The sequence below is a fragment of the Canis lupus genome, chromosome 1 (assembly GCF_048164855.1).
Source record: "Canis lupus baileyi chromosome 1, mCanLup2.hap1, whole genome shotgun sequence".
NCBI lineage: Eukaryota > Metazoa > Chordata > Mammalia > Carnivora > Canidae > Canis > Canis lupus.
This window is the reverse complement of record NC_132838.1, coordinates 11917904-12062082: the sequence shown is the minus strand read 5'-3', so window position 1 is coordinate 12062082 and position 144179 is coordinate 11917904. Positions and strand designations below refer to the sequence as shown.

At 34.6% G+C, this 144179-nt stretch overlaps 1 long non-coding RNA gene across 5 annotated transcripts; it reads left to right on the top strand.

The window, feature by feature from the left end:
• The first annotated feature begins 36751 nt into the window (after nt 1–36751).
• On the top strand, nt 36752–142068 carry LOC140630498 (uncharacterized). 5 transcript variants are annotated; one of them, XR_012028263.1, is made up of 7 exons: nt 36752–36928; nt 57238–57346; nt 85812–85932; nt 87669–87823; nt 132959–133041; nt 141332–141483; nt 141952–142068. It is a non-coding gene; the product is annotated as an uncharacterized lncRNA (long non-coding RNA). The 5 variants fall into 5 exon arrangements; XR_012028255.1 differs by lacking the exons at nt 141332–141483; nt 141952–142068 and adding exons at nt 62322–62382; nt 77167–77249 and having other exon boundaries at nt 132959–135895; XR_012028254.1 differs by lacking the exons at nt 141332–141483; nt 141952–142068 and adding an exon at nt 77167–77249 and having other exon boundaries at nt 132959–135895.
• Nucleotides 142069–144179: the final 2111 nt, after the last annotated feature.

The following is a 144179-nucleotide window of genomic DNA, read 5'->3' as shown; positions in this document are numbered from 1 at the left end:
ATACCCTGAGATCATGATCTGAGCTGAAATCAAGAGTCTAAAGCTTGACTGACTGAGCCACCATGGGGCCACTAGACGTATGATTTTATGATAAGTACTTCTAAATACAATTTTGAAGTAGCTAGGCTAACTTAAAATATATGACAATTAGAAAGGAATTGATCTTTCACATATGTTTGGCCAAAAAGGAAATGCATGCAAATTATACTCATTTTCAAAGGCATAGTAATAATATCTGCATTTTTTAAAGATTTTATTTATTCATGAGAGAGAGAGAGAGAGAGAGCCAGACACATAGGCAGAGGGAGAAACAGGCTCCCTACAGGGAGCCAGATGCAGAACTCAATCCCAGAAACCTAGTATCACAACCCTAGCCAAAGGCAGATTCTCAACCACTGAGCCACCCAGGCATCCCAATGTCTGCATTATTTGCTAATATTTCTAGAATGAACCAAGTCTATCTAGGTAGTTAATATACATAACATGGCATGTTATAGCCTATATTTCATGTGTTAACATTCTCATAATTGCAATTTATGAAAAAATCAATTTTTACATCAGAATATAAAAATATTGTTATAAAAATTAAAATACATTTAAATAACTCATAATTTATCAGGATATAATGTAAAAAAAAAACATGATTTTGTTTTCTCAGTGGAAACATGAAATATTCTAAATGGCATCTGCCTCAAAAGCTGAATTATGTATTGTAAGGCTGAATTGTTTACAAAAGCAATACTCATTGAAACAAAGAAAAATGCATATTTTAAATAGCATTAATAGAAGAAATAGTAAACATATTTGGGTCACAAGCACTAAAGTAACCTTGGTGAAAATTTAAATTCTTTAATTAAAATGCATTGCAATAAATTTATGCCTGCTGTAACCATTCCAAATTACTTCATATTAAATATCTTATGTGCCTTAGATATGGAAATATATTATTCAAATCTGGTATATGCTTGCAAAAACAGAATCCCACAATCAACTCCTCCTTGCCAAGTGTGAAAGCATTACAGATAGTAGTTCAACTTTGTGATAAAATCAGTGAAACTGAATTATAGTCTTTTATTTCTTTAGTAAATTAATACAAAAACTATAAAACCTGTTTAATTATGAGTTCTTATGTATGCATATGACTTAAGAATTTATGCAAACCATTTTGCTGTTGTTGGTGATAAAATTTTATCAGTCACACTACAAATGATGAGGTATGGTACTGGTCCTTTGTTTATTCTTTTCAGAGAGTTCCTGACATTTTATATCCATCTTTTGTGATCATTATATGCTAATTCAACAGTTATTTTAACAAAACTCTGATGACTGGCACATTTGCTATAAAAGATATTCCTAATAAACAAGCAACAATAATACCCAAATGATCATGAATGGAATACTCTATTGCAGCTGTCAGACTCCTTGGTTAGGTTTGTGCAGATATTCTTTGTCCATTTTTATAAGTTTACAGTCTTAAAATACATCAAATAGTCTGATATTTGTCTTAAAAATAAAAATATCTATCATAAAACACAGGGGGAATTTATTCAATATTATTTAAAATATGAGGATCAGGTTATACATTCCATTCAAGTTCTGTGTTTTCGGTAAAATCTTTGAGAGTGAAATTGTGCCTTTTTGTCTTGTTTTAAACAAGATCCACAATTTGTCCTTTATAATTGAAAATGAGTTTATGGCTAGGAATTTATACAGAAAATGGACAAGTGGAGAATATTGTTTCCACATACAAAGTCTACTTAGAAGATAATTATTATTATATCTGTAAATAAATAGTATTACAAATGGAAAAGTTGTGAGAAGATAATTTCAATACATTAAATAAAACTAAGCACAAATAGTAGTAGACTGTGGAAAAGATATATTATCTATATGTTGTATCAATCATATCAATTACTTATAGTAATTATATAAGCCTCTTAATTATATAAGCCTCCGGCAGCCTCTTGGTACAAGTAGTTTTTTACTTGAAATTCCCTAGAAGTCTCCTTACTGGTCATTTTGATTTTACATTTAACTCCCAACAGTCTATTTTGAACATAATATCTCAGATGCTTCTTTAAAACTAAATTAGATAATGCCAATCATTTATTTAAAATTTTGCAAAAGTTATGCTTTCAAGGTTAAAGCAAAACACCTTACAATGGCTTACAAAGTACTTCCAATCTGGATACCAATTAATTCTTGTACTCTTCCTATAGTTTTCCACACTGGGCTCCATGCAAATCTTCAACTACTTTTCCTTTTCCACTGTGGAATCTTCGAGCTGTTTTTGGCCTTCATTTTTTTTCTTTCAATACAGTTTATTATATTTTAACATACTAAATAATTTAATTTTGTGCATGAAAACAGAGATCTTTATCAGTTTTGTTCATTATGTAATTCAAACATCTAGACCACTGAGCAGCAAATAGTAGGTCATCAATACTTGCTGAATATTGAATGAAAAGTGAAAGAAAAGGGAAAAAGGAGGAAGGAAGGAAAAAGAAGCAAGATGAAACATATTAGTATTCAAATTTTTTGATGTTCCTTTTTTAATTGGTATAGAAAATAAAATCAGGCTTACCAGATAAAAAGAAAAATAGCAGGAAAATCAGTGTCACAATCAGGGGTTGTGATCCTGGTGAGGATGAGTATAGTTTAAGATGAAATACCACATGGGAAAACTGTGGGATGAGATAAAAGTCAAGATATACCAGGTCAGGCTGTGGAGAGTTTTAAAATGTGAACTCTCTACTGAGGGCAGAAGGCTCTTACATATCAGTGAAACAAAGCACATCCATCAAGTGGTAACCACATAGATAAATACAGATAAAGGATCCATTCATTTGCACATGAAGACAAAGAGGTGGACTATAGCTCTAATGTAGAAGACAGAATACTAATCACTCATTCAGTTGAAAAAATATTTCTTTATTTTTGGTATGAAATATCAAAAACAACTACTTAATCACCTGTTTATTAAGTTAATATATACACATATAAATATATTTTTGGAAAACATCACTGCCACATGTAAATGAGTTATTTTGCTTGATGGAAATTTTAAGGCAATTAAAAGCAAAGGTAAAATGGAAGTGTAAAAAAAGAAAAACATTAATATTAAATGTCAATTATAGACAAAAGTATTCCTTTTTTTGAAAGATTTATTTATTCATTTGAGGAAGAAAGAGAACATGGGGGTGGCTGGGGAAGAGAGAGAGAGAATCTCAAGCAGATGCCCCACTGAGCTTGGAGTCCATTACAGGACTCTGTCTCATGACCTGAGCTAAAATCAAGAGTTGGAGGCTGAACCCGCTGAGCCACCCAGGTGCCCCCAGACAAAAAATATTTCTCTAAACCTGATGAACACAGGACTTGGATGTTTGATGTTTTGGCATGTCAACTTCCTTAGAAATGCTTGGAAGGTTTTGTTTGTTTGCATATAAATGGTGAGAAACAGAACTTTTCTCAATATTTCATTTTTCTCTTTAATTGCAGTTGTTCCTTTTTTCTTTTAACCTCTTTCTGACATCCTCACAGATATAACGAGAAACCTAATTGAGTCTTCATCATATGCCCAAGACCAATTTTCATTATACTTTACCTTCCCACCAGTGTAGTGTATAATATAGTGTAGTCTATAATATAATTCGCATAATTTGCCTATATATTAATTAAATAAAAACTTGCTTCTAAGCTGAAATTCTTTGATAGGTATAAGCAAATGAAAAGACTAAAATGATATTATGATACATAGAAATAGCATTGAATTGGGACTCAGTAGATTGAAATTCTAATTTCACTTCACTCTGGGGTCTCTGAGGTTAGGATCTTAATTTGTAAGTTTCAATGTCATTTTTAGAATGAGGAGTCAGTGATTTCTAAGGAACCATCTGGATATAACACTAGACATGTGCAAATTATAAACAAAATACTCTTTCAGTTTCATTCATCAGATATTTATTTTTTATTTTTTTAAAGGATTACTTATTTATTCATGAGAGACACACAGAGAGAGAGAGAGAGGCAGAAACATAGGCAGAGGGAGAAGCAGGCTCTTCACAGGAGCCTGATGCAGGACTGCATCTGGATCCCGGGATCACAACCTGAGACAAAGGCAGCCGCCCAACCACTGAGCCACCCAGGCATCCCTTGTCAGTTATTTATTGAGTGCTTATTATGATTCTGGCACTTTTCTTGGTGTTAAAGATAATGTTGTGAACAAGATTTATAGGATACTTTCTCTTTGGGCTATTATGGAATACTCTACTGGTGGGCAGAGAAAGAGGAAAGGAAAGGAAAGGAAAGGAAAGGAAAGGAAAGGAAAGGACAGGGAAAAGGGAAGGGAAAAGGAAAGGGAAGGGATGGAAAGGAAAGGAAAGGAAAGGAAAGGAAAGGAAAGGAAAGGAAAGGAAAGGAAAGGAAAGGAAAGGACAGGGAAAAGGGAAGGGAAAAGGAAAGGGAAGGGATGGAAAGGAAAGGAAAGGAAAGGAAAGGAAAGGAAAGGAAAGGAAAGGGAAAAGGAAAGGAAAGGAAAGGAAAGGAAAGGAAAGGAAAGGAAAGGACAGGGAAAAGGGAAGGGAAAAGGAAAGGGAAGGGATGGAAAGGAAAGGAAAGGAAAGGAAAGGAAAGGAAAGGACAGGGAAAAGGGAAGGGAAAAGGAAAGGGAAGGGATGGAAAGGAAAGGAAAGGAAAGGAAAGGAAAGGAAAGGACAGGGAAAAGGGAAGGGAAAAGGAAAGGGAAGGGATGGAAAGGAAAGGAAAGGAAAGGAAAGGAAAGGAAAGGAAAGGAAAGGAAAGGGAAAAGGAAAGGAAAGGAAAGGAAAGGAAAGGAAAGGAAAGGAAAGGAAAGGAAAGGACAGGGAAAAGGGAAGGGAAAAGGAAAGGGAAGGGATGGAAAGGAAAGGAAAGGAAAGGAAAGGAAAGGAAAGGACAGGGAAAAGGGAAGGGAAAAGGAAAGGGAAGGGATGGAAAGGAAAGGAAAGGAAAGGAAAGGGAAAAGGAAAGGAAAGGAAAGGAAAGGAAAGGAAAGGAAAGGAAAGGAAAGGAAAGGAAAGGACAGGGAAAAGGGAAGGGAAAAGGAAAGGGAAGGGATGGAAAGGAAAGGAAAGGAAAGGAAAGGAAAGGAAAGGAAAGGAAAGGAAAGGAAAGGAAAGGAAAGGAAAGGAAAGGAAAGGACAGGGAAAAGGAAAGGGAAAAGGGAAGGGAAAAGGAAAAGAGAGAAAGGAAAAGATCATAATTTCAGATAGCAAAAATGGAGAAAATTAAATCAAATTGATATAGGGAAGTCTGGATAATGTCAGCCTAGTAGGTTTGAGTAGGCAGGAAAAGCTAGGTGGGATGATGCTTGAAATTACATCTGATTAGGAGAAAAAAAATAGAAGAGCAGGGATAAGAAGGAGGGGGAGAGGGAAGTAGAAGGGAAGGAACAATGGGAGAGAGGAAGCACTGGGAGATGGGGAGGGGCTACAGGAAGAAGAGGAAGAAGAAAAAGAAGAAAGCAGGATCTGGGGAGAAAGGGTGCCAAGGAGAAGAAAGAGCTAGTACGAAATCTCTACTTCATGCCAGAATTTGGTATGTTAATAGTAAGGACAGAGGGGCCAAAGATGTATGCAAAGTCAGAAGGAACAGTTTTGTTTTTTAAGGACTTTTCCAGTCACTATCAGAAGTTTGGATTTTATTCTTAGGACAAAGAGCTTTCAGGTAGATTCTAGTGGGATGATATGGTTTCTTTGTTGATAGGGTCTCTCTAGCTGTGTGTAAGTGGATTTTATGGGTCAAATTCTATATGCAAGAGAACCCAGATGGAATGTTTTTGCAGTTTTCCAGGCCAGGGATGATGGCAAATTGGAAAAGGTGTTAAACCCTAGAAGTGGACAGATGTGAACATCTTTTGATTTGGACAAAAAATAATAATAATAATAATGAAAGAGAGGGAAGCTGGAAAGATTATTATTTAATTTCCAACTATCTAACACTGCATTTTCTTAACCTTTTTTAAGATTTATTTATTTATTTGAGAGAGAGAGTGGGGGTATGGGGGGACATGAGGGAGAGGGAGAGAATCTTGAGCACACTCCCCGCTGAGCACAGAGCTGAACACGGGGCTGTATCTCACAACCCCAAGATCATGAGATCATGACTTGAGCCAAAACCAAGAGTCAGATGCCTAACCCACTGCACCACTCAGGCGCCCCAATTTTCTTAATCTTACAAGCAAACTTATAAGGTAGGTATAATCACAGTCCTACAGCAAACAGTGTCATATCTGCATATATTAAACGGTTTGTCTCTGGACGCCTGGGTGGCTGGCTCAGTGGTTGAGCTTCTGCATTCCTCTCAGGGAGTGATCCTGGGACCTTGGGATCAAGTCCCATATAGGGGTTCCCATGGGAAGCCCACTTCTCCCTCTGCCTATGTCTTTGCCTCTCTCTCTTTGTCTCTCATGAATAAATAAAATCTTTTACCAAATAAAAAAATAAAGGATTTGTCTCAAATACAAAGCTAGTAATAGGTATGCTGAGTTGCACATAGGTTTGTCAACTTGTGGAGCATATTCTCATTTATTATAGCACAGTAGACATACTTTTTATTTTTTATATAATGGCTACATTATAGAGTAGGTAGACAGAACTTGCCTTCATGAGGAGGCCAAGTAGAGGGTGCAGCCTCCACAGTTATAGAATTTTGCCTTCTGATAATTTGTTGTGCAGAACCTCTCCTAATGATCTAACCATTCTCTTAGTCCTGATTCTAAATTTCTCCTACTTGGCTTCTGCACCTTGCCTCATATTTTTGGAATCTTGAACACTCGCTATCTCATTGTGAACACATGTCATTTGACTTCTGTACCAAACTTTTGGTGATCATTTTAGAACTAATTGTAGAACTAATTTGGATGTCTTTCTAACTCACAATTATTTACAAGTATCCCTCATATCTATCAACCTATATCATACTGTCACTCTTTTCTTAATTTCCACACCCATTCAATCCCTTCCTGCAGAGCTAGGACTTTAACATGTTTCCCCTGACACTCAGTCTTGAGCTGTGCTATTAGATGCAATTCTAAAATTCATAGACCATACACACATGTGTCTGTGTGTATATATTACATTTGACTAATTGTTTTATTGTAATTTAAGATAATTCTCTGTGCACCATAACCTCTTCTGTAATGTTTCAGGAAAATCTCCCTATAAACCACTTAGTACTTGATAATATTGTAAATTGTCTAGTACTAAATTATATATTCTTATGTATTATTTTCAAATTGCTTTGTACTCTATGTTATTGTTATCTGAGTCTAGTTCACCTAACTAAATTATAAATTTCTTGAGACAGGGATCATTTCACCTCTTAGAAGCACCCAAAATAATGTTGACTGAACAGCAAGTGGTAAATAATGCTTGTTGATGGAGACATAAAGAGAAATAAGAATGAAGAACAGAAAGTGTAAGAAAATATGGGTTTTATTCCTCATTTTGGCATCATAAATACTATGCTTTCACATGTATTAGTTGAGGTTTATCATTTCTGATATTTTCCTGAATGTTGATAAAATACACATTTTCATCATGCATATCTTATGTTTATTCCATCTTCCGGTGTTTATTTTATGTCACCACTTCTAAGTCAAATTGAACTAATTAAATGAAATAAATATGGAATCAAAATGCATCTCCCAAGGAAGGGGTTTTAGATAGAAAATCATTACCTTGTTTGCCCAGAACACAAGGGATTTCATTATGACACTGTGGTACTTTGGCTTAGGGAAACATACTTGACCTCTTAGCCTATTGCTTTGGACAGGAATTAAATCCAATCCATCAATTCTAATGTCAAAATAATAAATTCCTGGCAGCAGTAGATTCCTCTTTCAGGGGAAAATCATTTGCTTTTTCAACAGTCAGTTCCTCTGTAATTCTAAATATTTAGATGACATTTGCAAAAACAATACAAATGTGTGCTTAATGAGCATGACAACTGCTAGCTAAATCCACTGGAAGTTTGAATATATTGGAAAAGGAAAATAAGTCCGTTTGTTTTGAATGTCAAGATACTAATGAATTAATTCAAAACTATTTTAGCATTGAAAGCTAATATGCTTTCATTACCACTTTCAAGGCTGCAATTTCCTTAGGGGAATTTGAAAGGGCAAAAAGAGTCACTTCCGTGATGTCCAGCCAATAAAGTAGTATTTATTGACATTGTATCATAGTTTTGTGAAGTTCACGCATTGTGTTTTTGGTCAAAGGAGATGGTGGCAATGCAATGAATCTCAGCGTTCTGATGGTTTTCTCTCTAATGTGCCATATCTAACTGGCCAAACAATCTACTTATTCAACATATAAAAAGGTAAACCTAACTCTCAGATTGCCTGCAAATCTTCCCATTCTCTTTCATCTCCAAACAGAATAATTTCCACCTCCTCTGTTAGGCTTTCCATGTGCCTGTCCCTTCCCCTTCCCCCTCAACTGACTGCACAGCTCACACTAACTCATCTGTCAAATTTCAGCCTGAATGTCATTGGTTACCTGTCACCCAAATGAGGTGACATTATATTGTCATTGGCACCATCTATTTTTTATCCATATTATTTTTTGTAAATATAATTATGCATTACTTTTTTCCTACTGTGCTTAATATTTATTTCCTCTTCTAGGCTGTAAGTTCCAGGCTGGCAGGAATCTTCCCCTTTTCTTCCTTTTGTCATGTGTCTTTAGCCCAACAGGCACACAATAGGGGCACAAAGCTCTTAATTGCACAAATAGATGAATGAATCCCTATTGCTCTCTATATATCTTCTCTGAATTGGATATGGGCGAAACACCTAATTTGTTTCATTTTTGACAGAAATAAGTTTTTTTTTACATAATTAAGAATAAGAATCAAACACTCTTAGTGACTATTTTTCCACTTATAATTAAGTCCAACCTTATGTTTCATATAGAAAATTGTCAGATGGGATAAGCAGTACCAGTGGCCTAGTTTAAGAAAACAATTACCTTTTACTAATGGCTGTAGAGTAGCAGAATATGCCACCTCAAAATATGCTGCTTTGGTATATTGATTATTTTGAGCTGAAAGCCCTTGGAAAAAGTAAAAGCAGAGAGAGGCTTTCTCTGATTTCTCTTTATCTGCCTAAAGACAGATCCTCCAAAAAGAACTGAATGATCATAAATCTCCCCAGAAAAGCTTCCTCAACCAGGGAAGATTGACTCTTATCACAGGAAAGGGGAGTAGAAGTCTACATCACAGCTGGACAAACTTTGTCACAAACATTTGTTAAACAGGGGAGCCATTTACATGAATGTGGCTCTAATGCTGCAAGAAGCCTGCAGCACGAACCCCAAATCTGAAGCCCTTAAATTCCTCAAGGTTATGAAGTCAAAACACTAAGGAAAACCAATCACAAACAGCCAACTTGGCTTTAAGCTACAGCCAGTCAAAAGTTTCCCTTTTTTCTGCACTTTCTTCATCTAAGTCTCCCCCTGCGTTTTGTCTGCGGAGTGGCTCCTGACCATGTTGGTTTGGCATTGCTGTTTGGAATTGAATTTGGCTTATATAAATTCTTAAAAATTTTAATATGCATCAGTTTATCTTTAAACACTCTCCTACCTCTGATCTCTTCTAACGGCCCATCGATCTATCCCAAGAGGTGTACATACTCCCTTCCTTTCTCCCATGAAGATAATATTTAGTCCCTAATTCTAAGCCACATTAGGGAGTTACTCAGTTTCCCCTCATGTCTCCCATGCACACACGAGGTAGACATGTTAATAATATTTATTTTTCTTTTGTTAATTTTTTATTATAGAGGTCTCATTTAAGAACTCAGAAAGGTAGAAGGAAAATCATTTTTCCTCCCCAACATGACCTGTCTTTCGATAACTTTTTGTGACTCTCTGATAGAGGCTATCATAGCTACTCTAATGTGTTATTCTAGTATCCACCACAATATTCTTTTTTTGTACATACACATACACACATGCATGTGCACACACACACATATAACTCTTAACTGTGGACAGTTTAGTATAATTTATTGCAGCAATTCTGGGGAAAATGCACCTAATTTTTTTTTTTTCAGGGAGTGCTATGCATAGACTTCTAAAATAATTAGGAATGTTTCTAAATTCTACATCTGTACTCCTAATTCAAGTTCTTCTCTGAGTCTTTCAAATAATTGGGTTTATGCTAATGATCTGTGATTTAAAATAGGTGTGGGAAAAAATAAAATAAACTAGGTGTGGGAGATGTTAGTGATGCATTGCCAGAAAAAAAATGTAATTTTAGCATTCATGAGCAACTGCACCAGTACTACCAACGCGACTGTTGAAAACATTACAGATGTGTGAGTTGGCGACTTGATAGTGTTCCTACAATGCTCTCTCTCCCCATTGTCACCGACAATGAAGGGAGGGGTTGGAGGGTAAGCCATACATTATTTGGTCCCAGTCTTTAACCCCATGTTGGCTGCTGCACTACTTTTTTAAAATTCCTAAATGCAGAGTGCAATGAATTCAAAGTATTTGCCAAGAGTATTGCTCAGTGACTGGGACATTCACATTCTCACAGTATTTAATTCCTAGGGCCATATCATACTATCAATGTGACTGTGACTCTTTGCCTCAACATTTATTTCATAAATTCAACGATCCTATTGGCCAAGGTCAATGGTTTACAAAATGTACCTAAAAGGTTTGCAGTTTGAAAATTAAGGTGTTGTTGTTGTTGTTGTTTTTTGCTTTTCATCTCTGAAAAGCATGGTAAAATTTGGGCATGGTAAAGTTTGGACACATTTAAATGCACAAATCACAACTGAGAAATTATGACAGATTAAACTCATGTCTTAAACACACCACTATTAAGGTGAAGTACTAATACTAACAGAGAAATTTTTCCTCCCCAACATAGAAAGTTCTTTTGGTACTGCTTCTCAATCTACCTTTTTTTTCTATGCTCTAACTGCTGCTCTGTCTGCTCTAACTCTGCTTTTTTTAGTTGTTATTTTCCACTAAAAGTTATTTCTGTACATATCAGAATGTCATACAATATAATATATGGACATAATGGTTTTCACATGCAGAGGTAGGAAAAAATATAATTGTTAAGATATAATTACATGCATATTAAACATGTTAAGAAACTGCCAAAGAGTTTTCCAAAATGTTTTGCTATTTTAAATTCCCAACATTGATGTATGAGAATTCAAGTTGTTCCCCCTCATGGCCAACCTTTGGTCTTTTCAATTTTGAATATTCTAACAACTATGTGACAGTATTCAGGAAAAGGTTCATGTGGATCTTACCTGGGCAATCACACAAGACAGGACATTTAGAAGGGTTTTATATGGTGTAACGCTCAGCTATGGCAGTCTTGACATTTTCACTAATATTTTTTAACAAATGGCCATGAATTTTCATTTTACATAGTACCCTACTCCGCAAAATATAAAGCCAGTTCTTGTTGCTCAATTTGTATGTTAAAGATGAATCGTGTTGAGGATCTTTTTAGGTGCTTATCTATCATCTGAATATCATCTTTGGTGGAGTGTCTATTCAAACACTTTCCTCATGTTTTCTTATTATTGTGTTATTAATATTCTTTATATTTTCTGGATGTAAGTTCTTTATCAAATATGTGATTTCAAATATTTTCTCCAGTCTTTGCTTTGTTTTCATTCTCATCATAGTGTTTTAAAAAGGACACATTTAAAAAATCTTACAAAAGCCAAATTTATCATTTTTCCCTCTTTAAAAAAAATTGTGTTTCTTATGTTTACCTAAGATATTTTCCCCTATTGTTTTGGGAGAAATTATTAGTCAGTCATACTTCAAATTATTTTTTTCCCCACATTATCACTCCCCTTACCTCATTCTGGCATTTTTACCTACCATTATGTTAGACTACTATGATAATGTCCCATGTCTTTCATTGTTTTCTTCATCCGTAACTCTTTCTTTGCCCTTTGCATTTTGTTCCAGTAATTTTGACTAATGTCATTAACTCATCTTCAAGTTTATTGATTCTTCCCACAGCTGATTCAAGTCTACTGATGAGCCAGTCAGTGGAATTGCTCATCTCTGATACCATTTCTTTTAATTCTCAGGATTTTAATTTTAATCAATATTCCTTCTCTCTGATGAAATTCTCCATCTGTGCACGTATATTGGCCTCTTTTTCACTAGACTCTAAGATTTTAATGAGGGTCATTCAAAAAAAAAAAAAAAAAAAGCTTGTCTGATAGTTGCAACATCTTGATTATTACCGAGCCTGGTTTTGTTGATTGCTTTATCTTCTGAAATGGCATTTAGTTTTTCACTCTGTTGTTTCTTTACAAATTTTCACTGAATGCTAGTTATCGCAGTGGAATGATAGAAAACACAGCAAGAAGTATAGAAGTTTGATAAGTGCACATGTCTTTTGTCAGGCCATTAGGGTAGGCGGTTGAGCCAATATCGTCTAGAATAGTGCTAACTCGTTATACTTACTGTGATGGTTTATGGTTCTTATTGCTATGGTTACTTTCCAATGTCACAGGTTCAAATACCTCTAGTGGCAGACTAACTGCTTAAAGTAGCGGCTGGAGTGCTGGGAAGTTTTTCTCGGAGTTCATGCTCCATTCTCATTGTCGGCCTTTCCTAAATATCTGTGCCATGGAGGGATCTTTTCATGCACTCCCCCTCTCTAGCAATAGATTGTGTTACACCTGCTATGGGTGGGGGAGTATGCGGAACTCACATTTTTTTTCTGGTCCAGGCTTCTCTCAGTCTTAGGAAACTTCTGTGCTTAGAGACGTCTTTCTCAGCATCCAACACCCTCATCCTTGTTGATCAAACTCAGCCTTCTGTCTGTGGTTGATGTTGGGTGCAGGTTTAATGTACTGCCTGCAGCTGCAGATAACCACATCAATATATATCATATCATACAGATCATGTGATAGAATGTTAAACCTTACATTCTTGCCTCCCCGTGTGTTGTAGAGAATTTCTCTTTGACTTTCCTTCATCCACAGTCTTTCCCTGTGCCTTGCCAATGAGTGGCCTTGTTATGTCCCTCCCAGCAATGCCAGATTTGCTGTATAAAACACCATTTTGGAGGGAGCGATCAGATCACTTCACATCTTCACAATTGCTAATCATCTTTGAGTCTTGTGCCTCCTTCTGGATCTTTTGCTCTGCAGGAATGAAGTGTGGGGTTATTTGGCGGGGTTTTGTGTCTATCTCTCTTGCAGTAAGTGACATGCTCCTTGGAGCCTTGCATGAGAGAATGATTTCTTCCCACTCCCCAGTGTTGGAGACCTTTAGTTTTATGCAAGAACACATTTAGAGAAGCAGGCAGTGTGGTGTTTGCATCTTGCCTGCTATCTGTGATTAACTCCATTGAGTCCTGTAGGCAAAGGATTGTTGCTCCTACCCCAGAGGAGTGGGCCATGTTTCTTTCCTAACTGGCCTCAAAGGCTGTTAATCACCCCCTGCTCATCTGAGCCACTCAACATTTACTCCCTACAGTCTTTTGCCCTACACTCAATTTCTCCACTAAGCCCCCATGGGAAATGAGATTTCAAATGATATGGTGCTATATGGCTGAGTGAGGGCAGTCATTAAGTGCCTTCAGCAACTTCAGATTTATTAGTTCCCACTTGACTTTTAGCCAAGTTCAATCTCACCTCTTTGTATTGTGGCCAGGACAGTTCCAGATTGCCATGGATGAAAAAAAAAAAATGTCCTTTCATTGCTTGGAAGAATTCAAACCTCTTTGGATTTCAGATTCCTTCAATGCCTTTAACTTCAGTTTTCTAAGAGGAATAAGAGTTGTTATGAACTCTTAGTAAAATGGCTTATCTGTTTCTTTCTCATTGTCAAATTAGAGGCAACCTTTTTTTTTTTTTTTAAGTCTATTTTCTTAGAAGTGGAGGTCCATCCACAAATTGTGGTATGTTCTGTGTTCATTTTCATTCGGTCTGAAATATTTTTAAATTTCCTTTAGGATTCCTTTATTCGACCCTGAGTTTATTTAGAAGTATGTTGCTTTAATTACAGACATTTGTGGATTTTCATCATATTTTAATCGTAAAATTTCTAATTTAATATTATGGTCAGAGAGTATGCTCCAGATTATTTTAAATTTTCAATTTTTATTAAGACTTGTTTTGTGACTGTACATTATTATTTGTAAATATTACAAATGCACTTCAAATAAGTATATATTTTACAGTTGTTGGCTGTGGCCTCTTATAAATGTTCACTAGACCAAGTCGGTTGATAGTGTTAAAAATCTTCTAAACTTTTACTGACTTTTCTTTTTTATTTTTTCTGATTTTCTGTATTTTTCTTCTTGTTTCTGTAATTTAACAATAATGTTTCTTAAAATATCCAACTGTATCTGTAGATATTTGTACTTCTCCCCTTAATTATGTTGATTATTGTTTTGTGTATTTTGAAACACTCTCTTTTAGGTGCATAAATATTTAGATCTTTAAACAGTTTTAAGTATTCTTGATGAATAACTTCATTTAAACATTACATGTCTTTCTCCATATCTGGTAAAATTCTTTGTCTTAACAGTTTTGGCTAAAACAGACATATCAGCTCCCTTAAGGTTTGCAGTGTGTAATTTTCTCAAATATTTTACTTTAAAACAATCTAGTTTTTATATATACTTTTGAAAAGATTTGTTTATGTATTTGAGAGAGAACATGTGCAAACAGGGGGAGGTAGGAAGAGGGAAAGGGAGGGGAGAGAGAGAAACTCAAGCAGACTCCATACTGAGCACAGAGCCCTATGCAGGGCTCCATCCCACAACCCTGAGACTATGACCTGAGCTGGAACCAAGAGTTGGATGCTTAACCAATTGAGCCATTCAGTCACCTTTAGTCCTTTTTATTTAAATATTATTCTTTGCAAAAAATGTGGTTAGACTCTTGTTTTTAAGTCAGAAATCTGTGCTGTTTAGTTAGATGGTTTTGTCTGGCTACATACACATACATCTAAATACATATGAATAAATTATATATAATTATTTATGTAATATATGTATTTGTGATATTTTTATATTTTGTCTCTAAATATCATTTATGGTTTGTTTGTTTGTTTAAATCAGATATTTACTCTTCCTCAATTCTTTCCTGGTACTTGTGATTCCATTTGTTATCATTAATTTGGCTTTAATTTTTTTTTTCTTAGCATTCCTTATAATATGTGTTCTGCTAGGGATAATGAACCTTAGTTTTTTTTCTTAAAATGTGTTTCTTTTATCTTAATGTTTCACACATTAGTATCATCTTATCATTTTTTCTTATGTTTAAAAAGTTTTGAATCTCTTTACCTGTCTCTTTATTTTCAGTATTTCCACAAAACTCTATTTCAAATGTGTTTCTTAAGAGATGAAATATAATTGGGTGTAGAGTTTTAACCCTTCTTAACAGTCTGTGTTTTTTACCACTGTCCCAGTGGTAAAAATCAAAGCTGTTCACATGTAGTTTAATAAATGACATATTTGATTGAATGCGTTCCAACTGCCTTAATTTATTATTCATTTTATTCTGTTTATTCTTTTTTGCCTCATTGCTGCTGATTTGGTTAAATGCTATTTGTTACTTTTTTCCCCATTGTCAATTTTTAAATTCTATACTAGTTTTCTGTCCTGTCAATGGTCACTTACCCTTTCAAGATAATCATATGTATTCATTATACAAAAACAAGTTACGTTTATTACTCTCAAAAGATCTTCTATGCACATACTTATGCTCTGTAATCTCCATTTCCAATTAGATGCAACTTTTAGAATATTTATGGTCTTAATGTCATTCTGGACATCTTTCCATCTACACATATGTTACTGTTTCCATTTTCTCCAATTATTTTGTTGAATGGAATACTTATTTTAATAACAAGTATAATTAGAATTTTCTTTGAAATAAGTCCCTTTCATACTTATTGAGCATTTTTTACACATTCCAACAGACTATATCTTGCATGAATGAATGCATGTACATATATATGAATATATATACCATTTTTTATTTCCATTAATAATTCATTTTCTTATCATTGCTTACTTTATCATATATTTTCTAATTCTATACTTAAGGTTTAATAACGACTAGCCATTTTATTTTATCTTCATTTCCAAACCACATTTTTTGTTCCATCTATTTTTTTTTCTAATTAAAATTTTGTTCACAGGAAAACCTCATGGGTGCTAGAATATCCATGTTAATTCATGACTAAGAATGACTCTGTAGCTTTGATTTTTACAAGGAAGTTTGTATATATACTTCTTTCTCTAAAGCCTTTGAAGATAATACTCCTCAAGCTATGTTGTAGCATCAAGTGTCGCTATGAAAAAATTGGGAGCTAAAATTATTTTGTCCTTCTCACATATTACTTTCTCCATTTTTATATGAAGATTAGATGCATATAATCTAAAGCCAAAAGAAATCAACAAATGGAGGTGCACACTTCCAATGCAAAACTGGTAATAAAAGGTTATCTAGAATTGCTATTCTGTGGTCATCAAGTACTCAGATTCTTCCTATTTTCCTATTGTACCAACATTGGTGCATGACTTTGAAATTCAAGTTCACCTTGTAGTTCAGAATAGCTAATGCAAATTCAACTATCATGTTAAAATTTTTTATAAGAAGAGAGAGTAAGAGAGGAAGAGCCAAAGTGACCACATCCCAGCTGATTTTTTTGTGTTTATATTTCTCTCATGCTAAATAAAACAAAGCCAAACTAAACAGTGCAGGCACACAGGGCCATGCCATGCAGAGCACCCCTCTCTTCTGTTCCCTTACCCATGGTGCATGATTAAAGATATCTGATGGAGTTCAAAATCCACAATTTTAGCAGAAAGAAGTGGAAATGTGAAAAGAGCAAATGAGAGTAACTAGCTAAGTCAATTATCTCTAGACAGTCTTCCCAAAAGCTTATCCCAAAAGTTTGACTTCTATTAATTGATCACCCCTAGCTGCCAGCAAGGCAGCAAGTGGGAAATGAAATCCCTTAGACATGCTTTTTGCCACACAGAATAAAACTGGAGCCTGTTGTTAAGGAAGGAGAAGCCCTAGAAAACTATGTGCCTCTACCTCGTTTGCATATCCTGCGTGAATGACTTTCTGACATCCTTTTAGTCATCCGAGTTCAACTTTTTCATTAAGATATATTCATTGAAATACACGGTAGACATGGAGGCCATTTGGTTTTGTTTTTGTTTTCATGAAAATAGCATACCCACTTACCTAATCTGTCATAGTTTTTAAACTTGTACTAACCGGCTTTTAAGCTTTGCCAACTCCCTCCTCTCTCAAGCTCAGCAATCACGGCCTGGAGGCAATTAGAAGCATTTGCCATCTTTGCCAGGACTTCACTGCCTTTTTATGGCAAGGCACCAGGATTATTTCCCACTATCTCTGCATTTTCACAACCACTGTTCATCAGTGATTCAACATACATATAGAAGCAATTGGATTTTTGACCCTGAGAATGTTCCAAGTTACAGACTCCCTGGCAACTTCTTTTGTAAACCATAGGCAGAGAGTTTCTCCTTTGGCAAAATGGCATTTCCTTCTATCTCTTTTAGTAGATTAGAAAGATGCAGACTCAATTTATTTTTCACAGATAGGGTTTGGTTGGAAACATCCAGAACGAGCCAATACACACTGAATTTTTCACACATTTCACAATATATCAGCCCCAGGAATCAAAGCTTTTCCTTCCAAAATACTGAAGGTAGCAATTTGACCTACTGTTTTGCTATTGCAAAATGATGGTCACCAGCTTTGCAGCCTGCACAACTATATTCCCTCTCATATGTAGTCTCACCTCTTCCAGTTATCTAGTCCTCTAATCTGTTTTCTGTTCTTGGCAGTACAGCCACAACTGGTACTCAGTGTAGGATGAGATTCACCTACATAGGATAGAAACCCCTCCCCCAAAAGTGGTTTAAGCAAAGCAGAGCCTTGATTGTCTCTCCTGCAAATAATGGTCAACCTAAGTAGGCTACCTAGGATAAATATTAGCTTTGTTTTCAACGTAATTATTGCATGACTTCTATCCTCAATGTTATCTCTTTGTCCAAGACAAATTCTGGGTTTCCAGCTCCAAGTCTGTATGTCTGGAAGAAAGAAAGGGTTACAAGACAAAAGGGCTTATGTGCCAACTGACCCAGCAATCTCAAAGTGCTTCCAAATACATCCCCCATAAAGCCTACCATATTTCATGGGTCACGACAGTTAGAAGGAAGTCTGCAAAAAGCAATCTTTTCATTAGGTGAACCACTAACTAGTATACACCATTAGACAATGTTTTATCTCCCCCTGCTTTTGCTTTGTGAATGAGATTGAGATTCTTTTACACTTGAAGATAAATCACTTTGGGAGTGTATGCAGTTGTATTATGATTGAGTTAAATTAAATTTTCCTTATATAGTAAACCCTTTTGTACCTTCATATTAAAATATTGTTTTGCATTTGTTTCCTTCCATTTTCACTGAATTTTATTTCTAATCACATTTTTTAAAGATTTTATTTATTCATTCATGACAGATGGAGAGAGAGAGGCAGAAACAGGCAGAGAGAGAAGCAGGCTCTATTCAGGGAGCCTGATGCGGAACTCGATCCCGGGACTCCAGGATTAGGCCCTGGGCTGAAGGCGGCGCCAAACTGCTGAGCCACCCAGGGATCCCCTCTAATCACATTTTTCAAAACTCTCTTCCTTAGTAATATCAGAATATTCCACATCTCTTCCTGTCTTTATCCATAAGCTTATCTACAATAATTTTCAGTGGTTTTTAAAATTCTTTAATTTTGAGGGTGGTGTTTAGCAAGCATGTCTATCATGTCCTTGATTTTATTTTCATTCATATTCTTTTTTCTTTTAATACAGTTTGCCTTTATCTCTCTTAATTAAAAAAACCCTCTATTCTGAGATTTTCCAACTCACTTTTTGTTTGTTGGTTGGTTTTGTTTTGTTTATGGTGGGCATCTATTGTTTTGAAATTTCTTTGAACACCTCACAATTTTTCAACATTCATTTTTTTCCTATTTTTCATTATTTGATTAGAGACACTATTCCCTCTCATCTCATTGGAGCTATAAAGAACTTTGTTTTTCTTCCTCTGTTTCTTTTTGTTTATTTATATATATATACATATATACCATTTTGTTGTTTAATTGAAGTATAATTAACATACAGTGTTATATTAGTTTCAGTTGCACAATATAATGATTCAGCAATTCTACATATTTCTCAGTACTCAGCAAGGTCACTGCATTCTTAATTCCCTTTATCTATTTCATCCATCTCAAAACCCACCTTCCTTTTGACAACAACCAGTTTGTTCTCTGTGTTTAAGAACCTGGATTTTTTTGTCTTTTTTTTCTCTTTGCTCATTTGTTTGTTTCTTAAATTCCACATATGAGTGAAATCATATGGTATTTGTCTTTCTCTCACTGATTTATTTCACTTAGCATAATACCTAGCTCACAACAACTTTGAGTTGTTGTGAATGGAGAGATTTTATTCTTTTTCATGACTGAATGATATTCCATTGTGTGTATATACCATATCTTCTTTATCCATTCATCTATCAATGGACACTTGAGTTGCTAGCATATCTTGGCTATTGTAAATAATGCTGCAGTAAATATGGGGTTGCATATATTTTTTCTAATTCGTATTTTTATTTTCTTAGATGCACTCCTTCATTTTCCCTAAACTTTTTAAAGCCCATTTCTGCAAATTTTCATATATATAATTCATTAACTTGATTACTAATTATTAGTTTTTTTTAAAACATTTTATTTATTTATTTATTCATAGACACAGAGACAGAAGCAGAGACATAGGCAGAGGGAGAAGCAGGCTCCATGCAAGGAGCCCAATGTAGGACTCGATCCCGGATTCCGGGATCAGGACCTGAGCCAAAGGCAGATGCTCAACCTCTGAGCTATCCAGGCATCCCTATTAGTCAGTTTTGAATATAACTGAAGAAAAATATAGACACACAGAGAGAAAATAGTCTCTCTACTGAACCAGATTAGTTTTAAAAAACTACAAAAAAAAAAAAACCTGATTCATCAAATTGATCATTTTCTTTAATTCAAAGGCAAGGTTTTACTTAGTTTTATTATTCTATAATTTAGTGTGGATCATAATTCAGCCATTCTAGTTGCATAATCTTTCTCTTGTTATCTGTCAATAATTTTCTTTCCAGCAAATTCCTTGTCTTGAAGCCTATATAAATTTTATACTATTGCAAGTTTCTTTGGTATCAAATAGAACCTCTCTATGGACAGTCTCTTCTGCACGCCTTTTATTCTTAATGCACAGCACAGGGGTTTGTGGATACATATTTTTAAGATTTATTAAGATGTAATGATCACATATAGTACATCTATTTAGAGTGTATAATTCAATAGTTTTGAGAAACATTTTACACAGTTTGCAATCATCACCATAATCTCTTGAATTTTTGTGTGTTATGTGTGAATTCAAGCACCACATTGAGGGTGGAATCTACTTTTTTTCTGAATTTTTATTTAAATTCTAGTTAGTTAACATATAGTGTAATATTGGTGTCAGGAATACAATTTAGTGATTCATCACTTACATATAATGCCCGATGCTCAACAGAACAAGTGCCCTCCTTAATACCCATCACCCACTAGCTTATCCTTCATCAACCACCCCACCAGTAACCCTCAGTTTGTTTCTTATAGCTAAGAGACTCTGATGATTTGCTCTCTTTTCCCCCCCTTCTCCATGTTCATCTGTTTTGTTTCCTAAATTCTACATATGAGTGTAATCATATAGTATTTGTCTTTCTTTAACTTGTTTCACTTAACACAATATACTGTAGTTTCATCCCTGTTATTACAAATGTTTCATTCCCTTTGATGACTGAGTGATATTCTGTTGAATTTAAATAGTGCTTCTGCCTCCATTCACCAGAGTGTGGGTTCTTTCCACAATTTGGCTATTGTTGATAATGCTGCTATAAACATTGTGGTGCGTATATCCCTTTGAATCAGTATTTTTTGTATCCTTTGGTAAATACCTAGTAGTGCAATCACTGGGTGGTAAGGTAGTTCTATTTTTAACTTTTTGAGAAACTACCATATTGTGTTCCAGAGTGGTTACATGAGTTCCCATTCCCACCAACAGTGTAAGAGGGTCCCCTTTCTCTGCTTCCTTACCAACATCTGTTGTTTCCTGTAATATTAATTTTAGCTATTCTAACAGGTGTGAGGTAGTATCTCATTGTGGTTTTGATAGTATTTCCCTGATGATGAGAGATGTTGATCATCTTTTCATGTGTCTGCTGGCCATGTGTATATCTTCTTTGGAGAAATGTCTGTTCACATCTTCTGCCCATTTCGTAACTGGATTATTTGGTTTTGGGGTATTGAGTTTGATAAGTTCTTTATATTTTTGGATACTAACCCTTTATCAGATATGTCATTTGATATGTCAAATATCTTCCCCCTTCCCATAGGCTGCCTTTTAATTTTGTTGATTTTTTCCTTCACTGTCCAAAAGCCACTTATCTTGATAAAGTCCTGATAGTTTAATTTGCTTTTGTTTCTTTTGCCTCCGGAAATGAATCTAGTAAGAATTTGCTACAGCCAAGGTCAAAGAGGTTGCTGCCTGGGTTCTCCTGTAGGATTTTGATGGATTCCTGTCTCACACTTAGATCTTTCATTCATTTTGAATTTATTTTTGATACAAGTTTTTAAAATTTATTGAGATATATTGTCATATACAATGCACTCACTTGTAGTGTACAATCCAGCAGTTTTGAAAAACATTTTACAGAGTTTACAATTATCATAATCTCTTTTGAATTTTTTATTACGCCTAAGAGAAACCAACTACACTTTAGTCATTATTCCATAATCCTCTACTATCAATGCCCTCTCAGTCATAGATAACTACAAATTTAATATCTTTGTCTATAGAATTGCCTGTTATAGACATTTCATATAAATGAAATCATACTATCTATATATCTATACATCTCTATATCAATCTATTTTTTAAATATTTTATTTATTTATTCATCAGAGACAGAGACAGAGAGAGAGAGAGAGAGAGAGAAAGACTGAGAGGCAGAAATGCAGGCAGAGGAAGCAGCAGGCTTCATGCAGGGAGCCCAACGTGGGACTCGATCCTCGGTCTCCAGGATCATGCCCTGGGCTGAAGGTGGTGCTAAACTGCTGCCCCTAACTATTTATCTATCATGTATTTAATCTGGATTCTTTCACTTGGCATAATGATTTCAAGATTTATCCATGTTGTAAAATATACTAGCACTTCTCCCTGTTTTATTGCTAAATAACATTTCATTATTTGGATATACCATGTTTTTTACTCATTTGTCAATTTATGAACATGTAGGTTTTTACCCCTATTTACCTATTATGAATAATGCTGCTATGAATAATCACATACAGATTTGTGTGAATATATGTTTTCACTTGTCTTGGATATATACCAAGGAAGAAACTGCTGGGCCATATGGTAAATCTATATTAAATTTCCAAAGTCACTGCTTCATTTTTCATTTCAACCTATAATATATGAGTGATTTAATTTCTCTACCTTCTTGTACACACTTCTTACTATCTGTTGTTTTCATTGTAGTCATTCTAGAGACTGCAGTTATAAATATCCCATTGTGGTTTTGATTTGCATTTGTTTGAAGTCTCAGGATTTTAGACATTTCATATGCTTTTCGGCCACTTGTGTACCTTATTTGGAAAACTAATCAGATTTTTGCCTATTTATTGCGTTATTTGTTTTTTTTTTTTTTTTACTATTGAAATAAGTCTTTTATCAGATATATGATTTGCCAATATTTTCTCCAACCAGACTGTTGTTGCCTTTTCCTTATTTGATGAAGACATCCATTCAAGCACAATTGTTTTTAATTTTGTTGAAGTCCAATTGATTTTTTTTTCAGTGAAAAAATATTGGTGAAATATTTAAGGAACTATTGCTGAATATTATGACATGGATATTTATCTATGCAATTTTCTAAGAATTTCATAGTTCTATATTTTACATTTAGGTATTTGAAGCATTTTGAGCTTTGTATTGGTATAAGCTAGGAATCCAACTTCATACTTTTGCATATAGAGATTCAGTTTTCTTGATATTATTGTTTGAGACTATTCCTTTACCATTACTTAGTACTGCCACCCTCATCAAAAATAAATTGACTGTAAGTGAGGGCTTATTCCTGGATTCCCAAATCTATTCTGTTGATTTATATGCCCATTTTCATGTAAGTATCACATGGACTTGATTACTGTAGCTTTGCAGTAGGTTTTGTAATTGGGAAATGTGAGTCCTCCAAATTTGTTACTCTTTTGAAGATTGTCTATTCTGGGTTCCCTGAATATTCATATGAATTTTAGGGCTAGATCATCAATTTCTGAAAAAAAACTTTGCTGGGAGCTTGATAGGGAATGTGTTGAATCTGTAGATCAGTTTGGGGATCATAGTTATCTTAGTTTCCTGCCCATGATTTTAGAAAGTCTTTCAATTTATTAGAAGCTTCTTGAATTTCTGCCAATGATATATTGTAGTATTTAGGGTTTAAGTTTTGCCTTCTTTGTTAAATGTTGTTAAAGTGTTTTATTTACTTTTATGCTATTGTAAATGGAATATTCTGATTTAAATTCATGTTGTTCATTGAAAATGTATCAAAAATGTTTTTAATATATTAACTCTGTAATCCACAACTTTTCATCAATTAATTTCAATAGTGTTTTTAAAAAATAAATTACTTGTATTTTCTACATACAAGATCACGTGAATAGAGTTAGTTGTATCTCTTCCTTTCTAATCTATGTGTCTTTTGTATTATTTTCTTCCTGCTCTGGCTAGAGGCTGCAGTACAATATTGAATGGAAGTACTGAGAGCAGAAATCTTTGTCTTGTCCATATCTTGTGAAAACATTTAGCTTTCCAACTAAGGTATTATGTTAGCCATTGGATTTTGGTAGATTACTTTTATCAGATAGATGAAGTCTCATTCCATTTATAGTTGTTGATTTTTTATATCAAGAATGGAGTTTAAATTTGTTAAATGTCCTTCTGTATATGCTAAGATAATCATGAGTTGCTTAAAATATATTCTATTAATGTGATATGTTATATTCATTGGTTTTTGGATGACAGACCAACTTTGTACTCCAAGCATAGACCTCACTTGGTCATGGTACATAATCATTTTTACATACTGCAGGACTTGGTTAGTGTTTTGCTGAGGATTTTTAGTCTATATTTGTAAGAGATATTTGTCTTTAATTTTCTTCCAATTTTTTTCTGTTTTGAGTTTTTTGTCTTCTTTTGGTTTGGGGGTCCTTCCTTCCTATCAGGGTAACACAGGATCCATACAATGAATTAGAAAGTATATTCTCGTTTTTATTTATTTTTCTGTAAAAATTTGCAAATAATTGGTATTAGCTCTTCTTTAAATGCTTGGGAAACCATCAGTGAAGACATCTGGACCCAGGCCTTTTTTAAGAATTTAGCTTTATGATTTCACTATCTGACCATCTTTGTAGATGGATTCTAGAAATATATTCTCAGTTGAGTGAAAGAAAATAAAGAATCGAGTTAGCTAGTCATTTTTTGTCTATTTATTTACTAGTGCACTTAATTAAATTATTTTGTGCTTACTCTATAAGAACACAATTCTTTGGGTTCTGTGCCAGTTTTTGTGTTGAATTTTAGCTAATGACTAAATTTATAGAACTGAAGCTAAAAAGTCTCTATGTCCTTATGTGTCTGTGTCTTATGTCTGTAATTGAAATGGTTTTGCCCTCCTGATAAGTGAATACAAATCTTTTTCTTTCATAAGAAATACATAAAAATTTGATTGTAACATCCCTCATATATAAACCAGCTCTGTTTCAATTGTTTAATAGCGATCTATAAGTCATTCTTAAGTCACCTATTCCTGGGGCACCTGGGTGGTTGAGTGTCTGTCTTTGGCTCAGATCGTGATCCTGGGGTCCTGGGGTCAAGTCCCACATCAGGCTCCCTATGAGTAGCCTGCTTCTCCCTCTGCCTAAGTCTCTGCCTTTCTTTCGGTGTCTCTCATTAATAAATAAATAAATAAAATCTTTTAAAAAAAGTCTATTCCCCAAACTCACTAAATACAAGGAAATAGAATTTGTAATATTTTAATGGGAATTCTATTTCCTAATATTTTAAATATGCTAGACTTCTGATCAAAAGTCCTATTTACAGAAACTCTTAGGTCACTAACAACATGTTTACATAATTAAAAAAAGTTTACATAATTGAAGTAAATATCGCATAATCCTATAACTAGAAAGACTTGAAGATATCATCTATTAAAGGAACCCTTTCTACAGCATCCTAAGAGATGGAAAATAAGGGACTACACTAAGTATTTTGAACTGCTGATAAGTTAAAAAATAGATAGGTGAGGAAATCCTTTTTTAATGTCTTCTTTATCTTTAATCTTTGATGTAGTCGAGTCTGCTTTTGCAAATTGAAATAAAGCATTTTAATGATGTTTGATTCTCACAAATATCCCCACCTCAATTCAGAAACTCATATAAATCTATTTAACTTTTGTAGCAATATAATTATTTGCATAGAGTCAATAAGAAATCTGTTCTTTTTGCCAGGATATAATTAGATAAAGCAATTGTGCAATCAAGAACATAGCTGTGGTGCTACATTTGTGGGTAATTCTTATTTAAACAGGTGTGTTAAGCTATTAAGAAACAAAGGTTGACCTTATATGTGTGTCAGTGCATAGAGAGCCTAGCTGGGGAAACATGTATGGGACCTAACTTCCAGGACTGCATGCTCCCAGTAAAGTAAGCAAGGTCACCTCCTGTCAGACGAGGAAACTTGTCAAATTCTGGGAGTCTCAGGAGGAAAGGACTTTATCCACATTTATATATACTGCAGATAAAATGTACTGAGGAATTTTTATTAGCTTGATTTTCTTAGCCACAGTCTAGCAAATAATAGAGGCTTTTAAAATTCCAATCTGAAATTTCTTATGGAAATATCTCTATATAATTCAATTCTAAGGCCTTAATAGTTATTCAGTAGTATTGTGCAGCTAATGATTTGAAAAGTAAACCAAGGAGACATAGCTGGTTATTCAACTTCTGCTACACCCATGGAGGTAATCAGACCAAACCTAATGAAATTTGTCATTCTGTGATTAATCATAATCTCTGGGGACCATTTATGATTACAAAGGGAGAAATTATACAAGAAATTTGTTAAAGATGTGAAAATGTAGGAAGAAGACTACTAGATGTCTTTTCATTGGATTTCTGGACATTGTAAACAGTGTTATATTGTCTAATACAGTAGACATAAAAATTAAATAAAATAAAAAATTCAGTTATATACATTGTGAGGGCCTACTAGCCACATATGGCTAATAGTTGCTGTATTAGAGGCCAGGTATAGAACATCCCCTATTGCAGCAAGTTCTGTGGGGCAGTGTTGGTGCAGGAAATCCTTAGAGGATTTTTTTTATTTAATAGGGATTTGTGACTTTGATTGTGTTTCTATTCTCATTCTATTTCCATTGACTCGGATGTTATGAACATGTGCCCTGATGTCTGGTATGCCACCAAGCTAATGTCACTTTTGAGATATTTCTGAACTAACCAGCAACACTAATCCTGTATTATGTATATTAACCATGCAAAACTGTTTTTTGTGCGAAACTTCTGTTTGGGTCAAATGTTCTTGCATGTGCTCTTAACTCTTTCTAAAACATTCTAGGTGTTCTTCTTACCTTGCTGTTTGTACTAAATTCTACACAATTTTGCCTGAAAGTCTTATCTGACCATCCAGGCTTAGTTGTCTTTGTTTCAATATCTCTTGCTTCCAAAATTTTAATTTAGTTATCTTTTACTTCTTTGCAAATCTCCAATTTGACAGTATATTGCGTGAGGATTTAAAATCTGTATAGTGTTCAATTCATTGTCTGGAATCTAGTAAGTACGTGGAAATCATTCTAAAAATAATTACTGTTATAGTATATAGCTGTACAAATCTATCTGAGCAATTATAATGTTTAATTCATTTATTGAGTCTTCTATTTTTCCAGGAAATATGAGTTCCTCCATGTCATAATCAATTTTGTTCCCAGTTCTGGTTCTGAGCCTGCTATATAAAATGTGCTCAGTGTGTATTTGGCGAATATATGATGAATAGATGAATGCCATTGGCAACGTTGTTTTCTAGCTTACTGATTAAAATTCCAATAGACAGAATATAAATATCAACTCCATAATTTAATAATTGTGTCAGTTTGGAGAAACTATTTCCTTCCTTCATATCCTTGTCACCACAAAAAGGGGTACAAATTAGTAAATTATTATTATGAGGATAAATTGTGATAATACACGAAGTATTTAAGAGAGTGCTTGGTACTTAACTAGTGCTCATTAATTGCAAAATAGTTTTAGAAAAGTCAAATATTTTAAAACAACATTAAGACTAAAGAAAATAAAATAACAGTGCCTAACATTTAATAGCAGGAAAAAATGTTTTCAATCTATGCACAGAAAACAACACCTTTGATTATTTATGAACTCTCTGCTAATAAATTTGTATGACACTGGATTAGCTGATTCTTCCCCTACGCAAGTTAAATGTCTCATTAGTACAGAAAACAATCTCATTAAAATTAATAATGTATGAAGTTTTAAAAATAAGTACCTCACTATCAAATAGCAAGTCTTATTGAAAATTACATTTTTTCTTTATATTCAATATATTATTCTAATCCCCAAATTATCAGATAAATAAGGCTGAAAGTATTCTCAATAACACTTACAAATGAGGATGTCTATTCATGGAAGAAAAGGTGTATGTTTAAATTTCAATAGGTTAAGGAAAATCCATGATAATTTGGAGAACATCAACTCAATATTTTTCGTTAATGAATTGAAAATAGTTTAGAATAAGCCCAATTGACAAAGACATGCTTTACCAATTAGTAAATGCATTATAGGTAGAAATGATTATTCAGCACAGTTTTGAATGTGGCCTGAAGCAAATGTTAGGATCATAGTTTAATATGGAGCAATATGTGTTGTATAGTTGGAACACTTACATAATTGACCTTGATTATAACCATCCCTCTAAATCTAATCATATTTTCGAATTTTCCTAATGAATAGTTGGGGGAATGAGAAAAATTAAAAGTGGAAATGCACAGCCTTTTTTAAAAATAATTTTCTTAGTTCTTTATAATCCTCAAATTGATGCTTTGTAATATTTGACTATTAGACTGATTTCAGCTCTTCATTCAGGAGTGGGGCATTTATTATATTTAGAAAGTCAGTGATTACAATGTTATGCAGATAACTTTTCTAACTTTCACAATCCAAGTGCAATATATTGACTTTTAGGAGTCCTTGTGTTACAGACAAGTACAAAATTTGGAGGTAGAAAGTCTGAAGATTAAATCCCAGCTCCCAAACTCTCTAGGAGCAAGATCTTGGGTGAATCTATTATTATTTATGAATTTATCATTGCTAATAGTTTTAATTTCCCTTACATAAAATTGACATGAAATGTTTAGTTTTTGTGGTAAGATTTATATAGTCAAACATATCTACAAATTATAATACCTAAAAACAATAGGCAGGTATTTTCTCCTCTTACAAAACACTGAATAATAAATAACCATCATAGAGAATGCAGTCAGAGATGATAGATTACATGGTATAAGTGCAAGATACCTTGAACATTTTTTAGAGTATTTAGTGCATTTACATTTATTATAAATAAGTCTAGGTTAAAGTCTGCCATTTGCTATTTGTTTTCTTTTTTCCCCAACTGCTTCTTGTTTCTTTGTTCTTCCCTTCCTGACTTCTTAGAGTATGCTTTTTACTGTTACATATCATTCCCACTATTGACATTTTTAGGTATTTTCCTTTGGTTTAAATTTTTAGTTGTTTCTTTAAACAAGTTTATGATACGCATCCTGCCAGACAGTAAATAATTTTCCAAACAATATAAGAAACTTGCACACTTTAAAGCTAAAAATACAGTGAGTTTAGAAATAAAGGATGGGAAAGATACACTATGTATAGTTTTCATTGTTACTCTGAAACTCATGTCTACTAATTCTAATATGTGGGCTATCTGCACATCTGATTCCACTGCCTATGAATCTCTTGATTATGAGTCATATTTTCTTGCTTATTTTTATGCTTCATATTTTTAAAATTGTATTTTGGACATTGGTTATAAAGGCAGAGTAGAGTTTTAAGCATATATACTTACCCTCTGTCAGGATGCTGTAATAGGGATCAGAGGCAATCACTTCTCTCACTTAGCTAGGTCTGCTGTTGTACTTTAACTTAGATTCGGTTTATCCCAACCTCAGATATTTTGAAGACAGTATCAGGAATCTACATCAGCAGAGTAACCAGCAATCCAAAGACTGCATGTCACCAGTTTCTAAATAATAGCTTATTGCTCAGCTTTACAACCTGGATATAACATCCTCTTTCTTGTTGCCTTGTCCCCAGCTTTCAGCAAGACGCATCTGGAATGTGAGAACATCACATTTGCTGCCATGCAGCTGTAAACATTTATGAAAAACCCAGCTGGTTCCTTTTACCCCCACCTATGGAGATTTCATGCCCTCATCCATCAAGCCTCCAGTAATGAAATCCACCCTGAGGACACTCTTCTAACTAGGAAGAGCTCATTTATTTTGAGAATTTAACTTAGCTTTGTGTCTTTAACTGACTGTTATTGTTATGGTGGAAGTGCTACTCTCAAATTTTCTATGCTTTAAAGAGTAGCTATAGTCCTCCCATTTCATTTTTGAGAATATCTAAAATTAGAAAAAAAGCATAAAGTTTATAATATTGAAATATCCTCGTCTTATTTTTTTTAAGATTTTATTTATTTTTTCATGAGAGACAGAGAGACAGAGACAGAGGCAAAGGGAGAAGCAGGCTCCACACAGGGAGCCAGATGTGGGACTCGATCCCAGGTCCCCAGGATCAGGCCCTGGGCTGAAGGCTGCACTAAACCACTGAGCCACCCAGGCTGCCCTCCTCACCTTATTTTATAAAAATATTTCTTGCAAAGTTAGTATCTTCCCATAGTATAAAATAATATGATAATAAAAGATCTCTAAGGAAATTCTGCAGTTTTCAGTTTCTACCTCCTGGTCACCTGGATTCTCAGTCCTATTCCCCACAAGTAGCCACTTTCTGATCTTTCAGTTGTTTTTATGAACCATGCATTTGTAGTCATGTCTAAGAAGTCTTTACCTACATGAAGGTCAAACAAGTTTTCAATATGTCTCAGTGGTTTTAGTTTAATTTTAGATCTGTGATCTTTTAGAGTTAATTTTTGTGTATGGTGTGAGGTAAGGACATAATTTGGTTTTGTTTGTTTGTTTTTGCACCATGTTATGTCATTTTCCTCAAATCATTTGTTGTAAATAACTAATCTTTCCCCATTGAACTATCTTAGCAATATTGTTTATGAAGTGATTAATTTTTATAAATTGATCTTATATTCTATATTCTTTGACTTCCTAAACCAGGTTATGAGTTCTGTAGGTATTATTTAATTTATGCATAGATTTATTAATATTTTCTACATACAAATTCATGTTTTCTGAAAATAGAATTTTACTTTTAATTTTTCTTTCTAATCTGTATGTCTTTAAATTTGTCTATTACCCAATTGTACTCCATTCAATTTGAATATGAATAATGACAACAGGTAATTTATCATGTCTGTAATTTTAGAGGAAGATTATTATTTTAGCCATATACTATAATATTAGCTGTTGGGCTTTTTTGTAGATACCCTTTAGTAGGTTAAGAATGTTCCTTTGTGTTTTTAGTGTTTGTGTGTTTTTATAAGTAGTAGGTGTTAGCTTTTTTTTTATTTAGAAAGTTTTATTAAGAAAGTTATTGGGTTTTGGCCTTTATTTTACTAACACTGTATATATGGTCTCTCCTAAAAAGTATCCTCTATGAACTTAAAAATAAAATATTTTCGGGTCCCTGAGTGGCTTAGTCCATTAAGTGTCTGCCTTCAGCTCAGGTCATGATCCCAGGGTCCTGAGACAGAGGCACGAGTCAGGTTCCCTGCTTAGTGGGGAGTCTGCTTCTCCTTCTCCCTCTGCCCTTCCCCTGCTGTGCTCTCTCTCTCTCTCTCTCTCTCTCACATAAGTAAATAAAATATTAAAAAATATTTTCATCTTTGGAGTAGAATATTTTATAAATGTTGATAAGGCAAAGTTGGTTGATAGTGTTTTTCAATTCTTTAATATCATTACTGATTCTGTGCCTACTTCTATCAATTACCGATAGCAGAATGACAAAGTCTCTAAGATCAATGGTGGGCCTTTTTTTTTTTTTTTTTTCTTACTTTGAATGCTCTCGATTTTCATGTTAGCTATTTTGGGATTCCATTGTTAGGAGAAGAAGCATTTGTAATTTTTACATCTACTTGATTATTGAATCTTTTGACATTATGAAAAGTACTATCGGAGTCTAGTGGCATGTTTCATCTTAAAGTATATTTTGTCTTAAATTATTACAGCTGTATTAAGTTAATACAGCTGCTGTAGTCTCTTATACTTAATATGTGGTTAATATGCTTTTTTCTATCCCTTTACTTTTTATTTGTCTGTGTCTTTGAATTTAAGTATGTCTCTCTCTTTTTTTTTAAGATTTTATTTATTTGAGAGAGAAAGAGAGAGAGCAAGCATGAGTGGGGGTTGCTGAGAGAGGGAGAAGCAGGCTCTCTGCTGAGGAGGGAGCCAGATGCAAGGACTCGATCCCAGGACCCTAAGATCATGACCCAAGCCAAAGGCAGATGCTTAACTAACTGAGCCACCCTGGTGCCCTTAAGGGTGTCTCTTATAGAGAGAAACTATTTAAACTTGCCATTTGGCTTTTTGTTTTCCATTTTTCTCATATATATTTTCTTGCTCTTTTTAAAGTGCTGGCTTTTAATTAAAATAAATATTTTTAGTTTATTATTTGAAATCCTTAACTTATCCCAATGTATTTTGGGTTGAATCTGACTTAATTTCAGTCATATATCAAATGTAGCAGCTTTGTTCCAATGTAGCTTCATTCCTTCCCCCTCCTTGAACATCATTTTCCCTCTGTGTATTACTTCTCTCTGTGTTTCTCTCTCACATCCATAATAAAACTTCAATGCTCTGTTTTGTTTTATTTTTTTAAAGAAATTAATAGAAGAAATGAGAACATAGATTTATGAAGTCTTTCACAGAATTATTTCTGCTCCTCTTTAGTTCTTTCTTGGCTTTAAATTATTCTCAGGTATTATTTTGTTTAAAACTAAAGGACTTCTAGGGTGCCTGAGTGGCTCAGTGGTTGAGCATGTGCCTTTGGCTCAGAGCATGATCCCAGGGTAGTGGAATCGAGTCCCACATCAGGCTCCCTGTGGGGAGCCTGCTTCTCCCTCTGCCTATGTTTTTGCCTCTCTCTGTGTGTCTCACATGAATAAATAAATAAAATCTTAAAAATTAATAAAACTAAAGGACTTCTTTTTTATTTCTTGTCGCACAGGTATTCTAATAATGAAATTTAAGCTTGTGTTTATCTGAAACATACTATTCCACCTTCATTTTTGAAAGATATCTTTAATGGACATAGAATTCTTGGTAGATAGCTTTTTTTTTTCTTTTAGGATTTTGGATATACGATTTACTGTCTACTGGCATCCAATGTTTCTGTTGAAAAGTAAGGTGTTAAGTATATTGTTCCCATGTACTGAGGATTCTTTTCTTTATTTGTTTTTTCTCCTCTTTCTGTTTTCCAAAGTTTCTCTTTGGTTTTCAGCCATTTATATGTCTAAATGTTGACCTGTTAGTATTTATCCTATTTTTGTTTTTTGTTTGTTCCTCTTAGTTTCTTCAATCTAAGGATTATAAGTTTTTCATCAACTCAAGAATATTTTTACCATTTTTTTCAAATATAGTTTTTGTTCCTTTCTCTCACTCCTCACCAACTGATATCTCTGTTACATATATGTGCGTTTCTTTGATTTTGTTCCATAAGTCTCTCATGTTCTCTTAATTTTTCTTTAATCTTCTATTCTCTTCTTCATATTGGATAGTTTTTATTGTATTATTTTTAAATTCACTATTTCTTGCCATTTCAAATCTTCTGTAGAAAGCAAGTTTCTTAAATTTTAGTAATTTTATTTTAGTTTTCATGATTTTCAGTTTTAGAATTTACATTTTGTTCTTTTTACAATTTATATTTCTCTATAAATATTTCCCTTATTGAAATATTGTATTTATTTTTCCTTACATCTTTAGTTCTAATTATATTTCATTTGTTGAATATATTAATACTATTTTGTAGAATTTTTTTCCTGCTGAATCCAATATTTCCATTTAGAGTGAACTTACATTCATTTTTCATTTCTTGAATATGGATCCCTTTTCCCTATATATTGACATAGCTCCTATTTTTGCTGGTAAGTGAGAATTTAAAATGCTTGGTCCAGTGCCTTAGGTTCAACTTTTTCTTCTTTGGGTTACTTTCTATATTTTTAAGTTTCTTTTCTTTTTTTCTTTTTTTTTTTTTTTTTAGGATTTTTATTTATTTATTCATGAGAGATACAGAGAGAGAGGCAAAGACCCAGGCAGGGGAAGAAGCAGGCTTCCTGTGGGGAGCCTAATATGGGACTTGATCTCAGGACCCCAGGAGTACCACCTGAGCCAGAGGCAGTTGCTCAACCACTGAGCCACCAAGGCATCCCATTTAAAGTTTATTTTCAATATTGTGCCTGGACTAAAACTCTGGAATCTGTTCTCCTCATGTTGTATATTTGCTATCTGCTTTTTTATGCTGTTGTTTGTTTTATTGTGTTTTGTATTTATGCTGCTTCCTAGCATAAACCCTAGCATAAACCCTTCCTCGCATATGACCCCCCCCCCAGACAAGAGGTCATCCTCTTAGTGAATATCCAGTGATTAAAACTGAGTTTGCAAGACTTTCACCTTCTCTTGATTCTTTAGAAGTGGGTTGAGAAGTAGACCTAACATGCAGCCAATTCTTCAGTGTAGCTTGATTTGAACTTTATGTCAGGTTGTATTGTGTCTTCTATGTGCAAATGTGTCCTTTACCAGCTAGCCAGGCCAATAGAAAGACCTTCTCTAATTCTCTTAAGATGCACCCATTTGTAAGATCTCTCCAATGAATGAATTTCTGGTTGTCTGCTACCTACCTCAACCAAGTCACCTCCACCTCAGGCTAGAGCTGTGTTTCCCAGTTTCCTACAATATTTGATTTTGTTATTAATAACACTGTTGGGGAAAATTCTTGCCCTTTGTTCTAAGTTCACCCAGCCACCTCTATGAACAACATTGCTAATTTTTATGACCTTCTCCACTCTGGTAAAGACTGTCTCTTTCACTTATTTTGTCATGGGGTGGGATGACAGAGCGGTCCCAGAACACTGAAAATGCCTGCTGTTCTTAAGCAAAAATGGAAATTTTTCATTAACAAATACCCCTTAACTTTCTGGCTTTTTTTTTTTTTTAAGATTTTATTTATTCATAGAGACACACACAGAGAGAGAGGCAGAGACACAGGCAGAGGGAGAAGCAGGCTCCATGCAGCAGAGCCTGACGCGGGACTCGATCCAGGGTTTCCAGGATCACACCCTGAGCTGCAGGCGGCGCTAAACCGCTGTGCCACCAGGGCTGCCCAACTTTCTGTATTCTAAAGTACTAAAATGTTTTTTTGCCAGATATGCCAAATTTTATACTGGTTTTTGAGAAGAGAATCATGACCTCTTTACTTCTCCTAAATGGATTCCCTTATTGTTTTGCAAATATTTACTTATTGCATTTATGTGCCAGACACAGTACCATAGGGATTTGTGCATAAGTCTCAGGTGTTGCTCTTTCCCATGTGGATATTTTCCTAAGTCTCAGATATGTAGGATACAGTTATGCACTTAGAATAAGTAGTGAGATTTTTATATGGCAATGGAAAGATTTATTTCTTGATCTGAGCATATATTTGCTCTTTGGTAAGATACTATGAAATTTTATTTATGATGAAAAAGTATATAAAAAGGTATTTTATTGTATAAAATAAACCATGAATAAAATTACAGGGTTTTAGAGATGATATTAATAACTGGTCTTCATCTGAATATTTTATAAATAAGCAAATTAAGATGATAGTGATAGAACCAGGTTTCTGGGACATACAGATAATTAAGTGAGCTGTCATAAGATCCTTTGATTCTTACATTTCCCTCCAGTTTTTTTTTTTCTTTTTGGTCTAAATATGAAAATATATAATTTTCTTCTTAAACATTTAAAATATGAAAAATAATCATTTATTTATAAACATGTCTGATTACTATAAATTTTTTACATTGTTTTCAAGAAAATTTTCCTAAAATCTGCTAAGAAGTATGATAATAAAATATCAGAATATGCTAGGGAAAAAAGTCTTCCTTGTTTTTTAAAAAATAGTTTTTTTCCAGGTCAAATAATGTTAACACTGATTATTTACTTATAATTATTTAAATTAAAAAATTGAAAACAAATAAATCCTGGGTTAAAAGTTGATGTCTATAGAAAAGCACTGCTATTTCTGAGTTTGTAAGTAAATGTGTGTGTCTCTATGCATATAGCCATTTATTATTAAAAATACACTTTAATAATTTCATAATTATTATTAATAATGTTTATATTTTAGTGACAACACATATAGTTATCTTTGATACTTTTAAAATAGCTTCAGAAATCTACAAAATTGTGCATATCCACAATGGGGAGTGAAGATATTGAATCATTTTGGGTTATGTAAGTGTTAATATATATGCTCAAATTAACTTCAGATTACATAGGTCCTGTTTCACTCTAGTGTGAATATTTTCAGAATTACTTAAATGTCACCTTAAAAGCAAAAAATCTAGTAACTGCCACGTGAATGGAGTCACCATGGAAACATTAGCATTTATGTTGTTCAGTAGAACTGTCTAAATTGTGGCCTGGCAACTTGTGAAAAAGATTTCAGAGTGACAAAATATATGTTTCTTTATATATCAAGAAATCTAGGTTTGCTTTGCTATGGTACCAGTAACAAACAATAAAATACACAACGAAGTATGCTAGGAGCTACTCTGTATACAGAGTAATTGTAGGATCTTACATCTATATTGCAATTACAATTCAAATTTCCCTGGAATTGTGATTGGTGGAGGGTTCTTCACTTAGGTTTTATATGAATCCACACTACAATGATGAGGAAAAGGATGTATAATTAGAAAAGAAAGCACTGCTTCTAGCTTTCAATCTTAAAATGAGAATTACACTTAGAACTGCCCATAGTTTTAAATACAGTGCCACCATTTTATTACTTGAATTAGTTAATAATAACTAGCAAGAATTTTTATCGATCAAAAATTATTTTATATTAGTCCTAGATGGTAAAGGATATCTCAAGTCTCTCAATGGACCAAAATATATTATTTTGCATATATTATGTAAACTAAAATAACCGTATGAAACATACTGGAATTGTTTTATTCTCCATGTTTTATAGAAAACCTCCATGTTTTATAGAAACCGAAAAAACTAATACTATGTTTCATCAGCCCCTTTGTTGATAAGGTTTGGGATATTGAATTCTTATCTACCAGTTAAATGTATTTACAGATTAGAAGGCAGAAATTCTAAGACTGTTAACAGTTGTCATTGCCTACCAAACTCATGGATTTCCATCAGCAGTTTCTAAAATTTATGCTAATAAGATTAATATCCTGGATTTAATGAAACAGTGTCTATAGAGAGATCTGAGATCTGGCATAAGATCTGAGAAATAGGTCCCTGTACTTTTGGAAATTCTAAGGTACGTGGACTAGGACATGATTTTCCCACTTTTAATAGTTTTTATAAGCTCTACATTAAATTTCTGTATTAAATTTCTCTCTGATTGCTCACCCATCAGAGTTTTTATATCCTCTTCCAAATTCATTAACTATCTATTTGTAAAATATTAATTTAACTATACCTTAATGAAAATGCAAAATATAAAAATAAACTATCCCTAGAGTGATAAATTTAGAAGAATTAATGTTTTTCTCTTGGAAAAGACTTTTTTATTTAAACTATTATGTAAATATAAATTTTAGTAGCCTTTGTTTCTTAGTGAAAGCTTTTCATAGTGCAGAGGGAGGCATTTTCATATGCTTACCACCAGGAAGATATTTTTACGGTTGAAAACCAGCAACTAGATAACCTTTTGAATTGCACTTAGAGTGTCTTCAGAGGAGAATACTATACAACAAGTGCATTTTAAGTGTGTCCCTGTATTACTTATATCATGATGCTTAGGAGAAAAAAAATTAAAATTTTCATTCTAAATGTCTATCAACTCACCTACTATTGATACTTTCTGTCACAGAGTAATAGTATAAAGTTGTTGTTCACTTGTTAATAGGTATGTAAATAGTATATTGACTTTGAAAATTATATTTAAGAAATATGTGAGCTTTAATAGGAAAAAAATCTACAATAATTTATATTCTTTATTTTTTTTAAAGTTTTAGAATAAATTTATTCCATTATATGGTCTAAATTATCCTTTCAATATTATTTCTCACAATTTCTCTGTGCTCATTCTTTTTTTTTAAATAAATTTATTTTTTATTGGTGTTCAATTTACCAACATACAGAATAACACCCAGTGCTCATCCCGTCAAGTGCCCCCCTCAGTGCCCGTCACCCATTCACCCCCCACCCCCCACCCTCCTCCCCTTCCACCACCCCTAGTTCGTTTCCCAGAGTTAGGAGTCTTTATGTTCTGTCTCCCTTTCTGATATTTCCCACACATTTCTTCTCCCTTCCTTTGTATTCTTTAGATGATCATATGTAAGCCCCGGATGTAAAATTTTGTTCTCTAGTATTATCATACACTCAAGTCTCCAAACATTTCTTTTTAAAGATTAAATTTATTTATTTGAGAGAGAGAGAGAGAGAGTGTGTGTGTGTGTGCATCATGCATGTGAGAGAGGGAGCATGAGGAAGAGAGCATGTACAAGCTGGGAGGGGAAAGGACAAAGGAAGGACAAAGGAAAAGGGAAAAGGAGCCTGCCTTCTCATCAGGGAGCCAGCTGTGTGGGTCTTGGGCTGATCCTAGGACCCTCAGGCAATCATGACCTGAACCTAAGGCAGAAGCTTTATTCACTGAGCCACTCAGGCCCCCAGCCACCCCACGTAAGTGTACCTAACAGAATTTCTTCCATTTTCCACCTTGAACTATGTAATATTAAAACTTTAGGTTCAAATTTCTTCACAAATTATATCTACTGCTTAATTTCTGGAGGCCTTCCCAAATCAATGACAAATGCTGGAATTTGGTCTATAAGACCAACTGCATCACTGTAGCTTTCTATTTAGTGTGTGTATCAATAAAATTGGATAGTAGAATTTTCTTACAAAAGAAAGAAAATGAAGAGTGGCACTGTGGATTATAAAAGCATGGTTCCTGAATGGAAAACATGTTAGATTTTATCTTTTGAGCAATAACATGACTGCATCTGGCATCTCTAATGTTCTCATGTGAATTTTTCTAATAATGCAGCTTCCTTTCAGAAAGTGAATTGACATATTGTGTTTTCTTAGAAATTTTGAACATTAGAGAAGTGGGTAATATTTTTTAAAAATTCTGGCAATGTTTTTAGGTTAATTACTTGCATCTAATCTTCAGAATTAAGCCAAATAAAATGAAGTTTTAGCAACCCACTATTATTGGGTCATAACATAGCATGCATATTATTATGTGAATCATTTTGTTTAAAATTTATAAATTTGACTTATCTTTATATCATTCATCATGGCATTAATATAGGCCTGGATATATATATGGATGACTATATCTGTATATTATATAATATTTATTTTCTATAGTACTTAAAATATGAGAGTAGAATTTTTATTTTATTTAGCATACTTTATGCAAAGTCCATTGTAGCATCATCCCATAAATACATGATGAATGAATAAATAAACTATGGATGTCTGTATATTCTATATATGATTTTTTTTCTAAATTCTATGAATATAATATGAGCAAAATAGTTGATCCCTGATTCCACAAAGCTTGAATCAACTGAGGGTAGACTTTCAATCAAGCTAGAAATCCTCTTTTTTTTAATTCCCCTATAAATTGGAAAGTAAAAAATGATACTGATGCTTCTAGGGAAAAAATGGAGTAAAGTGGATCAAACAAACAAAAATGAGGAAAAAAATCAATATATTGGACAAGAAGTAATGACAGAATAATCCCATAAAAATGGGAAACTAACATGGCAAGTCTACTATTATTTGTCCCTACAGCCTTGATGGACTTTCTAAACTAAGGAAAAAAGTGAAACTGCCTGAGTTGAAGAGAACAAACTGACAGACTGAGAGGAAAAGTCAAGTAGAATTCACAGAAAAAATACTAGAGAGCAGAAAGCTGCCAAGAGGGATACATTGTGAGAATTGTATAGAGTCCTTCACAAGTATTGCACAGAGTGCTGACCAGTATGTTCACGTAGAAAATAGCTCAAGTGGTGAAACAATCATCTGAGAGGATTAAAAGTGCCATCTTATGTCTTATACAAGCATGGGCTAGAACTTGTTCCCACCAAGCAGATGAGTTATGCTCAGAATTCAGGGACCACTGGACCTGGTGCTCAGGAGGTCCTGCCTCAGTACTAGGGAATAATTTGTTCTAATATAAATGCTGCACTGCCCTAACAAAATTTCTTAAAGTAAAACCTAAAAGAATCAAAATTATTTTATTGACTTAACTGAATTCAAGGAAAAACCCAACAAAGGATAGGTAGGAAAGGATGATTCATAGATAAGTAGATAGGAATAAAAAATATCTGATACCCAATCATGGAAAATCACAATGTCTATCATCTGATAAAAAATTATAAGGCATGCAAAATCCAGAAAAATATAACCCATAGTTAGGGAGGGAAAAAAATCAACCATCAACCAACCAAAATTGATACAAAATCTATACAGATATTCAAATAACCAGAATAGTAAAATGAAAAGTTATCATAATAGTATCCCTAATGTTCAAAAATAAACAGATATATAAAAAGTGTCAAATTGGAATTCTTAGATATGGAAGCTATGATGTTGGAAATTAATAATACACTGGTGTGGTTAACAGCTGAATTTATATTGTGGACAAGAAGAGAATTGAATTTGAAGGCATAGCAATGAAAAGAAAAAGAGGACAAAAAGTAACTTGCAAAATACAAAGAATTTGAGTTAACTGTGAGAACATTTTAAGATCTATATGTGCAAATAGAGTCCCCAAAGGAAAAAAGAGACTGGAGAGGATGTCATAATAATATTTGAGAAGTTAGTGACAATTTTTCTAATTTGATGAAAACCATTAACCAGCAGATGTGAAAAGTTCAACATTTCCAAGCCTGAAGAAAATTAAACGAAATCTTATCATAATCAAACCACTCAAAAGCTGTGGAAAAGAAACAAAAATATTTAAAGTAGGGACAAAAGACATGTTACCTAGAGGACAAAGACAAAAATTATAGATTTCATATTGGAAAGAACACAGATGAGAAGAAAGTGGAACAATATCTTTAAAGTCAAGAAAAAAATCTATCAACCTAGAATTCTGTGTCTGAAAGAGTTATGTATTAAAAGAGAAAAAATCCCAATGATTGGTAATACTATCTCCAACAAAAATATTATTTAAATTTCAAGATGCAATAAAGACATATAAAACTTATAGAATTCATCCTCAACAGACCCATATCATAGGTATAGGTAGTCTGTCAGGCAGAAGGAAACTGACATATCAATATGTATTAGCATGAAAAATATTAGAAACAGTAAATATAGGTTTGAATATAAAACATTTCCTTCCTATTTAAATATTTTTTAAAATATTGACTATTTAAACACAATAATAACAATATATAGTCAGGATTACAATATATATGTTGTATATATGTCATATAGATATATTACATATGTATAGTTTATATATATTATAAGACCATCATAGCATAAAGTATGTTAAGGAAGAAATAAAAATATTTTTAAATTCTTACGTGTGAAATGTATCATTTGAAAATAGACTATGATAAGTTAAAAGTATTATAAACATTAAAGCAGTCCCTTTATAACAAAACATTTATATACAAAAAATAAAATGTAATCATAAAATATACTCAATTCAAAAAATTAAAAAAATACTCAATTCAAATCAGAAAATTATCATAAAGAGAACAAATAGAATAGATCGAACAAATAGAAAGAAATAGCAAAATGGCACACTTAAATCTAACCTTATGAATAATCAGTTTAAATATAAATGGTGTTAACATCCCTATTTAAAAAACAGGTATGATTAGATTGGCAGGCAATGATGGTGGGAAGGAGGACTAGACCTAATTATGTACTGCTTATGGAAACACACCTTGAATAAAGATGATAGGTTGAATTTAAAAAATGAGAAAAACATACCGTACTGACAATTGTTAAATAAAGTTGAGTGTCATATTACCATCATTCAAAGTAGGTTTCAGAACAAAGACAATTGTCAGAGATGAAGATAATTTCATAGTGATCAAGGAGTCAAATTCAAGAGAAAATAATAAATCTAAATATTTATATGGCTATATTCATATGGAACAAAAACAGATCTGCAAGGAGAAACAAATACATATTTATAGATGACGATTTCAATACGTTTCCTTCAAAAGATTATACAGAAGTCCACAAAAATTATAGTTGGAATTACATACCTATTAGTGAAAATAAAATTTCTGATACTAGTGCCTAAAACTAGTAAACAAAAAGTTAGCAAGAAGATAGAAGTACTGAGCATTATAAACCAACTGTACCCAACTGATATTTATGGACTATACTATGAGGCCAGCATTACTCTGGTACCAAAATCAGACAAACATATTATAGGAAAAGGAAATAACAGATCATTAACTGACAGAACATAGCTATAGGGGAACCTGGGTGACTCAGTGGTTGAGCAACTGCCTTTGGCTTGGGTTGTCATCTCAGGGTCCTGGGATCAAGTTTACATAAGGCTCCCCATGAGGAGCCTACTTCTCCCTCTGACTATGTCTCTGCCTCTCTATGTCTCTCATAAATGAATGAATAATTTTTTTAAAAGAGCATAACTATAAACATTATGAATAAAATTGTAATGAATATGTGCAACACTGAACAGTACAAAATACTCCTGAGAGAAAGGAAAGACATAAATGGAGAGATATACCTTGTTGAAGTGTTAAAAGACTTAAAACTGTAAAGATACCAATTTCTTCCAAATTGTTCTTTAGTAGAGGTCTATACACCTTTCTGTGTAAATAGAGATAGTAAATTTTCTGGGATTTTTTCAAATCACTCAGTCTCTATCACAATTAAATTTACTCCTCTGGAGCAAGAAAGTAGCCATACATGGTAGGTGAATAAATGCCATGGCAGTGCTTCAGTGAAACTTTGTTTACAAAAATAGACTACTGATGTAGTTTGGCTAGAAAGTTTTAGTTCATCAATTCCTTATCTCATCCCTGGTAGTTTGTCAATTCCTTATCAATTTCAACAGCACCACTTCCAAAATATCAAAAAACTTTCTATGGGCACTTTTAATGAAAATTGAAAAGCTAATTTTAAAATTAATTTGGAAATGCAAAGAACTTAGAAGAGCCATAACAACTCTTAAAAATGATAATGATGGTGACCAATCACTGCTTCATTTCCACTCTTATTATGAAACTACAGTAAACAAGCCAATATGATATTGTCAATATAGACAAGTAGAAAAATAGAACAGAAGAGAGGTGAAAGATTGTGGTCACCAATTACGACGTGGGAGTTGAGGGTTTCCTTTACACCAACCAGTAATTATCCTACACCAGCTAGATGTCCTACAACTTAACTCAATTTTGACACTCCTTACCCTGGGCTAGCATCAGAATCCACAAATTCTAGGCTCTATCCCACAAAGCTGCACCTCCCACACATATTTCTCATACTTCTGTCACCAGTTGCCAGTCACAAGTGCATCACCTGTCCTTCTGATCCACCAGCTATAGATCCAATAGATAGAAATTTCCAGTGCCCCCCTCCTTGGGTTTGATTAGTTTGCTAGAGCAGCCCACATAACCCAGAGAAACATTTCACTCACTAGATTACCAGTGTATTATAAAAGGATATAACTTAGTAATGGCGAGATGGAAGAGATGAATAGAACAAGTTGAGGTGAAAGAGTGTGGAGAACTTCCATGCCCTTTCCTGCAAAATCTCCATACAGTCAACAACCAGAAGTTCTCCAAATTCTCCTCTTTTGGGTTACAGGGCAGTCTCCATAAAATTGGTACGGTTGATTAAATTACTGGCCAATGGCAACTGCTTCACCATCCAGCTTCCCTTCCGTCCCTGGAGGCCAGGGGTGGGACTCTAAGCTTCAATCTTCTACTTATAAAGTTGGTTCCCCTGACAACCAGCCATCATGGAATTCAAAAGCCAATTTATTAACTTTGCTGTTCTCATTTTCTAGAAAATTTCTAAAGCTTTAGGAGCTCTGTGGCAGAAATTGGAAGGAAACTGAATACATATTTCTTATTATAAATTACAATATCACTAAAGAGTTGTCTTAGTCCATTTTGGTGGGCTGTAACAAAAATACCACAAATTGGGCAGCTTTTAAACAATGTAAATGTATTTCTCATGGTTCTGGAGGCTGGGAAATCCAAATCAAGGTGTTGGGCAGATTAAGTGTCTGTTTCCTGGTTCAGAGATGGTAGTCCCCTTGCTATAATCCCACATGGTGGAAGGGTCCAAGGATCTCTCTGGGGTCTCTTTTATAAATTTCATTCATAAAGGTTCCACCCTCCTGACTCAATGAACTCCCCAAAGCCCTACCTTCTATCACATTGGAGATTAGGTTTTAACAATGCATTCTTTTTTCCTTTTTTTTTTAAACAATGCATTCTTGAAGGGACACAGAGATTTAGTCTAGAGCACAGGTCTATATTAGACATTTATATGTATAGATAAATGATTTCTGAAAAAAAAGATTGAAGGCAATTTAGTGAGGAAAGAACAGTCTTTCCAACAAGAGTTGCCAGAACAATTATCCAGATGCATATACCATCATCCATATACAAAAAATAAACTCATATCCATATCTTGCTTCATATGCAAAAAATTAACTAAAAATATATTATAGGCCTAAAAGAAAATTATTATATTATTTATTATTATTATTATTAATTATTATTATTAAATTATTATAGGCCTAAAAGTAAAATAAAACTTTCAGAAGTAAGCATAGGAGGTAATTGTTATGCTTTTGAGTTAGACAAATAATTTTTAAATATAGCAAAAGCATAATCCATGGACTTATAAATCAAAATTCATGAAAGTTAAACATGATAGTAATGATAATGATGACTTCTGTTCTTTGAAATATACTCTTAGGAAAATAAAAAGACAAGGTACAGACTAGAGAACATATCTGAAATTCATATCTGATAAGAGGCTTATATTCAAAATATGTAAAAAAACCTGAACAATAAATAACAAAACAGGTCATATAGAATGGTCAAACTATTTGAACAGATATTTCACTAAAGAAGATATGCAAGTGACAAGTATGTGGAAAGATACACAATATTATTAGTCCATGAGGAAACACATATTACAATCACAAGGAGATACCTTCATTTGCCTGTGAGAATGGCTAACATTAAACTATAAAAAGTGTTGTTGAGTTAGTGGACCATATGGAACCCTCATGAATTGCTAGAGGAAATGTAAAATGGTACAATCACTCTGAAAAACAGTTTGTCAGCTTCTTAAAAAGTTGAACGTGTACTTAACCATGTTTACACATTCCATTCCTGGGTATGTATCTAAGAAAAAAGAAATTCACAGGATTGCCTATAATAGCTATAAATTGTTATTTTTTTTTCAAGCCAAGTAATTTTATTTTATTTTTAAATTTTTAAATTTTATTTTTTTGGAATTTTTAAATTTAAATTCAATTTGACAACATATAGAATAACACCTAGTGCTCATCCTACTAATGCCCTCATTAGTGCCAATCACTAAGTTAGCTATAAGTTCTTATAAACAAACTTGAATCAAATCCAAATGTTCATGGACAGGGAAATGGATTAAAGCTGTGGTATACCCATTCAATGGGACATTATTACAGAAATAGAAGTGAATGTACGCAAAAATATAGATGAATTACAAAATAAGTACCTAAAGTGAAAGAAGATAGACCAAAAAGTGTACACAATGTGTAATTTAGTTCTCTAAACTACTGAAAAATTCTATTTAATCTACAGTGATGAAATGCAGTTCAATGATTGCCTTCTGGGGACTCAGAATAGGCAGGTGGAAAGGATGATAAATGGGTTTCAGGAAACTTTGGAAGGTGATGGAAATGTTTTATTTCATTTTTTGTGATGATGGATTCTGTGTAGGTGTGTATGTGCGTGTGTGTGTAAATTAGGCACCAATCATGTGGTAGGCACTTTATAAAATTAATCTCATTTAACACCTGACCAACCCCCAAGAAATCTTTAAGTGGCATCATGACATTCATTTTACTAACAAAGAAAGAAACTCAGAAAAGTCACAGTTGCAAGGTTTACATATATAAAAACATATTTAATTTTATCCTTTAAATATGTGTAGTTTATTATATGTTAATTACCCCTTGATAAAACAGTTGAAAATTATATGTGAGCAGAACTAAATAATGTTTCACATGATCAGAGGATAAGAAATATATTAGAAGTACACAGGCATAGCTAAGCTTAGACATAAACATGAATGTAGGGTAGACAAGCAAAGTCAGGTAAAGGTAACATGCAGAAATGGCAAGGGAGGGGCACCTGGGTGGCTCAGATGGTTAAGCGTCTGGCTTTTGATTTCAGCTCAAGTCATCATCTCAGAGTTACAAGATCAAGTCCCACATCAGGCTATGGCAATATGTGGCATAAACATGGCAAAGTGTGACCATCCTACTCTCTTTCATCATATTACTTGGGGATTACTATTGAACAGAGCATGGAATATGAGTATCTAGAAAAAGGGCTGGAGGAACATGTTCTTAATAAAAACTTAATACTGTTTGGATATCTAGTGTTTAAGTTATTTTAATTAATCAAGTTTGGAGAAACACACAACCCTATGCAGCAGAATTGGAGAATTTGAGAAGTGTGCCATATTCTTAAGTACCCCAATGGAGAGTGACTACTCTTTAGAAGATACATTGTTCTCATAGTAAAGCACACTTTGGGCTAAAACCTTTGTTTTCAAGTACATCGATGATATGACTCAAGCTGTTCTGTAATTGCATGATTTCAGGATTGTTTTTCACTGATGTGACCAAATCTTTCCAAAGTAACATGTAATGGAAAGTTGAAAATTGTTGCAGTCCTATAATAGATAGGTTACAAGTAATTACCAGAATGAGTCACCATTCCAGATAGTGAGTAGCATTGATTTTTAGTCCGTTAAGGATTTATTCTTTTCTTTTCATTTAATATCTGAAAATCTTCAATAAAGAGATGGAGCTATTTAATCATAAGCCTTTAAGACAATGACATATGGGATAAATGAATCCCTTATCCTTTTAAAATATATTTAAAAAACATGGGGCTGGAGACAAACTTATAATACCTTTTTAATTCTATCAAGATGTCAACAATACTTTGGGGTGAAAATGCTTCATATTATTGTTAAAACTGTAGAAAGATCTATAGATAGATTGGTGTCAAAATTAAAAGTGAGCTACATACAACCATTTTATCCTGTTATTAATGTTTTATTAAATTTTGCAACTATTTTCATATGAATGATAAAGCCAGGAGACCTACTCTACAGAATCAAGATAGGCTGACTTGCTTCTAGTTTTGTCCTCTAAACTATGTCTTCTTATGATGTAAATATTCTTTATGATGAAAATATGTCTAGGTGCAGACATAGAGGTGAGGAGCATGCTCCCTAATTGATGGAAATCATTATAAAATAGACTATTATTTTTTCAACTAGTATGTTTAAGATTATCTTTAATATTTTATATAAACAATTTGAAACATTTTTTTTCCTTTTACACTTAAAGCAGCAGTTTGTATGCCTGCGTACACTATTGTTATATATATATATATATTAGTTAGGTAATCAGGGAATGCTGAAGTACTTACCTTTTCTATGCTTCTCAGAAGTGTCTCCCTGAAAACAGCTCTTCATTTGAACAACAAACATTTATCCCACAGCCCTAAATGCCAGGCATTATGTTAGCCACTAGAATATTGACAAATATTGACGAATAAAGACAAAGTCTCTTTCCCAAAGGAACTTGCTGGAAGTGTTCTGTGGTGATTAAAATAAAGAAAATAAAGAACACTGATTTTTTTCAGTAATTATTTTCTAAATCACTTGTGGGCCACTGTTGGTGATTCCGTGAAAGAAATGGGGGCATGAGTAGTACATATTCATTCTGATCCATGTAATTACATATACAGATGATTCACTAGTCATGATAGATCCTTGAACTTACTTGATCATATTTATAAGTGGCTTTATCAGTTCCTACCTCCAGGACCTTGTTTAATGTAAATTTTCTGTCTTCAATTTCCTTTTTTTTTTTTAAAGATTTTATTTATTTATTCATGAGAGACACACAGAGAGAGGCAGAGACATAGTCAGAGGGAGAAGTAGGCTCCCTGTGGGAAGCCTGATGTGGGACTTGATCCCAGGACCCCAGGATCATGACCTTAACCAAAGGCAGATACTCAACCACTGAGCCACCCAGGTGCCCTTCAATTTCCTTTTTTGAGAGATAGGAATAAAATACAACCTATGTAAAAGGTAGTTGTAAAGATTAAATAAGATAATTTATGGAAAACACTTATAATCATCGCTGGTGAATGTATCAGTAAATGTCAGATCATTTTATGTTATTATTAAATATCAAGCAAAATATCATTTTTCAATCTTGATTATTCCAATGGATATGAAAACTATATCAGATACTGAATAATATTTTTATATTTATAAACAAAACAAATAAATATTGTAAATATCCAAATGCCTCTTTTACAGATTTGCCTTCTAGTTGATAACGATTATATTCCTCTAATGACTGAAGCATCCTTCGGAAGTCCTGTAACACTATACATCGTAACAGTCACCTTTTATTTTTATTTTTTAAAAAGATTTTATTTATTTATTCATGAGAGACACAGAGAGAGGGGGGTGGGGCAGAGACACAGGCAGAAGGAGAAGCAGGCTCCATGCAGGGAGCCCGACGTGGGACTCGATCTCCAGACCTGGGATTACGCCCTGAGCCAAAGGCAGATGCTCAACCACTGAGCTACTCAGGCTCCCAATATTCACCTTTTAATTACCAAATATTTTCAATGTCGCTATACTTTCTTCTACTTTCTTTTTGTGCCAATTCTGTTTCCCGACTGGATTTTCAGTTACTTCAAGGCAAGGAATGCTCATATTCTCTTCTATCCTCCTAATATGAGTAGATCTATAAACTAGTGAAACATTTCTAGGTTTTATTTTAAATAATTTTAACTGTAAACATTGCTTGAAAGAAAATATTAAGATAAAAAAACATTGGTGTTTATAGAAGTTATCTTTGTGAAAAACAATTGAAAAAAAATGTTGATTGAATGTATGAGTTCTGGCATTTTATTTTCACAATAACCTGCAACGAGAGTTGTTACTTTCTAAATTTTACATGGGAGAAGCCTGAGGTTCATGGAGGTGAAGTACTGTGCTCCGTGGAGCAGAACAGCATAAGAACACAGAGCAAAAAAGATTTGTCTAACTTCAAAGCTTAAAATGTCAATTAAGAAAATCTCCAACAGGGAAGCCTGGGTGGCTCAGCGGTCTAGCGCTGCCTTCAGCCCAGAGTGTGGTCCTGGAGACCCGGGATCTAGTCCCACATCAGGCTCTCTGCATGGAGCCTACTTCTCTCTCTGCCTGTGTCTCTGCCTCTCTCTCTCTGTGTCTCTCATGAGTAAATAAATAAAATCTTTTTAAAAAACTCTAACAATGTATAATTGATTTTATTAATTTGTACATGTCTCCATTTCCTCAAGCTGTCCTTTTTTTTTTTCATTTCAAGAAATATTCTGGGATATAAATACTGAGAATCATATTCAAATTTTGTAGGAAGAAGCAATGAAACATTTATATCGTGTTTCTGTTTCTTAATGAAATAGTCCTCCTTCCACTCTTGCTTGAGAGAAATGCCTGTATTAAGTATCTTCATAATCTTACAAAAAAGACTGATTCAAACAAACAAGCAAATAAATGTTTCTGAAATTTCAACAACATGAGTTCAGTCAAGCTTATAATTTAATTTTTCCTACACATCTTTTTTTATGTTCTATTTCTGATCAGAGGGTTATGTCTTTATCATATGGCCTAAAATTCACTGTATGAAACCGAGCTCAGGTACAGCTTAAACAGGAAATGAAAAGGAAATTTACTGAAGAATAAGTTAAAGAAAAATTTCAGTTTCATGTACAGAATGTTGGTACTTTCTGCCACAGGAACTGTTGATAGGATATTGGTTATTTAGCAGATTTTCTAATGAAGTAATGAAGCTACAAACTGGATAATTTCATGTAATTTTTGTTCTCTGTGATTTTTCCCAAATCTGAAATATTTGATGGATATCTGCATCTTCAACTATATTATAACTCTTACATATTGTTTTACATATTTCTAATATAGCACTTAGAACATCCCACAATTATAGAGTACACTCATCTTCAACTAAAATGTGAATGTTCAAGTACCTGAAGAGTTTTATTTCCTAAGGAAAAATGCCAAAAATGAATGAGTATGGTCTACACAGGTAAGATGAAGTAGATCTATGAGGTGGGGTTGGAAGAAGAGGGAATTACATAAGGGTGGAAACTTTATCTAAACCTGGAGAGGTCTTCAAAGCACCATAATTTAACAATTTGGGATTTTGTAACAACATATTTTCCTTAGGAATTAAGTCTCTCCCTCCCTTACCACCCTTCTTTTTTTTTTTAACATTTTTTAAAAAATTTTTATTTATTAATGATAGTCACAGAGAGAGAGAGAGAGAGAGAGAGGCAGAGACACAGGCAGAAGGAGAAGCAGGCTCCATACAAGGAGCCCGATGTGGGATTCGATCCCAGGTCTCCAGGATCGCACCCTGGGCCAAAGGCAGGCGCTAACCTGCTGCACCACCCAGGGATCCCTACCACCCTTCTTTTTCTGGCAAATTGATGTTTAGCCTTCAAGACTAATTTTATATACTGCATTATTATTCATTTATAAACATGAATAAAATTCTACCTCTATCATAACATTCAACTTATTCCAATGTGAATATTTTACTACACTTCATTTATGTCTTTTTCTTTGCTCAATATCTTGTTTTTGTACTGTACCAGCGCCCTTCATTTCAAATGGTTGTGTTGAGCCTCGTAGTCTTACTACCTTTTCTTCCCCTATGTTGTATCTATAATTTATGAACCAGGAGGGGTGAATTATGCTCTCTGCCATCTATAGAGTTTGCATTCAGACATATGGTAATAGAAAGGCCAATCCGAGACTTTCCTGATAACAGAATGTGGGATCAAGACCTGAGCCAAAGACAGATGTTTAACTGACGGAGACACCCAGGCACCCCTAGGCTGTCCTTTTTCTGACAGACTTTTCATGTCTTTTTAAGAGACCTCATTATCTGCCTCCAGCTATCACAGGTTAGACTGGAGATTAGATAATCAAATGTCCAGTGGACTTTCTGAAAAAGCTGAGATTTGAGTCAGGGAGTTAGAAAACAGGTTGTCATTGGTTTCTGGATAATAAATTCACATGATGAGCAAGGCACAGATGAGTGGAGTAAAATACATACATTATACCCAGCTCCTGCACTTGGAGCTTGACGTAATGAGTAAGACTGTTTCGAGAAATTTCCTTTTTTGAACATGATAACATGTATCTTATACTTTTGATAATTACATGAGGCAGTGTAATATAGTAATGTTGTAGTTTTAATATATAGAAATACATGTTTATTTCTATATATTTATGGTGACAAATGGTGTAGAAACTATTTATCTTCCTAGTATTTCTTTTATATATATAGTGGAGAACTTCTGGTTCCCATTCATATTGTTATTTTTTTCTTTTTTTATTTATGATAGTCACAGAGAGAGAGAGAGAGGCAGAGACACAGGCAGAGGGAGAAGCAGGCTCCATACAAGGAGCCCGACGTGGGATTCGATCCCGGGTCTCCAGGATCTCGCCCTGGGCCAAAGGCAGGGGCTAAACAGCTGCGCCACCCAGGGATCCCTCATTCATATTGTTATAAAGAGATTGTCAACTACTATTGCCTAATTCATATGCTAACCAATGAGTCTAAATGTCTCCTGACCCTGGAAGGAAGTGGTGCATGATGTGGGCCTTGCCAGTTACTGTATGACATCTTTTTGCATCATTGGGTAAAAACACGAAGCTGAGGCCAAATACTAAGGCAAGACTATTGGTGGAGAAATAGTATTTTTCTCAGGGGGATGGGGAGTGGGGAGTAGGGAGGGAGCAGATTTGTTAAGATGGGAAAATATTTAGTTCCTGGGATACTGTCTGCCATTTCTCCTGCCTGACAGAGAAACTTAGTTTATAGGATGATTCCAAGCTCAAGAGAGATAGACACCTGAGATGAAAGGAGAGATTTGATTGCGTGTTTTTTGTTTTGTTTTGTTTTATTTTTTATTTTTTATTTTCTACTCCTGGTTGAGACAAACAACAAAACACCTTAGGCTGCATTTAGTATATATTCATACCTAGACCTTTTAAGAAATATTTTAAATAAGATATTTTTGCATACTTGTAGGCCTTTGACTAAAAATCTTCTGTAGGTTTAGAGATAGAAATATTTGTTACTCATAATTATATCACCAGTGACTAGGCTTATTGTTGACAGTGATCAATCCTTGATAAATGAACATGAATGAATGTAAATATATTAAGCTATTAGTAGGCATGCTTAATCATTATTATAACATTAATAGGATTATTGTTCAGATGAGATTCTTCTTTAAGATTTCTCTTCTTTTCTAAAAATAAATCTACTGTATGCCATATTTAGAATCATAGGTGCTTCATAAATTAGGACAACTTAAGTTCTAGTTTAAATTGTACATATGTGTCAAGAATATGAGACATATATGTTGTCCTTTATGCGTTCTGTAGTTTAAAAATATACCTCACAAAATTATATGTGCAATGAGAGAAAAAAAGAAAAATTATGAAGGGAAAAATTAAAGGCCTAATGTGATCTCTTATAAATATGTGAAAATACTATTAATTATTGTTATGAATTACCAAAGTTATTGACTTTTCAGAATAACCAGAATATGAAGAGAATCTAAAACAGCTTTTTAACAGTTAATTTTTAAAGAACTATACTCTAGTGGTTTATATTATTTAATTTCCTTATGCTGAAAAATAATTTTAACCTATAAATTGAAAATAATAACCCTCATCACCCAAATGAATTTAGAAAAATATAGTGATAAAACAGGTCACTGACATTTCTAGTAAACATAATTATATGAGTAATTGAAAAATAGTGTATTTTGAAAGATGAAATTTTAATATTATAATATATAGCATGATTGGAGGTTTCAACATGTTTTAATTAGAATATAAATGTGTTTTATAAAACTTAACAGAATGCAGCTTTATTGTAACCTCCATTCATTAATATAAAGCTTGTATGCCTGCTTATATCACCTCATTTGCATTTAAATGCATTATATATATTTTAGGGGAATATATATATTAGGGGAATAAGACAGGCTTAATTATATTAACATGGCCCTAAATACAAGTATATTACACAAATATTTTCATTAAATATTTTTGTCTCCAAAGAATTTTTATACAAATGTCTGTATTTATATATATATATGATTTTCTTATGTATGTTAAGAAAATAGCAGTGATTCTTTGTGCTCAATTTTCTGATTGAAATATAAGTGACATATTAAAATGTAGTCATCATTTAAATAAGAAAATACAACATGATGTGAATATATAACAGGTTCTGAGGTCAATAACTCTAGATTCAAATCCTATCTCCTTTAGTTGTCACTGACCTGATTTAGAGTAATTTTTATAAGCATCATTTTCTTAATATGTAAAGTAGTAATAAAAATATCCTTTAGAATATATCAGTTGGAGTAAGTGAGATGATAAATAAAAGATAAAAGAAATATATATATATATATGGAGAGAGAGCTCTTAAACAGGCTTCCTGTTCACTACAGAACTCAACACAGGTCTTGATATCATGACCCTGAGATCATTACCTGAACCAAAATCAATAGTTGGATGCTTAACTGACTGAGCCACCCAGGTGTCCCAAAAGGAATATTTTCTTTTTATTGCTGATATATACTTATAAAATTGAAGCTACATTTCTACTTTTTATTTTCTTTTGATTTCAAAATTCTGTAATAGGACTTCTGTTTCTGGGAAGGTGAGGTAGACGCAATTTTCCTTATTCTTTCCACTAAGTAAACTTACAAGCTTGGCCTTTATAAATAAAACAAATATAGGAAATGCTGAATGGTGGAGCAAAGACAGATGAATAGAGGTAACAAGCCTTAATGACATAGTATCAAAGAAAATTCAGTAAAGTATATAAAAGTAATTATACACCATGACCAAGTAAAGGCTTATTCCAGACATGCAATGCTGGATTAATATTTTAAAACCAATCAATATAATTCAAAAGAAGAATTATATGATCTGATTTATCAATGTAGAAGAAAGCATTCGATAAAATTCAACATTCATTCAGAGTGAGAAAAAATATTTGCAAACTACACAGCTGACAAAGTACCAGTATCTAGAATATAATAAGAAGTCTCAAAACTCAACAAAAAAATGCAATTAGAAAATGGGGAAAATACATGAAGACATATAAACAAATATATACAGTTGTTTAAAAACACATAAAAGACATCAAACATAATTTACCACTAGGGAAATACAAACTACAATGGATATTATTGCTCACACATTAGAATGGCTACAATTAAAAAAGAAAAAAAAAGTGACATCAATCTGTCCAGGCATTTGGAGAGAGTCTGCAAAGGAGAGAAGTGTCTGTCATAGAAGGAAGAAAATCAGGAATGTGGAAGTTCTGAAGGCAAGTGATGGAGTTGTATCAAAGAAAAGGATCAATGTACTATGACAGATGAGACTTATAAATCAATCAAGATAAAGACTGCAATGAAATGTTGGATTTCATGACATTGAACTTAATGATCTCAAAGCAGTTGTGGTGGAATCATGGGTGTAGCACTTGTGACAACCAGAGAAACAGAACCAGTAGGAGATACAGAGGAAGGAATTAATTGCAAAGTATTTGCTCCTGCAATTGAGGATGCTCACTAAGCAAATCTGAAGTACATAGGGCGGGCTATTAGGAAGAATAGGCTGGAACTTCCTGCAATAGCTGAAGCTGCAGTTGAGGGGCCGAATTTCTTCTTTTTTTCTGGGAAGTCTCAGTTCTGCTCTTAAGGCCTTTCAGCTGATTGAATTAGGCCAATCCTGATAATCCAGGATAATGTCCTTTACGTAAGTCAACATGAATCACATCTATAAAATACCTTCACAGCAACGTCTAAATTAGTGTTCAATTGAATAATTAGAGACTTCAGCCTACTCAAGCTGACACATAAAACATGGCCATTAGAGGGGATATGAAATGCATATAAAAGAAAATGAAAGAGGAATTTAAGCCATCAAATAAATCAATTCAACAAATCTTACAGCAGAGAGGAAATGTGTCAGTAAAAGCATATTTTAATGCAGCTGTAAATGATCCATTGGAAAAAAATAATATCAGTTTCAGAAGTTAGAACTGCTAGATCAATATTCTTAGGTGTTTGGGACCCTTGGGTGTCTCAGGGGTTGAGCAGCAGCCTTTGGCTCAGGGCGTGATCCTGGGATGTGGGATGGAGTCCTCATCGGGCTCCCTACAGGGAGCCTGCTTCTCCCTCTCCTGTGTCTCTGTCTCTGTCTCTGTCTCTGTCTGTCTGTCTGTCTGTCTCTCTCTATCTCTGTGTCTCTCATGAATAAATAAACCTTTAAAAAATATTCTTAGATGTTTGACGGGGGATTGACTAGAGCATACATTAAAGTATTGGCCTCAGACAGCAGAAGGAAAGTGTGCTTCTCATCAGAGGAATTGATGCATTGCGTATGTGAGATGCTTGTGGTCATTTAATAGAAAATATGGTGGAAATAGATGTAAGTTCACCTTTTTCAGGATAACAGTAAATAAGAACATCAGTGGAGAATGAGGTTAGAGGAGTCTATGACACTAAAGTTGTGAGTAGCGATGAGACCTTAAATAGCCACCTGGAGGTTTGGGGATATTAAGAGGCTTGGGAAATGAAGCAATAGGGCACACCTGGGGCTCAGTTTTATAATTTTCCAGTGAGACCAGTCATTGTGGTTCTGTATTTTTCTCCAGACCTGCTTAGGGGCATGCCCCATGCTACTTGGGTAGACAGTTCAATTTCAGTTCTCCCTAGCAAGTCACCAGGGAGAGTGCAGAAAATGGAGAGGAGTGAAACTGATAGGAGCAGTGGAAATTAAGCTGCTAAATAGGAAAGTAAGAACATAAATGAAAAGAGGTAGAATGAAAGCTTTGTAGACACAAAGAGACAATCAGGTTTTTAAAGTACTAATGCTAGAGAGATTGGTGGAAACTGGAGTTAGTCATCAAAGTGAGGGATGCTTGAGGATGAATTTATGGAGAGATTGCTGTTATTAATAATCACATTCTCTAGGAATTATCCTGGGAATAAGATGTGGACACAGAGTGGATTCCAGGACCATTCTAGGAGCAGGAATGAAAAAACTGGCAATGGGCATTATTTGTATATTGCCATCACAATGAATTAAGACAGGAGGTGACCAGCAAATAATTCTTAATTTAATAAAAGAAGAAATGCATGAATGAGTATGCAAAAAAGTTGAAGGCGAGCCACTCAATTAGTTGATTATGCAAATAATCAACTATAAAAAAATAATGACCAACTTCAAATGTTTGGAAATCCTTCACAGAGAATAAATAACAAGGTCTTATTTTCATAATAAGTAAGAGTTTAAATAGAACAAGAGGTGGAGAAAATCCCTGTAGAGAGCACACACAAAGAAAACAGCAATAGACTTAACTTGGGGGATAGAAGGAAGTTCAATACACAAATGTAAAATCAGGAAGGAGAGAAAGTGGCATGTGGTTGATAGGCTCAGCTCATGAAAAGAGTTTAGACTTTTAAGTATTTTATGTTTTATCCACAATGCAGTGGAGTATTTTACCTGGGTTTGAGGGGAGATAACTTTCCTAAAAGGTTAACTTCTTAAAGATTCTGTCCCAATAAGGTTGTTTTAATCCTCCACTGACATTTACTATCAGATTGTGGAATTAGTAGGACACTCCCTAGTGAGTCTCTTGAGTTATATTAATAGCCTCTTACTCTATGGAAGCAACACCGTATCAACCAATAGTATTACTGGGACAGGACTTAAGAATGATGCCTTCTGCCCCTGAGTTCCAGAGCAGGAGCAGCTCAAACTGGCTGAGGATCGGTCTCAACATCCAGCTTAATTAACCACTGATGATTAAGTTGGGAAGAATTGGTATCTTAACAATAGTGAGTCTTCCTCTGCAGAGTTGTATAATCTTTCTTTGTTTATTTAGATTGTCTTTGACGATTTTATCATTGTAGTTTTCTGCATACACATCCTGTACCTATTTTGTTAGATTTATATCCAAGTATTTAATTTCTTTTAGAATGCTATTGTAAATACTGTTCTGTTGATTTTGTCCTGCTTTTACTTGCTATGCTTGCTTCTTAAATTTAAGTTTAATTTGCTGCATTGGACACAGAGGGCATTCAATCATGATAAGGCAAAAATGAGTATGTGGGCCTGAAGGATGTTATATAAACACAGCTTTTTGAGTTTCCCTTTTCCCCAACATTTGGTACCCAATTTTTATGATGCCTTTGTTAAGTCATGAGATGAGGCTAATTAAGCTTCCTATTTCCGAGACAGGATCTCCTTTCAACACCAGTATTTTCTGTGGTTACAGAAGCATCTTCAGTCAGTTGTCACAAGAGTCTGACATCTGTTTTTCTTGAAAAATACTTTACTACTCCTGAAGGTAAGATAATGAGTAAATCATGCCTCATTGTAGTTTTCACTGCTACTGCATAAAAATGACCCATCTACGGACTCGGGCAATTAGTTCTGTAGCTGATAGAAACTCAACAACTTAGGCTTGACTGGAATGGACAGTTGCATACCTTTGATGTAATTGGGCTTATTTTGTTTTAAAATGTCACTTTGGATGAGGACAAAATAAAAATAATGAGAAGAAAGAGTCCTTTTTAGGTGATATTTATTTCCAAAGAATGATCTTTCACTTGAATAATTTATTTCAGCCTTTTAGGTCTTTCTTTGTTTACTCAAATTAAATCAGTTTGACCAATAAGAGTTTCCATTTGTTCTAGGCATTATTGAAAGACTGGTGAAGTGGGGGAATTAATAAAAGTCAATGTGTACTTAATGCTAAAAACGTCATGTTTAAATTGACTCTTAGAGATCTCCATAGTTAGATATACACACTACCTACATTTCTATTGACATCTTCTTTCTTCAATTTTCGTATTTTTAAATCAGTAATGATATGGTGAGTTAGGAAGCATAACAGTATGTAAAAAGTTAGAATATGAAATTGTTTCCGAGATAATGATTGAGATTGATCGATGGCTTTAATTTTTAAAGGACATATAGTTTTGAATAAAGTGCCACTAACCATTACAGAAAAATGTCTTCCCTGAAATTGTTTGATTCAAAGTTTCAATTATCTCTTTGTGGAAAACCTATGCAGTGACCCCATGTAGGAAATTTTAAGTATGTAATGAAATAGAGAAGCATTTAAGTTTTAGTTCATTAAAATGCCAAAGGGATACTTAAAATACATTATTAATAAAAATGTAAATCTGGTGAGTTTCCTCTTTTAATTTAGGCTTGAGTAACAACGAGATGAGTTTAGTCCACAGGTAACCTTAAAGAATGACTTTTATACAAAAATAAACTTGAAGGAAAGCTATGAATTTATTTGACAGTCATTCACTATCTTATTTTCCTACTGTTTTTCCAGTTATATGTGTTTCATTTAGTTCTGCTCCTTCAATTCTCAGCCATTTCTGATTCATCCTTGGCTGATATTACAAACAAAATTTACCTAGTTAAATACACACACACAGAGAACAGAATTTGATGTGCTATTTCACAAGTAGCAGTACCCAAAGAAGAGATAATAAAAGAGAATCATTTTAAAATAAAATTAAAACTTAGAAACTTTCTGAAAGCCTCTTTATCTAATTCCCACTCAATGATCCAAATCTTTAACTTCTCATCAACATAGAAATATTTTTAAACATACTATTAGCTCAATCAACAAGTGTAAGGTTGGTTGGCTCCTCTAATGTAGGAAGAATTGATGTACCAGTTTATGACTGATTTCATCTTGAGTACTCTTTTAAAATCCAACAGTAAAGAATGTTATCCATTCAATAGATATATTGCTGCTATTAAAAAAGTTTTCAGGAAAATATGAAATAATGCAACTAAGGGAATGTTTCTTGTGCTAATTGAACATGCTTAAATCCCAATGGTAAACATTGGAATCATTCAACAGAAATAATGCTATTCAAGTGTCTGCATAGAAATGCACAGTAATCTGAACAAGAAAAAGGTTCTTACACTATTTGTTTAAAAGTATTTCATGATATACAGACTCCTAACAGTAAAGCAGTTTTATTCAGCCAAACTGAATATTTTTAAAAAGCAATTATCCAATATTATAAAAATGTGTATGTCGAAACAAATTTTAGAATCAATGTTTTTAATGCTAGAAAACATTTTTGTTTTTCATTTTATTATCTGGTTTGGTCATCTCATGAGAAGAAAAGCAATCATTCCCACACTTGCACAAATTAAACTTAGAGTTGTCTGGCTTATTTTTATTTTTATTTTTTGGTGATATTTACATGGGAACTTATTCATTCTTGTTAAAGAGGCATTTGGAAGAAAACCATCATTTATGGGACATTGACTAAGTCCCAAGAACTATGATAGATAGTCTTTTTAAAACTGAATATAATATTCTCTACTTTGCTCTTCAAAAATGTGTTTCTAGCCAACCACTCTTTCTGAGGGGATTATTACATAGGGACACCCACAATCTTCAGTCTGTAAGTTAAGTATAAACAGAGGCAAAAACTCTCTGAAGGACGATTTGTTTTATGCATTTTACATATACCGAGCAAGTCAACAACAACAACAAAAATCAGCCTAATGAAATAATATTGAATCAATGTGAAGATTTAGATCTATGAGCCACTCTACTAGAGAAACATAAAAATTCAAGGCCAACTATATGAATAGGAAAAAAGTTTTGGGCTCATTAGATGTTATTTATCAAATTGATTCATCTTTAGTTAGTAAATACTTTTAAAAATAGGCAATTTGCTCACTCTAGTTTCTGGTAGAACGTGGCACTCTCTTGCCTACTGTACAATCCATGAGCAGAGGTATTGTCATCTTATTTACTTATTGAATCCCAAGTGCCTGAAAAGTATCTGGCACATCATGGAGACTCATTATATATTTGCTAAGCTGAATGACTGTGTAAACCTGCCTATTCAATACTTTGTGAGGGAGAACAGAGCACATCACAAAACGATATTGTCTTTCTGTCATTTTCTGGCACTATACGTTACATATGTTTTAAATATATATTCATTTAACAGAAAATAATGAAAGAATATTTACCAGAGCCTAAACAGCAATTGTTATTCCTTGGTTAACTAGGTGATTGCTTGTTGGTTTAGATATTTTTTTTTTGCCATTGCCTTTATTTCTTTTGTAATGAATGTCTGTAAATATGCATTATATTTTCATTCAATCAAGTTCATTTTAATTTAAGAGTATACAACACACTTCATTTTTTTGTATATTTTTTTAGCAGAGTTCGATTTGCCAAGATATATTATAACACCCAGTGCTCATCCTGTCAAGTGCAACAACACACTTCAGAATTGCAGTAGCTTTTATATTTCAGTTTTATCTTTGTGTAGCTAACATTTAATGAATAGCAAGTTAAAGGATACTGGCATTATTCTGGCTTGAAATGATTTGGTTGTTAGTAGAGAAAATTCCAATAAAACATTTTTGAGTTCAAAACTTAGTTCTTTCCTCTGTTGCATGACACTTAAGTGTTAGTGAAAACTATATTCGTATATGAGAAATAATTTTTGCAGTAAAAAGTTACTAGTGAAAGATTCATATATATATATATGATACTCTTTGGCACCCCAGAGGAGGAAATAATTAATTTTCAGGTGGATAGCGCTACCCTTTGCTGAATTATTCATCTTTCTTTTTTCCCCCCAAAGTAGCCCATACATAATAATTCCTGTTTTAGAGAAAATGAGAAAATATAAGTTCAGAGCTGCCAAATCATTTGGCCCATGGAGGTCACAGGATAGTTGTGTGAAATGAAGTTGGCAAGGTAGATTGAAGCTTAAATGGTGAAGTACTTCTTAATGTCATGCTATCAGTTTGGAATTCAGCCTGTTGACAATTTAGAGTCAACAGAATTTTTACTCTGCTGTATTTTGTTTTGCTGCTTAAGAACAGAAGCACTATCTCATAAAGTGGGGGGGAAAGAGCACACATATTTTATATAACTCTTTTAAATATACTTGCCTTTCATAAGACATATTGAGTAGTCATATGTCTGTTAGTCATATTTTTCCTACATAGATTGCTCTTGTTTCATGTTTTAAAATGTGTATGTCAGTATTTAAAGAAGAGACATATTCAGCTTCAACTATACATTTAGAGTCCTTGCCAGGCAAAGCTCCTATTCTATGGAATATACAAGTTTATGTCAGTAACCATACGTTCTAAAATTTTTCACCAAATCTAGACAAAATAAAGTCTGTATCTAGTAGAACAATATTGCACTGGAAATAATAATAATTGCCATTTATTGAAGGATTAGGGCTTGCCAGGTAGTAAGCATTTTTTAAATGGATTTTATTTTGTAGGGCTATTTTAGATTAAGAGCAAAAAGGACCATAAAGTATGAAGAGTTCCCATAGACCCCCTTCCCTTGCTCATGTCTGGTCTCCCTACTATTAACATCTCCCACCTAAATAGTACATTTGTTGCAATCAATGAACCTATATTGACACATCATTATTACCATCGTTTACCTTAGGATTCACTCTAGATGTTGTACAGCGATGATTTGGAGACATGTGTAATGACATGTCTCTGCTGCTATGATTTCATAAGGAGTAGTTTTACTGCCCTAAAACCCCTCGTGCTCTGCCTATTTATTCCTCCCTCCACCCTAACTCTGGGCATCCACTGATCCTTTTATACAGTCTTAGGTTATGTTGTCAGTGAGAAAAAAATAATGTATGCTGTGAAAGATATACTTAAATTAATGTCATTATTGACAAGAACCAATGGTCCTGTAGCTTTTGTTGATAAAACATGGAATGTAAATTCTCATGATAATCGTTTCTCACTGGACTGAAACTCAGCCTGCCCAGACTCCTTCCAGATTTGGTGAAAATTGGAATCTTTGTATATCCAGCTGAGGCCCGGAACCTACAGGAGGTTTTGAGCCCAAGGAAATAACTAAAGGGGAAAGACTTTGTAGAGTGAAGAGAACAAATTTATCTTGCACATTCCCTGTGCATTTATCTATTTATTTTTTGTCAACTTCTGAAGTTTTCCTTAATTTTTAATGATTGCTACTCTTATCATGTCTGGAATTCTTGATGTGTTGGAGAAATTAGTCCTTAATTTATATTATAAATATATTTTCCAAAAGGTTACATTGTGTTGAGACCTAAATAAGATATTTTGCTCTACAAGTTTTTAAATGTTTATAAAATGAGATGCATTAATCTTTTCACTTATAGAATCTATTTTGTTTGCAATGTGAGGCTAATCTTATTACACAGATTTTGTGTTCTATTCTAATATTTCTATAGTTTCCTTTTTAAAATATTAATTTTTGTCTGTGATTTATTTTTGTGTAACTTTTTTAGGTGATTTTATTGTGGTGTCAAACAAATATCTCTGAGACCAGATTTACCTGAATTCTAAAAGGTATCACTTCAGTGTATCCCGTATGAATCTTCCTTACCATTTTGTTTGATACTCTACGACTTTGGTTCAAATTTTGCTTTCTCACAAGAATTGGATTTTGTGGAGTTTTTTTTTTCTTTTTTTTTGTATTTTTATTTAGATGTAAACCCTGAAAGTGCTTACTTTATATATATAAAAACTAGATCTCTGTTAGAACTCTAACAGTATTGGTATTGTATTTTTTTAAATTTCTGAAATCTTTACATCGGGAAAATAGGTTATATTTCCATTTATATAACAAGTATTTTCTTTTTTGCAACAAAACCTGACCTTCATTAATGAGGCCTATTTCTGGTGGTTATCTACCCAACTCATGCGAATATTCATGCATTTTTAAGTGTATCATCCTTACCCTAAAGGGGGTATCATTTAACACACATGAACCAGATTACCTCTTTAAAAAAAATCTGAAAGGTATCTGATCCCACTGATTTTGGATAAGAGATTGTGGACTGTTTTTATGGAATTAATTGATAAATATATTTCCTTATTTACACTGGATGTAATACACTCTTCCCTAATTTCATCTAACGTATTGACAGTTCTTATTTTTTGCTTCCAAAAATATATCATAAGGCTGTCTCTCTCTGTCTATGACATAACTGTGGTAAAACCACCATTATATCTTCATCAGAGAAGTGGTTTTGATATCGCTGGTCTGTGATGGTCATCTGCTTTTCCCAGTGTCCCCACTTGCCAGTGTCCCACCACTTTACTGAGAAGCACATCAGAGCCAGCTCCTTCAGGCTAAGGAGAACCAACTGTTAATTTTTCAGAATTTGTGCAAACTGCTTGTTAAACACAGCCATTATTAGAAATTAAATTTTATTAGATTACGATAAAATAAATGACTTTAAAACAAAGACAATGAATGCTTGAATTATTTCTGATTCTCCTACATTTTACTGTCATTTATGCCCTTCAAGTTATTTATACCTATTAAATCTACCTGGTGGGAACTTTTATTACTCATTCATGCGTATGGAGAGGAGGGGGAGGAAGGAGAAAGAAAGGGAGGAGAGAGGAGACAGGGGAATGGAGGGGAGGGAAAGAGAACTAGCCATCCTGGGGACAGATTTGGGGAACAGGAGCCCTTTGATAAGGTTTTGATCAATTTTGGGGGCTGCCCTTGGTTGCACAGTAGATCTGAGGGGCATGTACAGATTGTCATACTTAATAGTGGTGCAGCATATGTGAGGGCAGGGGTGTCTGCTGGTTTCACTTGCACATGTTTAGTGACTTTTTTTTTAAGAGTTATTCATTTATTAGAGAAAGAGAGAGTGTGAGCACGAGCAGGGGGAGGAGCAGAGGAAGAGGGAAACAAGCAGACTTTTTGAGGAGCTCAGAGTGCTAAGTGTGGAGCCCCATGAGGGGCTCAATCCCAGGACCCTGAGTTTAAATCAGGAGTCAGACACTTAACCTTCAGAACCACCCAGAGACTCCAATGTTTAGTGATTTAAGCAGATATTTGTTGCTGTGAGCACCTTATTGAGCCGGCAACTCTGTTTCTCTACCTGTCTCTCTTCAGATACCTCATGTACAAATGAACTCCCATGATCTTGGAAAACAAGAAACCAAATTATTTCACTATTGTACTGCTTTTAATATCTAGTCACTACCACTAGTTAGGCTAGTTCAACAGATGAATGAATTCAATTCTCACTCTTATGGCTATTTCATTGAGGATTTAGGGAATTCTCAATTTCTATCTCTCAGAAGTAGTTATGGCATGTATTGTTACTTATTGGAGAAATCCTATTGTTAAATTAATTAAACCCAGAGGGAAAAAAATAACAATTAAAACCAGAGGTTTTAACAACTGAGGTGGCTTTAACATTTTAGGAGCCTAAGTAAGTAAACCAAAACCTGTGCAGGTCATGCCCCAAAGTTAAGAAATTGAAACCTAAGGACAACTGATTACAAACATCCAATCAGGCTTTCTCAAATAATGCAACTGCTTAATTACAACAAATAACTTTCTTACTTTGCTTTTCCTTCTACTCTTTAAATGTGCTTTCCCTGGCTCCTGTGGGTGGACCACTCCTAACCACTGTGGTGCTGTCCCATTGGAATTGCTTTTTGTTCAAATAAATCCTTAACAATTAAATTTGCGGGCAGCCCAGGTGGATTAGCGGTTTAGCGCCGCCTTCAGCCCAGGGCCTGATCCTGGAGTCCTGGGATCGAGTCCTGCATCTGGCTCCCTGCATGGAGCCTCTCTTTCTCTCTCTCTCTCTCTTGAATAAATAAGTAAAATCTTTAAAAAATTGAATATGCTTCAGCTTCTCTTTTAACGCTATTAATTTGGTACTTAAATAATGTCCAAAACTCATCAGCAATTTTTTCCAGTACAAGTTATTTGTAGAAGATGAGCACTGATTAGCCTTCAAATTATTTCCGTGTTCTTGAATTTATAAACCTTAACTTGGTGTGCATCATTTATGTTGCATTCTCCTGTTTATGTTGGTCCTTCTAATCTAAATAATCGGGTGATTTCTGTCATGCAACTTTTAAGGAATTTAAACATTTTTTATCTCCTGTTTGTTCAATTCTGTTTGTGAGAAATCACAGTCTTTTATTTCAACTCTACTTTTGCCTGCAACAGATATCTTTCATTTTCCTCACATAATTTCAATTCTGCTTTTTTCCAAATAGAATCGCTCATCCTTTGTCTTATGTTTTCAAGAGTGCCTTGTTTTATTGTAAGGCAATCATTTTAGTGTTGATTTTATTTCTTTTCGTATTTCTATCCTCATTTATGCCAGCTAACTTTTTATCTCTGTCTGTAGTTTTATCTGTAATCCACTGAAATTTTATTCTTTTTTTTAGCTCTTGATCAAAAAAGAAACATGTTTTATAATTTTTTTTTATTTTATTCTCATTCACTTCTCTATTGGCATAGATGTTTGGGGCTGCTTGTTCTTTGGCTTCCTTCTGTATATATACTTATGTTTATTGCAGGTTTTTTTTTAATTCCTTGCTTTTTATTTAATATTGTTACTTTCCAAAATGGGGCTTTTCCCCCTGTGAATGTAACTTTCTATAAGGATATGGTGAGTCATGTTGGCAACTAAGGATAAAAGACTCCTTGAATTTTGCTATCTTTTTTCTACAAGAACTCTTAGACACTTCTGTGAGAGTATCTTTTAACTGGGTTGCAAAAAGTTTACCTGGCTGTTAGTTTAAACTTTTTAAAACTTAACTTTTTTAGGCAAAAAGTTTACCTAGTGCTGTTTGTCCCACAGTTTGTGGGTGATAATTTGCCTTTTAGTTCTCATGAACTTTCCAGAAGTCTCTATCTTGATTTTTGCTCAATCTAAGTTAAATTTATTTTATTTGATAAGAAGCATTGGACTTAAATATAGAAGACCACGATGAGGGCTATAGTTCATCACAATCAATGTTTTTACATCAGGCAAACTACTTTACTGGCTAGAAATCCAGGTTGTGCCATCAAAAATGGGGAAAATAAATTTGTTGAGGATGGAGAAGTGTGATAAAATTATAATGATGTACTGTAGGGTGAGAATTGTAACAATCAAAGTGTACGTTGGTAATGAATAATAATATAGCCATTTGTTGGTTATGTACTCGGAGTCAGTCCCAATGCTAGACACTGACAAATAGAGGTAGACGAGACATGTCTCTGCACAGAACAAAAATCCAGTGGGGCCCTGGTGTGAAATGTAAGCTGCCCAGAGATCCCCTTCAAGATATGGCACTCATCCCCCAGCCAGGTGAGTTTCTGCTACTGGCAGCTCACACCTAAGCCCTCTTCAGGCATCAAAGGAAGCCGGCTCAGACAGTTTGCAACCTCGTCCAGGGAAGTCAGTACCCAATGAGTGGTCTTGAGGGGGAATACTAAGGTCCTTACCTCTATTAGATTATTCCTAAGGAGTACCTGTCCAGAGAGCTCCCGGCAGCTCTGATGAACTCTGCCAAAACCTACTTCCCTCACTCTGTTAGATGTTTTTCTGTTTTTTGTTTTTGTTTGTTTGTTCCTAAAAGTGCTTGCCAATCAACTTCCTGAGTACAAACCTTAATCTCAGAATCTGTTTCTTGAGAAACCAACCTAGAGCAGTCTGAGATACATATAAGTAACATCCTGAATTTCGAGCATCTAGGAATAGTCCAAGAGAAAGTAATGTGTATGCTGAGGCTAAAGCTAGTATTGCTTATATGGCAGTGCTCAGATACCCAGCAGGATGGCTCTTGTTAAATCTGGTCAGAATGAAATAAAACCCAGCCAAACTGGAAATTTGGATTTGAACATTTCTGCTGCTTCTTTTCTCTTTTTAGAGGTGGAGTCGTATGCATAAAAGAAAATGCATCATAGTTCTTGCTTCATTAAACAGTATTATATGTTGCCCTAGAATTGCCATTATCCACTTTTATTCTATTTTATATTACTTATTTTACTAAGACAATAGACAGACAGATCCATTATGCAACACAATAAACTTACCAATAAGTTACATAACCCTATTTATACTCTGAGATCAGGCAACCAGTTTCCTTATATTCATTCCTGATTTAATTAATCTGCCAAATATATGTGTATTCAACTAAATAAAATATTACTTTTATTTGTTTTTAAATTAACCTAATTTTTCAAAAGTTATTTTCATTGTTGTCTTTTGTGGCTTGTACTTTCTTATTAAATATTATGTCACTGAGATCCACTTAAGTCATTGTATGGACATGTATTATGTTCAGTGTTTTGTATAATAGTCCATTGGGTCAAAATAGCATATTTGATTAACTATCTTCCATTCAATGCATATTTAATTTGTTTTCAATTTCCTCCCTTTTTATCAACAGTGGTATATGGGCCTTTTTTTATATATCTCTACTATGGTATGACTACAAGAGTGTTTCTTATGTATATTCTTGGGTTATGTATACTCACTTTATAAGATAATATTTTTTCCAAAGTTATGACACCAATTTATACTCCCATCAGCAATGTATTTGTGTGTGTGCATGTGTGTGTATGTGTACATATATATATGCAAAGAAAAATATATATTTGAAATGCTTGTATCATATGATTCAAATTACTTCTAAATTCTTAGCATAAATCCTTTAAAACAATTAGTATTATCGAACTACATGGTTTTGATAATGCAGTGTGTATAAGATAGTACCGTAGTATCTCAATATTATTTTGATTTACATTTCCCTGGTTATAATTTCCTGGTTTGAACATCTCTTCTTAGGTACGTGTAGATAGATAGATAGATAGATAGATAGATAGATAGATAGATAGATAAAATGTATGTTGTATACAAAATATAAATATACTAAACACATTTACATATTATGGTTATCTATATGTAAGAGATGAAGTGATGAAATCATTTGGAGAAAACCATATGGCACACACACATGCTTATGATGCACTAATCCATTATCATGTAGGGTTTAACTTCCCAGACTTTAGAAACACATATAGGTTCAAAAGAGTCCCTTTCTAATTCTATTACTAGAAGCCTGGCTTCCTCATCTGTAAAATAAGGATAATAATAGTTACCTATGCTATATAGCTTATGCAAGAATCAAATGATATACAACCAGAAGGTAATTAATATACTGGCTAGAAGATGTGAAATAATCAATAACCTTTGCCATCAATAACATTGATATTACCCTTTTATCTTTATATTAAATATGCCATAAATTCAAATGTATGCTTTGTTTTTAAATTTATTCTCCATCTTCCCGATATATTTTTTAATGATTGATAGTTTCACTTTTAAAATTAAATATTTTAACTATTGATTTATTATGAAATTTGTTCCAATGTAGTTTTTTTAATTCAACATTTGCATGTAGATTTTTAAGTATCAGTATTACATTTTACAAAGATACACACACACTACAACTGAATGAGTAGCTCTGTTTGGTGTGAATCACTGTTTTTTTTCTAAACCTAATTTTGGAAAGATTCAATTGTGGGATATAGGACTGGAATGAAAATGGCAGATATCTGTTTCTTCGTGTTTAAGAAACCCATATTCTCTGAGATGCAGGGGAGAATTGAGTCCATTATTTTGCAGCATTATTGAAAATCACTCTATTTCCCCTCTGGGCTTGTAGAGCAGAGAAGAATTTGAGGCCATCTATTGCATGGCATTACTGATGTAATGTATTCCATTGTAAACTCTCCGCGTAAAAAAAAGTCTTATGTTTTTCAGTTTCTAACTTATTTCTGGGATCTAAACCCTTATATTGGTCCAGGGATTTGATCTATCTGGATAGATTGTTAATGTTTTCCTTTTAAGAGCTGAGTTTGTGGTCTTGAGTCTGCTCCATTTTCTTTAGATAAAGCAAATATCAAAGGATAGGCATGCTCTGGCATTCCAGAATCTCTGCTCATCTCAGTGATATGTGGGTACCTTCTAGTTTTAAAGGAAATGAAAAGAATTAACATAATAGGCAATAAGAGGCAATTTTAGAAAACTATTAAAACATTACAAAACATTACTTTTCTATTAATTACTCTTAAAAATCTCAGTTTCTTCCATTTTAATTGTATACCTACACATATTCATACGGAGTACTTACAGAAATTAAATGGAAGAAAAGTAGGCCAAATTAATAATATACATACAATAATTATTAGTCATTGTGCTAATCATTAAATCATCACGAGGAATATATAAAGTATTATTTATCATCTTTGATCAATGAGAAATAGTATACATCTTCCAGGTTCTTATAACAATCCCCCAATCCTAGGTGCCTGAGTGGCTCAGTGGTTGAGCATTTGCCTTTGGCTCAGGACATGATCCTGGGGTTCAGGGATCAAGCTCCACATCTGACTCCCTGCAGGGAGCCTGCTTCTCCTTCTGCCTGTGTCTCTACCTCTCTCTGTGTATCTCTCATGAATAAATAAATAAAATCTAAAAGAAAAAAAATCCCCCAATCCTAAATTATTCTGGGTAAAAATAATATGCCTATAAATATGCATATTGTCCTTTTTTTAACATTTAAATTTTGGAAAATCCAAGGTAGAAATAGGAAGGATGAAAAAGATGAAAGAGACAGAGTCAGTCAATGAATCCAGAGAGAACATTATGTCATTCCTGGTGCATCCCTCGTACCCTAATTGTAGGGTCAAGGATGAAAAGTCTTTCTTGACCACAAAGACTGTGTACAGCGTTAAAACTATTTGGTTTTTTGAGTAAGAATAAATTCACCTCCAAGAAGGATACGTGGAAGTGGCCTGTGGTGTCTTTGGCGTAAGCCCATTTAGCACTGCCCTCCTTTAGAGACAAGGTTTCTACTCTTCTACTAAAACTACCAGATAACTTACTGTTTGGAAAATGAAATAAATATACCTTAGACATGAGAGAAACACATTTTGTTTTATTTTGGGGGGAAGGGGGGTGATACACCTTTTAAAATCCCATGTACAACTGTTTCAAATATCCATCTATATTTTTGCCTCCTATAACTGTGTTTAAATCTTGTGTACTATTTCCATTCATAATCATACTTATTGGTTCAACATGGATAAAGGAAGATAGAACAAATATCTTGAGCATATACTAAGATAGCCTGCACATAAAGGAAACCTAAAGGTATTTTTGTCCTTAGCCTCAATCACAAAATACCTTCTCTGCTATAGCTAAAATGCGCATAGCTAAAATTCTTCTAAGCCTTCATCCTCCTTGATCAGTGAAATATTTGACACAATTGGTAAACATTTTTAAAAAGATTTTATTTATTTATTTATCTAGTTAGTTAGCTAGTTAGTTGAGAGAAAGAGACGAGAGAGCACAAGTGGGAGAAGGAGCAAAGGGAGAGAGACAAGAAGACTCCATGCTGAGCATGGAGCCTGATACAGTGCTCCCCTTGGGGCTCAATCCTATGACCCTGAGATCATGACCAGTGCCTATACCAAGAGTCAGAGGCTTAATGGATTGAGCGACCCAGGTGCCCCATAAACATTTATTAAACACTCTTTCTTCTATACGCTGAATCATGTATGTATCCAGAAATTGTTAATAGGTATTTAGGTAACTCTTTTTAAGCTTTTGCGCCTCAGGAACTTTGCTCATACTATCATTTTCACTTGGAATTCTCTTCCTCCATCTCTATGGTCAGACTCTGATTCATCTTGCCAAGCTGCGCTTAAAGCTCATCTAAAGTAAGAGCTCTGTATATGAACTTCTGTTGTACTTTATTTTCCTTTCATATGGGACTTTTAAAATATCTGATCTTTTCCTTCTTGCTTTTGCAATTGTATATAATTTTAATAAGCATATTGGTACTTTTTTTTTTCTTTTTGCCTATATCCCCACTCAGAAATACAGTATTTTAGAGGTTATAAGTAAATATTAAATGGGTATTTGTTGTCAGATGGTGAAGTTATTTTATCTACTTGAACTACTATGATTTCATATTAGCAACAACAAATAGGCAGGTACATGAGAGAATGAGACATATGGCTAGTCTGGATAAAAGGAAAAATCCCATGTAAATATGAAATTAGTAAATCAACTACAAGCCTGAATAATGGTTAATTACTCAACAAAATAGAACTTTGGAAAGAGGTATTTGAGTATCGTAAAACATGAAAAAAATTACATGATGTCAGACATCAGATGTAAGACAGGGATAAAGTGATAGGCAAGCAAAATTCACACACTGAGACTGAGTGTTAGCCATTCATTAAAATAAATACACTGGAAATATTAGTGTATTCACAATGTTCTTAAAATAGACAATACTTAGATAAATCAACTGAAAGTGGGAGATTTTTTTTTTTTAGAAGTGGGAGATTTCTAAGATGAAATTAGCACCTTTTAAATATGTTTCCTGAAAAAAAAATAAATATGTTTCCTGTTTTATTAAATTTACCTTTGTTTTTCCCTTGGTTTAAAATGTATCCAGAAAAAAAAAATCTATCTATCTATCATCTATCAACCTATCAATCTACCTATCTATCTATCTATCTATCTATCTATCTATCTATCTATCATCTTCACACTTGTCTTTATGTTCCTCATTGACAATTTGTTGTATTTGGTAGCAAAAGGAACCCCTATGTGCTATTCAGGAGCAAAACATTTTTATTTTAATAACTCTCGTTCAGTATAAAAACTATCAATGGGATCAGCAGAAAATCCCTCTATGGCAATTAGTGAAACCCATTTAAATAGTATGTTTCTGGGAAGCACCTTTTGGCGTCACTCCCCACCTCCATGTCTCTGCTAGATGAATTATAGTGTTGGCATTTGTCTAATGGAGCATGAACACAACATTTTGCAAAGCAATCAAGATACAACTAGAACAAGCTGGTTTGGAATAAAATTGTAAAATTAGGTTGCAGTTGAAACTAAAGCACTGCTATTTATTCTACGTAGCAGTTTGATGACCTAATGATGTGGATCCAGCTCAGCAGTTGGACAATTTTGGAAAGTAACAGAAGCAAACATTCTATTATTGAGTGGAAATTACAGACACAATATGCGAGGTCAACAGCATCACGATCAAAAATGTGTGCTGAAGCTCTAGCTGCATCCGTGGGAATAAAGAAACAAAACAAACATTAAGGACCCAAGATTGGAGAGAGACTTAATTCTGAAGATAGTAGAATTAGTTTAGAGAAATAATGTCAGCGGTGATTTTTCATTTAAAAATGTACTTGATGTTGCTAATGATGGTTAGGTGTCAGTGGCTGCTTACACAACACAGGATTTATTTTATTTTATTTATTTATTTGAGAGACAGAGTAAGAGAGAGAGTGCACACGAGCAGGTGCAGAGGAAGAGGGAGAAGCAGACTCCCCACTGAGCAGGGAGCCCAATGTGTGGCTTGATCCCAGGATCCTAGAATCATGACTGGCATCCAAGCATCCAGGCGCTCCAAGTAACACAGGATTCTTTGTATGCGTGAATCATGGGCTGAACAAGAGAACATCTCCCTCCTTATTTCTCCTGACCTTCTGTTGATGATGTAACTCCTCCCTTTAGAGAATTCTCTAACTGCCACTGGCTGTGTTGTCCTATCTTACAGCAACATGAATTATAGGTATATCAAGAAGTTCAATCTGCTGACATTGTGGATATTTTCTTTAGTTTTAGTTTGTTTGTTTTAACCAGACTACTGCTTCTTTAAGAGCCGTGTGCTCAGAGTAAAGGAAGAGTGCATAAAATTGTTATCCTCAACTTCAGCAAGTTTTTTTCCTCACTATATTTTGCATAGACACAATTGGAATGATCCTAAAAAGGGCCAACAGATTTGGTTGAAAATCCATACAAAAAAGTTTTGTTAATCTCTTCTGCAAAGCAAGTAATTTCAATGTTTGAGTTATCATAGGATGAGAACTTTTTTTTTTTTAATCATTCCTGGAATTCCTGGAAAATCTAATATATATTTTCCATTTGGGGATTTCCTAATTGGCTCAAAAGTTTCTATGTTGTGCAATACTATGAGTATTTAGAAGGGTAAGTACCAAAATTTTTACCGTTTTAGCATATGTACTTGACTAATAATTAAGAAAAATTTTAGAATTTTTGGATATTCAATGTAACATGCACTAATAGAGATTTTGAATAGTGTACCAAATCGTTATTAAATAAAATCAGGGATTCCTGGGAGATTCAGCAGTTGAGCGTTTGCCTTTGGCTCAGGGTGTGATCCCGGTCCCAGGATCAAGTCCCATATCTAGCTCCCCTCGAAGAGCTTGCTTCTCCCTCTGTCTGTGTCTCTGCCACTCTCTCTGTGTCTCTCATGAATAAATTAAATAAATAAATAATCAATCATGTTCAATTTTAAGTAGAATACTGTCCATGTCTTTGTTAAGCCTGCTCTCCATGTATAACAACAATAAAAAAGCCAAGTCTGTTATAATAAATCCTAAGTTAAAATAAGAGTTCATACACTGTCAATAGCAGTCCATATTTTAACAAAAGAACTTTGAGATAAAAATATACTGCACAATCCACCTAAAATTTGGCATGGCTCACTTTATTTCTCCGCTCTTAGCTTTTGGGGAGAGAAAACTTAAACAAAATAGCAATTGAGAGCTAATTACAAATGTCTAGACATCATTCTGGGTGCCTCAATCTTGGCTGATACCTTTTTTCAATTAAAACTTCTATGAATTTTATCAAATCACATGTTTAGACTTTTCACTATATATCCCTACAACCATTCCCTCTATACTTATTGATTGCTTGCAGTGTGCAAAGCGTTGTGCCACATGTTGATCATGACTAGAGAGCCCTGAGGGGAGTTTGAATCAATATCTAACTTTGATAAGTGCCACCTTGATAAGCAAAGGCCATGTCTCCTCTCCTACAATCCCATACCTTAGACTTCCCCTTCCATCTTATCAGAAAAGCCCACATCTTGACTTTTCTGATAGAATTTATCTAAAACAGTAGCAGTTGCAAAATGTAAATTCCCAGAATTATAAATGTAATACTTAAACTTCATAGCTAAAACATCTTTAAAAAAAATACTCTGACCTCTTTATGGTGAACACATTAATCAGGGTGGATTCTGCTGTGTTGAAATGCAGTGGTCGACTGGTAATTTAGGATTACTATTTCAGTCACAATCTGGTTCAAAAATCCATCTCTTTCTGCTTTAGCTGCCTCATAGAGCAGAAGCAGGCACAACTGGGTTTGGGGAATTTGGGAGGATTGGTATCTAAGCTCTTTATCTGGATAAGTCTAATGAAAGTAGCATGCATTTATAGGCTGTGCTTAGTGGAAGCTCCACCACTACTCTCGCCAGCATTTTTCAACCCTGACAATTATCCTCTCAGAGTAAAAGTAGTTTCTTTCTGTTTCCCCAACTATTTTCCCCGGTGGACAGTGAACACCCTTCTTAATATCTGTCCAATTTTAACGAGGGGCCCTGCAGTTCAGAATACCAGCTTTGTCCCCACCTCAGCTAATCCCCCAGCCCCTGTTCACAGTCATGGAGAAGTTACAATTCTTTCCAGACCCTCAAGAGCTATGAGGCCTGCTCTATCTTAGCAATTACCTATTGCTGGCAAATGTTAGCTCCACATTTGTTCATCTAAAAATATCTTTATTTTTCTTTTTTCACTGAAAAATAAATTCACTGTGTGTACATGCCAGGCTGATGTATTTAAAAGAGAATTGTTGGTGTATTTTTTTCCAACTTACGGAGATATTTTTTGACAAATAAAATTGTATACATTTAAAGTATACAATGTGATGTTTTGACCTACATACACTGTGTGAAAAAATTACCACAAGCAGGTCGGTTAACACATCCGTTATCACACATATGTACTATTTTTTTTTCTGTGTGTGTGTGTGTGTGGGGTGAGAATGCTTAAGGTTTACTCTTAGCAAAATTTCAGGTACACAAACCTACAGTTGATAGGTAAAAGAAAAAGAACTCAAAGCACACCACTATGGAAAATTACCAGTTCACAAAGGAAGACAGCAGAAGGGGAAGAAAGGAGCAAAGGAACTATAAAACAGCCAGGAAACAATTAATAAGATGGTATTAGTGGGTCCTTACTTATCAATAATTACTTTTAAATATAAATGAATTAAGTTATCCAATTAAGGCATAGAGTGGCTGACAGAAAGAAAGAAAGAAAGAAAGAAAGAAAGAAAGAAAGAAAGAAAGAAAAGACAAAATCTGGCTACATATTGCCTCTAAGATATTTCAGTTTCAATGACACACATTGATTCAAAGGGAAGGAAGGGAAAAAGATATTCTATGCAAATGGAAGCAATAAGATAGCAAGGGTAGCTATACTGATATCAGGCTGGCATATTTTTTTTAATTAGCACATTAAGAAAAGATTCTCTCTCCCTTTTTCTGGCTTCTGCATTCCTATGTGAAACTTTGCTGTTAGTGTACATATTATTATTTTTTAATAAATAATCTCTCTGAAATTACTAGCTGCTATTAAGATGTCCTCTTTGGGTTTTATAATCTGAGATGACTGATCATTCTAGGTGTTTCTGCTGGCGGGGGGGCGTGGAGGGTTAACATGATGAAATAGTGATTTGTTCAGCTTTGTTAATATGGTTATCAGTTTTTTTGAAAACTAATTCTTTAAAATTCTCATTCATTATCTCATAAAATACCGCTTCTGCATTCTCTCTTTTCTCATCTGGGATTCAAATAAGATAAAAAAAATCTTATTAATTAAATTACTATTTCTTTCATTTTTTTTAAATCCCTATCTACTGTGTTTTTTTCTCTGCCTTTAGGAAATCTTCTTTAGCTATACTTTCAGTTCATTGATTGGTTAGTTGTGTCTTAATTTCTTATTAAATAATCCAGTTAACTTTAAGTTTCAACAATTATGTATTTACTTTTAAAAGGTGTATTTGGGTATGTCTCAAAACATGTTTGACTATTTTTATTAGCCCTTCCTTAACTGATAGGAGTTCTACTTTTACTAGTTATGACCTCTGAGGGATTTTTTTTTCTTTCCAGATCAACAATAATAAAATATTTATCTTTAAAAAAGATCTTGCTTGGCACTTTTATTGATTTTTATTTAATAGGAAGATTGATCGGATTATTTTACCTCCATAATTTGATAAATTTAATTTACACGAGCTAATCTTGCATCTTTTTAACAGAGTAAATGAGTCTCACTTGGAGACCTTCATAACCTCTCCTGTATAAAACTAACTTAATAGAGGATATGGGGACTGGGATAGGGCAGGGGTTCAAAATCAGTTTTATATTTTTGTGACTGTGCACACATCTCTGGTATCCTTTAGTCAGTGAAGCTATTTAATCTTACCATGGCGTTTGCTCTACAGGTAGGATCAGTCCCCCCATATCGGATGAGATTCAATCAGATGGGAGAAGGGCTCTCTGGTCATCTACCTGTACTTGGGTTTATACTTGGACTTCCCTTTGAAATTTTGTTATCAAAATCCCCTTTATTCTTGCTCAATAATTGGAATTTTCTGATCTTTTGTGCCCTGTCCACAAGTGTAAATCTGAACAGGTAGAAAGTCCAGTTTCCTGAAATGTACTAAATATAGAGTGTGTTAATGCTTCTGTGTTTCGAATGATAAAAAGTAGTCAAGAAGAGGAAAGAAGGACAAAGATCATGCATGATGAGCCAATAAGGTCTCTTGCTCTCATTTCCTTTGCTGTTTTGTTTTTCCTCAGGTCTGGCTATAGCCTCATCGAATGGTAAAGCCAGAGACATTAATGCAGACAAAGCAGCGCAATCAGGATGTTGTTATTTTTGGTCAATTTGGTCCAATAGGACAGAGTACAAAAGAGTCGTCTTCTATCTCATTAAAATTTTACCTTGAACTTTTAGGTCAATGTCTTTGCAAGTAATAACAGTCCCGTGTTTTCTTTTGTCTTTGAAAACTGTGTTATCTCAAAGTCCTCCAGGGAAATAATTTGACTGCTCAAAAACAGGGTTTATAGTATTGGGAATCTTGTCTGGATTTGGAATACTTTTCTGTCTCCAAATAACTAGATGCAATACATTTTAAAATGTACCTCACAGGAAATGCCTAGAGCTCACCTTGGGAAATCAGAGATCATGTCTGTAATTTGTTTGCCACGCTCCAACCCATAAATATCACTCCATTGATTCAAAACATGAAGCGGAGTTTTCCCTAATTTGAAATAAATAGAAAACAGGTAATAAAAATTGACTCATCAGGTAAATACCACAGACCCACAGCCAGATAAAAGAAATAATTATTTGTAAAAGATTACTTTCCATTTTCAATTCAGCAAATGCCTTTTTTGCCCTAGGAGGAAGCTGTCCTATTACACAGTAAGCCATATTTTGATAAGGCCCTCAGTGCTAAATTGAAGAGAAACAGAGATCACAGGAGGTAGGATTGCAGAGTGTCTAATGGTTAGCTTTGGGTATATTCTGTTATCACCTGGGGAACTTTAGAAAATACAATTATGTGGATCCCATCTCCAGAGAATCTGGTTTAATTTATCTCGGATGCTATTTGGAGACACCTAGAGACATGAAAACTCTAATATGCAGACAAAATTGAGAAAAATTGGTACTATAATTGGAAGCATCTATGTTACTTATGGTTGAATCCTTTGAGCCTAGCCCCCTGTTTGGTATGGAGTAAGTTCTCAGTAAGCATGTAGTATGAACAAGGTGAGTAATGTAACAGTAAAATTTGTTCACGAAGTGGCAAATGCTGAGTGTGGATCACAATGAAGACATAGAACCCCTGGGAGCCACATACACAAGGGGTATTGTACCTTTGCATAGGCTCTTTTCTGGGAGATCATGGGAACTATTAGAGATGGTACTGAAGATAGAACAAAGCATTCTAATTGGTGTAGACCTGGTATAAAAGGAGGATTAAACCATTAGGGGATGGGCAGTAAGCTCTACTACCTGCAGGATATATGAAGGCCTACTGCAGCTTGGAAAGGGCACAGGAAAAAAATACTATTTCTCCCCTACAGTTTTCCTTTCACTGGTGAAGGAGGTAAATTACTAGGACTAGGACTAGTCCTGAGACTCAGAAGTATCCTTCCCCATAAACTGGCTAGCAAAAAAAAAAAAAAAAAAAAAAGGAAAAAAAAAAAAGCAGTAACAAGCACCAATAATCTATGCTCAGAGAGAAACAATTGCACAGAGAGACACATATATTCCAAGGTATAAGTGTACAGAGAAGGCCTAAAGCAGCGAAGAATTATTAAGAAAAATTCTTTAGCAAACCAGCTAACACCCTAAGGACAAGGTAACAGTGGAGTCATTTGAAGCCAACGGTACATTCAAACAATAAAACCCACATGAACTCAATTCTTGAATAAATTAATTCAACTCTGCCTGCTGACATACTAGCAGAATATGCAAACACATTTCCAGTTATAAATGCAAAGTAAAAATTCCCCACTCATATATGATCTAGGTGTTGGAACAGACAGGAAGTTTAAAATAAGTATGCTTAATGTGTTAGAGGCTCTAGTAGAAAAGGTGTGCAGCATCCAAGAGCAGTTGGGGAATTTCATAGAAAAATAGAAACTATAAGAAGACTCAAATGGAAAAGGGAGAAAAAGAATCATAGCAGCGATGAAAAGTGCCTCCATGGACCAATCAGTAGACCTGACACAGCAGAAAAAAAAAAAGAATTCAGGAAAAGAGGTAAATAGAAATTACCCACGATCAAACACTAAGTGAAAAAAAGAGAGTTTAAAAAAATGGAAACAAACGAATTCAGCATCTCTAAGAACTGTAGAAAATAAATACAAAAATAAATTGTATGTTAAACGATTTAACATACTCATATGTTGAATATTAGAAGCAAAAGAGAGAATGTAGTAGAAAAAAAAAAGAAGATAGGTTGAGATATTTCTAAAAATAGTGAAAGAAATCAAACCATAGATCCAGGAAGCTATGTGAATTAAAGAGGATAAATATCAACATACACACACACACATACACATATTCACATTACTGCCTATTAAAGATTAAAAAAACCCTAAAGGTAATGTGAGAATAAAATATATAACACATTAAAAGGAATACTGTTTAAGTCATAAGATTGACATCTCCAAAATGCTGAAATAACAGTAAATCACTGCCAACATGGAATTCTATATATATAGTGAAGGTATATTTCACTAAAAATCTAGAAATAGAGTTTTTTTCAGACAAATTAAAGCTGATAGAGTTATTACCAAATGATCTGTACCACAAAAATGTTCAAAAGAAGAAATAAAACACTAACAGAAATATGAATCTTTAAAAAGAAATGATTAATATAAGTGATTAAAGGTAGATATAAATATATTTTTATCTCTCAAAAATCACATGTCTAAAACCAAAAAAGTAGCAATGCATTGTTTGAAATGTGTGAAAAATAAAATGTGTAACAGCAATAATAAAACAAAGAGGGGAAGAAAAATTGGGACTGTATTGTTGTAAGATTTATATATTACATTTGAAGATGTGTAATATTCATTTCAATCTCCACTTTGATAAGTTATATAACTGTATTGTAAAACCAAGATGAAGTGAATATAAAGATACTAAAGAAAAATCCATAAAAGGAGGGGAAAAAAGAAAAAATTGGAATAAATAGTATACGATTCTCAAGATAGACATTTAATCCAATCAGTTAAAATTGCATTAAGTGTAAGTGATCTATTCATACCAAATTACAAAAGAAAATAGGTCTTGGCTATATTCTGTCTACAAGAATCATACTTTTAATTATATACACTGATTGAAAATAAAATTACTGAAAATATATGTTATGTAACACTAATAAAAATAGAGGATTTATTAAATCAGGAAAGGTAGACTCTAAAGAATATTCAAAGGGGAAAATCTCTATATGCCTAAAAAGAAAATTCTCAGGTCTAGAGAACTTCTCTAGTGAATACTCTCAAGTATTCAAGCAAAAAATACCTGTTGTTAACAACATTTTCAAAAGTTGAAGAGAACACTTCCCAGCTAAATTTATGACATCAATATTATCCTGACACTAGACATGGACACATCATTCTTTAGAAAACCCATCATAACAATGGGTGAAAAAAACATCATATGAAGATTAGAGAGGAAAAATAAAATTCCCCTGTTCACAGACCATATTACTTTCGATATGGACAATCTCAAGTAATCTATTAAAATGCTACTAAATCTAATAAATAAATTGAGCATTTTCACAGAATACAAGGTCAGTAAGCAAAACCTACTGTGTTTCTACAAAATAAAAGCAGGCAATTGTAAATTCAAAGTTTTAAAAAAGAGAATTTAAACACTGGGTATTATATGTAAGTGTGTAAATATCACACCATATGTTAACTAACTGGAATTTAAATAAAAACTTGAAACTACAAAAAACTCCACAATAACATCAAAAGCATCAATTACTCTGACATCATCAGTCTAAGCTCGTGTGTGTGTGTGTGTGTGTGTGTGTGTGTGTGTGATATTTATGGTAAAACTGCAAAGCAACTTTGAAAGAAATTAATCAATACTAGATCAATTGGGCATGATTCTTTGAAAACAAAACCAACCAAACAAACAAAATCTTTGCTTCTACTCTACCCTATACACAAAAAAATATCTTGAAATTTATCACCAGGAAATTCTAGTAGGCATCAAATTGGCATGAAATATAAAATCCTTTAGAGAGTTCTGTCAATACTGGCCTTGAGGTCCATCCTCAGAAGTCTTCAAAAATCCTTCTATCACTTTTCTTATTTCTGATTATGGCCTTATAGAAAACTCTTTATGTTTGTCAATGTAGTCTCCTTATTCAAAGGCAATTGGCACCAACTTGAAAGAAAAAGATTCCTTAAAATAAAGATGAGTCCTCTCCTCTAATATCTGATAAATTTATTATTATTATTATTATTTTTTTTTTTTTGAGAAAGAGAGAGAGTGCAGGGGAGGACCAGAGGGAGAAAGAGAGTGAGAATCCCAAGGAGGCTCCGCACCCAATACAGGGCTGGATCTAATGACCTTGAGATCATGACCTGAGCTGAAATCAAGAGTCTGATACTTAACCAACTGAGCCACCCAGGCACACCTGATCAATTTATTTTGGACAAAAATGAATGTAAACCAAGTTGAATATGTTCCTTATATCATAAAAATCACATATAAATAATAATCAGAACATGCATGGGTTCTGTGTGCCACTGTAATTTCATTTCCTACTCTCTGAAATAGAACTTCTATGAAGGAATAAAATACTTGATTTATACTTAAATGCACATTAATTATCCAAAAAGCTGAAAGTCATTACTGCCACAATGTATGCATTCATTCAATTTTATCAGTCATGTAAAAGACCTTATCCCCAGGAACAGTTTCTTCTTCTTTTTTTAAATTTATTTTTATTTTTTTAAGTTTTTATTTAAATTCTAGTTAGTTAACATGTAGTACAATTTTTATTTCAGAAGTAGAATTTAGTGATTCATCATGTACATATAACACCCAGTGCTTATCACAAGTGCCCTCCTTAATATCTATCACCCATCTAGCCCATCCCCCCCACCTCTCCTCCTTCAACCCTATTTGTTCTCTACAGTTAAGAGTCTCTTAGGTTAGTGTCCCTCTCTTTTTTGTTTCTCTTCCCCTATATTCATATGTTTTGTTTCTTAAATTCACATGAATGCAATAATATGGTATTTGTCTTTCTTTGACTTGTTTTGCTTAGCGTAATACACCCTAGCTCCATCCATGTCATTACAAATGGCAGGATTTCATTCTTTTTGATGGCTGATTAATATTTCTTTTTATATGTATATGCCACCTCTTCTTTATTCATTGATTACTCAAGGGATGTTTGGGCTCTTTCCATAATTTGGTGATTGCTGTTAACGCTGCTATAAACATTGATGTAAATGTGTTCCTTGTAGTCAGTATTTTAGTATTCTTTAGGTAAATACCTAGTAATACAGCTATTGGGTCATAGGGTAGTTCTATTTTTAACTTCCAAAAGTTTATTTCATTAATTTTTATATGGTGTTAGTATATTTATTTAAATCCTTAACATGTTCACACTTTTTACCCTTATCATATAGATGTTGATATTTTAATTTTCCTGTAACTTTAAAATCATCTCTACTATTTTCTTTTCTCTCCTTTCTATGGCTTTGGCCCAATTTTTCAGTCCTTCATTACTTTTCTGCCTACATACTTCTTATGATCTATTGAATCTTTCATATCAGTCTATGTTTTCAAACTATATATTCCTAACTAGTTTTTCCATAACGAACATATTTTATCTGATCTCGTTGGAATGCTTACATATTTCACATTTGACATATTTGATTCATCTTTTTGGTCATCATTTTATTATGATGTAGATTACTTGATTTAATTTGTGTTTTTTTCATAGTAGTTATGCTCTCATTTTCCTAGTTATTTCTTCTCTTTAGCTCATACTCTTGTATGGTCATCAACCATCATTTTAGTAAAGGGTACCTTTGGAGGAAGATGTTCTCAAACTTTGGCCCCAGACCCTCTTTGGTCTTTTTTTTTTAATATTTCATTTATTTATTCATGAGAGACACAGTGAGAGGCAGAGACATAGGGAGAAGGAGGAGAAGCAGGCTCCATGCAGGGTGCAGGGAACCCGACGAGGGAGTTGATTCTGGAACTCCAGGATCACATCCTGAGCTGAAGGCAGATGCTCAACCACTGAGCCACCCTGGTGTCCTGTTCTCTTTGGGTTTTTTGAGAAAAGTATTCAAGGGTCTGGAGTGGAGTTCATTTTTGTAAGCTTCTCCTCCCAAATACCAGGAAACTTTGTCTCAGAAACTTCTTTTGTTTCTTACAAAGTATATCCCCAAGATAGTACAAATACATAATAAGTTCTCAAATATTTCATAGGCTTCTCATATGTTTGCTTTCAGTTAGTTTCATGTGCTACATATGTCTTGTTTTCTAATATCTCCAGATTCTTGTCCAGAATATTAAGTGTTCAATATCAAATGAGTAATTGAAGGAACAAACTCATACATGCTTTAAATTAAATAATAAATAACTTATTTTTGATAAATATCATTGTATCAAATACTGATTCCTTTTTTCTTTTCAATAGAAAGCTTTAATTACATCTTTACATATCATGACTAGATCTTAAGAATTTCTGGACATCATGGGGCACTGGGGCAGCTCAGTCAGTTAACTTTTGGACTCTTAGTTTCAGCTCAGGTAATGATCTCAGGGTCATGAGATCAAGCCCTGTGTCAGGCTCTCCCTTTTCCTCTTCCTTCCCTTCTGCCCTTTCCCTCACTCATGTGCACTCTCTAAAATAAATAAATAAATAAAATATTTTTTTTAAAAAAAAGAATTATCTGGCATCTTGCTCTTTTCATAGCCCATCAACCTTTAGATGCTATTCATTGGCCTGGTTGAACTGTTCCTTTTCCAGAGACATAGATATATCAAAATATTTCAATAATCCTTGTTTTTAACTATTATGGTCTGCTGAATGAAAGCATCTGAATTTGATGTGTGTTCAGAATTGTTTCCTTCAAGAATTAACTCATTTTTTGAGGCTTGAGATACTGAACAAGCAAAGCTCAGTCTCATCAGAACCCTGCTTTTTCATCCAAGAGATTTCAGGTCTGAACAAGAGACTCATTCTTCTGAACAACAATGTTGCTGAGGAAGTGGGCCTATACAGATGTCATCTTATAAAGGAAGCCCAGTGTGACCCCCTGATTATGTTCTTCACATGATGGCAGATAGAACTGCAGCCTAGTCCTTTCTATGTCCCCATCATCTGTCAGTCTGACAGTCTTTTTCTTTCCAAGGTGACTGAGTTCTAATTGATGTAATTAGAATTCTCTGGAGTCCTTCACAATAACTGTGTGTCCCTTCAGAGTGCTGTCAATATTTTCTGGAATGTCCATGGTCCATTTGCTGAGAGTGGTCTTCATTTTTGCAGTGGATATAGCAATGACAAGCTAATTCATCTTTGAAGTCACCTGTTACATACACGTGACCGATAGATTTAGATTTTGGTGGCCTGGTCCACAACCACATCCTTTAATTATTGTTTGTTTGCTGCAAAATCAAAACCAGAAATGGTGTTGGCCTCTCAAAGGACTCACAGGAATAGAACCAATATACATGTGCGATTGTCGAAGGGTGACATATGGGTTAGGTGAGTTAGCTGGGATAATAATTCTAATTTTTTCCAGAAATTGTTTGGTATACCTTAACAATGGGTGCTTTAGCTAGTTTTGCTCATCTGGCTCTTCCTCACATAAGCTTTGTTGTGAACAGATATAAGTAAGATGTTAATGTGATATTAGGCCACACCCAGCCACAACACAATGTGAAGAGTGTTAAAATACATGCTCAAAATGTTATGAAAACACAGTAGAGAAGGATGTTAGTTTGAAATTGATTTTTAAAATGCACAGAGCTCTGTCAAAGTCTTTCTTTTAATCAATAGTGAGGTTGTTAATCTCACCTCCTACCCTACTACTTCCTACCACCTCTTTCATTCTCCCAGGTGTTCCTTCCTTGCTATTGAATTAATTTTATATTTTTATTCTATGTACAATAGATCTCTCCTATAGGAGCTGAGGTTCAGTCAGTTTAATTGATTATTTATTATTATTACTATTTTTAAAGATTTAGAAGGTGACAGAGAAAAGGAGAAGCAGACTCCCCACTGAGCAGAGAGCCTGACATGGGATTCAATCCCAGGACCCACTGAGCCACCTAGGTGCCCCTCCCCTCAGCCAGTTAGATTTAGATAGTAACAGTCTGAAATTCATTTCTTAAATGTATCCATTGTTGTTTGCTTCTGAACCTGCATTAGGTATTGAGGTTTTTGTTTGTTTGTTTGTTTCATTTGTTTATTCATGAGAGACACAGAGAGAGAAGCAGAGACATAGGCAGAGGGAGAAGCAGGCTCCCTGCAGGAACTGATGTAGGACTTGATCCCAGGACCCGGGGATCACAACCTGAGCCAAAGGCAGATGCTCAACCACTGAGCCACCCAGGTGCCTCTTGAGTCTTACTTCTTAATTTAAATATCATTAGCTCTATTTAAAAATAGAAGATTAAAATATTTTCCCAGTCTGATATTTATGTCACAATCTTGTATTTCTCAAGAAATATAGAACTTTGCTACATTGACAGAAAACAGTTTAGTGTAGGCTGATAAAAAATCCGAAGCCCAAAAAATCATATTAAAGGCATCACATATTGGAAAAATGTACATTGATTTTTGGAATTAAGTTTTGATGTTAACACACCTTACTAAAGGATCTTTGAAAGAAATGTTAAATTATAGACAGTAAGCATTTCTTAAAGGATTTTAGTGTAATCTCAAAGTATTCTGGTGTTGACAGTATTAAGAAAATAATTTTTCCAGGCTTAATAGAAATACACAAGACCAAATAGGCAAGAAAATATCACATATCGCTGGGGAGGAAGGAAAACAATCATCAATGTTTAGTATTACAAAAATTTGGGGGAAATGAAGCTACTAAATGTGGCTAGACTCTGCCTTTTCTGATGTTGAGAATATATCTGGGAATTGGGAATTCTGCTTGGTAATAAGCTCTTAAGCACATTTGTAGTGTGGGATAAAGTTCTTACTTGGATGAGTGATGTTCATTCAACTAGAGCCGATTTTAAAGGGATAGAATATAGGCCAGCAGATTTCTGTGACACACTTGTAACCTTTCTGTAAATGCACTGCCTTTATTTCTTATATCAAATGAATGCTAGGGTTTCAAAAGATATTATTCATAAATAGAATATAGTTTCTCAAAGGGGAAAAAAAACTAGCCCATAGCACACTGACCCCTGGGAAATAAAACACCAAATCATTTCTCCTTTAACTCCAAAGGAAGCCTATATTTTTTTATCAGTCATTTTTTTCAGAGGAAGAAATCACTAGAGTTTGACCATCTATCTCTGTTTCTACTAGGTTGTCAATTTGGTTCGAGTTTTCATCAGAGTTGGATTAACAGCTGGAAGAAGAGTTGTCTCATCTAAACATTCACCAGGGGGCAATGAGAAAAATCTATTAAATTTGACATAGGACAATGGTACTTACTCAATAAGACACTTTGAACATTTGTAATGGAAAGGCAACTCTTTTGTAAAAATCGTTCAGATAATTCTCACAAATGTAGGATTTGTGATTCAGTTTAATTGAAAAGGCAGTCTAATTTAACAAACAAGAAATAAAGAGCTATCTCTATATGTAGTATTAATTAAGGAAGCAGTATAAATTAAGGAACTAATGTAGGGCCCCCAAGGAAAATGCTATATGATTCTAGTGCCAGATCTAATGAAATAGAATAATTATACATAATAAAAGATACATATTATCCCTAGATTTGTTGAAAGAAATGAGAGAAAAAGGCTTTGGGGATTGCTTTAGTTACACCACTAGTGATACATATTTTTAAAAAAACAATAGTTGAAATAAACATAATAAAACATTAATATTTACTAATTTGGCTGATGACAACACAAGGTCCACTACATTCATTTCTAAGGTTCTTGTATATATTTTAAACATTTTGTGGTTTTCTTTAGTTATTAAAAAATAAAAACTTTTATGAGAGTTTATTAATGACATCATGAAAAATAAATTTGATAGAGAAGCCATAATATTTGCAGGGTTAAATGTAAATTGTAAATTATTTTCTACTAGTTTAGACTTTCTAATAAAAATCTAATAAAATATTAACCATCACCAATGAAGAAATAGAGTTAGAACAGGGAACTATATGAGCATAAAGTAGAAAAAATAAATATAATCTGTTACATTGAGTTTTAAGGAGTGCTGCATATTTACAAACTGAAAATTTTGGGTCAAATGTACATGTGTAAATGAATTAAGAGTTATATAAGGCACAATTTATAAGATTATTTATATTTTATTCCAATATAAACCATAAACAAATTCCATGATGTAGAAGAAAAATAAGAAGTTTCTGTATGTGAATTCTACAATGCTATTGACTTTAGGTAGCTCCATGAGAGATAGATTTTTAATCATCATTCTTGTATTATTCACTAGATATTAAAGGAAGTATCATGCCATCTCTTACCACATACTCTATCATAAAATTTTAAACAGTATGATATGAAATATATAACTTTCTCCTTTAATAATGAAGACTTTCATAGGTATGATTTCTTCTAGGTACATATGATCTGAGTCAGATCCAAGTCAATTGGATCTTCAGGTTGCTACTTCAGCTGTGAATATTCCCTCTATCAATTAGTGTTAGCATCATATGATAACTGGAAGTTGCCCATGTTCTTGCATGCACCAAGCATGAAGTATAGAAATCAAATATTTCCTTGGCCTATTTTAATAGGTTGACCTGTACTTCTTGATAGATATGTTTCAATCATTTTTCTTTGTGACTACTCCTCAAAACTGATTATTGATTATGATACATCTACAGAGATTTGAAACATATTCAGAAATATTCTGGGCAGTTATGCATAGTAAACTATGAAACTGCTATAATGTGTCTACCTATAGCCCTCTTCTCAGGAATATTTTACTCATAGTAACAACGTCTTATTCTTGAGTTCACATCTCTGCAAAAAAATGTGTCAGAAGCAATGCTTACAGTTCAGAAATAATAACTATATTACATGAAATTCTCTTGTGGCTCCCTATATAAACCATATCATTAAAACACACTGTATTTTCTAGGATGGGAAAGATAGTATTTCAAATTGCAGAAAATAATTGAGACAATTGCATTATTCAGTTATTTGTTAATAATCACTTATCTATGTAATGTGTTTATTTCAGACCTGCAGAAGGAGATATCAGGGAAAGCAAATAATCTGACTGATGGGAATATTTAAAGGTTAACATTCAGAGTGGAACAACAGGTCAAGGATGACTATTTGTGCCCCAAGCTCTTGCATATTGCTTTCTTTTGGATCTTTGACCAGGAAAATAAGGTACTTCCCTTTTTTTAGTCAGAGCCTATTTCTACTACCTAACCAGACTGCAGATTCTCTACCTTTGATGAGATGGCCAATTCAGTTTGATCCTCAAGAGTTCTCTGTCTAATCTGTGATTTAAGAATGGTATTTCCATCCTGTGTTTTGAGAATGTAATATTTCACTAATGTATAATTTGTGAGATATTCATAAATATTAGTTTAGACAAAGAAAGACAGTTGATATAAAATGGAACAATCATAAAATGAGAGAGTTCATGATGATTATAATATCATTGCTATAGTAAAAATTTTAATATGAAGTCCTAGAAGAGAAAGTTGAAATACTTTCAGAACAGAAAATAAAATACAATATGTTAGAAAATGCTACAGAAAAATACAGAAAATCAGAGTTCTAGCATCCATTTAATAATTTCAGAAGAGACTAAGAATATATATATATATATATCGATTTTTCCAAAGCCAGAAGAGAGGATGATTTCCTGAAGCCAAAAAAATGTATGTTACTATTGATAGTAGAGAAATGTGAGTGGGGGGAAAAATAAAAATTTTCTTCAAAATTATCAGAATGTTAATTCTATTCTATATAAATTCCAAAGATACAGATAGATAATGGATAGATAAGTAAATAGATATATGGGTAATTAAAAAAATATTATCTGCTCACCAGGAATCAGACTGATATCAAGTAGCAGTAGAAGCATCAAATATAAAATTGCATATTAAAATACTGATAAAAAAAAAAAAAATAAAATAAAATACTGATAAATGTGTGTTTATAATATTCTAAAACTTTAACTTAGAAAACATTTTTCAAACTAGATGTCAAGTAAAAAGGATCAAAAAATGTATCACAAAATTTTTTTTAGAAATTTTAAGCCCTATGCAACCTATTCGAATACTGTCATTTGTACATATACTTGTACATATGTATTTATTTATCCTATAATGTAACCAAAACTTAATCAAAGAAACAAAGTAGAATCAGCTTCAAAACAGACAACAAACTGATTAGGGGTGAAATGAAGCAAAAATCTAATATAGTAGATGTACTGGATGTCTACAGAAATTCCTGTAAAAACAACAACAATGATGATTTCACAGGTCATATGATAAGACACTAGATCTTAGGGATGAAAGGTGAGGGAAGTTCATATTTCTTTCGTGGAAAAAAATAGAACTATTAATTGAGGTAATTTGTGTAAATGTAGCTCACTCCCACCACTACAGACTCAAAACTGCATGTTTTCCTCAGCCACAAGGCTGAGACACACAGGCAACAGTTCTACTTTCAGCCTCTGTAGCTTTTAACTGTTGAGGAAATTGTAGAAGAATGCTGGAATCTACCTGCCATGAACTGACAATCATGTGGGTGGTATCATAAAAGCACAGACTCAGGGCAGAGTATAGTCCAGGACACTGGGACTCTTTTACCCAGGGAGGCAATATGACATCTACCCCAAACTGAAGACATGCCATGTCTGTCTGAGTACTAAAATATTGGTAGTGCATCAAACAAATACGTAGAATAATCTGTATCCTTGAGACAGTATTGAAGTATTTATGGCAAAAAATTGCCCAACAACCAGACATACTACCTGAACCATCATACCCAATAACCCAACAAAGAAAGCTATCCTTTTATCTTTTGGGTGCTAAAGTCAGAGACAAGGAAATCATAATGACTAAAAAGACCACATATTCAGTGGAGTAACTACTAGAACTGTGTTAACACGTGAACACAAAGAAAACAAGAGGATTTCATTGATTTCAAAAAAATTAAATAAACATTGTTAACATAAACTATGATTTTGTATTAAAAAATCTTTAGATTGTTAAATATGTATCAAAAATAATGGTTTGGAAAGTCCAGCATAGAGCAAAAATATGAAAACAAATTTTAAAATAAAAGATTTTTCAAAAAAAAAAATTTTTCATTTATTTATTCATAAGAGACACAGAGGCAGAGACATAGGCAGAGGGAGAAGCAGGTTCCTTGTGGGGTTCAGGACTCTGGGATCATGGCCTGAGCCAAAGGCAGATGCTCAACCACTGAGCCACCCACTCATTTTTTTTCTTTCTTGACTTATTTTGGATTTAACATTCTTTTCTAATTTATTAAGGAGGAAACTGGGCTTTAATAATTGAGAAATGCCCTTTTTCTAATAGTAAAATTTGACATATTGTGCTTTTGTTGTCCTTAAGTTTAAAATAATTTTTAATTTTTATTTTGATTTCTTAATTAAAACATTGAATTTCCTATCGACCATATCTAGTGAAATTTTTATCTGAAACATCTTATTTTTCATCCTTTAAAATTTTGATTTCAATAACTTTTAATATTTACTGTGTCTTTGCTTTTTGGATATCTGGAACACAGTTATAATAATTTTTTTAAGTTTCCTTACTTCTAATTCCAATATTTGTGCTTGTTATTAATTGATTTTAACTTATTACTTTATATTCTGATTATGGTTTGTATTCTTTTTTTTTATATTATAGTGGATTCCAAGTGGATGTCAGTCTTTATGATTGCTTTTAGTGTTATATCTTAAAAAAAAATTGCCAAACTTAAGGTCACAATCATTTTAATCTTTTTATCCTTTTATCCTTTTTCATTTAGAGTATTTACAGAATTAGATTTAATAATTAGGTCTATGATTGATTAGGCATTAGATTGAAATTTGTTTGTTTTTTCTTCCTCTTTTGAACTTTCAATTGATCTACTTCTTTTTCTTGGCAAACTATCCTTTCTACAGCAATTATCTTCATAAGTTTTCACTTAATGTATAATAAATATTTAATATTCCTGTCTATTAATTCTGAAGTTGAGTCAATTGTGGGATGATTTCAATACATAGATTATTCTTCTCAGTGTCTTTTTTTTCCCCCATTTCTTTGCTTGCCTTGTAATTTTACATATCAGACATTCAGATGAGTGACCAACTGACCTATGGTCACACTGTAGAATAGATAAGCTATTTATTATGTGTATTGTTGAATCACTATGATAGCACAGGCAAAGATTAAAGAGTACCACAAAACAGCATGGTTCTCTACCCACTGTTCTAGAGTGAAGAAATAAGAAGGTGGAAGAAGAATGCTACCTGAAGCAAATTCTTACAAATATTCATTCAATGCCTTCCTATTTAGATAATCTGCAAAGAAAGAATACTCATCAATTTTGGGGATAGATTTATTGGCCTTCTGGATCATAAAAATGCCCAAGAAATGTGATAACATCCTCATACATTAATGTAGTCCCACACTAAAATTCTTCCGCACATTCTACTCTGCCTTCTTACATTCGCTTTTACTCATACCACTTACGGTCACATTCCAGGAATCCCAAAGTGTTATTCCTGGAGCTTTCTCAAGCATCATGTTCTATAGTCTCTTCTAACTTTTGGCCCTTAAATGATTCAGTATATTCTAGTAGATATCAAACCTTTAAAGGAGTAAATCGTGCTTTAAGTGACCAAGGGACTGACTTTAGTTTGTTGTAACACAAGCATAAAAGCAGATCTATGAAAAAATATGTTAATACCATCTTAAATAGAGATTAACAGATATTTCTTACAATAATATGAAAGATACACTGAAAGAGAGAACGGTGTGCAGGGGAGGAGAAAAAAACCATATGATAAAATGTGAGGTGTAAAATTTGAAATTCTCTTAATTCTAAATGATATAATTTATGGGAGGCATTGTTTAAACATGGATTAAGGAGCAAATGCCAGACTATGGAAAGTCAAAATCTGAAGTATTATATTTATATGCTAAAACCATACACAATGTCCAAAGACAGTCTGGATCTTCTTTCTCTTGTTTGGACAGATGTTGGAAGCAATTGTGTCTCTATGTCTCTCCAAATTAATAAGGTCACTGACATAAATAGAATCAGATGATAATAATTATAACTGACGATGGTAAGATTCAATAGATTCTAAAACTGTTATTCAGAAAAATGGACTACATAATTAGAGCCTGAAACATTACTTTTATGTTTAATCATGACATTCTTTGAGAGAAATTATGTTTTACATCAAGTAGGTACATACATTAAATGAAATTTATTTATTGAGGGATGCCTGGGTGGTTCAGTGGTTAAGCATCTCCCTTCGGCTCAGGTCATCATCCCAGGATCCTGGGATCAGGTCCGGCATCGGGCTACCTGTAGGGAGCCTGCTTCTCTCTTTCTGCCTGTCTCTGCCTCTCTCTGTGTGTCTCTCATGAACAAATAAATAAAAGCTTAAAAACAAAGAAATTTATTTATTGAGCATGGCACTTACCATTTTACATGTATTATCTTACTTCATCTTCAGAATAACTTTATAGATTTCAACTATCCTGTTATTACAGACTGGGAAATGGAAGCTCATTGCCACAGGATTAATGACCAAGTACACTACATTTAGATTAGGGGATTTGGACCAAAATCACCACAAAGGAGACTCCTGAATTTCCCTCCTCCTTTGGGTGCATTGAAAATATAGCTACACATAGATCAATTCTCTCTGAAAGAAATTCAGAAAGTAGCTGAATGAATCCTACATATTAGGTCATTGACAAAATACCCACCATAGAGCCCATACTCAGCTCAGCACCATCTAAGTCAGAGAGAACCATCACCTCTGAGCTTCTCCCTGAGGAGCAATGAGCTTAGACCACACACCTAGCACCCCAATTTTAAGGTGGCCACCTGAGAGATGGGTCCCCAAATCACCTAGCTCTGAAAGCCAGTGGGGTTTGCATTTAGAAATCCCATAGACACTACAGCATACAAGGAAACAATTTTTAATGGACACAGAAGCATTCACTATAGCTGTCACTGCAGAGCTCAGCAGAGAGGAAGCAAGCCAACATGCTCATCTCCCAATCTCACTGGGAGAAGTTTGAGTGCTTACTTTCCCATGTGCTCCTTTAAAGTCCAGCTTCTAATCAGACTACATATAGATGTAGATTATTGTTTTTCCCTTGGGGAAACTGACAGGCTTTGGCACATTCTCTACCACTGTGAGCCACTAAGAACAGATGGAAGCATGAATAATCAAGAAGATTTGAGAGATAATCAAGAGCTAGGACCAGGTAGATTGATGAGAATACTATGCCAAGATTGGGAGAGGTGGCTGGTTTGTTTAATGTGTGGAAACCAACAAACAAATAAGGAAAGAAGGAGGGAAGGAGGGAAGGAGGGAAGGAAGGAAGGAGGAAGGAAGAAAAAATTGTTACAAACAAAATAACATGAAACACCTTCCAATCTAATCTTTATGAAATAATTAATGATTTACCCATAAGGCTATCAGAGAATTATTCAGCAGAAAACTTGTGGTCCAGAAGGAGATAGCGAAATGTATTCAAAGTACAGAAGAAGAAGAAGAAGAAGAAGAAGAAGAAGAAGAAGGAGGAGGAGGAGGAGGAGGAGGAGGAGGAGGAGAGGAAGGAAGGAAGGAAGGAAGGAAGGAAGGAAGGAAGGAAGGAAGGAAGGAAGGAAGAGAAAAGAGAAAAGAAAGAAAGAAGAAAGAAGAAAGAAAGAGAAGAAAGAAGAAAGAAAGAAAGAAAGAAAGAAAGAAAGAAAGAAAGAAAGAAAGAAAGATAAAGACAAACAAAACTGCCAAACAAAAATACTCTACCAGGCACAGTTAACCTCTCAGAATTGAAGGAAAGATAGTTTCCCAGACAAAATAAAAAATAAAAAAGCTGAAGGAATTTATTATCACTTAGACCTGCCTTATGAAAAATAATAAAAGGTTTTTCCAAGTTGAAATAAAAGAACAATTACTAATAGGAAAACAAATAAAAGTATAGAACTCCCTAACAAAATACTAGCAAACAAAATTCCATAGTACAGTAAAAGGATTTTATACAGTGTGATTTACTTTAAGGATTCTGAGATGGTTCAACATCTGCAAATGAATCAATGTGATTTACCATATTAATAAAAAGAAGGATAAGAATTATATGATAATTTTGACAGATGCAGAAAAAGCACTTAACAAAATATAACTTCCTTTCATGATAAAGTTTTCAACAAACTAAGTATAAATGGGATGTACATCAACATAACCATATATGAGAAACAAACATTATACTCTATGGTAAGAAGTTTAAAGATCTTGCTCTAAGACCAGGAAACATACAAGGCTGCCCACTCTAATCATTTTTATTCACCCCAGTAGTGGTAGCCCTAGCCAGAGCAATTAGTCAAGAAAAAATGAATAAATAAAAGATACCCCAATAAAAAAGATACTTTCAGATGACACTAACTTATATGTAGAAACACTGGGGACTCCTCCAAAATAAAACAATTAGAACTAATAATTTCAGTAAATTTGCAAGATACAAAATCAACATACAAAAATATCTGTTGTATTTTTATTTTAACAAAGAATTATTAGAAAATGAAATTAAGAAAACAATCCCATTTACAATAGAATCAAAAAGAATAAAATATTTAGGGATAAATGTAACCAAGGAAGCCAAAGTTCTGTACACTAAAACTATAAAATATTGATGAAAGAAATTAAAGAAAAAATTAAAAAATGGAAAGATGTTCTATGCTCATGGAATGGTAGAATTAATATTGTTATTTTTTTCCAAATATTACTAAAAGCAATCTATAGATTCAATACAATTCCTATTGAATTCCAATGGCATTTTTTTTTACAAGAATGAAAAATAAAATCCTAAAATACATTTAAACCATGAAGACCCCAAACAGCAAAGTAATCTTGAGAAAGAGCAAAACTGAATCATGGTTTCTGAATTCAAACTGTATTATAAAGTCATAGTAATCAAGAAAGTAGGGCATTAGCACACATACACACAAGAAGGCACATAGATTAATAGAACAAAATAAAGGACTCACAGGCAAACTCAGGCATATGTAATCAATTAATTTATGACAAAGGAGTCAAGAATATACAATGGGGAAAGGATAGTCTTTTCAAAAAATTGTGCTGGGAAGAATAGACGGCCACATAAAAAGAGTGAAATTGACCTCATCTTACACCATACACAACAGAAGACTGAAACTGTAAAACTCCCAGAAGAAAACATAAGTTTTCTTGGGGATAAGTTTCTTGACATTCGTCTTGGCAATTATCATTTTTTTTGTTTAGCATCAGAAACAAGACAAGCAAAACAACAAATGGGGCTACACCAAACTAAAAAGCTCCTGCACAGAAAACAAAACCATCGACTAAATGCAAAGGGTACTTATAAAATGGGAGAAAATATTGGCAAACCATGTGTCCAATAAATGGTTAATATTCAAAATACACAAAGAGCCCACACAACCGACAGCAAAGCTACAAATAGCCCAATTAAAAATTGGATAAAAGGAGCAGCCCCGGTGGCGCAGCGGTTTAGCGCCGCCTGCAGCCCAGGGTGTGATCCTGGAGACCCTGAATCGAGTCCCACGTTGGGCTCTCTGCATGGAGCGTGCTTCTCCCTCTGTCTGTGTCTCTGCCTTTCTCTCTGTGTCTCTATGAATAAATAAATAAAATATTTTAAAAAGTTGGATAAAAGATCTAAATATGCAGTTTTCCAAATGACCAACTGATACATGAAAAGTTGCACAACATCACTAGTCATTGGGGAATGCAAATTTATACCATGACGTGATGTCACCTCACACTTGCTATGATATAAACTATCAAAGAGACAAGAGATAAATAATACTGGCAAGCATGTGGAGCAAAGAGAACCCTTGTGCACTGTTGGTGGGAGTATAAAATGGTACAGTTATTGCAGCAAACAATACAGAGTTTCCTTAAAATGTTACAAATAGAACTAATATATGATCTTGAAATCCGACTTGTGGGAATATCTAAAAAATCCAAGATCACTATCAAAGAAGGATATTTGTAATGCCACATTTATTGCAGCATTATTCATAGTAGCCGAGGTAAGAAAAAAAAAACTAAAATAAAGGTGAAAAAATGAATAAAAGTATTAGATTTAGAGCACAGTTATCTGACTTCAAACTCCTTTACTGACTTGGTTTTTTTTTCCCTCAGCTTTATTAAGGTATAATTGACAAGTAAAATTGTATATCTTTATGATGTACAATGGGATGGCTTAATATATACTTACGTATTGAAATGATTACCACAATCAAGCTAATTCACACATCCATCACCTCACACAGTTACCCTGTTTTTGTACTCTTGCAATGTGTATTCGCGACTTAGGGAGGAGGGAACTATGCATTAATTCATAAAATGATGCAAAACAATTATGTGTAATCTTCTGAGTTGCTGTAGCTCAAACGTCTACAAAGACTTCCTGTTTTTGAGTCTACTTCAAATGACCACTTTATCAAAAAATGCCAAAGTTAATCTAGGCCTACGCAGAGTTCCCTGTAACATCAGAAAATCAACACTGAAAAGAAAAATTTTTTTAAAGATTTTATTTATTCATGAGACACATGGGGGTGGGGAGAGGGGGAAAGGGAGAGAGGGAGGCAGAGAGAGAGGCAGGCTCCATGCAGGGAGCCCGATGTGGGACTCAATCCCAGGACTCCAGGACCATGCCCTGGGCCAAAGGCAAGCACTAAACCACTGAGCCATCCAGGGATCCCCCCAAAAAGAAAATTTTAAAATGCTGCCAGTCAGAAGCCATATGTTTCCTCTAAAGTACCAATATGTAAACTAATAGCATTTTTTGCCTTACTCAAAGTTACTGTTTATATTAGTTGGGGTAAGCTACCAAAAATCTCCCAGTAATCTAAAGTAAATCAGAGCTCCCTGTTCCTTCCACATGTGTACTCTCTGAAACCCTGGGGACACAGAGTTGCCCACGGGAATCTCTGTGTCTAGCCAGTAGATGTGGGAAGGGAGAGTGAGTTCCTACACCTGCTCTTCCCTAAGCCACTTCTATCCACAATTCATTCATATACACAAGCCACTAGCAGTCCCAGAACAGAGCGTCAGTATGGTCTATGAGAATTGGCAATCCTTCCACTTTATTAGAAGAAAGAAAGGAAAAATCAAGCCATCAAATAATAGTGAGAGTAAAAATACATTACTACTCAGTTAAAAGCAAACAAGCAAATGCTAGGAGAGCTCCAACAGGCAGTTATTAAAAGAACTGTATGACATAAAGAAGAAAGATTTGCTCTAATCTGTTTCAAATTACACTATAATAATTTAAATATAATATCACAAATATACACACATGTACATAGAGATTCTGTTTCTTTTTTTACCCTTTTGTAATATGTTTTGTAATTTTTTTTCTGAGAAATTTATTTTTTTTAGTAACAATGTTCCATTGAAATATATGAATGTTAGCAACATCCTTTTGTTGCTGTTCTATTTTTTATTTTTAGTGTTAGTTGTACATTACTAGTATTGGGGCTTCAATCAGATGCAATATCCTATTCAGTAAAACATATCTGAAGCCTTGCCCAAGCTGATTTTACAGTTTGCAGGATTCTGTTATGTTAGCTACACTAAGAGTCAGGCCTTTTTTCTACAACCATATTCTGTTATACTAGGTCATGATTTTCCCTGGATCTCTCCAGAAAATTGATACAAATATAGAATTTTATCACATTAGCATTTGATCTTTTTCCAACAAAGGCCTTTCTTCACTCTAGCACAGACCCTAAAGTCCTTAGGCAAATGAGACTACCTCTTGAATTTATGTGTCTCTAAAATGCTTTTGTCAATGGCAGGGAAGACATATCTAAGCCATCCAAAGATCATATTTCTGCTTATTATTTTGAAATCCTAGAGAAGCTTATTTAGTTTATTGAGATGAATGATTCAGCCAAAAAAAAAAAACCTTTAATGTTAATGGTATTGTGATTGATATGGCAGGCTTTATGATTCACATTTTGCCATGTATATCATGCTTGAGCAAAATATACACTGCTAAAAGGAGTGGATTTAGGAACCTGAGAGAGTATTCTATCCTACAGCAGAGATGTTTTTAACGTGCCAGTAAAAATTTCAGGATTCCCAAGAAGTTTCCTTTCATCTATTTTTAGCATTCCCTGGCCAGTACAACATATATTCCATATCAAAGTCCTTTAGTCGACAATTTATTTGTGCAATATTTAAATATTATTCACATACCCTATTTCATCAATTCCAAGTTACCACTTACTTAATTTGTGCTAATACGTTTGTGATTTTAAATTGTTGATTGTGAAACATTTCTGTATTACTGATATGCAAATTCATGAAAAAGTAGGCATTTTAACATAAGTGTAATATGCTATGACTCTGGAGAGATAAGTATAAAATATTTTAAGAAACTAGTCAAGCTCCCTTGTTTGAATGAAATCATGGAAAAGATTGATTTTACAGAGAGTACTACTATGTATTGTGTAAATTAATGGTCTTATCGTGTGACATCTAAATTTTTTTGTGTCTATTTTATTGTGTCTATTATGTGAAATCTAATATTGTAGGTCTGGCTGCATAAGGTACTGCATCATGTATCTGGGACCCCGAGGACACAGTTGATTGACTCTTTTGGCAATATGATGCCAATAAATGACAAGACTTCAGATGGTTTAACTGAGCATGCAGATTCTTCAGTTGTGCCTCTATAATTAATCAGTCCATGATCTCATATTGTAAGTGTTCACTGCTAGCAAAAATAGATTATCGACTTTTTTCAGAAATTCTGAGTACAAGAAAAGGAGGACTTTACGCTATGATGTAGTGGCACTTTGATGAATGGTACTTAACATAAGATACTACTTCCAAAGTGCCATGTGATTCTCTTTTAAATAAAAGTTTATACATTTGCCTAGTGTGTTTGCCTTGTGCATTCATTCAGATTCAGGGGCATCTTATAAACAGAAAATTCTAAGAGATAGTAAGATAGTTTTTAAGGACCACTGAGAAATAGCTTATTTCAAATTGTTTTTAGGTTGGGAAGCCAACAAGTCATTACGTAATTATTTGTAAGTCCTTATGACTGGAAGTAGAAAAATTCAAAAGTCTATGATGAAGTATCGTCAATGAAAGCATATTTGGGTATAAACATATTTTTGCAGAGAATGACATCAAGTTAAAGTCCTAAAAGAAATTCAAATTGTTTCTATATAATAGCCACGTAAATTAAAACATACATGAAATGCAGAATAAATCTCAAGCCATTACAATTCTGTGTATGGGAAGATCATCAAAGACTCAACTTTAGTCAGGCTCCTGGAAACTTCTCTGAGGCCCACCTATGCACTTATAAAGCCCAGTTTCAGCAAGTACCCTGCTAAGTCAGTTTAACCAGAATCTCCTTTATCGTGGAGGTTCCTTCCTAGTGATTTTATATCCACTGACCCCCACCCTGCTGTTGGGTAGAAATTCACATTTGCCCGTGCTATATCTGGAGCTGAGCCAAATATCTCTCCCCAACCGTGAATTCATATTGCAGTGCCCCATACCCAGCACAATGTTCCAAATAAAATCTGCTTATCATCTTTAATAAGTATCATCAAATATTTTTTTCTACAATACCTGTGATTTCTTACAGAGTTACAGGAAAGACACATAAATGTAATAAAAAATGTAATACCTGGGATAATAGAAAACAAAACAGTTGTTTGTACTGATTGGCACACTTGCTTTAAGTTAATACACTTACTTCTATGGCTTTGTAAAAGCCCTAAGCCCTGGATATGAAATTTTGGTTGGGGGCACCTGGGTGACTCAGTTGTTAAGAATCTGCCTTTGGCTCAGGTCATGATCTCTCAGTCCTGGGATTGAGCCTCATGTTGGGCTCCCTGCTCAGTGCAGAGTCTGCCCCTCTCTCACCCTCTCCCTTTACGCCCCGCCATGCCCATTCTCATTCTCTCTCTCTCAAACAAATAAAATTGTAAATTTTGGTTGAATGCTCTTCAGCAAGGACATAGTCAAAGACAAACAGAATTACAATTTAGAGATGTTAAAGATTTATAGAAGCTGGAGTTCTTATACTAAAAAAGGCACGTGTTAGCACCTAGTAGCAATAATTTCTCCCTCTATCTTTCTTTTCTTTTTTTAAAGATTTTATTTATTTATTCATATGACACACACACACACACACACACACACACAGAGGCAGAGACACAAGCAGAGGGAGAAGCAGGCTCCATGCAGGGAGCCTGACGTGGGACTTGATCCCCGGTCTCCAGGATCACACCCTGGGGTGAAGGCAACGCTAAACTGCTGAGCCACCCGGGCTGCCCCCTTTTTTTTTTTTTTTTTAAGATTTTATTTATTTATTCATGAGAGACAGAGAGAGAGGCAGAGACATAGGCAAAGGGAGAAGCAGGCTCCATGCAGGGGAGCCTGATGTGGAACTCGATCCTGGGATTCCAGGATCAAGCCCTGAGTCAAAGGCAGACGCTCAACCCCTGAGCCACCCAGGGGTCCCTCCCTCTATCTTTCTTAATCTTAAACTAAAAATCTAAGCCCTAGATCTTTCAGAAGAATTATAAACTGAGTCAAGGCTCAACCTATGTGTAAAGGCCTTGAATCCCACCTTTCAATGTAGTTGGTCATGGGCCTCCACTCCGGGATTCATCCCTGCACACATAGACTGAGAAATGGGGCCCCAAATTCTAGCTTCATCTTGGATGAAACTGCTACAGCAGAGCCCAGAAGTGTGGCACATAGGGTAGCCTACAGCTTCACAAATGGGTGTAAACCACTCAAGTGAAAACTGTCAGGAGTCACAGAGTCCTCCCAGTGAGAAGTCACAGTGATTCTCTGTATGTTTTCCATGTTTCTAGCTGTCATAAACATGATTGGTAGAATTTCAACCCGTTTTTCTGGGTTGTCTTGCCAGGATTTAAACTCTGTAAACTGCATGCACAAGCTGACGGCATGCACAGGCTGACTGCACAGATAAACCAAATTTTCTAGAAAACAGAAATTTGTAAGGGCAGTCTCAGAAAAATTCGTAGATGCAGTTTTTGCATTTTGCCCAGTAGGTCAGACTGAACAAAAATAAACATTCGTAAATTGAGCAGAGGTGAAAGAGTAGGTGAGTACCTTTGGAGGATGACTAACGTATTTGAATGCCATTTGGGAATGGAAACCACAGAAAATGCTCTTCGGGGCCATATTTGTCCATGGCCTCCACCTCAAAGTTCAAAAGCAATTTTAAATCACTTTAGTGAGCAGAGCTGAGACGCAGAGATTCCGCACAGTCTGAGACAGATGACTGATCACCGTGGAAGCTGTCAGTCAAAATACAGGCAAGAAACAGACTCCAAATTTATGGTCCTCAAATTCGCATTCTTGAATAATAAAGAGAAAAAAATGTGGGACCATCAGGATCAAGGGAGAGCTGTCAATATAAGAAAGTGAATAAAACTGAAAATGGTTCCTGGGATTTTACTTTCTTGCATGTCTAATGATACAGTAAGCAGTAGAGACACTAGGAAACCCAATGTTTTAAATGATTTTGTCAAGCATTCCCAAAAGCTTTTCTGGGAAAAAAAATGAGGAAGTTGTCAAGTTTGAATACTGTGAGCACAGCCTAAAAAGAGAATCCATCTTAAAGTCACTTTGTTTGCATTTCTAAAACTTCGATCTCCTTGTTTCAGTGTGAAAATACATATCAGCAAATGGACATTAGGCTAATTAATCTATGCTGAAAAAAAGAAAGAAGAAGAAAGAAAGAAAAAGAAAGAAAGAAAGAGAAAGAAGAAAAAGAAAGAAAGAAAGAAAGAAAGAAAGAAAGAAAGAAAGAAAGAAAGAAAGAAAGAAAGAAAGAAGGAAAGAAAAAAAGAAAGAGATATCTGCTGTCAAGTTCACTCCCTCTAAATTGTAGAAAGGGAACCTTTCCTCACCTCTGCCCCCAAATTGTAAAAAGGTAACATATGTTCGAGAAGGCGATTTCAATATAAAGTTGATAAGCCACAGATTTCTTTTGGATTCAACCCAAAAGAAAGTTCATTCTTTCTACCATCATAGAGTACAGACACAGAGGAATAAGAAATTAAATTACAATATATATGTTAGGTAAAGAATATGCCATTTAGTTACCCAAGGCAATCTCCTTTGCCCTAAAGAGAATGAGCACAAACTCAAAACAGGAAATACTCATTGGAGCCACACAAAATCATGAGTAGGAAAACTCAGCAGATTATCTTCAATTCTCATTCTGTATAATATCCTAAATTACAATGACTACATTATAAGTTCCTATAACTTGCATACAATGTAAAATTTTATTCATATATCTGAAAAATATTTCCAGGCCCCTTACTAATCTTGGCTGTCAGCTACTTCTGACCAACTGGGTCTGGGTGAAGCATATCAGAGAGAGGGTGGGTAGAGTATTAAATAAACAAAACTCAACTGAACTCATCCTTCTAGTGACTTTCAAAACCAGTAAGTAGTGACTTTCTGCCTATTTTTCTTTGAGACTATAGACTCCAAATTGGTAGACTCATTCTTTTCTGATGAAATGGAAGTTTGTCAAATTATTTTTTCTGTGCTCTATCAGTTGTCCTGATAAACATACTTATTTGATAGCTTTCTGCTGCTTATAGTTCTTTCCCAGGCTCTGTTTTCCTAGATACGCACACCTTCAGGTAAGTGACGTGCTCTGAATGCAAGTAGCTGACTCATACCCAGTCCTTTGGCTTGGCCACACTGAGCTTGCCAGGAAGTGATGTTTTACATATATTGTATTACAAAGCTAATTAGTACTGAGAATGTTAGCCTGCCCACCTGCCATTAGCTGTTTCATTTTCCCTTAGCATTTACTAATTTTAATGAGTTCCTTAAAATCTTAGTAAGTATAACTTCTTTAAATCAGACATCTACCCTCCTGAAGATGTCCACTAAGTGAGGAAAGTATACATTGCCCTGTAACAACAATTAAAATTTCTAGGTGAACTTGATCAGACCATAAGGAAATTCCTACCAGAAAAAAATAATCAAATGAATAAATTAAATTGTAAACCTTTCAAGAATGTTTCCCATCTTGACCCAAACCATTTCCAACTTAAAAATACAAATAAATTGCATCTTTGTGACAAACCACTTTATGAAACATAAGACAGCTTTTCACCACTATTCTCACCAGTCCATCTCTCATTTCTTTAGGAATAAACTCATTTTTGTTGCTGCATGATCTGTTTTTTGAATGAACCAAGAGCCTTTGAAAAGTAGAATGTCACCGGTGGCAGAAAAGAAAGTTACTCCCAGTTTGTGCATAATCATCGTGTGCATAAAATTTCTAGCACTGGTGACAGATTTCTGGGAACATGACCCAGTCATATGGAAAAAATGATTGTGATTTTTGAACCACTTTCTTTTGAATTATTTCTCCTACAACTTGATTTACGCTATTGAGATTTACTATTGCTGAAACAACTACTTCTGAGAACATTGCTAGTAGGCCACTTATTTTCACAGTTGAGAATTTTCACCTAAAAAGGTTGTTCCTTCCTTTGCAAGTGATGAATCAAGGTGTGATTTTGCTTCTCCAATTCTATGACTGTTTTGCTAAATTCACGTTGCATAACAAAACACTCTGAAAGCATTTTGTTTTCTTTCACTTCTGTGGATTGGGTGGAGAAGCTTTGTTTCAGGCCTGTGGTCAGTTGGCCATGGCTTTAGGCTTTGAATTCCATTTAGATCTGCTCCATATTGGCTCCACATTATCTTTGGATCAGCTAATTAGATTAGATTAGCTAAACTGTGTACACTCCTCTCATCTTCCTCACAGGAGACCAGGAGACAAGGCAGAAACATGAGTAACCTCTTGAAGTCTTGGCTCAGAACTAGTAAGATCGCAATTTGTATACCAGTTCCATTGACCACAAAAGTCCCATTGTTGAGCCAACTATCAATGTATGGGGAAATATACTCTGCACAATTTCTTACTTTGTAAGGTAACAAGCTAGGAGGGAATAAAGGACAATGATTTAATCTGCAATAGCATAGGCAGCCCGGGGAGCTCAGAAGTTTAGCGCTGTCTTCAGCCCAGGGCCTGATCCTGAAGACCCAGGATCAAATCCCACATCAGGCTTCCTGCATGGAGCCTGCTTCTCCCTCTGCCTGTGTCTCTGCCTCTCTGTCTCTCTCTGTGTCTCTCATGAATAAATAAATAAAATCTTTAAAAAAAAATAATCTACAATAGCAGGTTTAAAAACTGGAAACCAGGCTTAGAAAGCCTTCCTTGGACTGCAAAACACCCCGTACTGTGAAAAATATAACGGAAGAAAATATCTAGCATGACTTCCTATGAAGTCTAGGGATATAATCTTTAACAGAAAAAAGAAAAATAATAGTCATGGTAATTGAACCTCAGGCTCCCATGAGGCAAGGAGAATTGTGAGTCAGAATCAAGAATAATTGAATTGGAAAAAATCCACTTTCTCTAAGAACCTTTGAATAGTAGATATATTTTTCTGCAGACAGCAGGGGGAATCTTGAACCGTCTGGACCTTAGAAGGAATAATCACAAAAAAATTAAAAAGGGACACGTGTTATAATCAACCAAAGGAGCTTTTGTTAGAATCAATTATTTCTTCATGTATAAACACATGCATATTCAAGGCAATTTAAACAAAATCAGCCTGCTTGAACATGTGTGAATGTTATACCAGGCAGCTGCCAAGATTGGAACCAACTGACCCAGTAGCAATAGAAGGAATCTCAAGTTACTATACTTGAGAAGAAAAGGATATTATACAGAAATGGATACTATTGATTAGTGAGATTGTGTGACTCTCCTTTAGGGAAGCATTGGAAACTCTTTTTCAGTCATTTGCTTAGTTTTTGTTAAATGGGTAGTTGCATCATATTAGGTGAAGATTCAGTATTATTGTATTCCAGAAGCTTAAACATGATGTGACTTTGTTTATACAGATTGACTAGTTAAAGGCTGGCTGAGGGCATATAAAAAGTATTGGCCCAGTCCCCTTATCTCTCACAGTATAGCTCATGGTTTGTGTCTGGGACACGACCGGGTTCCGACCAGATGATGCATGGAACGGGGTTTGAAGAGGAAGCTGTGAGGTGGCTTTCCTGCAGCAGGTGTAGACAGATATATTTGCTTCCTGATGTGTGGCTGTCAGGGGGGCTGGCACATCTAATCTTTGGGTGTGGATCACAGTGGAGGTCTTGAAGGCACGCAGTCAGCTCCTTCCTTCTCTCCATATTGTGGGTGAGCCAGGTAGAGACATTCTGACTCACTGGTTAGACTTCCTGGATCTCCAGTCTCATGATTAGGGCGGGGGAGCAGTTTCCTAAGAGGACTGATTCTAGGATGTTGTTCTGAGGACTATTCTTGGAACCTTAACCTAAAGCAAGCTACCCCGTAATTCACTGAGCTGTTTTCATAAACAAACTAGAGAGCTTTGTCTGCTGTATAGTCTAACTGGTACATATTGTGAATTACTCAGATTTTCTGATGTAATTCCTTCCTAGGATATGCTATACTTGATTATGACAACTTCTTTTGTAAATATGTAGACATATACATTGGTCTACTATTTCCTTAAAGATAATATATCAACAATTATAATTAAAACAGTTATGTATTTTATTTTCTCATACTGTTGTTATTCATTCTGGAAATCCAGTGTATTAGTCAGGGGTCTCCAGAGAAATAGAATCAATAGGATATATATGTATATATAAAAGGAGATTTACTATGAGGAATTGTCACATGCAATTATGAAGGCTAAGAAGTCTCCTGATCTGTTGTCTGCCAGTTGGAGATCCCAGAAAAGTAGTTGGTGTAATTCAGTCTGCATCCAAAGGCCTGAGAATCAGGGAGAGGGTGATGTAGATCTAGTCAGAGTTCTGAAGGCTTGAGAACTAGTAATGTGGACAGTAGAGGGTTGGTGTCTCAGTCATTAAGGCTAAATTCTTCCTTTCTTAGATATTTTATTTTTATTTAGGCCCTCAGTGAATTGGATGATGCTCACCCACACAGGAGATGGCAAACTGGTTTACTGAGTCCACGGATTCAAATGCTAATTTCATCCAGAAATATCCTCCTATGCCCAGAAACAATGGTTAGCCAAATACCTGGGCACCCTCTCATACAGACAAGTTGACACATAAAAATAATTGCCACATCAGGTTTATTTTTTTGACACACAAAATGGGTTGGTCATCTCACTCCCTTTTTATTATTTTGAAAACTTTCCTAAGAGAGGTCTCTGGACTTATTTTTATAACTTACCCAAAAAAACATATGTCACACACACACGTGGTATATTTAATATGGTTTAGTTAACGTACTTGCATTTTATCACTTATGTGGTTTTCATTATTATCAATTCAAAATTTTCCAGAAATTTCTCTCAGTACTTTCTAGCACTTCTATTTAAATTTCCTAATTTATTAGTAAATAGTAGTTCATGATGGTATTGTTTCTACATACGTGTTTTACCTACTGCTATTCTTCTTTCATTTCTATTTTCAGACTTTTCTCCCTTTCTTATTCTTTTTTTCTTTCTAAATTTTATATATCTAAATTAATAAAATATTTCAAAATAAAATTTTCAAAAATCAAAAGGCTAAGACAAAGTATACATAAGATGTCCTATTACCAAAACTTTGCCTAATGGAGTTGTCAGTTTTTACACACATGATGTTATATTACATGCATTATACTATCCCTTCCTTTTGTCACTTATCTGTACAAGCTGAAGGTGTCAGCACTCCCATGTATTCAGAACTGCCTGTTTTCTCCAAATGTACATTATTACAAATTTTATTCAGTTTTTTATATGAAGTTATTTCCAATCTCTTACTTTTGTAATCATTGATAAATGAGTCATTTTGTACATACACCACTTTCCCTCTAAACTTTTTCTTCTCAATGACTAGGAACTACCTATTTTTGCTCTCTGCATCATATATGTATATCACATCTACACATGACTGTGTGTGTATATGTAAGGGTGTTTTAAATTTAAATAATGTCTCCACTAAACATGAGGTTTGAACTCAAGACCTTGAGATCAAGAGTCGCACGCTCTTCTGACTGAGCCAGCCAGATGGCCTTGGGGTGTGTATGTGTATATTTCTGTGTGTGTATATGAATATACATGTGTGTGTGTCTGTGTGTGGTATAGCCATTGTGATACGAAGCACAGATATTTTGTCCATATTTTGTCTTTTGACTATTTTAACTCCCAAGGTAGTCTTGTTAGATCTGCTTTAATTCATTTTAAGGTGACAGATTTATCAATGGATTCTAGATTTTGAATCATAGTTTAAGAGCCCTGTGAGCAGGGCTGGTGAGTAAGCAGGTGGTGGGGTGGCACAGGGATGATTCTTCCAGCTAGTGGCTGGCCCTGGATTTTCTAGCAGCTGCTGAGTCACTTAGGCAATTTTCTGCTCCAGTCAGGCTTTCTCCTTTCTTCCACCCCAGCAGCCAGTCTTGACACTGTCAGACTGAATATTTGAGCCAGACCAACTAGTTTTCTCTATTTATTGCAACATTACATGATGAAATTAAAATGAAAGCCCATTCTCTGGAGAGAGACTGATCCCTTGAAAAATACTGCTGTTGATTCTCTTATGATCTCACATTTTTTTTTACCCTGACATACATTATTTCACACGTATTTGAAAATCCTCCAAGACTTCATTATCAGCCAGGTATTTTTTTCTACAGCATAGTTGCATTCTCTTACCTGAACTCATATATGGCAAAGTTTAACTTTAAACAACACTGTAAATAGTTTATAAATTATAAATATTTGAGAATAATTTTAATACATAGTATGATTAGGAATAGATAAGGCTGTATCTAAATGAAATGATGAAAAACATATAGTAGACCCTTGAACAATGCAGGGATTAAGGAGCACCAACTCCCCATGCAGTTGAAAATCTATGTATAACTTTTGACTCCTCAAAACTTTACTACTAGCCTATTGTTGACCAGAAATCTTAACAATAACATAAACAATTGATTAACACCTATTTTGTACATTGTATGTATCATATACTGTGTTTTTACACCAAAATGAGGTAGAGAAGAGAAAATATTTAGAAAGTCATAATGAAGAGAAAAGACATATTATTGACAATATCTGTTTATCAACAAAAGTCTGCCTATAAGTGGTTCAAACTCATATTCTTCAAAGGTTACATGTATAATAGAATTTTTAAAGTTATAAATTTTTAATATTATAGAGTGTAACTCAAAAAGTAGGGAAAGTTTGATCTTCTATTTCATTGCTTTATCTTAGTTATTACATGTTGTGTAATGCACATGTTAAATGGCCCTATGAATTTTGGTAAACATATATTTGCAGCTCCACATGGGATTTCTCTTATAATCTATTCACGTGTATCCTTGGATGATTTGTGACATGTTATTGGATCACTATGGACAAGACTGTAACATATGTTAAGATTTTTCTCTTTCAAATACTTTAAATTAAAAATTAGTTTTCTTAACTTCAAGGTTACTTCCAAATGAACCAATATTTTCTTCTGGAACACTTAGGAAATCTTTCTACATTTCAATAGTCAATGTATTCTGAGTTTATTGTGGCATCATGTATGGAATGGATACAACTCTGATTTTTTTTGAAATGATGCTCAGTTGTGGCTTTATTGTTTATCAAAAGTCAATTTTACATACGTCATGATATAGACATCACATTTATGATGTTTTAAATTTCTGTATGTTTTTTTTTTTTTTTCAGAATTGCTTACCTTGTACTCTATATATAATCCAATACCACATTGTTTTAATTATTAGAGTTTTAGGACAGTTTTTATCTGGTGGTCTAGACTCAACTCCTCTCTTTTTGGAATGTTCCTAATTATTTCTGTTCATTAACATTTGTATTTAGACTTTAGAAACTTATAAAATTCCAGTAAAAGAAAATCAGACTGTATCTTTACTCAAATTGCTTTAAATTTATACATTAACTTGGAGATATTTTAATGATGTTTCTCACTTCAAGAACACAGTATAATTTCTCATTCGTTCTAACTTACTTTTAAGACTTTCACAAGTTACCTTGAGATCTCTTATTACATTTTAGACATTTGTTAAAGTAATTCTCTAGCATTTTATGTATCTGTCTTTTGTTGGTATAAAGTCTATGTGTGCATTAATATTTTATCTTGCTAATTAAGAATTTTATTATTGCTTGCAATAGTTTTCTAATTGATCATTGTATCTGCCATTTGTTTTTAAATTCCTATCTACTGATGTCTACATGTACAGCAATTTAAGTATTAAATACTTGTGATGGCTATAAGCATGGCTTCTGTTCCTAATCATACAAAGAATGTGTTTACTCCTTCCCATATAGAGAAGATTCAGAATTTGGGATGTTTATGTGTATTTATGTATATTTATATTCAAAAAACTTGCTAAGGTAACCATTCTTCCATTCCTCTGTTATTCATTGTTATTATCATATATGGAGATAGATGTTCCCATAAAAACAATTAAATGATTCGTTATATTAATAGTTTCCCAATTTTTATAATACATGTACATTCTTACATGTATTCACTTCTGTTTGTATACGATGTGTTACTTTTTGGTGATGACATTTGATTCTATCTGCAAATATTTTCTTAGGTAGATTGATTAATTGATTGATTGATTTATGTTCAATTTGCCAACACCTAGCATATCACCGAGTGCTCATTCCATCAAGTGCCCTCCTCAGTGCTCGTCACCCAGTCACCCCAACCCACTTTCTTAAGATTTATGCAACAATATTTATATATGTTTGATGTTTCCTTAATATCTATAAGCATGATTGTTTGGACACTTCATAATCCAAATTTCAAATAATTAGTATCAATGTTATATTTACTTACTTAAAATTATATTTTTCTTATTTTTATATGATATGAATTAAGGTAATGAATTTTGAAATATTATTTTAAACTTTTGGAAAGCACCCTTGAGGAGCTATCTGACTTTAGTAGTTTGGGATGTGTTAGAAAACTTTATCCTAGGAATGAATGGAAATTGATCTACTTAGGCTTTTCTACTTCATCTGAGATTAATTTTGGTAAGTTACATTGTAAGCTGCTTTTTTTTTAAATTATTTATTTATTCATTCATAGAGACAGAGAGAGAGGCAGAGACACAGGTAGAGGGAGAAGCAGGCATCATACAGAGAGCCTGACGTGGGACTCGATCCAGGGTCTCCAGGATCACGCCCTGGGCTGCAGGCGGCATTAAACCGCTGCACCACTGGGCCTGCCCTAAACTGGGATTTCGTATGTATTTGCATAGACCAATGCAAAGTTTAATTTTTATTTAAAGTTTCATCTAAAAAAAAAAAAGTTTCATCTGTTTTGATGTTGATTTATCCCTTGCTACTTCTTACTTTGTGTGTTTATATTTTTTCCTATGTCTCCAGTTTAGGTCATTGAGAAACAGATCTCTTATACTGATTTTCCCCTAGAGGAAAACTTATATAATTATGTGTATAGTCTACAGTTTTTCTTTCTTTTTTTTAATAATAAATTTATTATTTTTTTTTTTTGGTGTTCAATTTGCCAACATACAGAATAACACCCAGTGCTCATCCTGTCAAGTGCCCCCCTCAGTGCCCATCACCCATTCACCCCCACCCCCTGCCCTCCTCCACTTCCACCACTCCCAGTTCGCTTCCCAGAGTTAGGAGGCTCTCATGTTCTGTCTCCCTTTCTGACATTTCCCACCCATTTCTTCTCCCTTCCCTTACATTCCCTTTCACTATTATTTATATTCCCCAAATGAATGAGACCATGTAATGTTTGTCCTTCTTTGATTGACTTATTTCACTCAGCATAATACCCTCCAGTTCCATCCGCGTTGAAGCAAATGGTGGGTATCTGTCATTTCTAATGGCTGAGTAATGTTCCATTGTATACATAAACCACATCTTCTTTATCCAGTCACCTTTCGATGGACACCGAGGCTCCTTCCACAGTTTGGCTATTGTGGCCATTGCTGCTAGAAACATCGGGGTGCAGCGGTCCCAGCGTTTCATTGCATCTGTATCTTTGGGGTAAATCCCCAGCAGTGCAATTGCTGGGTCGTAAGGCAGGTCTATTTTTAACTCTTTGAGGAACCTCCACACAGTTTTCCAGAGTGGCTGCACCAGTTCACATTCCCACCAACAATGCAAGAGGGTTCCCTTTTCTCCGCATCCTCTCCAACATTTGTGGTTTCCTGCCTGGTTAATTTTCACCATTCTCACTGGTGTGAGGTGGTATCTCATTGTGGTTTTGATTTGCATTTCCCTGATGGCAAGTGATGCAGAGCATTTTCTCATGTGCATGTTGGCCATGTCTATGTCTTCCTCTGTGAGATTTCTCTTCATGTCTTTTGCCCATTTCATGATTGGATTGTTTGTTTCTTTGCTGTTGAGTTTAACAAGTTCTTTATAGATTTTGGAAACAAGCCCTTTATCTGATATGTCATTTGCAAATATCTTCTCCCATTCTGTAGGTTGTCTTTGAGTTTTGTTGACTGTATCCTTTGCTGTGCAAAAGCTTCTTATCTTGATGAAGTCTCAATAGTTCATTTTTGCTTTTGTTTCATTTGCCTTCGTGGATGTATCTTGCAAGAAGTTACTATGGCCGAGTTCAAAAAGGGTGTTGCCTGTGTTCTCCTCCAGGATTTTGATGAAATCTTGTCTCACATTTAGATCTTTCATCCATTTTGAGTTTATCTTTGTGTCTGGTACAAGAGAGTGGTCTAGTTTCATTCTTCTGCATGCGGATGTCCAATTTTCCCAGCACCATTTATTGAAGAGACTGTCTTTCTTCCAGTGGATAGTCTTTCCTCCTTTATCGAATATTAGTTGGCCATAAAGTTGAGGGTCCACTTTTGGATTCTCTATTCTGTTCCATTGATCAATGTGTCTGTTTTTGTGCCAGTACCACACTGTCTTGATGACCACAGCTTTGTAGTATAACCTGAAATCTGGCATTGTGATGCCCCCTGATATGTTTGTTGTTTTTTTTTTTTAATTCCCCTGGCTATTCGGGGTCTTTTCTGATTCCACACAAATCTTAAAATAATTTGTTCTAACTCTCTAAAGAAAGTCCATGGTATTTTGATAGGGATTGCATTAAACGTGTATATTGCCCTGGGTAACATTGACATTTTCACTATATTAATTCTACCAATCCATGAGCATGGAATATTTTTCCATCTCTTCATGTCTTCCTCATTTCTTTCAGAAGTGTTCTGTAGTTTTTAGGGTATAGATCCTTTACCTCTTTGGTTAGGTTTATTCCTAGGTATCTTATGCTTTTGGGTGCAATTGTGAATGGGATTGACTCCTTAATTTCTCTTTCTTCAAGTCTCATTGTTAGTGTTTAGAAATGCCGCTGACTTCTGGGCATTGATTTTGTATCCTGTCACACTGCCAAATTGCTGTATGAGTTCTAGCAATCTTGGGGTGGAGTCTTTTGGGTTTTCTATGCAGAGTATCATGTCATTGGAGAAGAGGAAGAGTTTGACTTCTTCTTTGCCATTTGAATGCCTTTAATTCAATGCCTTGAATGCCTTTAGTTCTTTTTGTTGTCTGATTGCTGAGGCTAGGAATTCCAGTACTATGTTGAATAGCAGTGGTGAGAGTGGACATCCCTGTCTTGTTCCTGATCTTAGGGGAAAGGCTCCCAGTGCTTCCCCATTGAGAATTGTATTTGCTATGGGCTTCACATAGATGGCTTTTAAGAAGTTGAGGAATGTTCCCTCTATCCGTACTCTCTGAAGAGTTTTGATCAGGAATGGATGCTGTATTTTGTCAAATGCTTTCTCTGAATCTATTGAGAGGATCATATGGTTTTTGGTTTTTCTCTTGCTGATATGACGAATCACATTGATTGTTTTATGGGTGTTGAACCAGGCTTGTGTCCTAGGAATAAATCCTACTTGGTCATGGTGAATAATTTTCTTAATGTACTGTTTAATCCTATTGGCTAGTATCTCGTTGAGAATTTTTGCATCCATGTTCATCAGGGATATTGGTCTGTAATCCTCCTTTTTGGTGGGGTCTTTGGTTTTGGAATTAAGTTGATGCTGGCCTCATAGAACGAATTTGGAAGTACTCCATCTCTTTCTATCTTTCCAAACAGCTTTAGCAGAATAGGTATGGTTTCTTCTTTAAACGTTTGATAGAATTCCCCAGGGAAGCCATCTGGCCCTGGACTTTTGTGTCTTGGGAAATTTTTGATGACTGCTTCAATTTCCTCCCTGGTTATTGGCCTGTTCAGGTTTTCTATTTCTTCCTGTTCCAGTTTTGGTAGTTTGTGGCTTTCCAGGAATGCGTCCATTTCTTCTAGATTGCCTAATTTATTGGCATATAGCTGTTCATAATATGTTTTTAAAATCGTTTGTATTTCCTTGGTGTTGGTAGTGATCTCTCCTTTCTCATTCATGATTTTATTAATTTGAGTCTTCTCTCTTTTCTTTTAATAAGACTGGCTAATGGTTTATCTATCTTATTAATTCTTTCAAAGAACCAACTCTTGGTTTTGTTGATCTGTTCCACAGTTCTTCTGGTCTTGATTTCGTTGAGTTCTGCTCGAATCTTTATTAACTCTCTTCTTCTGCTGGGTGTAGGATCTATTTGCTGTTATTCTCTAGCTCCTTTAGGTGTAAGGTTAGCTTTTGTATTTGAGTTCTTTCCAATTTTTGGATGGATGCTTGTATTGCGATGTATTTCCCCCTCAGGACTGCTTTTGCTGTATCTCAAAGATTTTGAATGGTTGTATCTTCATTCTCATTAGTTTCCATGAATCTTTTTAATTCTTCCTTAATTTCCTGGTTGACCCTTTCATCTTTTAGCAGGATGGTCCTTAACCTCCACGTGTTTGAGGTCCTTCCAAACTTCTTGTTGTGATTTAGTTCTAATTTCAAGGCATTATGGTCTGAGAATATGCAGGGGACGATCCCAATCTTTTGGTATCGGTTCAGACCTGATTTGTGACCCAGTATGTGGTCTATTCTGGAGAAAGTTCCATGTGCACTTGAGAAGAACATGTATTCAGTTGAGTTTGGATGTAAAGTTCTGTAGATATCTGTGAAATCCATCTGGTCCAGTGTATCATTTAAAACTCTCGTTTCTTTGGAGATGTTGTGTTTAGAAGACCTATCGAGTATAGAAAGCGTTAGATTGAATTCACCAAGTGTATTATTATCTAAGTATGTCTTAACTTTGGTTATTACTTGATTGATATATTTGGCAGCTCCCACATTTGGGGCATATATATTGAGGATTGTTAAGTCCTCTTGTGGGATAGATCCTTTAAGTATGAGATATTGTCCCTCTTCATCTCTCACTACAGTCTTCGGGGTAAATTTTAGTTTATCTGATATAAGGATGGCTACCCCTGCTTTCTTTTGAGGACCATTTGAATGGTAAATGGTTCTCCATCCTTTTATTTTCAGGCTGTAGGTGTCCTTCTGTCTAAAATGAGTCTCTTGTAGACAGCAAATAGATGGGTCCTGCTTTTTCATCCAGTCTGACACCCTGCACCTTTTGATGGGGTCATTAAGCCCGTTCACGTTCAGAGTTACTATTGAGAGATATGAGTTTAGTGTCATCATGATATCTATTCAGTCCTTGTTTTTGTGGATTGTTCCACTGGACTTCTTCTTAATGGGGAATTTTAAGAGTTCCCCTTAAAATTTCTTGCAGAGCTGGCTTGGTGGTCACATATTCTTTCAGTTCCTGCCTGTCTTGGAAGCTCTTTATCTCTCCTTCCATTCTGAATGAGAGCTTTGCTGGATAAAGTATTCTTGGTTGAATGTTCTTCTCATTTAGGACCCTGAATATATCCTGCCAGCCCTTTCTGGCCTGCCAGGTCTCTGTGGAGAGGTCTGCTGTTACCCTAATACTCCTCCCCATAAAAGTCAGGGATTTCTTGTCTCTTGCTGCTTTAACGATCTTCTCTTTATCTCTGAATTTGCAATCTTAACTATTAAATGTCGAGGTGTTGGGGATCCCTGGGTGGCACAGCGGTTTGGCGCCTGACTTTGGCCCAGGGCGCGATCCTGGAGACCCGGGATCGAATCCCACGTCGGACTCTGCGGGCATGGAGCCTGCTTCTCCCTCTGCCTGTGTCTCTGCCTCTCTCTCTCTCTCTCTCTGTGACTATCATAAATAAATAAAAATTAAAATAAATAAATAAATAAATGTCGAGGTGTTGAACGGTTTTTATTGATTTTAGGGGGGATCTCTGTATTTCCTGGATTTGAATGCCTGTTTCTCTTCCCAGATTAGGAAAGTTTCCTAATGTATTTGTATTTGTTCAAATACATATTCTGGACCTCTGTCCCTTTCGGCGCCCTCGGGAACCCCAATTAAATGTAGGGTTTTCTTCCTCAGGCTGTCATTTATTTCCCTTAATCTATCCTCATGGTCTTTCAATTGTCTCTTTTTTCCTCAGTTTCCCTCTTTGCCATCAACTCGTCTTCTATGTCACTCACTCGTTCTTCCACCTCGTTAACCCTTGTCGTTAGGACTTCTAGTTTGGATTGCATCTCATTCAATTGATTTTTAATTTCTGCCTGATTAGCTCTAAATTCTGCAGTCATGAAGTCTCTTGAGTCCTTTATGATTTTTTCTAGAGCCACCAGTAGCTGTATAATAGTGCTTCTGAATTGGCTTTCTGACATTGAATTGTAATCCAGATTTTGTAACTCTGTGGGAGAGAGGACTGTTTCTGATTCTTTCTTTTGAGGTGAGGTTTTCCTTCTAGTCATTTTGCTCAGTGCAGAGTGGCCAAAAACAAGTTGTATTGGGCAAAGGAGAAAAAGAGAGGAGAGAAAGAAGGAAAGAAAAAGAAAAAAAGAAAAAAGAAAAAAAGGAAGAAAAAAAGAAAGAAAAAGAGAAGAAAAAGAGAAAAAAAGGGGGGAAAGGAAGCAAACAGAAATAAAAACAAACAAACAAACAAACAAGGTGGAGTATCCTCTGATTCCATATACTGTAAGTCCCTTGACTTCCCTTGGAACTTTCCAGTGCTGCTTGGTCAATAATTTGTTTTTCCCCTGTCCGTCTAGCTGGTCTTCTGGGGGAGAGGCCTGTTGTGCTGATTTTCAGGTGTTAGCACTTGGGGGAGCTGCTCAGCCCCCTGCCTGGTGCAGGGCTCAGTGAGTGATGTTTATCCTGTTTATCCGGTGAGGCCACTGTGAGGCTCAGTGGGGGTTGTTTACCCCGTGAGGCCCCAGGAGGAACAACCCCAGTGGCAGCGGCCAGCTCCGGAGCCCTGGAGTCAGCTCCCGCAGTAGCTCCAGAGCTCTCCATCTGCAGGGCCTCGAGGGTCCGGGGCGGGGCCGCTGATCTGCTCAGCTGGGGCAGGAGCGTCCTTGCTGTCCTGGGCCCTCCCGGCCTCTGCCTGTCCCGGGGGGAGGCCGGATCCTGGGCTGTGTCCCGGCGCCCGGTGCTCGGGGCCTGCGCTGCTGGATTCGCTCCCGCCCCGCAGCCCCCTCCGCGGAGCCGCCCCCGAGCCCCTCCGAGCTCCTCCCACCCTGCAGCCCCCTCCGGGAGCCGCCCCGAGTCCCCCGAGCTGCTCCCGCCCCGCAGCCCCCTCCGGGAGCCGCCCCCGACCCCCCCGAGCTGCTCCGGGTCCCGCCGTGCGCGCTGCAGCCCTTAGGGAGCTCGGCGCATCTCCCAGGGCACAGGTGTCTGTTAGTGTCCCCGGGAGCCCGAGGGCATCCCCGCCCTCCTGGGTCCTGCTCCACCTCCCTGCGGGCCCCTTTCCCCCGGGAAGGTCGGTGCAGCTCCTGCTCCTCCGGGACGGGGCTCTCCTGTCCTGGGGACACTCGCCCCGGCCTCAGCCCGGCTCCTCGCGGGGCCCCTCCCCCTTGGAGGCCTTTGTGTCTTTATTTCTCTTTCCCCGTCTTCCTACCTTGATGGAAGCGCGAACTCTTCTCACTGTAGCGTTCCAGCTGTTCTCTCTTTAATTCTCAGGCCGCATTCCTAGATTTTCAGGATGATTTGAAGGTTATCTAGGTAATTTGGTGGGGACAGGTGACTTGGGGACCCTACTCTTCCGCCATTGTGCCCCTCCTCTCTACAGTTTTTCTGTTTCCTAACTCATTAATTACTTTTATTTTTTTAAGATTTTATTTATTTATTTATTTATTTATTTATTTATGAGAGACAAAGACCACAAGCAAGTGGAAAAAGAGGGACAAGCAGATCGATACTGAGCATAGAGCCCAATGCTGGCTTTGATCCCATGACCCTGAGATCATGGCTTGATCAGAAATCAAGAGCCAGGCTTACTGAGCCACTCAGGTGCCCCCATTAATTACTTTTTAAAATCCTTGGTTCTTATTTATTTCTACTTTATTTTTTTTAAGATTTTATTTATTTATTTATTTGTTTGTTTGTTTATGAGAGAGGACAAGCATAAGCAGGGGAAGCGGCAGGCTGAGCAAGGAGCCCAACCCAGGATTCAATCCCAGGACCCTGGGATCATGACCCGAGCCAAAGGCAGATGCTTAACAAGATAAGCCACCCTAGCGCCCTTCTACTTTCTAACAGCTTTCTTAAACATGTCCTACCTTGGATAAATAATATATTTTATTTAAAAAGTATTTAAATCTATACACACACACAATGACGTGTTTCAAGTCACTTATTTATGAGCATTGCTTTAGTTCTACTGAGAGATTCTAATATGAGGTGTTTCTTTATTCTTTATTCTTTATTCTTTTTTTTTTATTTTGGAAATCATGCTTTCTAAATTTGTATTTCCCCATAGATCTAAGGTTTTTCTGCTTTATTTAGTTTATTTTATGCAGAGGTTTTAAATTTCACAATGAAATTACCTGTTGCTTCTAAATTTATGTTTTAGTTTCCATTCTTTGTTTTTCTTTCTTTCTTTTGGATTTCTAGTTTGGGGGACTTACTGAGAATTTTCTGGTGGGCAAATATACACTACATTTTCAGGAAGTTTTATATTGTTTCCTTCCACATTTTTATTTATTATTACTTGAAACACCATGTTAAGAAAATGTAATACAATCCGGGAAACAGATATATAACTTAATAAATGATAATAATGTCCATTCATTTATCATCCTGTGCAAGAAATAAAATATTGTTTTCATGTCCTTCGTTACCATTCTATCACTTTTGAGGTTTTCCTGGATATTGTATTTGAAAGAAAAAGTAGAACCATACATAATTATATGAATCCAATATTTATGATTCAGAATATTACAATCAAATGACTTAAAGCTTTGAGTCACTTCCTCTGAGGACTGATTTAGTTCAGGATTGCTGGCTACCCAAGTTGTAGCTTTGCAGCACTCAAATACCAAGCTCAAAGAGTTTGCCACATATAATGTTACCTTCTGTGATATTAACAATTCATATGTCACTCAACATGATTCTCCTAACTAGATGGAAAGTGAGTGAACTAATCTTAATGTCATATTAATGCTTAAGGCCTTGAACCTCTTTAGCACCAACTGTGTCAGTTGTGTCAGCAGGTGCCAAACCCAGTTAGACTTATAACAAGATTATTGGTATTGACTCCTCTGAATGGTAAAGGGGAGAGGAGTAGTTGCAATTAGGGAAAGCTTCCATTCACAATACAGACCAGATACTACTGAAAGCAAGCGGGGTGGGGGGGGGGGGAGAAGATGCAGAGATGATGATCACTATTACATCTCCATTTAATTAACCATTTGGCTCCTGGATCCTGAAGAATGACTGCAATCCACCTCAAGTTCAACCAAGTAGTGGGAACACTTGTAGCTGCAGCACTGAACATGGAGTCTTAGTTAGAATCTGATTAATATGACTTCAGGTTTGTGATGATTTGATTGGGCAAATGTATTTTTTCCTATCCCAAAGAGAAAAGAAAAACAGAAACAGTTTGCACTCACACACAACTTTCAAAATATACACTTAAGAATTTTGCCTGATGCTACTTTAACTCTCCAGGTCTCTGTCATAATTGTCAGAACACATCATGACTATCATGATATCATTCATAATATTGTATTGATTCATTATAGTGAAAGCATCTTTTTAATTGAGCAGGGTGGCAAAAAGTAGGGTGGCTAGCTTTCTGGTGGCTAGATTTTTAGTTTAAAAAAAGAAAAAATATGTGCTGCAGAAGCTGGGAAGAAACCCTATCAATATCCAGGGACCATTCATTTTGGGAATATTTTTTGAATTCTTATAGTAGGTGAATACTGGGATATCCCCCTGCCTTTTGCATCCCTTATCACATATAAGGACATATAAGGCTACCTGTTAAGCCTCTTTGGTTATGGAGGTAACACACTTCACATTTTAGGTTAGAGCTCCTGGGCACCTGGGCAGCTCAGTGAGTTAAGTAGCTGACTCTTGATCTCAGCTGAGGTCTTGATCTCAGGGTTGTGAGTTCGAGCCCCACATTGGGTTCCATGTGGAACCCAATTAAAAATAAATAAAATTTAAAATAATAATAAATAATAATAAAAAGAATATACATATATTATATTGAATATATATATATATATATATAGAAGGAAACAAGAAAATCCACCAAACATTAACAGAGTCCTTTAGATTCATGGCATCCTGGGACCAGCAGTCATGTTGCCAATTGACCATCCTAGCAGGGGTAACTGACTCATCACCAGGAAAAAGCTAGGGTTCCTGCTACATATGAAGGCAGTGAGGACTGTATGTGGAATATAGATGAACTGCTTAGGCATGTCTAATCCTCCCTTGTCCCCAAGTGACTATGATTGGACATGCACAGCGATCCTATCGTAAGAAAGATCTGGTTTCCAGGTATGCAGATCTCTCAAGAGGAAAGGTTTGGATCACATACTAGGTATGTCCCTAAAACTTTAGTACCTGAACATGCTCAGGTAGTGGCTGAGGTTAACTGGAAAGAGGAAGGTCTTGGCTCAAATGCTGTAATAGATAATACAATCTCCTCAGCCGGAAGCTGTCTGCTAACTGTACTTATCACAATTGATTGGAATATTATTTCTTGCAGGAAAATTCTGGCTGTAATACATGGATCCACTTTTCCACACACATTCAGGGAGTGGCTCCTCCAAGGTTCCAATGGACCTCTCTTTCTGAGAGGAGACTCCTTGGTTCTTTCTGCCCACAGGTCCTGTCCCCATGCTGTAATAAAAACACCTTTTGCACTGTAAAATGTCTTAAAAATTCTTCCTTGGCTATTGTGCTTGATAATCCCACATCATTAGTGTTTCCAATATTATCTTTTGAATTTACAACTTTCTGGAGTTCCTGGGTGGTTTAGTCAGTTAAGCATCCAATTCTTGGTTTCAACTCAGGTCACAATCTCAGGATCCTGAGATCAAGGGATCCCTGGGTGGCGCAGCGGTTTGGCGCCTGCCTTTGGCCCAGGGCGCGATCCTGGAGACCCGGGATCGAGTCCCACATCAGGCTCCGGTGCATGGAGCCTGCTTCTCCCTCTGCCTTTGTCTCTGCCTCTCTCTCTCTCTGTGTGTGACTATCATAAATAAATAAAAATTAAAAAAAAAAATTAAAAAAAAAATAAAAAAAAGGATCCTGAGATCAAGCCTGGTGTGGGGCTCCAAGTTCAATGGGGAGTCTGCTGGTGATTCTCTTTCTCCCTTTCCTTCTGCCCCTCCCCTCTGCTTGCTCTCTCTCTCTCTTTCAAAATAAATAAATCTTGAATATACAACTGTCTCAGAACATTTATTCTTATGATAAATTAATTCTGAGATTATGTTCCTGCTTCTTTAATTTTCCTTTATCTGTTTGTTGCCTCGCTCCTATAGCACCCATTTTCTTAAGTGTTTTTTTCTTCAATTTCCTTATATCACATACTTCCTAGTAGGTATCAGCTACGAGGCTAAACTTTTTGATAGTAAATAGTGGACTACTGTAAATTCAGGTGGATGATACGTGGTCTTGGTTCTAACTGGCAACATTGCTCTTCTAGAGATGTTTTTATTCTCCTTTGGATGCTCCCCTGAGAATACTTTCACCTGACAAGGATGGGGAATAAATAATGAATGGGATTCAGAAGAGATTTTCAGGGAACAAAAGTTCCCTTTTACTTGCTTCATCTGCTCCCAACCTGGAGTGTTATTTTCTGACTTAATAAGAAGAAAAATCAGGCAATGATCTAGGATGGAGGAGAAAAAAAAAAAAAAATCACAGGAGAGCAAAGTCCTCACCCACGAAGCCCTTTCATAGAATTAGGTCTTCTATTCATTCCATTTTTGCCTTTGTTAGGAGTTTCTGTCTGGTATGTTTGTTTTTTAGATATATAAAGCTCCCTTTCACATGTGAGGCATCTTAAGAGTTGAGCTCAGTGTTGTGGGGATTATTACTTCAAATGTATGCACTTCCAATGACTCAATTTGTATAAGCCAGTTGAGATCCCTGTCTTCCTCTCTGACCAAACAGTAAAATCATATCTACATCTGGGGGAAAAATAAGCAAATGCAATGAAGAAATGTATCGAAAATTATCTTTACAAAATCTCTCCATCCTGTTGATGTGGGAAACAAAGGCAAAAGAAAATTTAAATGTCCTTACTACCTATAGCTCACTGAGAAGGCCTTGAAACCAGGAAGAATGACATTCCTCTAGGAACTCAGCTGCCTCAATGTTAACACTTTGCAAAGGGGAAAAAGTAATTTCAGCCCAACCCCCAGGATCCTGCAAGTCTACTTTAACACGTAAAAATTCCTTCGGAAACTTCCTTTATCTCTTCCCCCTAAATTATATGTTGTCAATCATCCCCCAAACATATGACCCACTGATATATGTATGAAGGGTCTCATGACTAAGGTTTTATTAAACAATAAAAAATGACGTTTTCCTAAAAATAGCTAGCTTCTCAAGGTCCTGGAAAGCTTACTTCCAAAATTCCTTAGAAACACACTATCCTTAACCCTCTCCCAACTTGAAAGTATATAACTGGCCACCTCTCATGACCCTACTGCAGCTCTTTCTGACCACAGGTCCTATCCTTGTGCTTTAAAAAAACCACCTGTTTACATCAACTATGTCTCAATAAATTTTTTTTGGCTGTCAGCTCTCAACCTCAACATCTTTCCTACATCACTGAGATACTTAACCTAAGTTGACTACAGGAAAAGACATTCTGTCCTTTAATAATACAAGGCCAACTTATACTCTCTACCTTTCTAACACAATAATACACATAAAATATGTAGCATTTAATTTCCATGTTGCAGAGAAGATTAATTAGCTTACTCCTAGATTTGCATTTTGTTTCAGTTGATTCACTTCTACTATCAGATTGTTAAAGTATTACTCTAGATAAATACCTGCATCTCAATTGCTTTAAGTAGATAAAAATATCTATGACATTAGTAAATTAAACATAAATAAAAGTCATAATTTTATTTTAAGGAGTGGTCAATTAATTACTTACTAGAACTGCAAAGTATGTCTGATATATTTCAATCCTTAACTAACTGATACCAGGGGTGCCTGGGTCACTCAGCCAGTTAAGCATCTGCCTTTTGCTTAGGTCATGATCCTGGGGTTGTGGGATGGAGCCCCACTTTGGGATCCTGGCTCAGTGGGGAGCCTGCTTCCCCCACTGTCCTTGTTCACACTTTCTCTCTCTTGTTATCTCTCTCTCTCTCAAATGAATAAATAATGTAAAATATTAAAAAAAAATAAATAGCTGATACCAGTTGTATTATCTTTGCAATAATCATTATTGATGTTAGACATTAGTGGGTATGATTCTAAACACAAAAAAAGTATAGTAAAATATATACTGTGTAAAATCAAATATAATATCCTTTTTGCCAGTTATATTTTGAGTTATGTGATTATTAATATCTAGGGTGGGATGGTACACACATGAAATATTGAAGCCAAATATCATGAAACTAATGTATTTTCTTCCCTATAATAAATCTGTAGCTTGTACACATAAAAACTGAAATTCTTGATTTATTCTCCATGACAAAGAAAAACATTTTCTTTGGAATTGTTGTAAGCATAAACAGAAATGTGCTAAAAATGAAGAAAAATATATCTGAAGGCCTCATGTGCAGACATAGTAACATCTCCAAAATAATGTATTATAATGAAGAAAATACTGGAATAGTAAATAAGTAGCATGAGAACAGCATGAATAATTCAACAAATTTTAAATGATAATTATGGATATTCTGAAGGAAAATTAAAAGTAAAGGCTGACACTTCAACCTTAATCCACATTATTTTCCCTCAGTTATTTTATAAGACTATATTTTCTTGTTTATTTTCTACTTTACAGTAGCACTATAGGTTTATATTTGATAACAAAAATAGTTGAAATGCATCCTTTTGAAAAAAATTTAGAGAGTAAAATTTAAAATAATATTTTCAGGATGGTACAGATAGGATTCTGCTATACACATATACACATACACACAAATGATGTTTTTAGGGCAGACTAGGAAAATGCTGCCAGTCTGCATCATCACTTTGTGAACTTGACATGAGCTTTGAGGTGATTACATGAATCTCAGGATGATAATAGTATTGTCTTCAGAATCTAACTAGACAGTAGCCTTCACTTCTTGGGGTCCCAAAGAAGGTTCTAGAATTGAATAGGAATGGATTTTTAGCTCTACTCACTGGAAAAATATGTTAACATACACATATATTCAGAAGATTTCTGGGTTGAAATGGGGATTTATGAGCAGCCTATATTTCCCTATCCTTTTTTTTAGGATTTTAGGATCATTTCATTAAAAAAAAAAAAAAAATTCTGAAGTGACATCCTTTCCTGTAGAAAACTTTCTCTCTTCTGCTCCATGTTAACTATGAAATTCAGTCATACAGCACTACCCAAAAACCTCTGGTGATAGAGTTCAAAAAGATTCTTAATTCTTAGAATTTAAATATTACAAAGATATACTTAGATGTAAAGAAGTTGGGTCTGAATTATTATGATTGCAGCACCCTCCTGATGAATCTTCTTTGAGCTTTTCAGATTCCTAGAGCTACTTCCTCTCTGTCTCTCTACCATGATTGGCAGGGCCATTTTTTTAAGGATTAATACTTTCAATTAACCAAAGAATACTCTAGAAAACATCTGATTTTGCTTTATATTATCAAAATTTAACTGGATTTTCAGAAAACAAACAAACAAACAAAAGACAAATGTAGGTAGTCTAAGGACTAATATTTCTCCAGAGACATCATCACAAATTTGAGCTCAAACTGCCAGTACCAACTTTGGAAGATCTATAGGAAATAGTCAAACATTTACAGTACATATGTGTACATTGAACAACAACAACAATAACAACAGCAAAAACAAGAAAGCAACTTTAAAAAGTAAGGGAACTTCATGGTGTTTTTAGTTGCCCCTGCCTCATACTCTCGCAGAACAGGTCTTATTCTCAAATAATTATATTATCTGTTTTAACCTGTCTGTGGGTTACTATTTGCAAGCAACATGATCTCATATATAAAATTCTAAAGAAACCACCAACAAACATTAGAGCTAAAACTAGTAAAGTAGTAGGATAAAAAGATTAATATAGAAAAGCCTGTTGTGTTTCAAGGCACTAACAATAAATTATCTGAAAAGAAAACTAACAAAACAATTCCATTTTCAGTAACATCCAAAACATGAAATACCTAGAAATAAACTTAACCAAGTAGGTAAAGGATTTGTACACTGAAACCTATAAAACATTGCTGAAAGAGATTTAAAAATATTCAAATAAGTGGAAGAACAGCCCAGGTTCATGAATTGAAAGACTTAATATTATTAAGATGACAGTAGTATCTAGAATGATCTAGACTCAATGAAATCCCTATCAAAATTCTTGTGACCATAAGGCAGTGGGTAGCACAGTCAATTGAATATCTGACTCTTGGTTTCAGCTCAGGTCCTGATCTCAGGGTTGTGAGATCGAGGCCCGCATTGGGCTCTGCTCTCAAGGCAGAGTCTGCTTGGGGCTCTGTCTCTTCCTTTACCTCTCCCCCCAACTCTCTGTCTCTCTCTCTCTCTCTGAAATAAATATTTAAAAAAAATTTAGTGAACTTTTTGTAGAGAAAAAAGTCAGTCCTTAATTCATATTATATTTCAAGAAGCCCTAAATTACCAAACAATCTTGAAAGAAAAGAATAAATTTGAGGAGCTAACATATTCTAATTTCAAAACCTCCTAGAAAGTTATCATAATAAAAATAAAATGATATTAACATAGGGATAGATAAATATATTAATAGAATCGAATCAATAGTTCAGAAACAAACTCATATATGTATGGCCAACTCATTTCTTTAAAATGGGGGATGCAAGACCATTCAATGGATGAAAAATGGTCTCATCAACAGATATGTTGAACCAGCTGGATTTTGACCTACTAGTGAGTGAAGTTAGACCCATACCTCACACAATAAATAAAAGTTACCTCAAAGTGGATCAAAAATCTAAATGAAAGAGCTGAAACCATGAAATTCCTAGAAGGAAAGAAATATAGGAATACATCCTTGTGACCTTAGCTTTAGTAAAGGATTTTGGATATCACTACAAAAACATAAGCCTCAAGGAAAACATGGACAAAGTATGCCTTATTAAAAAATAATAAAATTAAATAAAAGGTTCGCTCATCAAGGGATATGAGAAAGTAAAAAGACAATCTATTAAATGGGAGAAAATGTTTGACAATTGAATATCTGATAAGGATTTAGTATCTAGGATGTATAAAGAACACATAAAACTCAACAATCAAAACACAATCAAATTAAAAATAGGTAAGGGACTTAAGTGGACATTTCTTCAAAAATATATACAAATGATCACATAGCACATGAATCAAGAACCGGTGCTCAAACAAATACTTTGTGTTTAAGTGTTCATTATAGCAGTACTGGCTGTAGCCAAAAGGCAGAAAAAAATATTCATCAACAGATGAGTGGATAAACACACAGTGTTATATTTATGCAACGGAATATTATTCAGACTTAAGGTGAAATAAGTAATGAAATGTCCTACAACATGGATGGATCTCAGAAGCATTATACTATGTGAAAGAATCTAGACACAAAATGTCACATATCATCCTATTTGTATGAAATATTAAGAAAAGTTAAAGCAATAGAGACAGAAACTGGATTGTCTGGGCTCAGAGAGGCATGAAACAGAGAATGCTGGCTTAGTGGCTTTGGGAATTTTGAGGGGGTGATGAAAAAATTTTTGAAACCTGATATAGGTGGCTTGTATAATATAGGAAATGTACTAATTACACTTTGAAATAGTTCTTTTTAGGTGTAAAATATTTATTGATATAAATCAATACCAATAAAAATCAAATTAATACATTTGTCTTCAAAATTTGACTAAACAATTTAGAACCAAACAGACTCTTCAGAGGGGCTACAAATGATAACATGTAACATATTCTCAGGGGTGGTCATCCTGCACCCAGAGTTTTAAATTGAGTAGCCTTCTAATTAGGCATGCTGGCAAAAGCTCATCTTAGCTTGATTTTGCCTACATGCATTTTTATTCAACCATGTGACTACCCACAGCTACCTTCCCTATCATAATGTCACTGCTATATACTTACAGAAATAGAAAAAAAGATAAATTATTTTCACTGAATTTTCCCCACCAGGGCCCATTTGCCTTACTGAGACAGAAATGTTAGAAAATGAATCATTTATGTGTAGAGTATGTACATTAGCTAAATTGAATCCATTCTGAGATGTCTTTTGACTTGTGAGTTTTTTAAGCTAAAAGATATTTCTCTCTAATTGCTTCTAAGTCTCTCCTGTCCCTCTTGTGCTCTCACTCTACACCACACACACACATACACTCATCACATTTATCTTTATTCCATTCTACTGATTAACATTAGTTTGGTGTAATGAAAACATAATTTATATTCAAAATTCAAAATTGTTTGCAAAAGACAATTATATCCTAAAATGTTTTAGAACATTTAGAATGAAAGTCAAAGGTTAGGAAGGCCTAGGGAAAAAGGTTTTACTGTTGTAATATTTACTGTACTCATCAATGAACGAAATATAATTGTCCTCTGAGAAGTGGGAAAGAAAGAATTATGCTAGAATTATGCTAGAATTCTGAAGAATTCTAGATGCTAGAATTATGAAGGTTAGGGTAGCTTAGGTGAATTTCTAGAAGTCAGTAGGATTAATGTTCTAACAGATAATATTGATCATGAAATATATAGCTGGTAATTTAAATACAAATAAAATTTATATGGATTTTTAAAAGTATATGTAAAATTAAATACATTGATTTCATATTATCTTTCAATACGTATTAAATGATATAGACAATGATGCTCGAATGGTTAAATTAAAATTGCTGCTTAATATATGTCATTTCCTGAAGCTTCCTGCCTTTGCTAAATTTAATGGCAGTGACCATTGTGCTCATGCCAAACATTAGGCAGCTAATTTGGAATCAACCTTTGCCTTTGAATCACAATTTCAGATCTCTGACAAGAATTTAATTTTATCATTGCCTTAAAAATAGAAAGCATCTACCAACTGCCTTCCTGCTGATGTTGAGACAATAGATTCTCCTGTTTTAACCTCTAAGTTACACTATCACCATGCCCTTTTTTAAATGATCTTTTAGGGGAAAAAATGCCACAAAAGCTCAACTTCAGCAAAATGCTGCTGTCAGAATTTTATTCACACTAAATGGTCTCAGCATGTCACTGCTTTCCTATGGGAACTGCAATGGCTCCCTGTCAAATACCAAATTGATTTTAAAATTGCTCGATGGCTTCAGAGGCAAAGTGGTTGGGAGCTGTGTATTTATCCCAGTCAGAGTGGTGCAAGAGCCAGGGTCTCTTCCAGCAGTTGTGAAACATGTTTATGCCATGTGCCAAGCACAGGAGACATTAAGCCTCAGGTCTCATACTTTAAGTTGTATGTACGCTGATCACAGCATTGCCGTCAGATATATACTTGGAATATTTAGGATATGTGCTGCCAAAATGAGCACATTTAGAATATTTATATTCTTACATAAGGCACATTGAAGTTTAAAAGTTGTTTTAACATACGTGATATTTTGTACGTAGATTGTGACAGAGAAACACAAAATATACACAATATTAGATTGGGGGAAAAAAGCTTTCAAATGTGGCCAGGCTCTTTTACATTTTGAACTTTAGAAAGAGCACATAGGATCAATCAACAGGACTTGTGAATTCCCCGAAGATTCAGTAAGTTTTAAAACAATTAATCTTTATTTTCATTGTGCCTATTAACATTCATTTGTTCAATGAATGTTCAAAACAGAATGAAAAATTGCACCCAGTGAGCTCAAGAGCACATATAAGGACAACATAGTTAATCATTTAGCTTGTTTGTACTAGGTCTATTTTTGAAAGAATATAAATGCATTGATTTTGTGAGAGAAAAATGTTGATTATTAGGAAATTTAGGAAATCAGGAATAAAGAAAAAGACAAAGGAAAGTTTAAAAACATCAAGTCAATTTCCACCCACAGAAAATTACCATCTTTGATACAGCAAACATCATTCTTCCTAGGAGGGGTAGCAGCATATGGCCAGACGTGTGTGTGTGTGTGTGTGTGTGTGTGTGTGTGTGTGTATGGGGGGGGGCACAGGAAATACATGTAGTCACTTGAAACACCACAGAAGACCAGTAGGACATTGACCCTATGTCCTTTGGTACATGGTGCATAGGATGTAACACGGAGGATAATAAAAAGGCATTTTGTAGGGCTATGAGAAAGAAGTAATACAGTGAGAGCTAATTTTGCAAATGAGAGACTGTGAGTGTGAGAGTGAACAGTGGATGATTTGGGAAGGTCAGAGAGACACTGGGGATGGCATCCAATTGATGTATTGCCTAACAACATGGGCATACAAATTCATCGGATGATGACAGCCCACAGAAGCTTAAGCTCCTGCCATGACTAAAGAGGATGATTTGGGAGGCATGCTGGGATCTATATGATGACGTCTCAGGGAATATATGTGGGTGGAATTCATGTTAACATGATGAATTCTCTCCTTCCCCCCATTTTATTTTTAGATAGTTAAAGAGGCAGGTGGTGTGTTAAAAAGAGAAGCAGTTGTGACAGGGACGAGTGCTGCTCTAGTGGACTTCCCTGAAGGTTCCCTGTAGCAGAGTCCTGGGCACAAGAAAGCCCATCTATCCAAGTACCTGAGACCTTAGGCTTTGTTTGTTTGTTTTTTTATTTATAATTTTACGTATCTATTTAAGAGAGTGAGCATGAGTGGGAAAGAGGGGCAAGCATGCTGACTCTCTGCTGAGCAGGGAGCCTGATGCTGCTGGATCCCAGGACCCTGAGATCATGACCTGAAAGCAGACACTTAACCAACTAAGCCACCCAGGTGCACCGACCCCCCCCATCCATCTTTTATATATTATTGCCAGGGGCACCCTCCAACACCACAGTGGCTTCAATATTGATTTTAGAAAACAATTTAAAACAAGATGTCTTAACATAGAATAACAGGCTATGGAGGGTGAATGTTTGTATGGCTTTGGTAATGGGCAGAGGGGACACTGGCTAAGCTAAAAACAACAATAACAACAACAAAAACATTAACAACCCTACATCCTACACAGAGCTGCAAATAGTTAAAATGTCTTCTAAGGATTATTAACTGACAGGCCAATTAACTCACTTACTCCAACCGAAACGTCAGCCAGATGTCCGTTATACAGTCCTTCCCCTGGACCCATACATATGAGCAGTTAGTTTGCAGAGGGGGGTGACTCTTAAACGGATATACAGACAGAATTAGAGGCATACATCTTGGAAAAGTTGAGAATATTGCAACTCTTTCAACCTGTTCACCTGTTGAATGGAAGTGGAATGTTCCAACAAGTCAGGTTAAAATAGAATCATGTGGATAGGGATCCCTGGGTGGCGCAGCGGTTCGGCGCCTGCCTTTGGGCCAGGGCGTGATCCTGGAGACCCGGGATCGAATCCCACATCGTGCTCCCGGTGCATGGAGCCTGCTTCTCCCTCTGCCTATGTCTCTGCCTCTCTCTCTCTCTCTGTGTGACTATCATAAATAAATAAAAATTAAAAAAATATATTAAAAAAAAAGAATCATGTGGATAGTGTGGTGCTTTTTTCTTAAAAAAGATTTTATTTATTTATTTGAGAAGAGATAGCGTGAGAGAGCACAAGAGAAGGGAAATTGGGGAAGGGACTGAGGGCGAGGGATAAGCAGACTCCCCACTGAGCAGGGAGCCTGATGTGGGGCTGGATCCCAGGACTCAGGGATCAAGATCTGAACAGAAGACAGATGCTGAACCGACTGAGTTACCCCAGTGCCCTAGATTTATTGTCTGCCCATCTCCAGCAAGCTGTCTGTTTAGGCATTGGACCGATCTCTCCTGCACTTCCCGGGTAGGATAAAAGACATTGACCAGGGAAATATTATGTCAACACCAAGAAATTTCCTAAATTTTTCGTGGTAATATGTTTTGCTTGTTTCTATCAAAGTCTTGAGTTGGTCACCTATAAATGAAAACGCTGAGCAACAGACAAACATGCACAAGTCTGGACATGATGTAGTGTGTAGTCATTTATAATTTGGAATGCAATCTTACTAATGAAGCTTTTTCTGTGGACTCACTGTGTGAAATGGGGATTGCTAGATGCCATTTTTAAAAATCCCTTTAACTTAAGACACCCACACTGCATATTTTTATGGTAAACTGTAGTTCTTTCATGCAAATATTGCTGTTAGATCATATTTATACTTCAATCCTATCTGTCATACTGCATTTCACTAAGCAGATGTTAATGACTATTTTATTTATTTTTTTATTATTAAAATATTTTGTTAAATAAAGGGATACTGAACTTTAAAATTATATTGTGGGATCCTGAGACCTACTGAAATGCCCTGAGAAGGAAAGAAACCATTATTTAATTTTGCTTATTCTTAACTAAGTCATATATTTTTTTCAGTCTTAATTTCCCTTTGTGTAAAGTGATTTGCCTCATACTAGATCAATAAGGTTTGGGGAAATCTCAAGGGGGGGTGTTTAAAATCAAGGGCTCAGAAGTTAAATTTCTTGGTCTTGAAGTCTGAGTCGGCCTTTTATTAACTATGAAGTTGGGAACTTAACTCTCCATCATATTTGTGACAGGGATGCTTGAGTATTATGTGCTAAATGCCTATGAGTGTACCTGGAATGAAAGTATATCCCTATTATTATTATGAATTATTGAATATAAATAATTGAACACAAATAATAACTAGCCTTAAAATTTCAGAAGAAATTTTTTAAGAATTTATTTATTTATTTATTTATTTATTTATTTATTTATTTGAGACTCAGAAAGAGAGAGGCAGAGATACAGGCAGAGGGAGAAGCCCTGGGTTCAGGACCTGAGCTCAACCACTGAGCCACCCAGGTGTCCTGAATTTTAGAAGAAATGATCTGATGGATCACTTATTGGATAAAATATTTACAAAATTGTTCACTTCAGCATGTAATTAACATAGGAAATGACATAATCTAGAATATAAAATAAACCTATTCAATTACCTAAGTTTCTTTAATGTGATACAAAAGCACTGCAGTTAAAAAATTGTTACTAACATCTTCAGTTTCTTCAGGTTCTTTTTTTCCCCTTAATAAATGGATTGTATCCTGCAAAACTATCCATTTGGCTAAGTCGATTTCTATGCATTTTTTAGAAGATCAGAATACATTTTTCTATTTAACAACAGGAAATTGAGGAAGCAGATGAAACATGAAATTGAATCTTACAAGAGAAAAAGGGAACAATTACAGTAAAATCATTTTAAGGTGGTTCCAGGAACCAGTTCCTCAAATAGCATGAATAGGGAAATCTTCTTCGGAGAACTATGAAAAAAATATATTGACAAGGAACAGATGAAAACCATGTAATCAAAAACTCCTTAAGAAAGTTTTTTTCTATTTGGATTTCCTAGTGTGAACTTTAATGATATTCAAGTGTTACATTTCTTTTTCCCACAGAGGACTCCAAGGACTGCTATTTTTAGTTTATTTACAAGTGTAATATTATATATTTTCACTTTGGTTGCCATATCAAATTCTGGTTTTCATTGTTCACTCTAGGCTAAATGGGACTCCCCCATGTTTTAATACCCATAGTGTTCCTATAGAACATTTTTGGCACACATCAAAATAAAAATGTGTGTTTATGATCAAATTTGCATTTAAAAATTGGCTCTGTGCTAGAGAACTGTACTTGGTGCATCCTTATGATTAATCAGTTCTTTCATCTAATACTAACTCCACCCAGTGACCTCAGAATCAAGCTTATGAAACTATTGTTTGACATATATAATCATATTAGATAATTTACGGGATCCCTGGGTGGCTCAGCGGTTTGGCGCCGCCTTCAGCCTCGGGGCGTGATCCTGGGGTCCCGGGATCGAGTCCCACGTCGGGCTCCCTGCATGGAGCCTGCTTCTCCCTCTGCCTGTGTCTCTGCCTCTCTCTCTCTCTCTCTCTCTCTCTCTCTCTGTGTGACTCTCATAAATAAATAAAAATCTAAAAAAATAAAAATAAATAGATAATTTACTGTTTGTTTATCCTATAATTTGCTGTTTTTCTGTTATATTAGTGAAGGAGTACTAACCTACTTCAACATGAGATACTCAAGCAAGTTAGTGGCTTAACAGCAGTTCATTTTTCTTACACATAATGCTTCAGGGGGAATGTTCTATGTCTGTGGGCAATTCTGTTTCATTTGTGGATAAAGACTGAGGACCCTTCTGTCTGGTTATTCCATCTTCTCCTGGGGATTAGTGGCCATGTCTGGGCTGCAGAAGGCAAAATGGAAAGGAATGTGAGAAGGGGGCATGCTATGAACATGAATGTCCTTCATCAGAAACAAACACTTCTGCCCACACTGTTTCCTTGTCAAATAGTCACACCTGCAAGAAAGGGTGTCTGAGGAATGAATTCCAACTCTGTGTCCATTATGGAGAGGTGGGTGAAGAATTTTGACAGACAGCTAACAGCTCTGTCACTCCATTAATTTTCTTAATTTTTACTGTGACAAATGTTCTCATTTGGTATTTCATGTATTATTAGAGGTTCTTAGAAAGGGAGAATATAACCCCAACTATATTTTATTGAATTAATTATGTAAAAACATTCATGTCAAAATGAAGTGATATAGATATTATTCATTCATGTTTTCATTCTGTTCTTACCTTAGTGACTTCCAGAGGATGCCTTGTGAACTCGGTATATTGCATGGATCTGGAGTAGACTATGAATGTGTTCAACATCTTGGTTATGGTATGAAGAAATGTGGCTAGCCAAAATCCTTGACATGATTTTACTACCTAAAAAGATGGAAATGTTACTATCAAGTAACTGCTTTGATCATGACACTGGTCACATATCACAAACTTCTGACACAATAAACTACAACAAAAATGTATGCAAGCAAGTGTATTTGCAAACTAAAAACAAGTTAGTAAAGATTGACCCAGATAAAGTGGTAATTCACTACCAGGTCACAGGAAGAGTGAGAGCTGAACCATGACCAATTATCTTACAGGGAAAAATAAAGGATTACATGAGAATATGACAGCTTTTTCAAAGAGACATATATGACAGTGTCTGGGCCTCCAAAGAAGATAGGTACATGATAAATGATAGATAGATAGATGATAGATAGATAGATAGATAGATAGATAGATAATAGACAATTTAAGTTGTAAATTCTTAGCTTAATTTAAATAAGTACTCTTAGATATAACATGAAGAGTCAACAGGATTGTGACAGACACTCTTGGCTCCCTTCCTCCCAGGAATATGCCAAACGTATAGCTACATGAGATGGAATTCCTTCTGAAAGAGATTCTAGGATCTAACTGAGCCCCTCCTATACATCCCATGAATGAGAAAAATTGCTCATCTGGAAAAGTAGGAAAGACTGAGACACAACTTTCCATAAACCCCAGAGCTGACACAGTGCTGTGTCACTGGGAGGGAACTCCTTGTTCCTAGCTTCTCCTTAATGAGTAGATGATTTGGACTCCATATCCAGGCTTCAACTTTTAAGACTCTCAATGAGGGGACAGGCTCCCAAAACACCTAGTTCAACATCACTAATCACCAGGGAAACACAAATAAAAATCTACAATAAGACATCACTTCATACTGGCTAAGAATGGCTATTATCAAAAAGATAAGAGATAATAAATGCTAGTGAGGATGTAGAAAAGGGAATACTTTTATAGTGGGAGATTGACACAGTCACTATGAAAAATAGCATGGAAGTTCCTAAAGAAATAGAACTACCATATGATTCAGCAACCTCACTTCTGGGTAGCCAAAGGCAATAAAATCAGTATCTACAAGAAATACCAGCATTCCTATATTCATTGCAACACTATGCACAATAGCCAATATATGGAAACAATCTAAGTGTCCATCTATGGATAAATGGATAAATAAAGTGTATAAATATACAATGGAATATTATTCAGTCATAAAAATTAAGTAAGTCTTGCCACTTGCAACAAAAGGATGGAACTTGAAGATGTTACACCAAGTTATGCTAAGTGAAATATGCTGGACAGAGAAATACTATATATACCACATAGTATCATTTAGATGTAGAATCTAAAAAAAAAAATTAAAAATAAATAAGTTCAACTTCTAGAAAGATGGAGTAGGCCAGAGTCTGGGAGGTAGGGGAATTAGGGAGAGGTTGTTAAAAAGGTACAAAGTTTTATTTATAAAATGAATGAAGTCTGAGGATCTAATGTATAATATACTGATTCTAGTTGGTAACATTATTTAATTGAAATTTGCAAAAAGAATAGAGCTTAAATGTTCTCAAAAATATTGATCAATCTAGGTACTTTTCTTCAAGAAGCCCAAGAAGGATAGTGGTTGAGTGTGTATCATAACCAGGCACTGAGGTATGTTTGGAGCACTCATATAATGTCTCTAGTCTTAGAGATATAAATGACCCCCTTCATAATTTTTTTTTAATAAATTCACAGTATTCCTCAAAACAAAGATATCTTCAATTTTCTGGCCTTGTCCAATTTACAATTACTTAATTTTTATGATATATTCCTTAATTTTTATGACATGTAGTTTTAGCTCAGAGAATTGGATACTGACTTTCCTTAAACATTGTATTATAGAAAAAATATTTCAATATTGGTCTAAGTTGAAGGCACCCAACAAATACTGTTGGTCTGCTGCATGAAGGGAAAGTAAAATCAAACAAACAAACAAAAATCACTGCAAATATTCCTGTAACCACTCTCCAATATTAAATTTAATATCACAGTTCAACTGACAAGCCATTTTTATTTACTCATACCTTAAATTTTAGTTCTCCAAGTTAGAACTAAAGACAATACTAAGAAAGTTAAAACAAGTGAAGATGCATCACTGTGTTGCACCCATTATTTCAAGAGCTTCTATTCTCCAGTGCAATGTGGGAATAATGCCCTTTTCGAGTGTATCAAATGATCTACACATTTAAAGGCAAGCATCTGTTAACATAAATAAAATGCAAATAAAAGCATGAAATATGTAAGCATATGGGAACAACTATAAAAAGCTTTTCTCTTGATTTTCAATAAATTGTCCATGGCTCAGCTGCAAACAGAAAGTCTACACCAACTCTTTCTGGAAATAAACATAGTTCACTACATATCTTAAAAAATATTTGAGAATACACTGATTGTAAACATACACAAAAATATTTTTATCATTATTTTACCTGATATAAAATATTTGATTTTAATTGTCATTTGTGTGTTGGCTGACTGTTTGAGGGAGGAGAAATTGGTGAGCTTGTGTCCATCTCTATCATCAGTATTTGTCATTAATTAACTTCATAACCCATAGAGCCTTATATCACTTCCTTTCCTTTCCAACTACTTTCCCTGGAATTATACAACAACCAGCATCTTTGATCTTCAAATAACTGGAAAACAAGTTCCTTCAAAAGGGACTAAAATGAAAAAAATGACACTATCTTCTTGTAATTAAGTCTAATGCAGTTTCTAAGTTGCTCTCATCTGTCTCTTCTTTAGGGCTAGAGTTAAGAGGACAATGGTTCACAATCAAAGTCTTACCTGTCCGTTTTTCTAGTCCTATTGCTTGTTTTGTTTGATGTTTTGTGGGATTATATTTTGTAATTAATCATTTCAAATTGAAGTTCATTAAAATTTCCCCTAGATTTTGGTCAATGTTTTTGTGTTTTATCAATTTCCAGTGTTCATTCTAGTATTTTAGATAACTTTCTATTTCTTCGTGAAAATGTATTAAGAAGTTGGGAGAGATGGGAGATGGTGGTAGAAGCATCTAGAGAATCATGATATTAACATTTATCTTGGTTGGTTGGATCCTCTAGAAAGAACATTTGGAGATGGTGTGTACAGGAAGCTTATTGAGAAGTTCCTTTGTAATGAACGTCTACGGAGCAGTAAAGGAATTAGAAGGGGAGAAATTGTTGAAAACCCAGTAGATGCAGCAAAGATTTCAGATGATCTATAAAATAGTATAGCTCTTCAGAATTGCCCCACCTAAAGGCAAAATGGCCGAGACTTTGTATGCTCTGCTTGACTAATCATTGAATGCAGGTTATCCTAACAAGGAGACATGAATTTGAACAAAACAGAAAAAATTCCCACAGAATGATTTGGCTAAGAGCCTTGATACACCATTGCTTCCAGCACCTAGAGAAACAAATGTCTTAGTCTTAGAGGAGAAATCTTGACGGTGTAGCATGGCATCCATAATTACCTTAAGTATGAAATCACTATCAATATGAAGGTTACCTGTCCCTGTCAGAACCACTTATATTGTCTCTAGTGGTAAGTCCAAATTCTTGCTAAGTTTTGATATGGAAAGGTGCAAACTACAGCTCAACATACATATGTTGAGTTATAAAACTATATATAACACATATGCATTTATATCTAATTAGGTAACTATACCTAATTAATATCTGAAATAACAATTGAAGCTATGCTTGAATTATGATGACTTTTTGCTTATCCAACATGTATATGACTTTGTGCTTATATATGTGTGAGTATGTATATTTGTGTGTTATATGTGTGTATGTATATATCCATATGTGTATACACTACATATACAGCATATACATTGGGTAACTGGCTATGCACTCATGCACTCTATTTATGCAAGTATGCAATTGCATGTATATAGTAATTTTTGTTAAAGTATCAATAGATACTAATTAATTCCACATTTTGGCAATTGCAAATAACACTGCAACAACATGGGTTTGCAGATATCTCGTTAATCATACACTGATTTCAGTTATTTTGAAGATACAGCCAGAAGTGAAATCATATGGTTATTCTATGTTTAATTTTTTTTGAGGAACTGTCATACTATATCCCATGACAGCCTCATCATTTTGTCTTCCCATCAACAGTATACAAAAGTTCCAATTTCTCCACATCTTGGCAATGCTTCTTATTTTCTGTTTTTGATAAAAGATACTTATGAATGTGAAGTGGCATCTCATTGTGGTTTTAATTTGCATTTCCCAAATTATTAGTGATACTGAGCATCTTTTCATGTGTTTATTGGCCACTTATATATCTTCTCTGAAGAAATGGCTTTCAAGCCTTTTCTCCTTTTTCTTACAGTTTTATGTGAGCTATTGAGATGTGAGGTTCTTTATATGTTCTTGATAATAATTTTTACATATTCGTGGTTTATAAATATTTTCTCCATTTTGTGTGTTGTCTTTTCACTCTATTGTATCCTTTCATATACAAACTTTTTAATTTCAATATAATCAAATTTGTTTATTTTTTCTTGTTGCCTGCACTTTTGGCGTCATATCCAGAAAGCCACTTCCAAATAGAATATCATGAAGTTTCCTCACTTAAACATAGTATAAATTACTAGTACTCTGGCAAAACTGTCACGTTGATGTTCTTCATCTGTATTTTGCTTCCCTTGTCTTCTTGCTATACCTTTCCTAAACAGTTGAGGCTGAATACCCCGTGAACACATTGTCAAATTCCTTCAGACAACTGTACAATTACAATCACATTTTATCTTAGCAAGTAGTGATCTACACCGTTATAATAATACAAAGCAATTCCATCAAGTGTGTTTATTTTCTGTATTGGATTTACTCCTCTATCTTCGTTGTAGATTTAATTTTAATATTTGAATGGCAGTAACTCTGTTACACTTCTGCAGGCAATCAAAACAGATATAAGCTTTTCAAGCAAGTGAAACATTTATGTAGTTGTTCTCAAGATGAAATCAAATCTTTAATTCTTTAAAATATTTTCATCTATTTTACCTCTCAGAACACCATGATTTATTAACCTCTGATAGCCATTTCATCTTTATAGTAATTATATCCACTTTGTTTCTAAAATATAAATGATACAACGTGATATCCTTTATTTAAGAATTTCATCATCCCCACTGGAATGGGAAGTTTAGTTTCACAACAGTATCCCTATCATCAGCTGTGGCTTACAGAATTGTTCCATAGCTGACCTACTAAACAACAAAATCAGCAGACAAAACCAGCAAAATTCTTATAAGCTCAGTGAACACAATGCCATTTGGCTTTCTCAAGGAACAAAGTCATCTTTTGGGTTCTCTTACACAACAGATCCATTCTTGCATGTCCACATTCTGAATTATTTGGTCGTTTTCTCCACACTCTGCCCAGGGTGTTCTTAATATTTTTATTCTTATTTAAGGTGAGACATTACATTTCCAAGCCTCTAGGATCATCTCCATAGTGCATTATCATTGATTACTGGTGTTATAGAAAGGAAGTAATATCCTAAAAGTAAAATCATGAGTATCCTTCAGCTATATCAACAAATTTTACTTTATGTAGACTTAAATAATTCTTGTTCCCTGTTATTCCATAGCCATTAATGTCTACTGACAAGCATGCTGCATAAGCCATCAATGACTCATATTAGTGAGTTACTGTAGTCATTTTGGTGTGCATGACATGTGCATGCATCTTCTTCAGTTCTGCCCACAGAGGTTTGACCTCATCATTGGATGGTGGCCAAGAGAGGATAGAGAATATAGGGGTCCAATCTTAAGAACAACATATTGTCTTACAAACCATGTATCTCACAATTTCAAAGTAGAAGTGATAGGGCCAGTGAGCAAAACTTAGGTAAGAATCAACAGTGGTATGTGGTCAAACCATAATCTTCTCTGAGCCCCAGGTCTACCACTTAGTAGGCATGTGAACTTTGATCACATTGTAGGTCTTCTCCATCCCCCAGCTCTGGATATGAACTTTGGGAATCTTTTTTTTTTTTTTTAAGAGAGATGATACATTATATACACTATATATCATTATATGTATATATGATAGATAGCTGTGTGCACATATATTCATATATGTGTACAATTAACTTTTGACCAACACATGGTCAAATGCATGAGTCCATATTCATATGTAGATTTTTGTGATACAGTGCAGTACTATACATGATTTTCTCTTCCTTATGATTTTTTGAATAACATTTTCTTTTCTTAAGATTACTTTATTATAAGAACATAGTATATAATACATACAACATAAAAATGTGTATTAATAGACAATGTTATCAGTAAGGCTTCCAAGCAAAAGTAAACTATTAGTTAAATTTGGGGGGAGTCAAAATTTATAGTGGATTTTCGAGTCCACAGAGGGTTGTTGCCTCTAGTCCCTGCATGCTCAATGGTAAGAGAGACCGAACAGAATTGAGAATTAATTAATTCTTGGAATTTTAGGTTGCAATGTGTTGGGCTAACATAGAATGTGCCCCAAAGAGTATGAACAGGATTGTGAGAATCCAAAAGTTTACGTATGAGAAACAAATTTTGCCTAATGAAGATAAATATTTGGGGCTGGGCACAATGATCGTGTTTAAATAGTCAAAAGTGTGTTCTTATAAGAACTATTGGATATGTAAAATAATATCCCAAATGAGAGAGTAAAAATTAATGGATAGGAATTATAGTGTGGAAAATTCTGTATCAAAATAATATTCTAAAAACTACAGAAAAAATGAACTAAAACTTTTCTAAGCAATTAACTTTTGATTATGAGATCTTAGTATTTTATCAAGCCCCATTATAAGTTATAATTAATTCATGATTATATTTAATGGAATATTCAGGAACAAGAACTATTAATATACATAAGATGCATTTCTTTATTAAAATGATTTGTGCCATAATACATATAACACTTTCATTTAGAAAAAAAAATAATTACTGACAAATTCAAAACAGCCTAGAGGTATAGATTCATTTATAAAAATAAATACAAAATGTCAAAGTATTTTCTCACATGCAGTACTGCTGAAAGTCATGGCTAAGATGTATTGATGTTTTCTTCATTTTGCCTTTTATTTATTAGAGATTTATTTTTCTACTATTAATCAAGGTTAAAGTAACTTAAATAAACTAACATTGTTTATTATGTTATGTTTTTATGAATCTTGGCTTTGCTATACATAATAGTGATTAAAATTTTACACAAAATACCATTTATAAAATGCCAGGAAAAAATGAAGACTTTAAATATTTATTTTGAATTTTCTAAATGAATTTGTACTCAAGAAGTCTTCATCAACTTTAATACTATTATTTTGCTGCCAGTTAGTAAATATATTAAATTTATATTGGTGAATATAAATTTCATCAGTTTCACAATATACCTATCTGCAAGCAACCTGAAACAAACTGGCTACACAATTATTAGAAACCTAAGACAATCACCTCTCATTTTAAGTATTTACATTTCTCTTTCTTTTGTTTTTAATATCTTTTCCTTTTAGAATAATGCCTTAAATAATTTCCCAAGAAACCAATGAGATATGACAATATTGAAAATGAAAAGGTCACCCTATGTGAATGGTTATTTGTCAATTTGGCCAGGCCATGGTACCCAGATATGTGGTCAAACATTATTCTAGATAGTTCTATATAGGTTGAGTAAAGTAGATTATCTCCCATAACATGAGTGGACCTCATCAATCAGTTGAAGGCGTTAGTACAATAAAGACTGATGTCTGGAGGAAGAGGGGATTTTACTAGCAGATTGCCTTCAGACTAGAATGGCAACATCAACTCTTCCCTAGGTCTCCAGCCTGTTGGCCTATCTTACAGAACTGATAGCTACAAACTCACTGCCCTCTGTGCAGTATGGTAAGTTCGTGCTCATCTATCCTGGCAGCTTCAATCCATAGACTGTTTTTTGCGTTTTGTAACAAAAACCTGCTAGTTCTCAGACAGGGTATTGAGAAGTGACTTCATAGTGCCAAATGGGGCAAGGGATCTGAGGCTCTGAACTATTCCTTCATAGATATTTGCCTTATCTTTCTGCATAATTTCAGCTCAAGTTTAGGGAAACCTGAGGCCACTAATTCCTAAGTCTCTTGTGGGTTTTCTTGTTCAATGAGGTAACATCTTGACCTTTTTCCCTATGAATTTAGAGTTCTACTTTCTTGCATCTGCTAGGTCACTTGTCACTATTAAATTGCCTCCCAACTTTTGATATATTTTAAAAGATTTATTTATTTATTTTTAGAGAGAGAAAGAGAGAAAGTTGAGCAGTGGAAGAGAGAATCCCAAGCAGATCCATGTTGAAGGTGAAGTTTGACGGAGGTTGGATTCTACAACCTGAGATCATGACTTGACCTAAAACCAAGAGTCAGATGCTCAACTGACTGAGCCACTCAGGTGACTGCCCACCCCCCTGACTGGCATTTTTGATATTTTATTGTTTTCTTCATTTATATTCTCCATTTTTTTTTTTTTTTGTGGAGTCATCTCTTTAAAGATCCCACTATTGTATTTTAAGGGGATTTTCCTTTGCTTTTTAAGATTTATTTATTTATTTCAGAGAGAGAGGTGCAGTGAAGGAGTGGGAAGGGTAGAGGGAGAAGGAGGAAGAGAATCTCAAGCAGACTCCATGCTGAGCATGGAACCCAACCTGGGGCTTGATCTTGACCATGAGATCATAACCTGAGCCAAAAATCAAGAGTGAGATGCTTAACTGACGGGGCCACTCGCGCACCCCATTAAGGGGATTTCCTGAGGCAGAGGAGACAATTCATATATTCAGTCCAGTGATTTATATGAAATGATCATAAGATTTTGAAAATAGCATTTCTATAGCATTGTCTATCATTTGTCTGTATCCTTGAGGTGCTCAATACTAGAGGAATAAAAAAAGAAAGGCTAGTCATGAATGTGGATGGAAAAGCAGAATACTGCTAGAAAGTGACACTTCAAATACAACCAGGATGTTATTACAGTGCTTGAAGAAGACACATCTTTCAAAACTATTTGCTTCTGCACTCGTCTTCTATTAATCACACACATGAAAGTGATAATGTAAATTTTGTCTCAATCTAAATATACCATCAAAGCCAGAAAAATAAAATAACAAAACAAACAAAGCCCAAAATATTTACGGTGCATTAGATCATCTGGTACTTTCAATATTGTCAATTTTCTCTTCATAGAATATGAACCGGTCAAAGACATATTGGCTTGGGTGTCCTAGACATATACTCAGTAAACAAACCTAAGAATAGACTGGTAGTTATCGAATATGTTGAAATTGACTTGCCTCACTTTAAACTAATATTTTAAAGTTTTTCCCCAAATCTTGAGTTTTGGGGAGGAAGTGCAAAAGCTGAATCTTCAAGAGGCAAAATAAGTTCTTTCAAATTAATGTTTTCATCTGAGAGAATTAGGATGTGTAAGTCAACGTCAATTTTACCATTTGGAACTATATACCCTGCTGAATAGCATAAAACTTTGCTTACAAATAATGAATTCCATGACTCAACACTATACAACTTTTAGTAATATATAATCATCTATTTAATATTTTCATTTGTTTATCGTATGGGATCCAATCGAATAGATGTATTGAGGAACTAGTGTTAGTAATTATCTGGTAATTTTCTCGGAATTAGCAAAAAAATTTTGTTGCTCTGAAGGAGGGAATATCATATGGGAGAAAACAGAAAATAAATATGAACTAAGGATCAGCAAAATAAGCACCAGAATTCAGGGTAAAAGAAACTAAGTGTACCAATAAACACTATTATTTCACCTTCTCATCCCATAAGATAATAAGTTGAAATATCTGTTCTATGATCTGCAGAGACAGGGAATCCTCTTTGTTTCTATTGAAGGCAAAAATTATCTCTGTTTATATCATTGAAAAAAGATCATCCAGCTTGGAAAGGAAAGTAGAATTTGTGACTATTTTTCCTTATGCACATGCTCTCAAATTCATGTACACCCCCCTACACACACACACACACCACACAAATACAGACCAGGTTTAAGTCTGAAGAAGAGAAGAAAGCTCAAAAATAAACTCAGGAGTATGAGAATGAGGCAATATGACATAGCAAGAGGAGACATATCTGGATTTCCTTCATTTACATCATCATGTGTTGTTGGAACTAAATGGATATCAAAACCCATAGAGAAAAGTTTGGCCCCTTCTACAGATTTTAAAAATTAGAAGTACACTTATTGGGACAAACTCAAATCAAGTGTGATTCACATGTATGCAGCTTCACTTATCCCATTTTGCCCAGATAGTGTTTAAAAATACTTACTTATTGAACCCAAATCCCAAGATTTTTTTTTTATTTCAAACAAGATTAATTAATTAATTTAGAATGAGACATGTTTCTGCTAATTCATGGTACTATCTCCCGGAAGAAAATCCTTGACAGAGATCAACTTAAAGACAAGAATAGTCCTAAATGAGAAAACAAATGAGACCACCAAAGAATATTTCCATGAAACAATGATAATATGTATTACTTCTGTACACTTAGGCTTAATCTTGTGTTAAAATACAAACAACAACAAACATGAAGAAACTACTTCCTTTATCATTTCTCAATGATTTACTTCTTTCTCTACACAAGACATAGTAATCTCTTTATTTTTTTTAATAGTAATCTCTTTAAAAACACTGTTATTTCAACTAAGTTCCAATTTGAAGGGAATATTATGTGAACTTAAATGCTCAGCTTCAGTAGTCATTTTTGCCATATGCCATATTTGCCATGTATCATTCCATATAAAATGGAATATTGATAACAGTTTCACCAAATGCTATTCTCATTTGGGTTTCTCTTTTTATATATTTTTTATTGGAGTTCGATTTGCTAACATATAGCATAACACCCAGTGCTCATCCCATCAAATGCCCCCCTCAGTGCCCGTCACCCAGTTCTAAGATGATGATTTCTACTTGTAACATTTCAGAGGAAAAGACATCCTATGTAGGGTATATTGCCACCTATTTACAGGTATTCAGGACTAGCTCATCTCCTCAGTACTGGTTGTTCTTTTTTTTTTAAGATTTATTTATTTATTCATGAGAGACACAGAGGGAT